This window comes from Leuciscus leuciscus (assembly GCF_965113295.1).
Source record: "Leuciscus leuciscus genome assembly, chromosome: 10".
Taxonomy (NCBI): domain Eukaryota; kingdom Metazoa; phylum Chordata; class Actinopteri; order Cypriniformes; family Leuciscidae; genus Leuciscus; species Leuciscus leuciscus.
The window spans coordinates 7,150,768-7,272,155 of NC_138734.1; the positions used below are offsets into that span (position 1 = coordinate 7,150,768).

A 121,388-nucleotide genomic window follows, 5' to 3' on the forward strand; every position below is an offset into this window, starting at 1 on the left:
TAATTATATTATCAAAACACCAGATCGCAGGCGCTCTTCTCGTTTGTGTCATGTTAACATGCTTAAAGCCTATCATGTGCGTAATTCTTCTGACAACCCCTCTAGTGCTCCGGTTCAGTCTGCGGGATCCAGCATGGCGTTGGTGGTGCCTGTGCCTACTGTGGACCTAGAGGAGAACAATAATGATGGTTTGGAATTGCATCACTCATTACAACAGTGTAAACGTCTTAGTAATTCAGAGATGCTACAAAACTTACCTTCATTAATGGAACATTTGGATGACAGTCAAAAAGATGATCTTGTGTATCTAATACAGTCTTTTGTTACTGTGTTCCAAGATGTACCTAAGAGCACGTCTGTTTTGGCGCACGACGTGGATGTTGGCAGTACATCTCCTATTCGCCAACATCCCTATCGGGTAAACACAAAAAAACGTGAGTTAATGAAAGGTGAGGTTGACTACTTGTTAAAACATGACATGGCAAAACGTAGTCACAGTGCTTGGAGCTCCCCGTGTATTTTAGTTCCGAAACCAGACGGCACGTCCCGTTTATGCACAGACTACCGTCGAGTAAATGCAGTAACTGTGCCAAGATTCCTATCCGCTGCCTAGGATGGAAGACTGTATTGACCGGATTGGTTCAGCTGTTTTTGTAAGTAAACTCGATTTGCTTAAAGGCTATTGGCAGGTGCCCCTAAGCCCACGGACTTCTGACATTTCGGCTTTTGTGACCCCCGATAACTTTGTACAGTATACAGTTATGCCATTTGGAATGTGTAATGCACCCGCTAAATTTCAACGTTCAGTTAACATTGTGTTTGATGACGTTCCTAACTGTACAGCTTACCTTGACGACGTAGTAATATACTCACCCACATGGGCTGAACACCTTTCCACGTTGAGGTTGGTGTTCCAGCGTTTGGAAAACGCTTTGTTAACCCTCAACTTGGCTAAATGTGAATTCGGTAAAGCTACTGTAACATATCTGGGGAAAAAGGGTCGGTCGTGGCTAAGTGCGTCCCATTGCTAGCAAGGTGGACGCTATTTCTAGCTATCCTGCCCCTAAAACACGCCATCAGTTACGTCGATTTCTTGGAATGGTGGGTAACTACCGGACTTTTTAAACTTTTCATCTGTAGTAGCACCCCTAACCACTTTGCTCAGTCCTAAAGTACCTTTTAAATGGTCCGCAGAGTGCAGCTCTGTTTTCGAGTCACTAAAAGCACTGCTTTGTAGCGCTCCTGTGTTAACAGCTCCTAACTTTGACAAACCTTTCAAGCTGGAGGTAGACGCCAGTATGGTGGGGGCTGGGGCGGTCCTTTTACAGGAAGATGAGGAAGGAGTAGATCGGCCAATTCGTTTTTTTTCTAGGAAGTTCAATCCGTGCCAGTCACGGTATTCTACCATTGAACAAGAAATGCTTGCTTTATTGTTGGCCTTACAGTTCTTTGAGGTATACGTCGGTTCTAGTGTTGTGCCTGTAAGAGTATTCACAGACCATAATCCTCTTACATTCCTCAAAAGAATGTACAATCAGAACCGCCACCTTATGCGGTGGGCTCTGATCCTACAGGGATACAATGTCTGTATCACTCATGTTAAAGGAACTTCCAACGTAGTTGCAGACACATTGTCCCGTGTTTACCAGGACTAATTGTGTGCAAAAGGTGGTTTGCACACCTTTTGGGGGGGCGTGTTACGTCCCCAGAGTTCTGGGTTCGTTTTATAGTCATTTTGTTCTGGTATTGCAGTTTGTGTGTTTGTGTTTTTCTACTAGGTAAGATGGCTTCTGTGACTGTCCCGGCAGCTGATTGGTGGTTCAACGGCTGATTGGGACTTGGAACTCCGCCCACTCGTCAGTGGCTGCAGCTGGCTGGGCTCTTTAAAAAGCTCAGTTTTGGATCAGTTCTTTCTCTCTGTTCCTGCTTTTGGTTTGGTTTGGTTTGGTTTGTACCCTGTGTGTGTGTTTGGTTTTCTGACATTTTGATTGAAACATTTGACAATAGTTTTAAACCGTTTTTGTGTGTTAGTAAACCTAACTTGTGTTCCATTTTGGAACTTGTAGTAGCAGGACGGAGCACTTGTTTGTTTGTGGATTCTTATAATTTGTACTAATTACTTTTTTTTCTATTGTTCATAGGGAGTTGGGGAGTAGATTTCGAGCTACCCCGGGGTATACATACATCACCCGTAGGACTTCTCTGTCTAGAGACACCAGCTAGACCTGGGCGGACCACCAGCTGTAAGTTTGGTTAGGGCGCCTTGATCGTGTGCCAGATAGGGATTGTATTTATTTTGTATTTTTTTTATTGGGGATTAGTATAGGTTAGGGGTGGGGTTCTTTTTGTTTATTTCTTTGTTTTGGTCCGTCCAGCCCTCCCCTTTTCCCAGAAAATTATTATTGTTTATTATTGTTTATTATTTACAATATTACCGTGGCTAAATAAAAGCTTTGTTTTTTTATACGGTATTTGGTGTTTGTGTCCTTTTCTCGCACCGCGACTCCATACCTCCTTTGCTGGCATCGGTGGGCCCGAGCAGTGGGTTGTCAGGCTCCCCTCCCTTTGGGGAGCTAGAACGTAACAAGCATCATCTTCACATCAGAATTTCTCAGAAAGATGAACTACTGCATGATCTTGTGATCAGTGATTTTTAAATTGTGAAGATAGGTATACACACTCTGGAGACTGAGCCAATAAGAAGTTGTTCCCTTTGGAGGAAATTTTACGATTCTTTGTCCTTAGCAGGGCATCTGAATAAGTAATTTGATTAGATGTTTAAAAGAAGAATAATCAAGATTCTCATAATCTAATGCATCACCGAGTTAGCAAAATGTAATGTAAATTAACAAATAGGAAAAGAGAAATGGATTTCATTGATACCCAACATGCTACACATGTGATTTTAGTTAACCACAGTATGCAACTCTGAAACATTAATACAGAAGAGTTCAAAAGAGATAATTAATACATAGGCCAAACCCCATAAAAGGAAAATCATGAGATGGGAAAATGTTTATACATTTCTCAAGTATATATAGAATATATATGAATAAAAATGTTTACTTTGCCATATTCAACAAGAATTAAGTGACAGTCAAGACTCTCTGCAAATTCCTTTGGGTCATAAAAAGTCTTAATATGTCCTGTTACAGGACACCTTTCTCTACCAGTGCTTCATTTGGGATGCTAGTTGCAGTTTTGGGTAGATGGTTCACAGACCTTTGTAAGAAGAGTGAGTTTGCTGGATTATTCATTAAATATAATGAATAATTTGTGTGAGTCTGATTGCTCCACACGCTACACTTTTTTAACTTGAAATTCTTTTTTTTGCAGAAGGAATGGTCGCATGTGGCTGCTTTCTTCCAGGAAGGAAGAGGGGCGATCTGTGCGTGTGTAATATGAAAATCATCTCTCTAGCTCATTTCTGATTGGAGAAATAAGCCATGTTGCAACTGACCCCGCTTTCCCCTACCAGAATATTTGATGCAAATATTCACCAGAATGTATTGGTTTTCATTGGTGTCTCTCAAAATGGCAAGCTTTAAGTTCTGCCCTCTGGAACTGTTTGTGTTTCAATAAAAAAATGACAGAATTGTTTTTTATTTCAATGGGTTGCATTATATCAATCAGTCAAAGCTTTATTAAGGACACACACGGTCCAATCCACAAACAATAACACAGACAAATACAGCCAAAAAAAAAAAAAAATTTTATATTTTTTTAATATATTTTAGTTATATATATAGTAGGGGATTTTATGGTACTAAATTATATTTATGCAGTTATAATCCATTTATTCACTTTTTGAGCATGGACCTGAAAATGAAACTTCGAACTTGCTTTGGATCACAGACTTAAGTTTAGTCTCTTTTTAAAGATGATACTAAAAAGTTATAAAATGTTACATTTATTGTTATGAAAAATGCACAAAAATACCATTTTCAATTTTTATATGAAATATATATTTCATATAAACTGTGAGAGAATCAAATCCATAGATCTAAACAAGTTGTGTTCCAAATGTGAAGTTGATATCTCAAAAAATGAGCTGTGCAGTCAGAATTTATTTGTGCGCACTTCGCATTACCAGACGTTTCCAATAGTTTCCATTAATTTTCTATTTCCCATTTTTGACCACAAACAATACAAGTGTGACAATTATTTCAGGACCATTTAACCTTTTCAAATCATGTCGTGTTTGTGTTCACACAGCAAGTGCCAAAATGTTTACCAAGTTTCCTACCATTTGGTACCATATAAACATCAAAAAGACCGAACAGCACCAGAGGGTTAAGTTAAAGGACATGCTTGTATCTGTCAGAGAAGACAACACAGAGTCAAGCTGGTCAGTTACTTGCATAATAGGTCAGTAAATGCAAATAAAATCAATTGTAAATAGATACTGTATGTTCTGTAATCTGTAAAACAAAATGACTTTGCTATTTCTAATATTCACAATTTCACTATTTTGAATTATGTTTATGACAAAATACATGGATAAATTATTAGATGAATGGCCTTATTGATCTTGGAAGCAACAGCAACTACACAATATATAGCTAACATACACTATATATAAGATATTATAGGCTATACGCAGTAAACAATACAACACAATGTGGGAAAACATGGAAGTTAAATGAATGGGTTACACATACACAGATGGCAGATGACAGTAAAAGCTTCTCTGTCAGATTTATTGACGATTGGATTGTGTAAATGTGGTGTGATGGGAGAAGCAGACAGACTATTGTTGTGTAATAGCAGCAAGTGGAAAATGACCACATTGACTTCACTGTCACATGGACCACCTGTAGATCCGTGTCTGTGCTCACATGGTCATGTCAAGCAGTGTCCCGCTGTGTGACATTCTGTACTTCATCTATGCAGAATTTAGTCTAATTTTGATATAACTGCCTCCAGCAATGAATTCTTATGATTCATTGTTCCTCGTTAAATTCAGTTTGTCATGGTGTTAAACAGGAAATGCTTTGTTTGGTCATGTCAATTTCCCCACATTGATTTGGAAACTGCTGACACTGTAATACAAATATGGAAAGAAGAGCAGTATTTTGTAATTAGCATTTATATTTGATTTATTTTCACTCAATTTTGTCTCTTGTAATAAAACCCCTCTCTCTCTCTCTCTCTCTCTCTCTCTCTCTCTCTCTCTCTCTCTCTCTCTCTCTCTCTCTATAAAAGAAACATGTATCAATAATTTTATAATCTGTGGACACCACTAGGACTGCATATGTTTTCACTGGTTGGGAAGACACTATATGAATGGGGGAAAATAACACTATTCATATGTTTTTATTACAAGTTATTACTCATATTGTGTAGTAACTGAAGAAGTAAATATTCCATAAATGTGCCATAATATAATTTTGAAACTATATGCAATAAAGGTTGATGTATATTTAGTTTCCACCAGATTTCTGTTAATTCATTAAATATATTGCGATATGTGGAGTAGTGTGAATCCAAAAATCTTTTTTTAAAGACCCATTTTTACAGTAAAAATTTGTTAAAAATGTGTACATATTATCTGGAAAATATTTACATATCTGTATCCATTTTTTTCTACCCAACATTATTGTACTGTAAGATGTATAAACCTGAAGAGAAACACAAGTAACTGTCTTTGATCTCATGAATGCCTTTTTTACCCATCTTTTGAAAACTGAATACAACAAAAATGTCAAATTCTGTAAATGTAATTATATATGAAATATTTATTCATAAATATTATAACAATTTGGTTTTATTAATTCATTTGCATATTTATTTATTTACAATTTTCTCTGAACTTTTTCACGACCCCCCCAGCACCTTCAGGCCCCAGTAAAAAAAAACCTGCTATAGACGAAAAATAAATAGCCCTATGTTTAATATTTTCCAAAATATAGGCCTATACAATTTAACTTACAATCTTGATATTGATTTTTTTATTTTATTTCCACATTACATGCCTATCCATTGCGTAGTAGACCCACCGGAGGTACACACACCCATGTACCCTTCATTAGATCACAGCATGATGACCTCATTTCCGGCAGGTCCCAGCATCTGACGGCCGGTGGCGCGCTTGATCGTGTTTTTCGAGCTCGAGCTCAAGCGCGTGCAGTGACACTCGGTCTCGGAGACATTCCACACGCGCTGAGAGCGAGATCAACGGCACAGTGGGAAAAACACAGGAGAGAGACACACACAACAACCACTCGAGGAGCGTTGACTTAGCCGTTTTCCTTTTTAACAGCCTCGTATAGAAATCCACAGCGGGATAATTTCAACACAAATCTCAGCAGAGACTAACCGTGAAGATGGGTTCAGTCCCGGTATTATCTGTGCTCATTCTGGCCATCGCTGTTCCGAGTCTAGCCGGATACATTGAGGTTTGTACGCACTAATATCTCACCCTCGTTTTCATGATTATTATTGTTTACACTGATATTTCTCTTCTGAAATGTGCCTTTTTATATTCCTGATGTATTGGTAACGTTAGTTTACAAATGACGTCTAATGCTCAGCCTATAAAGTCATTAGTCTATTAATACGAGTCTGTAAATTGTCCGTATCCAGGGTTGTGTTTAATTCGGTGGCAAAAGAGAAACTTATTCAAATGTAATATTAAATAATTGTCATTTTGTTCCTTAAAGAACAAAAGCTGGACGAAGTAAAACGATTAATTGTCTTTCTTTAGACGAGCTGTGGAGATAAGGCTAACGTAAATGTCTTTATCTTTTCGTTTTAGTATTTATCTCCCATCTTTATTTCTGTTGTTGTATTGGAAACTGAAACCTAAACAACATTGATTCTGTCATAATGTCAGTTTGAAGTCCTCCATAGCTAATATCTGATGATAAAAGCCTTTCAAATATCCTTTTGACCTATAATGTTAGTTGTTGTTTGAATTTGAATGTTTATTTATATATATATATATATATATATATATATATATATATATATAAGTATGGATATGCTAACTGCAATCTTGCATTGGAGAATATCACACTGTATCAGAAGAGGCCTTTTAAGAGTTTGTGTTTGCTTTGAGTCAAATATCAAAGAATCAAGCTGGACAATCGGCTTCAGGATGTCTTTTGATCAGACCTTTATACAACTAGAATGATTCACATCATTATACATATTCATCAGGAATAGCTTTCAGGTGTTTGATCTGAACAGCATCTCTTACCACGACAAGCTTTAGGTGATAAAAAAACACTTCCCGTGTTAAAGGACAAGTCTGTATCTGTCAGAGAACCCTGCATCAAGCTACAGTATAGGCAAATTATGCAAATGAAATCATGTGGTATGTTAAAGGAAGTCAAGTTTATAAACTCTTAAACTGGAAAAGCTCTCACATCATTCCTTGATGGTCCATGTCTGGTTGCTTTAAACCTAATCACAGCTGCCCTTGTCCTTTTTGCACTTTTGAGCCAACAGTCCTTTCCAATAAGAGCTCAGCCTGCCGCCATCATGATATAACAAATTATGAAGCAATTATTTTCAAAGCCTGAAATAATGGCAATAATGCACTGAAATAAATAATGAAATCTCTTCATGTACTAATTGATGCATTTAGAGAGAAAGGAGCTGCCTGTGGTTCACGAGGAGATGCATAGATGTTTATGGATAAGCAAAGATCAGCATTACTGTAGAATATCAAAGAATCATTTTACCTTCGGATCAATATTATGTCCCTATCGTGTTTCTGTTATCACTGCTTTTTTCTTTGTTCCACATTTGGCTCCTTGCATCCTTGATTGTGTTTATCTGATAGCTCCTCGAGCGTATGAAAACCATGGTAAAATGTTATGTTTGGGAGAGGTGTGTGTTTGCAGAGTGTGTGCAGCGTTATGATGCAGGTTGGCAGGAGTTTGATGCTGTGCTACTGAGTCTCGTTGACCTCAGACCTGATTTATAACCCGACGGGGAAAGTTCTGCAGAGGTTCTGCATAGCCCCAAGCTCTCACTTACTGCAGGAGAGCTGCATCCATTGAAACCTCCAGTTTCTCCCTCCCGGTGCCGGGGATGGGAATTATTCCTTTGCCTCTGCCAGGTGCCATTGTGTTTGTAGGAGACAAAGGGAATGTGTTAAGATCACACTGGGCTGTCTGTTTGAGTGTTAATGCTTTACTGTTAACTCTAAAGCCGGTGCAAGTTTGGATTTGGCTTTTTTTGTTTCCTCAGCTGTGGGTATGTCCCTTTTTTATGTTGTTACAGCCATACGTTATATAACCGTACCACTTCCTGTCTCAACAATAAGGATTTTTCCTGTTAGTTTCAGATTTTTACGTGCCTTGACGACAGTTTCACTGGCCCAAATGAAGGCCAATATAACATTTAGCTGTGTTTTAATAGCTTGTTTTTAAATAAAGTGTCAGAATATTTATGAACACACACACACACATATATATATATATATATATATATAATAATAAAAAAAAAAAAAAATAAAAAAAAAATATATATATATATATATATATGTATGCAGTTGCAACATTTTAAAACTTCTCATTAGGCTACTCTTCAAACGTTTGGGGTTTGGTAGTATTTTTTTTTTTTATCCCCCCCCCAAAAGTCTCTTATGCTCACCAAGGCTCCATTTATTTAGCATAAATTATATTACAAATTAAAATGTCTGATTTCTATTTTAATGTTTTAAAATGTAATTTATTCCTGTTCTGACAAAGCTGAATTTTTAACATCATTACTCCAGTCTTCAGTGTCATATGATGATCTTTCAGAAATCATTCTAATATGCTGATTTGCTGCTCAAGGAACATAAAAAAAAAAAAAAGAAAGAAAAAATGTACTTACCCCAACTGATATAATGCAACTCTTGATAGAAACCCCCCATCAGAATACCAATGTCAAACTGGGCGTCAGGGGTGAAGGTTTTTGTTAAAATCTTTTTGAAAACAGTCTATTTTTGCAACTTAAATGGCGGCATAAATGTATTTATACACAGGAATAACAATTGCAGGAAATGCTATCGCACTTTTTCTTTTCTTTTTTTTTTTAGACAAATTGAAATCAGAAAACAATGTACGCTGGTTATTAATTTTTTATTTTTTGGCTTTTGCATTGCATCACCCTGTTTTTCCGAGAGCATTGAATCTTTAAAACAGCAAGTCTACTTATAGATAAGCTGCCCTTGAGACCCATGTATATACGGTTGCGCTGTTCCTCGCTTTTCTGAATGCAAGAATGACCCCTGACTGTGTGTGCTGTGCATGCCTGAATTGAGGACATAAATGCAGCACAGGGCTGAACCTTAATGGCGCTGGCCTCAAGCCATCCTTATTGTTGAGCCCTGTACGTTTGATCTGTGTTCCGTGTGTTTGATCAAATCCAGTTTTGCGTCTCAGTGTGTCAATTTGTGCTTTTATAGCTTGCGTAATGACTGCTTGAGTTTTTTTCCTTTCAGTTGTTGTTGTCACATGGACTTTTAATGGAAAGAACAAATTCAGGGAAATAAGTTGATTTGAAGTGAGTTCATTTCTTGAACCATTAATTCAGAAGCAAGTTCCTCTACTAATTCAAATGAACAAACTTCCCAACCCAAAGCACAGTCTTGCTGATATAACATGTTGCCAACTAACGCAACACAGGCTTGCTGGAATTTCACTGGCGCCAAATCATATTTGTGTTGTGTACAAAGCAAAGCCAAATCATATGTGTGTTGTGTGCAAAGCTTTTTCACATTTGACTGTTTTCACTGATTGTAATGCAAGCTTTGGCACATACCAACATGAATGGAGTGTTTATTTTGTATTTTTTGAAAATGCAATGTCATGTGTGCTCTAGTATCCTGCTGCTGGCAAGGACATGATGATCTTTCTTGTTATTCTCATTATCTGAAGCACATTAAAACACTAAACTTGCCATACTTGGGAGTTGCGCAAACCAGCTATTGTCACCCCGTGGGTTCAAGAGAAAGCTGAAAAAGAGCTTGTAAAAATTCTCTGTTGATGAGAGGGAGTCTGTGCACTCTTTCCCAAGCCTCTGAGATGGTAAACAAAAAGTGTTGTCTCTTCTCCAGCTTGCTCAAGGGCCCACCTTGCTCTCGTTACGCAGTCGTGCAGCTCTGCCTCCAGTGTTCGGTGTTGTGACTCTGGGCTCTTGCAGTGATGCATTGCATTGCAAGGAGTAGTTGGAACAAATGAAACCTGAGCGGACCACATTCCTAGTCTTATTTTGCACGATATATCAGTGCATGTTATAAATTATGGTTGTTTTTGTCATTTTTCATCATTAATGTGGTTCATCTCTGAAATTACTTTTGCTTTTTGGCTGTCATCAACTCTATACTTATGGACTGCCCATGTTTCACAATCAGGTCTTAAAGGGATAGTTCACCCAAAAATGAAAATGGTCAGCATTTACTCGCCTTCAAGTTGTTCCAACCCTGTATGAATTTCATTCTTCTGCTGAACAAAAAAGAAGATATTTTAAATAATGTTGGTAACCAAACAGTTGATGGACCCCATTGACTTCCATAGTATATTCAAACATTTATGTTTTTATGTTTTTTTCCCATTGAATATCTTGTTTTCCTCTGAAATGTCATATTTTAGAGGTTAAATAGTTGGCGAGTGCGAGTCTTGTCGGTTCTGATCACATCTTCCACTCAGTTAGATCTGACATTACACAAAGTCCAGGCATTGACTCCGAAGCAGCATTTCTTTGGTTTTCGCACCTGTGTTTGGTTAACCACATGCAGTGGTTTTGTGTGTGCTTGCATGAATGTTTGCTTGTGTGTGTGTGTGTGTGTGTGTGGTCTTTGCTGTCGTGATTCTGTCTGCTGCCTTTGATGGCACACAATACATTTGTATGCAGACTTCATTGTGTGGATGTGTTAGCAGGGCTTTTAATAGCATGGATTGCTCACCCCAGGACTGATGAATGGATGACAGTGAGGGGCTATTGTGAGCTCTGAAAGAGTGCAAGCCTCCTTTACCAGCTCAAGGACCCGATTGGGACATAAATGCATGTGTTTATCAGATGCGATGACAGCCTTGAGATCAGACGTTAATTGCCACATTGTTTACTTGTCTTCTTGATAGTGTGATCCTCAATGGTCGCATACAGAGTAACTGGAGTTGGTTTCTCTGTGCTGTTTATTTACCACTGAAACAGTCTTATTTGGCTAACAGGAACTAATGTTAATTTTCTGATAAGTGCAAGATCTCTGCCAGTAACATCTGGTATCTTTGATTGATTTGCTACTTATATTTGTAATTTAAAAAAAAATATTATTTATTTTATTGCACCTTTTATTTGTTATTTATTTAATTTGTACATCAGTGCTAAAGTGATTCGCACAGGGTCTAAAATATTTTTTTTGCCTAATAGTCAGGGGAGAATGAATTAAAAAAGGAATAAAAATTAGATGGTAGGCTTGGTGTACTGTCTGTTCAATGGATTTCCACACATCACTCACTCTGCTAAGTGATCCCATCAAAACAAATTTTTTGGTGTGAATTTATATGCATGGCAGGTGTGGCAGAGCTCTATTGTTGGATTGCAGGCATTGATGATGGTCTTGTCAGCCATTTCCTGTTTCGTTAAGCCTGAGCTATGTTAGCGCCACCCTGATGCTCATCCTCTGAGCTGAGAGCTTAGTGCTTAGAGAGACATTTTCAATTATTTTACCAGCCGCTCTCAGTCTCACCACAAATCCTCTTAGCTGTAAGACACACTGAGTGCTGGACAGAAGAGAAGAGAAGAGAACATGCTACTGCTGCGGATGCTCCACCCGTCCATTACTCAGATGATGCATACATGCGCAAACACACTTTGATAGCCACACCTTTTGAGTTGGCTCATATCTAGCACCTTAGAAGCCTAGATACGAATTCAGAAAGGCACAGAAAATGGAAAAACGCATTCTCCGGAGCATCTAAAGGGACGTGGTTGAACTTGCTGCTTGGGCGGTTACATTACAGTAAAATCAGATTTCACTTCTCATTTTAAGACTGTAAGGAGAGATGACTGACAGGGAAATGACGGAGGATTTGTTGCGCAACAGATCCTGACCGTCATTGACTAATATTTTATCTTGTAAAATGTGTGGTCAGTACCGCCGCTCCCTCCCAGATTATGCGTGACCGCGAATTCAAAAGCCAAAGTAAATAGGAAGAGTGCATTCAAAAGCAATTTCATAACCCCGCATATAGATAGCGGCTCCCTGATGCACACAAATTATATATAATTACCCAAATGGATTATTGTAAGAGAATGCAAAAGCATTGAAAAATATTTTGATCTCATACATCTAATTTTTTCCCCATCACCATGTCCCTTAAGGGGCTCCGTAGAATGCCTCATTTCCTTTCCGAATATAGTAAGGTTAAAAGGAACAAATAATATGTATACAAACCTTTAAATTCCACATAAGGAAGTTTTTATAATAGTAACTTTTATAATAACTTTTTAATGACATAATTATGAAATTATTATAAAACATTTAAACTGTTCGAGCAACTAAAAACAGCATAGACCAAAATATTAATTGTAGTGATTTAAGAATCGATATCGCTTCATCAAAATGAGACTGTCAACCCAGCCTTAACTATCTAAAACTATTTTTAATAACTTTTTGAGTTTATCGGTCCTTTGGTGTGACATGAGTTTTTTTTTTTAAAGTACAAATGTTCCATGTGGTATTTCAATTACTATGAGATCATTAAAATTGCAAGAAACATCAATTAAAGTAATTTTGTTTAACATGTCAGACTACAGGACACACTTTAGGACATTTCAAGCTATGTTGGCACATTGTTTCCAACAGTTAAACCATATGCCAGAATCTGAACAAATATGTAAAGCTTATTTTTGGTTATTAATGTTGCACCACAGGATTGAAATGCCACATAAGTGTAATTAGTAAACTAATTAAACTTCCCCCTCAACTGCAAGCTTGCATTATTTACTTCCTGTTGGGTTCATGATTCGTAATATTTTCAAGAATCCCCAAGAGGCCGCTTATTTAGACATGGATTTATGAATCGCTCCATAGGACTTATTAATTAGTGACAAAATAAATAAATATTTAGTGTAATGTGTAAATTCATATTAGTCATTTTTAAGCTTTGTGTTTCTGTTGTATTTCTTATAGGCCTACATCATTTGTATTTTTATGTGTTTCTATCTTTCACAGTTCTTCATGAGGACAGTTAAACTTAGCTGAAATTGATTAAAATAAATAAATACAATTATTTGTATAGATAATTTTGTCTATGGACCAAATATGTGACCCTGGATCACAAAACCAGTCTTAAGTCGCACGGGTATATTTGTGGAAATTGCCAATAAAACATTGTATGGGTCAAAATTATCGATTTTTCTTTTATGCCAAAAATCATCAGGATGTTAAGTAAAGATCATGATCCATGAAGATATTTAGTAAATTTCCCACCTTAAATATATAAAAAATGTATTTTTGTGAGTGGATGCAGCACTATCGCCTATAGAAATGGACAACTTTAAAGGTGATTTTTTTTTCAATATTTAAATTTTTCTGCACCCTCAGTTTCCAGATTTTCCAATAGTTGTATCTAGGCCAAATATTGTCATATCCTAACAAACCTAATATAAATTGAAAGATTATGTATTCAGCTTTCAGATGATGTATAAATCTCAATAAAAAAATAATAAAAAAATACAAGGAAAAATTTTTTATAATAAAAAATATATAAATATATATATTTCTGAAAATACAAGAAAAAATTATATATATATATATATATATATATATATATATATATATATATATATATATACATAAATAAAAAAATCTTTTTTTTTTTCTTGTATTTTCAGAAATTCCATTGACTGTTTCAATGAGTCAGTCAGTATTTACATGGAATTTACGACTTGTTTAAGTAGTTTTCCCAATCCCATGCTATCATTCATTCACAAATTGGACTACTGATTGCATATTGTCAGTACAGTGTTGAGCTACACTACCTTTCAAACGTTTGGGGTAAGATTTACTTATTATTATCAACTTGACAACAGTTGTGTTGCTCGATAGTTTGCGGGAAACCAACAGTGATTTTCTTTTTTTTTATTTTTTTTTTTTAATAGAAAGTTCAAAAGAATCTTTTAACATTATGCATGTATTTACTATCACTTCTAATCAAATTAATGCATCCTTGCTGAAAAAAAACAACTATTAATTTCTTAAAAAAAATAAAATCCAACCCCATACTTCTGAACGGTAGTGTACTTTCTTCCTCCGATTTGAATGTAAGAACCATTGACAGAACCACAGGCCTTGATAATCTTTTTGTTGTTGTTGTTATCAGTTATCGACTTCCAAATCCAAAATTACATGTCAGATGCTATTTTTAAATTGTCCACATTTCTAAAAAATAAATAAACGATTCTATACCCTATTATTTCAAAATGTCCATCTTTTTTTGCTACACCTGCCATTAGTTTCTTGCTTTCTTTGTGTCTGAGTTTGAGTGTCTTGTCTGCCACTGGCTCCCTCTCTTTCTGCAAATGTCTCTATCTCCTCGTGTGTGTCATGTCTGAGCGTGTCTGCTTCTTCAGGACCCTCTTCAGGACCGGCTGCATTAGAGGAAGTTAAATATAGCGAGCTCGTCAGGCAAACCCCGCTCGCACGATCTCTCCGAATCTCTGTCTCCTGGGCGGCGCGTTCGCTCTAATTATCCAGCTCATATTCGTCTCTTTGTATGAGAGAGTGAGAGGCACCGTTACCTCCCACGGCTCGGCTTGGCTCGGCTCATCACAAATTTAGACTCTCCTCCACCAAAGACTCGCAGAAGCGGGCACGTTTGCCCCTTTAGCACAAATGCCAAGCAATCCATTCCACCTTTAACTGCTCCCCATAGATATTTGTTGGGTGCTCTGACATTTGGAGGACATCATAGATTGTGTGGGTCTGTCTGAATATGTGCAAGTGTGTGTGTTTATAAGCTCATTGCCTGCATCAGTAGTTGCATTCGGATGGGTTGTGACTCATCTCCTTTGCATGTGTTCACATATGAATAAAACATTTGCTGTTTTATTCAGGAGCATGTTGTTCTCTCTTACACACAAACAGATTTTTTTCTTCCATTTCACCAAGTATGCTTATGGCCCATATCTGTGGCCATCTGTGTTTCTCTTGATGCTTGGATATTTGTGTCAAGATGGTTGAGGAAGACCTGTATGTGTGTGAATGTTAGCATGTATGTTTGAAACTACTTACTTTCTTAACTAACTACAGTATGCAACCAGAGCACGCTGTGTGGAGTTATGTGCATCAATTGCCAAGTGTTGTTTTGATCTTTTTGCAGAAATGTATACAGGTGTTGTGAGAAACATGCATTTATATTTAAAAATGCATGTGACAACAATATAGTGCACTACTACTGTTTAGCATTTTATAATGCATATTTTGTTGGATACTTTTTTTTTTTTTTTTTTACTATGCTATAATTATTTTTAAAGTTGGCATGATCACAATTCACCCTATGTTCTATTAATTTGTGCATATAGGTGCATATATTTTTTTATTTACTTTTTTGAGCTAATTAATTCTTCATCTAAAGTCATAAAGTCATAAAAAGTCAGTGAAATGACAGACTTCTGGTGACGTATGCAGGACTCCGTATGCATAAACCCCGTCTCTTTCTTGCATTCTACTGCCTTTTCATGATGAGATCTGCCTCCATTCAACCAACAACCGACGGATAGAACCTGCCCTATTTATTTTTTTAAATAATCGCTTTCACTTGGATGTGCGTCACAATACAGAAGTTCTGCTGCTACTTCCATTTCATTGGGACTTTATCATTTGAATAAGACCGCCCCCCATCCATTCAGCCACACCCCTTCTCCAAAACCCCACCCTCCAAAGATGCGAGCCAGTCAAACACTTACTAGCTGCACTCTGACTTTGATTTCTTCTCCAGCCTAGAGCTGTCACAGAGACAGGTGTGATTTCTCACGACACCTGTTTCAGTGATATCTCAGGTTGTAGGGACATACGATGTGTTGCATTCTCAAAATAAATTCTCTTACGTTTTGGATGGTAGCATTCAGTTTGAACATCATCTTAATGTTTTTTTGTGCGTTGGTTGCTCACTCTTTTTCCCAGGTTCCGAAAATGTATATGGACTTTTTTTTAAAGTATTGCATTTCCCTGTTGTCCTGTCTTGCTTTGCTGTCTGTTTTAAGAGGATTTTGAAGTGTGTCACTTGCCTCATTCTTCTCTTGTCTATCAAACTGCTTGTTCTTGCTCTTGTAGGAGTGGCAGCAAATGAATCGGGGAATAAAACAAAACACAAAATTCCTGTGTGCATGGTGCTGCTTTAATTTACATGATCAAATGCGCTTGTAAATTTTGTGTGGGAGTTGACTAGAGGCTTGCTTACCTCATTTGAATTCAGCTCAGGCTTTGACTCGTAGCCCCTCCTTTGTTGTGTTTTCTTTATTTGAGTTCTAGGAGCAGGTCTCTCTGAGAACGGCATTTAGAGACAGGGCTGTCCCAGTCATTCGGGTCCATGATAGCAGGTCAACCATTGTGCTTACTGAACAGCAGTCTTTAGCTTGCTTGTGTATCTTGAGTACTTTTATCTGGCTGTGGAATGACCAACCATTAGGAAAATCATCTTTTTTAAAAAAAGATAAATCCTGGTTTTCCCTGGTTTGCATCCCTCTCTCTTTCTGGCCAAGTAAATGGTATCATCTCTGCTACATTTTCTAGTTTGGCTGTGTTGGCATGTTTGGGCTGGTTAGTAGGCTGTCTAAAGACTCTGGAGTTTTATTACCTAACTATTAGACGGTACAATATCCAGTGCCAGGAACAACAAAGCTATACTGACATCACCTAGAAGAAGCCTCTTATGCTCAGTAAGACTGCATTTATTTGATCAAAAATACATAGGCCTATTTTTGATACATAAAATATTTTCAAATGTCATTTATTCCTGTTATGCTAAGCTAATCTTTCATAATCATTACTCCAGTCTTCAGTGTCACATGATCCTTCAGAAATCATTCTAATTTGCTGATTTACTGCTCAAGAAAAATTATCAAAGTTGAAGACAGTTGCGCTGCTTAATAATTTTGTTGAAACTGAGATTTCCAGGATTCCTTGACACATTAAAAATCTTTTGTAATGCTATAAATGTCCTTATCACGTTTGATCAGTGTAATGCATCCTTGCTGAATAGAAGCCTAAATTTCTTTAAAAAATGACCCCAAACTAGTTATAGTTTTGCTCTAATAAACTTTGACTGATAGTGATTCACTCACATGACTTGAGACAAATTAACATGACATTTTATGCACTTTTTGAAAAATATGTTCTAGTCTTGGTCTTTCCATCCTGCGTTTTTTAAGCAGTATCCCAAAATTCTCAAACATATGTGGATGGAAACAGCTATTGACATACATAATGTTGATTATTCTGCCGTAGTGGCAAGCAGCTCAGCATTGCGTATTTACCCTCTTTGCGTGATTGTTTCTGGTCTTAAGTGATCTGATCTGATCTGATCGAATTGGTCTTATGAGGCAGAGCAGGGGAAGAGGATGAAAATGTCAGATCAGGAGAGGTGAGCAGAGAGGTCCACGTGCTGTAACTGTATACACCCCAGAGACCTGGATCTGCACTGCTGAACCACCAAAAGAGCTGCCAACACTGATGCAGCACTTTTAGGAGGAAAAAAATACTGGTTGAGGGAGAGAATGCGATTGGCAGAACAGGGAAAATCAAAGCATCTTAAATTCTGACCTCAAGAAACTTGAAAACTCTGAATAGTTCAGAGGTCAGCTTCTTCCAGTAAGCCAAATATCGGCAGCTTGTGGGTCTGATTTAAGGAAATGGCGACTTGTCATTATTGGTGGCAGTGACCGTGGAAAAGTGTCCAATCTGAAATCACCGCGGGCAGGGTTCTTCTACTCTGTCCTGTATGATGAAGGAGAGGAGAGCAGGATGAGATGAAGGAGCCTTTGAGAAAGGCCTGCAGCAAGATGCCTGTCATGGAGAGATATATGATGTTCTCACAAGTGGGATGGAATGTGGGAAGGTTGGAGGTGGCAGAAAGGACGGTGTAGAAAACGGGCTGATGCAATGTACCTTGGAGAAAACGCAGTGGATCTCTGGGGGACGCGCAGCACAGCTCATAGCTGGCACGACCCTTATTGTCTAATACTCCCTGTTCTGCAAATAGAACACTAATACGAGTAGTGTGACCAAGATCCTACTTTCCTGCCTGCATCTGTATGACTCGTATTTGGTACTGCATCTATTAAAATTAGTCACACTTGGGATTTTCCCCTGTGGTGAAAATCAAGTTTTTAATGTTTCTATGTCTATGTGGTGTTTTAATATGTTTTAAGACAAGCCATGTGCAAATTCAGGTCAACACCATTGCTAAGTATTTCCTCCTTAAAACTGCAGTGGAAAAAGAGACTGTTTAAAAAAAACCCGCAGTTTGCAGTCTGGTGTTTCTTACATCACAAAACTACCTTGTAGCCAATCACGTCAACGAGCCGGCGGGCTTTAGCATATCATTAACTGCGAAGTAGGGGAGTCTCAAGAGAAGCCAGGTTATCCTGATATAGATATATCCTGACTTTGTAGAAGAGCCTGTATGCGTGAGAGAGAGGCGGGGCCAATTTGCATATTCATGGTTCCGCATATACTAAATAAAGCAAGGGTTTAGAGTTACATTCAAGCAATTTCAAGGCATGAATACTTTTCACAGGAAAGAAACATCATTTTGGTGATCAAAGATGAGTTTTAAGGGCTACAATGATTGACTACAGTGGGACTTTAAGCAATCTGACCTATGATTTTCACCTGGTGGATGAAGTATCTGAACCCCCCTCAGTAGACTGGTAGGGTTATAATAAGTTGACATGTAGTTGCTAAGTTACTTATAGTCAGTAGAATGTCTGTTGGAGGATCATCACAATAAAGAGTTAAGCAGACAGTACTAAAACTTTCTTGAGTTAGTTGACATGTAGGTGCAACATTTACTTAAAGTCAACAGAATGTTCACAAGGGACCGTCAAAATAAAGTGTTACCATTTAAAATAATACAAGAAAAACTAGTTTGCAACTTAAACACCATAGGAACCACTCAGAACACCCTAGCAACCACATGGATATTTAACAACTCTTCGAATACCTTAGAAATCACAAAGCAAACACCTAAAGCCCAAAGTATGCCTGGGGATTTGCATGTACGCTATAGTATACATAGTATGCACACAGATTTTTCTAACTGCATGCTCAGCTCACACATGCACCTTGAATATTTTGCTCTAATTACTCGTTCCACAGTGGCAACTTTACCCCGGCCCGTTGTTTCACAGTCGAAAAAGTAATCGGAGGAGACGGAACAAACAGACTACTTGAGAGAATAACAATAGAAGCCTACATTGATGAGCAATTGTGATCCACGCGACCTAGTTTAAACGAATACTAAGACAATTTTGTCACTCATAACTTCTGGAGAGAAATGTCACGGACACTGGACAAGGATAAAACTGTGTGTGCATGTTTTGAGCACCTGTGCGCGCGCATACTGTGAAATCTCGTATACTTTGAAAGGGCTTGTGTGTTTGGCTGTATGCATACGTTCGTGTGAAAACTCAACTATATTTGGGGTTTAGGACAACCACTCCAATTTACTCCAGAAAATGTACAAAAATAGTGACCTTGTTAAATCAAGCCATCTCAGCCTATGTTAATTATCACATATCACCAACTAAATAAATCATTAACTGTCACCTCAAGCGTTTTTGATAGCACACATACGTTGCCACAGTGTCTATTCAATTTGTGCATTCTCATCTGGATTGCAATTGTATCATCATGATTTCTGGGATGTGTCACAAAATGCCCCCTTTCCATATGTGGTTTTGTTAGATTCCACGCCGCTGTTGCAACATGAACTAGACTCTCTCCATCAGTGAATCATTTAGAGTCAAACTTCAAACTTTTGTGCTTCAAACTAAATGCAAATGTTTTGAGTGAAATCTAGCGAAAGATCCCCGTGTGCATGGTATAAACTCAGCAGGTTCTTGTCTTAAAGATACGGTCAATCTTTTTCTTTTTTTAGCAGCAACTCCAAGCCTGCAGATCTTGACAGATTGTGGTTTATCACATTTCTCAGTGAGAGGCTTTTCATTATTAGTTGCTAATTATAATGAATTCCACTCTGCCAGCTGACTTCACCGTCTTCCTGCTACCCCCCAAAACGACTTCATCTTCATCCCGTTCCTAATGTTTCAAAGAGCTATTAAACACTGTGGCTTGAAGGCTCCACTGCTGCTGAAATAGAGTGGTTCACATCGTGGTTCGTTTGAGCAGGAACAGGGTGTTTTGTTGTGGGGGCAGGAAGACGTTTTGGAACATTGTTTTTCTGCTTTACTGAGTCGATTTCCAGTTGAGAGGGAGAGCTTTGTTTCAGGAGATTTCATGTACAGGTCTCAGAGACAGACTGGGCAGGAAGAGTGGAGGCCTGCGGCTGCGATTGAGCCACAAAACGTGGCCACATGGATCCACAAACACGCATGACTCCGCTTCTCACCGTGCCTATTGGTGCGCACGGGTGAATCTCATGAAAACATGGTCAGTTCATGTTTCCCTTCAAAATCTAGAGGGAAAAAAGGTTTTAATGGTCCTCAAAAGGTTTAAATTTCCATATATAAATATCTTCCATGTATTTCATTTATATATCCCATAGAAATATTCCATACATAAAGCTAAATAATATATTTTTTTATTTATTTTTGGTGTCCGTTGGATATTATATTATATTATATTATATTATATTATATTATATTATATTATATTATATTATATTATATTATATTATATTATATTATATTATTCAACTTGCTGATATTAGCCAGAATTTTCATAACAGCCCATGTGAAAGTAGCTCTCTGTATCAACCCCCTTTCTTTATGTGCGCGTGCAGTCCTGAAAAGCTCTCCATGACTCTCTCACATGGGTTTTATGTACTGTTATAGTAATAAACCACCCATGTCCACTTAAATCCATCTTTTCCTCAACCCTGCTGAAGAGACAAATACCCGTCCAAATTACGTTCATCATAATTGTTCCTGCTGCAAGTTGAAGATGGCCGCCCTCCATTCTCTCCAGCACCTCAGGGAAAACTGTGTATGTGTGTGTGTGGCACAGAGGGAGCTGCTTTTTTCCCACTGCTTGTTGTATGTTCAGCAATAGGGGGTGGATCAAGGGACTCAATGATCCATTTAACCTCGACCTTGGAGGTTGTGAGAGGATGGCAGAGCAGAGAAGAGATCCATTCCCTTATTTCTTTCATTACATTAATTTCTCTTCCTTGACCTTCCTCCATTTTTTTTTTTTCTCCTGTATCAGTATTTCTTGTTTAGTCTGGCCATTCACTTAAAAAAAAGTATTCTGGTGGCACCATGGTACGGTGTTTGTATCATATGGTAATTCCATGGTAGTGAAGGATTTCTGTGGTGGGTGAAATACGTTCCCTATTATTTATTCATCCAGATAAGCCATCGTGAAAGTATAAAGAAAACATCTAGTCCTATTTTTGCCCTGTTTATAGTAGCATTTTTGCAGGTCCCTTTGAAAGAATTTACAGTGTTGGTAACAGATGGTAATTATTTACATGATACTTTGATGTATAACATGGTACAAGTTGATTTCCAAATCCATTTTAAATGGTATTTACATGATTGTACTCTAGTGTATTTAAAAAAATAAAATAAAAAATGTCTAAAAATCCCCAAAACAAAATATATATTACCAAGTTGCAAGTCCAGTAATACTCATTGTATCCAAAAAACCCATGTCATTACTACTAGTGATGCACCGAAATTATTTATTTTACAGAAACACTGTAAATAGTTTAATAATCAACACTCTATAACACTTTATAAACTGTTTTATTTAAGTTTTTCCATGGTTGAAAAACACTGATTACATGAGACATGATTTTCAGTAATTTGTGCAGTTTCTTTCAACATACGTTCTGATGTTTACATACGTTCTGTAACTGACTGTAAGTGCCAAAACAGCATTTATTACATAACATTTTATGAATTTTGTTATAAAATTTACAGAATTTAAAACATTTGACTTTGTTTAATATAAAAAGTAACTAAGCACAATGCTCATTATGATTTATTGATGGTAGGTTCACTACAAATAACGTTTAGCGAAGTTGTGTTCACTCATCAGAAAACTGCATAGACTAAAAGATTGATTCTTTCTTGGGATTTTAAAATTCAAAATCAGTTTGTTAAAATGAATGAATCTACATATTTGAATCTACCTGTAGTAGCTTAATGCTGCCTTCACAAGCTATTGGAATTATCATAAATATGAGTTTACTAGTTAGAAATTGGATATGAATGCCCTCTCAAGTCATATTTACTACTGGGAAACTCTGAGATAATTTTGATACCTGAAGTTCAGAGTTGGGCAGGCCATAAACTTTAAACATGGCTGAGAGGAGAACGATTGCTGTGGGTGACTGGTTTTTAAAAAATATGAATGACCATTTGAAGCATGTTTTATACACAGCAAAAATAGCATGCATTGACTGAAATTTCAGAGTTGTCGGGAAGCTGACTATCTAGATAGCATTGTGAATGCTTATATGGTTGTCAACGAATGGGGACACTAGGCTACATTTTATTCAAAATTAAATGTCTTCAATTCATTTTGGCTTTAATAAGATTTCCCCAAGATATAGGCGAGTATAAGCCTGGTGTCCTCCATGATTCCTTTTATTTCCGATAACAAATCATTTGAACGCGACAAGCTCATAATCACGACTTCACTGGAAAGTTTTCGATAGTACGTGAAGGCTGCATTATCCACGTTGTTTGAGTGAAATAGACGTTGATAAAACGGACAATCAGAGAAGAGAGATTTTAAATGTTTTGCTCAATGATTTTTGGTTGACGAAATTTGCATCTATAATTCATACTGTACTACCAGTATTACCACAGTACCATGTTTGGAAGCCCATTGTATTATATAAAAAAGCCACTGTATATGACATTGCCAAGGTGTACCATGTTTTGAAAAGTTTAGTATTAACATCACCATGGTGCTTTTTGGCACTGTTTGGCTCCAGCCCTGTTCTCTTTCTCTCGCTGTGTAAGGTGTTTTTGTGTGATATGGGAAAAGCTAGTGTTCTCTGATAAAACTGCTTCTATTACACACACACACACACACACACACACACACACACACACACACACACACACACTCTCAGCCGGCATTGTCTTGCCCTTCTGTGGCTTTCAGAAATGGCACAGATGTGAGATTTTAGGAGGTTTTTCTCCTTGCTGTTCTCGCTGTTGGTCAGTCCTACTTCCTTAGTCTTTATTTCTTTTTCTCTTTCACTGTCCTCTGTGTGCTCAACAGTTAGAGGTGCACTAAGGGGTTAGTTTGGAATAGCATACTTCTGTTCTACTCATACTATTTCTTCAGTGTCTGGACTGTACACACAGCATGCTATATTTTTCCCTGACATGTATGGACCATTTGCCAAAATGTGTGGTATACAGTGGAGCTCACTGCATGAAATACTATATCCCATAATTGGCCATCTCCTTCTTGAAATATTATATGATCACACAACCAGAGAACTGAAAACATATACACAAAATTGAATCAAAAATGCAAAACAACTATATTTCTAAGCTGGATGTCATTCATTAAATTAAACATGAAACTTAATGAGTTAATCTGGCAACATGAAGCATACTGCTGTTTAAAACATTTATAAAAAAAAAAACCCACACTATAAAGTAGGTCGATTAGGGTTGAGTGATTTCTACCAAATTGGCATATCAGATACACATAGTGTAAGTAACTATAAAGTTTACTCTGTTCTTCTCCCAGTTCACTGGCCACTTACTTTCGTGTATTTTGGGAGAAACTGATAAATTCACGTGCTGTAAATCCGACTGACTGAACTCTATGAACTGTGGCGCAAACAAACATGGCGGCACCCATCTCACGTTATAGATCAAGATCAAGATCATTTATAAAGATTTTTAAACGACAAAACGCTCACTTACACATATTTGAGAATCAGAATGTAAGATAGTTGATGATAATATAAGCAAGTTTGTGAATATTTTGAATAAAAAAGGAAAAACTAAATGAAAGCGGTATTTTGGCTGCGGTGAGTCACGTGACAAGCATGACATGTCACCGTGGAAGGGGGAAACTTTATAATATATATGCGCTGCATGCTAGTATTCAATTCCGAACAAGCAACTTTTCATACTCGCTTAAACGTATTCATCTTCCTAAACAACTGACACGACAGTGGTCTTGAATGTTAAACTGCCACCTATTGGTATGGATGTAGAATCACACAAAAGCGATTGGTGGTTGATAATGCCAAACGTCAAATATCCTGTTCACAGAAATGTTTTCACCCATTGTCGATTTATTCTGCAACCAAACGTGTCTGAATGTTGGATGTCTGAAAATAATAAAATGCCCCCCCACCCCCTTCATTTCATGTGTACATTATTTGAAACATTTGTCAAAGGTACTTTGCTTCTTTATGTGCTTTAGTGCATTGTCATTGTAGAAAGCATTTGATTGGATAAAAGTCTGTGTAGTGCAGGATGAGTCATCAGTGAGCAGGGCTGTATATTTTTGAATGCGACATGGACCAAAACCCACAAAACTCCAGTTTAGATTGAGTGGTCTCTTTAAGTAAAGAGCACAGACCTCTGAGCGCTGTCAGGAACATTGTTGCTTGTGTATGTATGTGGCTTTATCATTGTGGATGTTCTGGCAGTCCTCAAAGCAGCAAACTTGTATTGAACTGGAAGCTGATAAGTACAGGACGTGGCTGTACTGGAGAATGAGAGTGAGAGAGAGAGATTGCTTGTGTCTGGCACAGTGAAGTGAGCACAGGTTGTTTCTCAGAAATCCCAAGGTCTACGCGCAGAGATTAGGCGGGCGAGCTGTCGGCCAGATGGAGCCCACGCTGCTGCTTAATCCTGTTCGTTTAAACAGCGAGAGACAAGCAAACAATACTGAAAACAAGCACGGTAAACGACTGCTTTCACAGTGGTGTTCACTAAGCCCCAAATCTCCACTTTACGATGCACTGGATTTCTCTGCTTAGACCTCAGGCCTGCTGCGGAAAGCAAGGTTAAAAGAGAGACCAAGCAATTTAGCATTCATGATTGCAAACAAAGAGTTTAGTCTTTACAACTCAAATTTACAACTCAGACAAGCAGGAATTACAGTCATATCAAAACAGAATTTTTTTCACATCACCAACAGCACATGTGCCTTGGTGAGTGAAAGTCTCGAGAGCATGCAGACAGTGCAGAATACTTTACAGATCACAATATACACTATACACAATAAATATGCAAAAGGTACAAACTATACATTCACATAATACATGCTTTTACAAAATGATGAGCTTCACAGTTGCTTTTAATCCTCCAGGATTTCTAGCCCCTGGAATTCACCCACATCATTTACTCACCCTCATGTCATTCTTCACCTTTATGTGTTTCTTTCTTCTAGAGAACACAAAAGAAGATATTTTGAAGAATGTCCATAAAATAAAAAGTCAGTGGGGTGGTCAAACACAACCTGACTTTTATTTTATGGACAAAAACCCCCAAAACATTCCAGACTATGTTCAGTGAGCTTCAGCGAATAATGAAAGATTTTTCACTTTTATGGCACGTTTACATGACTATGGTGTACTAAAAATTGAAAAGTTTTTCCTTTGTGTTTTTCGTGTACAGACGACAACATTGTCAAAAACAAAAACGACTAAAATCTCTGTGTTATACTGCTAGACCAGTAGTTGGTGATGTCACTTCGTAAAGAAACACTACGTGCATATAGACTGAACACGTAATACGCATGCGCGTGACATCACTCTTTTCACAAATTTGCGTTTTTGTAGTTTACACAGAGACAATAATGGTATCATTTTCAAAAACTTGTACTTTGAAACCCGTTTTCAAAATTGTACGTTTTCAGGCCCCTACAAAACACAGTTGTCATGCAAATCAACGGCCAAAATGCATAATTTTTTTAGTTTTTAGTTAAAAACTGTGTCGTCTAAAGGGGAGACCATCTGCAGCTCAATACTGTGGCGTAATGTTAATTTGTACTGTCCATAATAAATAAACAATGAAACTTTTTTTTTTTTTTGCTATTATTTGGAGCCATATGTGGCTCATCAGTAGACTCCAAACATGGAAAGGGTGTGAGGATTGACAGGAAAAAGGAAGAACCCCTGAGAGGAAGGAGGGACTCAAAAGGTGATGATCAGAGGAAGGAACACATACGATTTTGACGCCTGTGATGAGTGCAGTGTGGGTGACTGTCACGGACCAAACAGTCCGGCAATGAGGAAAACAGACATTTCTTGTTGAAAAATTGGGTTTTTTTATTTACCCCAAAAAATACTAAACAATAGAAACCAAAAAGTTAACAACTAGGCCTATAAAAGAGGTCAACAAAATATAACTATACTCAAAACAGCATACAACAGAACAGGCTATAAACTGAACAAACTGACCTCCCTGAATGAGACACAAGGAAACATATATAGTGGCTTGGCCAAACCAATTTACACATAAAGGGAAAACAAAATGGACGACAAATACAAACAACTACAAAGCAAAACAATCTAAACCCAAAATCCCCCTCCAACATGGCAGCACATGGTATGGCTTAATTGGCAGGTCACAGGATATAACAGTCCTCCACCCTTGGCCACGCCTTTCCTCCCCCAGGACAGACCTCTCTCCAACATGGTAACAAAGAAACAATGATTAATAAAACAGAAAATGTTTACCTAACCCTACAATGTAAAAATGTGTGCACTCCATTTAAACAGTGTATGGTTGAAGCAAATAAATCTATATTATACCTAAAATAAACTATGTGATCAGTGTATTCAAATCATAAATTGTTTGGGGTGTGGCTAAATGCAAAAATAACTTTACCTGTGTACCTAAAACATGGCTTGTGTGCGGTATTACCATTGCTGGCTGTTACCCTGCCTTGCCGGTTATTTATCCTGTGTGGCTTGGGCCATCACACACCCCCCCCCTTCAGGACTCTCGCTGGTACTGCGAGAGAGGTAATCTGCAGTAACGTTCACTTTGCCAGGGATGTGCTGGATGATGAAGCGGAAAGGTTGTAATGCCAGATACCAACGAGTAATCCGGCCATTTGTATCCTTCATTCGTTCCATCCACTGAAGAGCTTTGTGGTCTGTCTCAAGGGTGAATTCTCTGCCCAGGAGGTAATAACGGAAGGAGTCGAGAGCCCACTTTATAGCCAACGCCTCCTTTTCCACCGTTGAATACCTCACCTCTCGAGGGAACATTTTCCGGCTGATATAAGCAACTGGATGGCGGTCGTCTGGTGGTCCCTGAAGAAGCACTGCCCCCAGACCCCTATCGGAAGCATCTGTTTGCAGAATAAAATCGCCATCAAAGTTTGGACTATACAGAACTGGTTCCTTACTTAGTGATTGCTGGATGTCCTGGAATGCTGCCACCGCCTCCTCTGTCCACTGGATCTGGTTGGGACACCGAGATCCTGTCATATCTGTGAGAAGAGCAGCTCTGGTGGAGAACTGTGGGATGAAGCGGTGATAGAAGCCTGCCATGCCCAAGAAAGACCGTAGTTGCTTCCTTGTGTGTGGCAACGGACATGACTTTATGGCCTGGATCTTGTTGACCTGTGGCCTTATCACCCCATTTCCAATGATGTGACCAAGGTACTCGGTCTCTGCAGCAGCGAAAACACACTTTGATGCATTTATGGTCAGCCCGGTAGAATGGAGACGATCCAAGACAGCATGCAGATGTTCCAAGTGCTCTTCCCAGGTGGTACTGTAAATGACAATGTCATCCAGATATGCAGCTGCAAAATCAGTGAACCCACCCAGTACCTGGTCCATAAGCCTCTGGAAGGTGGCTGGAGCCCCATGCAAACCAAATGGCATAACAGTAAACTGGAAGAGACCCCATGGAGTCCTGAAGGCTGTCAACTCCCTGGACCGCTCAGTGAGTGGGACCTGCCAGTAACCCTTACACAGATCTATTGTGGTCAAATACTTTGCCTTCCCCAATCGTTCCAACAGTTCATCAATTCTCGGTGTGGGATATGAATCAAACTGAGAAATGGAATTCAGGTACCTGAAGTCGATGCAGAACCTTATGCTTCCGTCCTTCTTTGGCACCAGGACCACTGGGTTACACCACTCACTTCTTGAAGACTCAATAATCCCCAGGGACAGCATTAGGTCTTTCTCCTTCTTCAGTGAGGCCAGCAGGCGTTCCGGGATCCTGTAACTAAGCCTCCTCACTGACGCACCCTCCTTAACAACAATGTCATGTTCAACAATATCGGTCCTCCCAGGATTCTCCTGGAATACTTCATAACTACAGATTTCTCTCACCTGAAGCTGCTTTTCTTCCGAAAGGTGGTTGAGGTTGTGGTCCCCTGGAACCTGAACTGAAGGCAAGTACTGTTCGTCCACTTCCTCCTCCTCTTGCACACCTCTGATAAGCATCACCTCTTTTTGTTCACGTCGCTGCACCCACTCCTTCAGGAGATTTATATGAAGTGTCCTGCTTGACCGTGGCCGCCCTGGGGTTGCTACCTGGTATGTGGTGGGCCCAAGTTTCTTCATAACCGCGAACGGCCCCTGCCACTTTGCCAGGAGTTTGTTGTCGTCACTGGGGAGGAGCACTAGCACCTTCTGTCCCGGGTTGAAAGATCTCTGCCGGGCTGACCGGTCATACCAGGACTTCTGCTGTTGCTGGGCTTCCACCATATGTGATTGGGCGAGTTCACTCATCCTTTCCAGCCGCTCTCTCATCTGAACAACATGGGATATTATATTAATTGATTCCCCTTTCCCTTTGCCTCCCTCCCAAATCTCTCTCAGCAGTGAGAGAGGACCCCGTACTTCATGCCCGTACAAAAGTTCAAAGGGAGAAAAACCAGTGGAGGCTTGGGGTACTTCCCTGTAGGCAAAGAGGAGATAAGGCAGCCACTGATCCCAATCTGTACCACTGTCGTTGACAAATTTCCGGATCATCTGCTTAAGAGTCTGGTTAAAGCGCTCTGTCAGTCCATCTGTCTGGGGGTGATACGGCGTAGTTCTCAGGCTCCTTATACCAAGTAACTGATACACCTGTTTTAGCAGTGTAGACATAAAATTAGTTCCTTGATCAGTTAGTATTTCAGAAGGGAGACCCACTCTGGAAAAGAACTGCACCAAACAGAAAGCCACTGATTTTGCTTTTATAGACTTAAGTGGAAAGACTTCAGGGTATTTTGTAGCATAGTCTGTTATGACCAGCATATACCGGTTCCCTGATTTACTCCTCTCAACAGGACCCACAATATCCATTCCCAGGCGCTCAAATGGGGTGCCAATGATGGGTAAGGGTCGGAGGGGAGCTTTGGAAGGAGTTTTAGCCGATGTTATTTGGCACTGAGGGCAGCTTCTACAAAATTCAGCTACCTCTCTGCTTAAGCCAGGCCAGTAAAAATGGCGTTTAATGCGTGCTGTAGTTTTGTGCTTACCCAGGTGGCCAGCCCAGGGAACAGAGTTCCCCATGGTGAGTATGGTATGTCTAGTCGCTTGGGGAACCACTAACTGCAACACTGACCCCTGTTGACGATAGAGCATGCCATTTTGCAGAATATACTCATCTCTGTTGGAGTCTTGCCCAGCTCCTGGCTCCTTCCCCTCTGCTTTCTGAAAGAGAGACACTAAAGATGGATCAGCTTTCTGTATTTCAATTAGGTTCTCTGGCATTTGAAATCCTACGGATAACTCTGGTTCAAGATTGGTTATTGGTTTCACCACTGTATGTTGGAACTTCTCTTGCCGTCTCTGTCTACGAGTTTTCCGAGACTTCCCGGGTGCTGTCTCCAACTCCTCATTGTAGAAAGGCAGGGTACATAGAGTCTCAGAGTAGTCATTGGATTTCGTGGCCTGTGCTCTGGTAACAACTGCATTACATTTTCGACGTTGGTCTGACTCCATCAAATCAAACAGCACTGGAAGGTCTCTTCCTAGCACAGCAGGAAAAGGTAAGCTATCGACAACCCCAATATTCAACAGGTAAGTTTGCCCATCTACTTTTATGTACATGTCAGCTGTCGAATAGCTCTTTTCATCCCCATGTACACAACAGATAGGTATGCTGTCTTCCGTGTTAATTATGTTGGGAGGTACAAACTTCCTGTGCACAAGAGTCTGATCACTTCCAGAATCAAGCAGAGCCTTGAGCATTATCCCATTAACTTCAATATTTCTCATTTTAATAGACTGGACCTTCTTAAACTCAGGTTCCTCCGGAGTTCGCGGTACAAAGCACATCTGAGTCATGTTAACTGAGTTTTTGGGGCACATAGGTTTCGTATGGCCTTCTACTCCACAAAGATAACAAATTGGCTTCCTCCCTAAGGATTTTACTGGTCTGTTAGCTGGCTGGCTTTCCCTCATGGGAAACTTACCCACCCCGGTGCCTGGATGGTGCGTTGGTTGGCGATTGTCCCTCGCAGTTCTCCATGAGTTGTAGCTCCATGGTTGACCCTTCTTTCGGGCAGCCACAAAAACCTCAGCCAGTCTAGCAGCCTCCATGGCTGAATCTGGGTCGTGCTCTCGGACCCAGACCTGCAGCTCAGTAGACAACATTCTCAGATACTGCTCTAGTATTATCACCTCACCAATTTCCTGGATGGTTTTACCTTTAGGCTGGATCCACTTTCCATAAAGCTCCTTGAGCCTTGCATACAACTCCTTGGGGCTCTCGTCAGGATTCACCTCTAGGGAACGGAATCTCTGCCTGTAGGTCTCAGGATTAATGTCATATTTAGCTAGAATGGCTGATTTTACTTGATCGTAGTCAAGGGAGTCATCAATGTCCATATGCACATATGCCCCTCTAGCTTTGCCAGTTAGTAATGGAATCAACTGAAAAATCCAATCAGCTTTCTGCCACCTGCATGCTACCGCAATGCGTTCAAATGTAATGAGGAAATGTTCAATGTCATCACTATCAGTTAATTTGTCCAACCTGGGTTTATGTTGTGAGCAAGACTGACCTGCAGCGGCCCCTGTTTGAGTGATCATCATGGGCTCAGCTGGGTCTGGTAGAGGGTGCATAGTGGATGATTGAACCTCTCTATCTGGGGGATCAGAGTCCTCTGACAGTGGATTTGGCGCCACAGATGTTCGTGCCTGAACTTCTAACTGCAAAAGCTGAAACTGGTGTTGTAGAGCTTTAAAACGTTGTTCTTGTCTTGCAGTTACCTCATTCTGCTTTGCCTCTCGAGCGTCCTGCTGCCCCATATGCGCCTGAAAAATGGCCATCAAGTCAGACAGGGTTGGCTCCTTACCCTCTGCATTCTCAGCCCCTCCTGAGGCTCCACCTTCTTCCTCTTCACTGGCTTGCTTCTCCTGGGCCAATGTAGACCCACCAAGTCTTTTCCCACCTTTTCCCCTTATCATCTTTCTTCAGTGTTGGGGGATCAGCAACCAAAGAATCCAAAAAATAAAAAATAAAAAATAATCTGTTTCCTCAACTGGATAATCCAACCGCTGCCACCAATTGTCACGGACCAAACAGTCCGGCAATGAGGAAAACAGACATTTCTTGTTGAAAAATTGGGTTTTTTTATTTACCCCAAAAAATACTAAACAATAGAAACCAAAAAGTTAACAACTAGGCCTATAAAAGAGGTCAACAAAATATAACTATACTCAAAACAGCATACAACAGAACAGGCTATAAACTGAACAAACTGACCTCCCTGAATGAGACACAAGGAAACATATATAGTGGCTTGGCCAAACCAATTTACACATAAAGGGAAAACAAAATGGACGACAAATACAAACAACTACAAAGCAAAACAATCTAAACCCAAAATCCCCCTCCAACATGGCAGCACATGGTATGGCTTAATTGGCAGGTCACAGGATATAACAGTCCTCCACCCTTGGCCACGCCTTTCCTCCCCCAGGACAGACCTCTCTCCAACATGGTAACAAAGAAACAATGATTAATAAAACAGAAAATGTTTACCTAACCCTACAATGTAAAAATGTGTGCACTCCATTTAAACAGTGTATGGTTGAAGCAAATAAATCTATATTATACCTAAAATAAACTATGTGATCAGTGTATTCAAATCATAAATTGTTTGGGGTGTGGCTAAATGCAAAAATAACTTTACCTGTGTACCTAAAACATGGCTTGTGTGCGGTATTACCATTGCTGGCTGTTACCCTGCCTTGCCGGTTATTTATCCTGTGTGGCTTGGGCCATCACAGTGACCGTCATGTTAAGGCTGGTTTAGTTGCGGTGGACTTGTCACTGTCACCTCCTGCGGGGAAGAAGTGCTGTTGTGTCTATTTCTGTCGTCAACATCTGGCGCGGTGAAGTCAGGAATGTAATCCTCTAAAGGGACACGTGGTTGCTAAGCCTGGATTGGGAAGGCCGAGAGGTTCGACCTGTCACATGGCACAGAGACACTCAGGAGAAGGAAGCCGAGCAACAAAACAAGAGCACTCATGCATTTAAAAGTATGAGAATCTCACACGCCACTGTGGGAGAAGATGCTTGTGTCAGAGTTTTCTGTCAGGATGGGAATGCAGATGGAAGGGGAGTGTGTGAAAGAAAAGGCAGAGCCCACAATCAAAACAGATTCTGTTGTTACAATGCCAGTTTATTTCAGGAGGACACATGGCCCCTTTTTTTTTTTTCTACACATTTTTTGCAAAATATCCGACCCTTACAATTTATGGGCCGTTTTTGCTTCTGTATCTTTAAAGTCAGCATGAAACGAAAGTTGTCTTTCTTCTCTATTGTGATATGTATCTAAGTGAAGCAGTTTCTTGAACAAGATAAAATGTAGAACAGGACCTGATTGCATCCATTGGCTATTGATTTGAATGGTTGGATCATTGTCGTTTGTTATTTTCAGAGAAGAGATGTCGATGCGAAGTGGGGGAGGGGAGTTTTTTTAATTAAAGGGCACATGAGTTTTAAAAAATACTGGAATAATAGCTCCATCTTCTTGGCCCAGTCGCAAGAAACCCCTTAAAGGGACAGTTCACCCGACAACAGGACGATACGACTATGGCACAAACCACCCAACACTAAACACTATCACTAGCTTACTTATTACTTCAGCATTACTATGATGGCTAAGTTGTAAAGATATGTAAACAGGCAGTCGGTCATATGTTGATTTGCATGTGGTTGTGTCATCAAAAAAATAAAGAAAGAAAGGGCAAGGCTTTTTTTTAATGATACATCCCCTTTAATGCAAATCACTACTGTTATCAGCATCAGAAACAATGGCACTGATTATTAAAACATCTGTAATGGTTTTTGATGGTTATGTGCAGTTGAGTTGATTGTTTTGTCTCAGCATGCCCGAAAACATTATAAGAAACAGATGTCTGAAGACAACAAGCAGATTCAAATGAAACCATCAGGCATTGATTATGTGACACGGACCCTCAGTGCTTTGGTTCGACTGAAGATCGCTTGTTATTTGCGACAGCAGCCAGTGGTGCATTTCCTTTTAAAGTGAAGCTTTCCGTTTTATTGCTCGCCTGTAGAATTCCGGCTTCCATCTGAGAGAAACGTTCAGCAGGCTCGCCGGAGTTGTGTTTTCACTGCAGTATATATTGGATGTCGTTATGAGATGGTATTTTTAGTCCTCTCGACCGTCACGCTGAGAGAGGGAACATTCACAGAGGCCGGGAAATTTTAAGAGAGTAAAAATGTATCTGAGTGATTTTGTTCTCTCTCAACCCTTTTCTGCTTTCATGTCTTGTCTTGTCTGGTAGTGACAGCGAGGGTTTCTAATAAGGTCATGTTGGCACTACTCTAACTATCTGCTGTCAAATGGCTCTTAAACTCTTCTGGATCAACACCCCGAGTCATGAATCAGCCAATGAATCGGTCTCGTTTGACGTTGTTTTTATTCACTCTGTCCATTTATGTCCATCCTAGAGACGGGACAGGTCATGACAATCATGATTATCTTTAAATGGTAGTTTTTCTTGTTTATTTTTTCATAAACTGTTTGTTCCGTCTTTAAATTCATCCACTTTAACACATTTATGCTACAGCTTTACACATTCGGATAGACGACTTGAAACCCCCCCCACTCTACACCAGTCTAATGTCTCAATCTTCATCAAGCAGTGGGAAAGAGGCAGCCGTAATGTTGTAATTTGGCGACGTCTGGGACAGTCCCCCGGAGGCTGTGTTTGTGTGTGTGCTGAGACGTGTCAAGACTGACTATGTGTGTACAGTGTGTGTGTTTGTTGTAAGGTAAGAGTTTTTTTGAGACTGTGTCTGAAATGTATGTCAGTGAGTGCCGGAGGGGATAGAGCTTCTGCTCTGGTCTCTCTTCACTGCAGCCTCTCTTAGACACAAATAAAAACAACTACTTCTGTCATACAAATGCACTTTATAGCACAGGAGGCTGTAGTTTCCCTTTTATTTCCTGTCCTTTTGTTTGTTTTCTTTTTCTCAAAATTAAAGTAACCTGGGGTAGTATGTAGAAGCTGAAAAGTGAAGCTTGTACCTTTTGTTCAAGCCCTTGCATTAATTATTTATTATTTAGGCTATATATTTTATTATTTGTGCTGTAAAGTTTTCAAAATCTTTTTTTAAAAGTTGAAACTACTTTTCTAGATGAATGAAGTCCCGGTTATACATTATCACCTTAATGTATGTGGTGGAGTGTGGTCTATATAAACAGTCCGTTACAGATTGTTACATCACGTCCCTTGCGTGGCATTCTTGTGCGTTGAGGGTTACGAGTCCGATACGACACTTTAATTTTTGGTACTTGCCGATACTGATATTGATGCCTGTATTTGCACTGCATTTGTAAAAGAATTGTATATATTGGATAGAGAAACCAAAAGAATATGAATCATATTAGTTGGCTTAATTTGTTTAGTAAATATATTTCCTTCAGTTATTTTCAAGCATGTTAAAATGTATTGTATGAGCTTCTGTTACTTTCACTGTTCATTCTATTGCTTTATCATATTTATATCTGACATTTAATAGCACAGCGCATATTGAGAGCTGCTCCAGCAGGGCTCAGTGCTGAGGATCGGGTCCGTGGTTCAAATCTTTAGACACCAGTGAAATATCACAATTCTCTATTCCAATTCTGATACTACAGCAAAAACTACTAGCCTAATTAATGTAAAATTAAGACAAAGACAAGTAAGCAGTCAGTAATAAAATAAGAACAAATAATCAAATTACAAAAAGCTTAAATAAATACAATAGAACAAAGAAAGGCTACAAATGAAATAAACAGTTTTTCAGGTTGGTGTATAAATTAAATATAGATGAATCTTTATAAAGTTAGAAAAGTAATTCAGTCAATGGCAGTGAGTGATTACTTTGTCTTTTGTAGTTTGATGAACAGTAAAAAAAAAAAAAAAAAAAAACTCGGCAGCAGGTTTATTAGGCTGCTGTCCCTTTAGGACCGAATGCACAGATCCAATATAGTCTGCCCTTCTGAATGCGTTTTCTTTTGTTTACATTCATTAAGTTTACATACATTTCTCTCTCTCTCTCTCTCTCTCTCTCTCTCTCTCTCTCTCTCTCTCTCTCTCTCTCTCTCTCTCTCTCTCTCTCTCTCTATGTCTGTGAAAAAGGGATGCGCTCGACAAGCTCACGCGTCTGTGACGATGTTACTATATTTTGTTTAATACTTCACTAATTAGATACATTTACTTCATAGACTTCATAGACATCCCTAGTGACAGAGCGCTGCTATGCAGAGATTTCTCCTCGAGTCGAGGCCACCATATTATCGTCCTGCTTTTTCTGAGGTCTGGGCAAGGTAAACACGCTCTTTTGCACTCCTACGCTCTTCTCTGACCTCTGCCGTCTCCTTTACACCAGGCTCGTAAAAGCTGGCTCGCCAAGCATACTGGGAAGAGCGTGACCCGACTGACGGAGAGCGGCCCTTTCACCCCTGACCTCTGAATGCCCCTCAACACTTGAACTGCACTCTATAAACAGCACAGTCATTTTGCCTAACCTTGCAGGCGAGAATTGAAATGAGAATGAAAAAAAAACCCCGTTGAGTAGTGTGTTTCAAAGCAAAGTCATTAACTTATAGTATCACAGTAAACCCGTTTGCTGTTTTGACTCTTCTATGACAGCTATGGAGAGAATAGCAAGTGAACGATAAAGCAATAGTTACTGGTATCTACCTATAAATATGTCAAATGTTTAACTAGCTGTAACTAACTTTCGGATTAAGATTCTCTTCAAGTTGTTGCTCTGCCATGACTGTAGTTGTCGTGAATGAGAAAACCAACTTTATAAGCAAACAGTTTACAATAATGCCCAGTTGCTGGAACCCACTGCAATATGAGTTACAAACTTCAGAAAGCAACAGTGCATTCAATTTCTAAATTCCTTCTGGGATTTCGTTCCTTGTATGGGTTTGTTTGCATGAACAGGGTGTGTTCAGGATATTTTTGTGCAGGAAATTTTAGGTGTTGAATGTTGTTTTGGCTTTTGGGAAATGCAGTGTTCTCGATGTCTGCCAGAAACACATCCGCACAGTACTGATCTCTCTCTCTTTGTTTGTGGATAGCTGAGATGCCACTGAGGTGTTTCCATAGAGATGAGGACATTTGAACAAGTCGTCACTTATGTCGGCAGAACCCGTGCTCGAACACTTGGGTCTGTGCTCTGACTGAAACTCTCTCTGTAACTCTGTACTAGTGAGCTGACTTGTTGCCCACACAGGCAGAATCCTTGCCTTAAAAATCTATATTTTTAAACATAGTGCATCTTTTTATATATTTAGTATATATTATCTTTCTTTGTTCTTTCCCTGTCTGCCTTTCAATCACATAGAGAGCATGTTGAACAATTTTTCAAGTCTTCATTCAACACCTATTTTCATTCTAAACTAATGAAATCTAATCTTTTAGTCATTACAGTTCCACCTAAACCGTGAATGTGGCCCTGTGATAAATTGGATCATTGTAATACACAGTTGTGTGTGTGTGTGTGTGTGTGTGTGTGTGTGTGTGTGTGTGTGTGTGTGTGTGTGTGTGTGTGTGTGTGTGTGTGTGTGTGTGGGCTAATTTTTTGTGAATAATGCCGAGATTAGATGTCATGTGATATAGTCCAGGCTTTTTTGAGCTTTGCACCATTTCATGCTTGTATTCCCGGACCTTTTCCTCTTGTACTTTTCCCCTTTGTGTGTGTGTGGGCAAATTTTTGTGAATAATGCTGAGATTAGGTGTCATGTGATATAGTCCAGGGTTTGTTGAGCTTTGCACTGTTTCATGCTTGAATTCCTGGACCTTTTCCTCTTGTACTTTCCCCTTTGTGTGTGTGTGTGTGTGTGTGGGCACAAAAGTGTACTGTCAGACCTCTTGAGATGAAGGACTGAAGGCTAATGAACCATAGGGAGAGACACTCCAGCGCTCTCAGGAGCTTTCACACATACTCTCATGAGTTCAGCTGTCCATGAGAATGTCACACGTCACGCTGAACGGGTTCACACTCCTGGAGAGATCGGCCTCTACTTCCTGTGACATTGGCCAAGCGTTCCAGAGGACACAGTGGCATGATTTATGGAGGTTTCTCAGCATTTTATGCATGCATGTGTGTTCTGTGCCCTAGAATGTATTTGGACACTTAAGACCTAAAAGTGTCTACATTTTTGATATTTTGTTGTCCTGTGTAATGAAGTGTTTTGTGGGGACACTGTAGATTGTGTGTATTTGTGGTAGCTGAATATAATTCCATCTGATTTGACTCTTGAACACTCTTGAGTTCTGGTTATTTGTGTGTTCCACAGCTTTAGGTCAGTAATAACGTCTCACTCCAGCAGTGATTTAGAAGCACTGAGTCACTCTGCAGCAGAGGAAGGGATCGGAGAAGTGATGCTTTCACAATCACATTTTTCGCAATCCTTGAAAGGTCCTTCCTTTTTACCAACGTCATGATTTAGTGGGGTTTAGTGTTGCTTTGGTGGCCTTCACACTGTTTTGGAAGATGGGTTATCTCTCTCTCTCTCTCTCTCTCTCTCTCTCTCTCTCTCTCTCTCTCTCTCTCTCTCTCTCTCTCTCTCTCTCTCTCTCTCTCTCTCTCTCTCTCTCTCTCCCTCTCTCCCTCTCTCCCTCTCTCCCTCTCTCCCTCTCTCCCTCTCTCCCTCTCTCCCTCTCTCTCTCTCTCTCTCTCTCTCTCAGCTTCTGTCTATAGGTGTTTTCACAACTGACTCGTTTGGAGTGTTTGTTTTGGAACCTGTGCATCGGTTCATTTAAAAATACAAAGCTGTCGCAAGCGCGTCAATTGCCCATAAAACCACTGGTTTAGACATATAATATGAACATGCAATCATGCTTGAATCCGCACCAAAACAATTGCTCCAAGATCACCTGAACGAGGTGGTATCGGCCCGATTGAAAACGAACTCTGAAGCGGTTCGGTTGAGGTGAGAAAGCAATCCGATCCGACAAACGAAGCAATGTCATAATTCAAAACGGGAAATGTCTGATTCTGTGAGATTTTGTGTTCTTCATGGATTGACGCAAAGGAACGTAAAGAGGTGAACAATCTTTCAACATAAATTAACATCAGTCTAAACAATATGGGTGGGCCAGATATCTTAAGGCCAGTGTGAGAGAGTTTTGGTCCAGTTGATGACCATGATATGTTTTTCTAAATCAGTGTTTTATAAAATCAGATTTATGATTTGTGTTGAGTGCTGGTAGGATGTTGGTTGGTTAGTTTAGGAGTATTACCCAGTATTCATACCAAACCGCACTTCAAAAGTCATGATAAAAGCCTGACAAAGATTCGAGGTTGCGGAGTGAATGTCGCCGTCTTGTCTGCAAATGTGACGTCAGTCAGTCTCAGGACAATGGGATAGTTGTGACGCTCCACACACCTTTATCTTGCTCAAATTTGTGTAGGAACAGGCGGTCTTTTGTGACTTAGTGTGTCTGTTTGCTCAGATATGTGAAACTAGCCTGATGATGTAAAGGTCAGGAAGATTTGAACAGACTGCTAAACCTTTGGAACAGGACATATTCAAAGTGAAAAGGCAAATGGTTTTGTCTTTCCTGTCTGGCTTTGTGCTGTCTGTCAGCTTCCTGATTTATAACGCGTACAGTATTCACAGTGTTCCTGTAACACGTGACCATGAGAGCAGTGGATTAAACGGTCTAAACCACGGTTAAGCATTCTTTCACAGGGTCACACGCAAAGCATTGCATTCTGGGAATCCCAATGATGTGACAGGCTGGTGCAGCACCGGATTGGATTTTCATTAGGGGAGGGCTGTATGTCCGACATCTTATCACAGCATGAGTATATTACAGCAACTGATGTATCATGATATATTTATGTTTGCTGAAAATCCAACAAAATACATTTTTTAATACTAAATGACTTTGTAATACCTATTTATGGTTAATCCAGGCAGTTAACTATGATGTTAACAGCATATAATCTTTTTTGCTTTTGTGCCTAACATCCCTTAATAGCAAGTTCATCCTCCTCATGACTTGTCTGGGACACGTCCCGTTCTGTATTTTTGCATTACTCCATGTTTTATAGTAATTTTCATGTGCAAAGATCATAAAGCAGTTCTGCCCACTAATGAACACTCAAACACTATAGTAGTAACAGTAGCACTTTACAGCGAGGTTCCTTTTGTTAGCATTAGTTAACTACATTAATTAACATGAACATGTTTATTTTTAAAATCTTTATGATTCAGTTTAATAGTGAAAGTGGTGCTTATGAAAAATAGGGTAGCTAAAATAAGATAAATCTTCAGCCTACACCTTTTTTGGTTAATATGTAAAATTTTCTGTAATTATTATGGAATTGTGTATCCATAAAATCTTGATGATAGTACTACTACTACTACTACTACTACTACTACTACTACAGCATTTATTAATCTTCGTTACTATTACTAATACATTATTCAAATCAAAAGTTGAATTTGTTCATATTATTATTATTAATGAACAGTTGTATATTTATTAACTAACATGAATAAAAATGAATATCGCAACAAATATGTGGCGTATTGTTAGTTAAAGGTGAACTAAGTAACTTTTTTACCTTAACCGAACAGCTTCGGAATCATTGGAATAGTTATATGACTTTTTTCGGGTTGAATGGTGGTCGTCTCGCACCCCCCAAGCGCCTGTGAGCCGAAAAACCACCCTTGCAACTTTGAGCCGGCGGGCACGCGTCAGGAAGTATCGCGTGATATCCGGTTTCACGATGTAACGAATTGCTTTATGGCAAAAAAAATCGGCTAAAATTCTGTCATTATTGCGCTCCCTCACGCTGTTCGAACCCGAATGAAGGCGACGTTTTAAAGAATGTCCCGTCTGCTTTGATGTCGTTGATCTACTAGCCTCTGGTGTCTGAGAGTTACCAACGAGTTTTTCGACACGCCAACGAGTTTTTCGACAGTGTTGTCAAATATCTACTCCGAAGCTGTAGAGGGAGCTCTATAGAGAAACCTGCGAGCAAAAAGCAAGAATACAGCGAAGAAATTCCCGAAACTGCATAGCCCTGCTTTAATATTAGAAAATGCATAGCGTCAACTATAGGCCTATAACTTTATTATACATTTTCAAATCTCTATCTGTTGACACATTTCTGTGGTCACAAGGTATATAGTCATACCATCCAGCCCTTATTTTCATCTTGCCATTTTCCATGTTTTTGTTCCATGTTTTTTCAGAATTACCGCCCAGACCTGAGGTTGAGGTTTTTTTTTGTTGCCACCCTAAAAATACAGTCATGTTTTGTGCATTTGACATCTACAGTCTCGTCACAATTAGCACAAACAGGTGTCTGTGGTTACAAGAGATTTCAGAAGCTCATTGTGACCGTAATTCACAGTTGTGCTGTGTGGAGCAGACCGATACTGACTGTTTGGTCTGCTTCACGTCACCCCTGCAGTGCCCAGACGTGTTACGAGCAGCTCACAGATGGACAGACATTGTAAAAGTTGAATTAGACTGTGATGTGATTCCTGCGCTGGGCGTAAAGAGTCTCTGTTTATGTTTTTAGGAGTTGCTGTCCAGGCTGAGGTGTGGGGTGGGCTCTGTGTTTGTGGCCTGCAGGGTGATTTTCCCATAGTTTAAAATAGAAAACCAGAGGCCACACACACATACAAGGGATTGGATCTGCGGGGTGTTTCCAAACATCAGGCTCTGTCATAACTACCCTTTCCTGTGTGTGTGTGTGTGTGTGTGTGTGTGTGTGTGTGTGTGTGTGTGTGTGTGTGTGTGTACATGTTTTTCTATCCCGGTGGGCACTTAAACCTGTATGCACATAGACTCATAGGGACTTGTGTCATGGGGACCTAAATTGAGGACTCATGGGTAACAAGTTTATGAATCATACAGAATGAGTTTTTGTTTGAAAATGTAAAAATGCAGAAAGTTGTGTGTGATGTGTAGGGTTAGTGTAAGGGGACAGAATATACAGTTTGTACAGTATAAAGGCCATTACGTCTATGGAGAGTCCCCACAAAGATAGCGAACCAGACGTGTGTGTGTGTGTGTGTGTGTGTGTGTGTGTGCGATACCATTAAATAGCTCTTCATGTAGCTGTGTGAGGTCACAAATTATTAAATATTTAAGCAATGAAGTACCTGGATGTTCTATATTATGAATATAGCCATGGCTAAAGCAGTCATTACAAAGCTGTTACATCTGGTTAATAAAAACATCAAGGACTCATTCACATGTTATTAATTCATTTAAAAAATGATCTTCAGCGCATGAATTGAAACTGTTTTGGTGCAGTGAGGCTTTATGTCTGTTTTTGTAGTGATGAGACACTTTGGGTAGTTTTGTGATATATGATCTGCCCCTTTGCAGTAAAGATGTTTACAGGGGGATGTAAATCCTGCTTTATGCAGTAACATGGCTCTGGTTGGTTTTTATGGCAGATCTTAATGGCTCTTTCTGTTTAGTATTGTAAAGTAACAGTAGTATTATTATCAAATAAAACAGAAATGAAATTAAAGAAATGTTTAAATAAGACACTTATGAAACAAATTAAATAAAATGATTATAAGTTTTTTAATTTATATATTTTTTTTAATTTTAATAAATGTAATAATATTTTAACATTTTATTATTTTAATTTAATCTTTTTTAATGTTGATTTTTATTTAATTATATATTAATCTTGTATGCCAGAAATATGAAACACTATATGATAATCACACACACGCATATATACAGTACTGTGAAGACGTCTTAGGCACATTTAGTATTTTCACACACAAAAAATGGTTTTAAGTCAGTTATTTATATCTTTTGCTGTAGTGTGTCAGTAGTAAATATCAGTTTACATTCCAAACATTCCTTTTGCCATTAATTTTAATAATCTAGTGAGATTTCTGTATGCTCATTTTGCTCAAGGAGTCTGACAACAGCCGGTATGATCTGATCTCTCCATCATCGAGTCAGGAACGTGAAGACGTCGCCACAGTTCTTCTGGATATAGCCGGTCTCAGTTTTTTCTGTTTCTTCATGTAATCCCAGACGGACTCGATGATGGTGAGATCAGATCACACCGACTGTTGTGCATACAAAAATCTCACTGGATTATTGTAATTTATGGCAAAAGGAATATTTGGAAATGTAAACTGATATTTCCTACTGTATTAGGAATAAATAAATACATTTTAAAAAGTGGTATTAAAATATAGTAACGGAGTCCCTCTTATTTTGGCAGACAGAGACATACTGTGCTGTCTCTCTCTTTATAGTGATATTTAACATGCGGTTGTGTCCTGCGCTACGGGATATAGTTGGATAGGGAGTGTTTTCTCATGTGTGTGTGAGTATAGCAGCGGTAACACAGAATGACCAGAGCCACAGGAAGCTCGTCTGCTACGTTTCCATGCAGGGCCAGTAGGATTTATTGTGAAAGTGTGTGTCTGAACTATTAGCAAATATAAAGGGGGAAGAGAGAAGAAACGAAACTAGTAGAGTGTGCTTGTGCTGAATGAGGTCAGTTTTGCTGGAATGAGAGACTCATTTTCACACAAGGTCTCTGTTGTTCGTGTTTGTTCACTAGTGACGCCAATATCCAAATCTCTCTCTCATTAGCGTCCCCATGTTTCATTCCAGGAATCCGGTCCATTGCTTGCTTCCTCTTCCAGTTCTGAACATAGTGGCTACGTGTGTGTGTGTGTGTGTGTGTGTGCAAACTTGTGTGTCTACTCTGAAGTAAATGTTATGCCTTCAGCACATTGGAGATTAGGACAGAGCATGCTACCTTCTCATGGGTACATTTGCTTTCGCACTGATTCTGATTCTTCCCGAGAGGCTTCATCCACTACTTTTGAGTGTGTGTGTGTGTGTGTGTGTCAGTCAAAGTTTAAGTGCCGTTGAAATGGACTGCCGCTTGCCATCTTCCACTTACTGCTGCTCTTGCACTTAAAGCTGGAGTATTTTTGCTTACACTGGTCATTGTTACTGGCCCCGTCTGTTCCATCACCTCTGTCCTCCTTTTCGGATCTTCTGCCCCGTCTCTCTCTCCCTCCTGGTGAAAACAGGCATCCGGATTCTGTATTCCGTCTCGATTCCGTCTCTATTTCATCTCTTTTGCTTCCCTGTTGTGTCCTGTCGCAGTGTTCAGCAGCCATAACATTACAAATGTGCCACAGGCTGAAGTTTCCAAAGAAAGAATGAGAAATGAGAAAACAGGCAAGGGTCAGGAATATGGTTGCAAAGTCATCCAAAAGTTGACTAAAAAATGAATAAATAAAGCAAAATATTTAAATTAATAATATATCTTTTTTGTATATTACATTTAAATTACATAATAATAAAATGTATTTATGTGTGATTGGTGTATAAATGCTATTTTGTAGCTTTAACATTTGTTTTTTTAATTATAATTTTTTTTTTTTTTTAAAGAATTTAATTAATATTTGTATGTAACATTAAAATTGTATAACAAAATCAATGGTAGTAGCATATATACTATTCTTATAGCTTTAATGTTTTAATATTTTCTTTACCATTTAATAGTATAATTTAATAGTATTCAAATATTATTTATTTATTATTAATACTTATTTTAATATGTTATTCTTTTGTAGCTTTAACATTTTTTGTTTTAATTTTTTTCAAACTGGTCAATACTTAAAATTCTTAATTCTTATTCTTATTATTAAAGGGTTAAGTTTTAGAATGCGCATGTGTATATTTTGTATTCATGAAATTCATCAAACTGCAGTATTGATGACAAAACCCCTCCTATAAACAACCTATTTTAAGGTATGAATTTTAAGACGTAACATCCTGGAAAAGTTAAATCTCTGTTTAAGAAGTTTCACCTCTGAAGTCATCCCATTTGAAGCATCACCAGCCATCAAAGTGCCGCTTTTGTAATAAATTCACTGCCTTATTTCAAGCCTATTACTGTCAGACTTCAAATCGTCTACTGTGAGTAATGTTTCCATTTATTATGTGTAATCCATTTATGTGATAGTTTTGCATAGTCATGATTTATAGGGATTTATCCGGGTTATCTATCAGTTACCCCACTGAAGGACAGCATTGAGGGTACACACATACTGCTAAGAAATGCATTTGATCAGCTTGATTTTACAGGGCTTTATTTAAAGCATCTTTCACAACCCATTTTACTTCCAAAATTAGACTTATTTCCCGGTGAAACAGGAAATTCAGCTGGAAAAAAAATATGTGATGGGTCTTGATATTATCCATCATGGTCATTAGTTGATTGGATTGTCCATTACACACCAGAATTGACTTTGGTGTTTGTTGGGGAGAGATTGAAAGGTAACTGGGATTTGTGTGGCTTCGGAGCAGAGTGTTTTCCGAGTGGAAGGAATGAGGCAGGGAGGTGTGGAGGAAAGATGAAGCTGTCAAGTCTGTCGTTTGACTGTGTGTGGTTTACTGGGCTGTCCTCGCCCTCCTCTTAGCTGTTTTACAATGTTGTTACTCTCTCTCCATACTAATCCTTTGCTTTTCCTTTCCTCTCTCTTTCAACACTTCTTTCCATTTTAAAGCTAGGATGATCCGCCCATTTACTGAACTTTTGGCAAATGTGCAAGTCTTAATGTTACACTGATGTACAAACTAGTTACGGGCAATTCCATGCAAAGGTCATCTTTACCATGAAAAAATAAAGTTTTAACCAAAAGAACAAAACCCTTTTTAAGTTCAGAATCATTTCAGACAGTCTTCTTAATGTCAAAACAGCCATTATGCGTCAACAAAAGTGCCATGATGGTTTGATTGTTGATTTTCCAAACAGATTCTATAGGCTATTTCAGACGCGTCACATCCATAACAGGGTTTTTGTCACATCCATAACGCTGGTTTTTCCTCATAATACACTTCATAAAAATATATATATATTAAACATTGATATTTTTATGTTCAGCTAAGACCCCTTCATCATGTGGATAGCAATATTTATACATTGGACTCAAAAGTTCACAGACTTTAAAGGAAATCGAACAGTATACCAAAAACTCTGTCATTTCCCGTCACATCCATAACGCATGCATATTTTCCTTTTTTGGGGGTGCTTAAATATATTTTAGAAAAACATATTTTGCCTGTCAATTCCCCAGATTGGGTGCTCTGAGAATATGCATTTCCAATTTAAATATTATAAGAAGTTTTTTTTTTCTGAGACATTTCACCTGTCATTATGAGTTCAAATGTCACATCCATAACGCTGGAATTGCCCTTACTTGAAACGGTTAAGGTTATTGTAGTATTCTTTTATTTTAATTTCAAGTTTAATTTTTATTATAGTTTGTGTTACTGATATTATTACTATTTTATTTATATATATATATATATATATATTTTTTTTTTTAGCAATCAAAACTAGCCTAATTCATAATGTTTTCAAGTATTTCTATGTCAAATAAATGCTGTTCTTTTGAACTGTCTATTCATCAAAGAATCCTGAAAATATGCATCATGGTTTCCACAAAAATATTAAGTAGCACAACTGTTTTCAGCATTGTTAGTAATTATTATTTTATTTTGAGCAGTAAGCAGCTGGAATTGAGCAATTCCAGCTGCTATTTTGTCAGCAGCCATGTCACCCTGTAGCCCAAGACCGGTTGCCCACTGAAGCTAAGCAGGGCTGAGCCTGGTTAGTACCTGGATGGGAGACCTCCTGAGAAAACCAGGTTGCTGCTGGAAGAGGTGTTAGTGAGGCCAGCAGGGGGTGCTCACCCTGTGGTCTGTGTGGGTCCTGATGCCCCAGTATAGTGATGGGGACACTATACTGTCAAAGAGCACCGTCCTTCGGATGAGATGTTAAACCGAGGTCCTGACTCTCTGTGGTCATTAAAAATCCCAGGATGTCTTTCGAAAGAGTAGGGGTGTAACCCCGGTGTCCTGGCCAAATTTGCCCAGTGGCCTCTGTCCATCATGGCCTCCTAATCATCCCCATATACTGATTGGCTTCATCACTGTCTCCTCTCCACCAGTAAGCTGGTGTGTGGTGAGCGTTCTGGCGCAATATGGCTGCCGTCGCATCATCCAAGTGGATGCTGCACATTGGTGGTGGTTGATGAGATTCCCCCCTTCTATGTAAAGCGCTTTGAGTGTCGAGAAAAGCGCTATATAAATGTAATGAATTATTATTTATTATTATTAGTAAATCAGCATATTATACTGATTTCTGAAGGATCATGTGACACTGAAGACTGGAATAATGATGCTGAAAATTCTTTGCACCACAGGATTAAATTACATTTTAAAATTGAAAACAGTTATTTTAAACTATAATAATATATTTTTTAATCAAATAAATGCAGCCTTGGTGAGAACAGACTTCTTTCAAAAACATTATAATTATATCTACCCCATAAATACACACAAATGTGTTTGAGTAGCATGTCTCAACACAGCAATCAACTCACTTTGTTTGGCATCTTCACACAAAGTTCAACATGTCTGGGCCGTGACCCGACCTCCCGCACTTCTCCAGGCTGTGTCGGTCTTTAGGCGGCCAAGAAAGAACACAAGGTTCGGAGGGAAAATGCACGCCTCTTTAATTGCCCCCTGATTACTCCTGTTTGTTAACATTTTAGAAGTGTAATCTTACGGTTACCCAGAATGAATCTTGACTTTCATCATAGTTGAGAGATGTTTGTGTAGACCTTTAATGACAGGCCGGGTGTAGCTGCTTCCCGTTTCAGGAAAAGAGGAAGAACATGGTAATGTAAACGAAAGTGCCTCCTATCTACAGGAAGGACAAAAAGGGGTGAGAGGAGGGAAACTTCACTCGTTTCACGGAGATGGGGGGATTTTGCTTGTTCTAGTGAAACCAGGTTTAGGGCTTTTTGGTTATGAAATTCAAAAATCCCCCCTTCTGTGACCGTAATGGCAAACATGACAGAGAAACCTGTTTACCAATGCAAAAACATCCTAGATACCAAGTGAAAACCCCAGCCGTCGGGGACTTTTTGCTGTTACCTGACCACTGGTTAGTAAATGTTTAACGGCGGTTCTACTGCTATGAGTTGTGCAGTGAAGTGGGCATCATCAACCTCAGCCATCGGCAGGAAATGATGCGTTTAGAGGCTGTCGGACATCTTCGTTTTGTCCCTGGAGTGTGTTGACCGATTCAGAGAGTTATCAGGAAAGGTCACAGTGTGTGTTTTGAGGCATGAATGTGTGCTGAGAACAAGCATGGATGAGACAGACAAACTCCCAATGCGATCAAGCATGTATAAACTAAATCAAATTCAAATCCGTTTGATATGGCAAACGATAACCCTAGAGCACTAGGAATATGCCTCTAGAGATAATGTCTGCTTCAATTTGTCATCATTATGTTTTTTCTGCTGACTCTAGGTAAGATATTTCTTTATGAGAATAGACAGATGGGATGGGAACACATTTCATGTTGGTTTGTTTTGTGGCCGCATGCAAGGGAAAATTTTGAAAAAAGTATATAAGCTATAACATTTTTGGCAGATATATGCATTTAAAAAAAATTGTTTTCTGGGAAAATGGACCGAATATAATGAACAAAGTTTTTATTTTATTTATTTATTTTATTACTTTCATATGTGAGAATGGAATCCTCAACTGACTATTAATAGCCAGAATGTGAGAAAATATATTGTTTTAATGGGTTTTTTCCCCTTTGTCTCTGAGTCAAATGACATTTAAGACATTATAAGAAAACTCATGTGTGATGTTTAGGCCCCCATGAGTGTATTATGGCTGGTCTGAACCTGTTCAACTTTTATTGGCCTGTAATAAGAGTGTCCATTGAACTTACCGCTCTTATTCTTTCTCTCACCTTTCTTCCCGTCTGCTCCCCAGGCACTGGCAGCTAATGCGGGTACAGGATTTGCTGTTGCAGAGCCGCAGGTCGCCATGTTTTGTGGCAAACTCAACATGCACATTAACATCCAGACTGGCCGCTGGGAACCGGACCCTTCTGGATCCAAAACCTGTGTCGGAACCAAAGAAGGAGTGTTGCAATACTGTCAGGAGGTAAAATCATGTTACACAGCATAAATATGTCTATTAAAAACATTACCCTTTAGCTGGCATTGTTTTTCTCAAACTTCTTGATAAGGTGCGATAAGGTTGCTGGTTCAGTCCTTACAATCTCTTTGAGCATCCAATTTTTTACAATATAATCAATTGCTGATTGATAAAATATTCCCTTATATCACGTTTCACTTGGAAATGGGTTGGGTTTCACACTGGCTTAAATTAACTTTTTAATATTTATTAAATTATATAAATTACATTACTGTTAAAGTTTTGGGGTCATTAAGATATTTTTTAATATGAAATTAACACTTTTATTCAGCAAAGATGCATTAAATTGATCAAACGTGACAGTAAAGACATTTATAATGTTACAAAATATTTTTGTTTGGGGGAAAAAATTCTGTTCTTTAGAATTTTCTATTTATCGAAGAATCCTAAAAAGAATTATCACCGTTTCCATGAAATTATTAGGCAGCAAAAACTCTTTACAACATTCATAATAATAAGAAATGTTTCTTGAGCAGCAAATCTGCATATTAGAACGTCTGAAGGATCATGTGACACTGAAGACTGCAGTAATGATGCTAAAAATTTAACTTTGCCATCACATGAATCAATTACATTTTTAAATATATTAAAATAGAAAACAATTATTTTGAACTCTAATATTTCAGAAAATAATGTATATTATTGCTGTTGCTGCTTATTTATGAAAGGAATAAGCCTCCAAACACTGTACACTAAAAGATCCTTTTCCACAACGATATAAAAAAAACACCATTTGGTTAAAAATGTCAAATCTGTCATATGGCTGGCTGCAAAAAAGCAATACCCTCCCTATACATTTTGTGATAGGTTTTCATCGATGTCCTTTTAATGGATTTCAGGAGAGAGTAAATCTTGAGTTAGTTCCAATACATGAGCAGATGGCGTCAGGAGATTGTGAAGCATGGATCTGCGCTTACAGTTCAGACTGAATCTCTCTGGTCTCTTCCCTTTAGATGTACCCTGAGCTGCAAATCACAAATGTGGTGGAAGCCAACCAGCCAGTCAAGATCGAGAACTGGTGCAAGAAGGACAAGAAACAGTGTAAAGGACACGCTCACATCGTGGTCCCCTACAAGTGCTTGGGTAAGTGGTGTTTGATTGACAGCTCTGTTGTCCTTTTAAACGGGCAATTATCCAGAATGTCTCATGGGGTTAAAGGTGCCATTGTGGAAGTAAGACATCTGAGAACCTAGAACAGCAGTTCAAAGTGACAAGACTAAGACGTTACAGATCAAATTCAGTCCCTGAACTGGCGCTCAGGTAGCCGTTATGGTTCCTTATCTTTGATGGCTACAGACTCCATTGAGGCCTTTTACAAAATATATTGTGATGCTACTCCACTACTTAAAGGGTTAGTTCACCCAAAAATGAAAATTCTGTCAGTAATTACTCACCCTCATGTTGTTCCAACCGCGTAAGACCTTCGTTCATCTTCGGAACACAAATTAAGATATTTTTGATGAAATCTGAGAGCTGATCACTTCTCCATAGACTGCTAGGTGGCCCAAACTTGCTTGCCCAGAAAAGTTATTAAAGAGATCGTTAATATAGTGACTACAGTGGCTCAATCTTAAGTATATCAAGCGACGAGAATACTTTTTGTGCGCATAAACAAACAAAAATAACGACTTTATTCCACTATTCATTTCCTTCTCTCTGGGCCTCTAGTTGGTTCACGTAGTGTTTTTGCGCTGCGCGTCACACACATGACCAGCGTCGGCCAATAGTGAGCCTACGTGGTGACGTGTAACACAGACGCGCTGCGCAAAAACACTACGAGAGAAGGAAATGAATAGTGGAATAAAGTCGTTATTTTTGTTTGTTTTTGCGCACAAAAAGTATTCTCGTCGCTTGATATACTTAAGATTGAGCCACTGTAGTCACTTGGACTATATTAACGATCTCTTTAATAACTTTTCTGGGCCAGCAAGTTTGGGCCACCTAGCAGCCTATGGAGAAGTGATCAGCTCTCAGATTTCATCAAAAAATATCTTAATTTGTGTTCCGAAGATGAACGAAGGTCTTACGGGGTTGGAACAACATGAGGGTGAGTAATTACTGACAGAATTTTCATTTTTGGGTGAACTAACCCTTTAAGTAGCCACAGTTAAGCTCACAGTTATATTACTGTCATGCAACTCGTGCAAACATGCAAACCCCCCCGAAAACACTGATCTCAGGGGCCACGTACACACTGTAATGTTTCAGGAGTGACAACCGGATTTACAACCCTCTACAAAGGAGTAAATCACTCGCAAATGCAACCAAATTTCATAAGAGGTAACTAAAATATGTATTTAATTAGCTCCCTGTGTCGCTTTCTCTCACACACGCGCACTCACCGTGAGAGAAAGAGAGAGCACATGCAGGGCTCGTTGACAGAACCGTCACTGTCCCAGTGGGACCAGTGCTGCGTAGTCCTGAAAGTTGATCATTTGCACGTGTTTTTAAGCCTTGCCAATTTAAACATTCAAGAACAAGAAGACGCGAAAGATAACTCGCCCGTGCTGTGTGTGTGAGAAGTTTTGTTTACGCACATCCGAAGCACGCCCATAGAATACCGCATTTGACATCACTTGAATACTAAATTAAGCTCTCTTTCAGGTCGTCTTGCGCTTGAACGGACAATTTCAAACAAAGTTATGCCAAAATGTCTTTTTGGTTTCATCTATATTTACTATGACTATGTTATTTTACATTTGAATTGGCTACTTTATTCAATTTCTGTACCTAATCTGCCTAATCTGTATCTAAATACAGTTAGATCTCGCTGTAAAACCTGAAAAGCACTGTTTAATTTGAGCTTCGGTGTGTCCGTAGAGGGTTGATTTTAATGCGGCAGTGAGTCCTCTAAATTATCGTTCCATGTGTGTGCGGAACGTGACTCACTCCTGAACTCCTGTGTGATGATTGACACCATGGTAACCATAGCAACGTTCTGGCGTCTTGCATGATTGGTATCCGCTATTCTGACTAAAGTAATATTACAGTTACAATAGACTCGTTGTGTTCAGCTATTTTAACTAAAGCACAGTCGACGGAGGCACTGTGTTTTGTTAATGCTTAAAGGCTGCTTCACAGAGCGCGCTCACAGTGTTGCCATATAAGCGTTTTTGAGCTTGTTTAAGCTTGGCTCATACATCGGCCGAGTTTATGGAGTTATTAAATTGAGCAGAGGTGGGTCACGATATTTCCGTCTTATTTTCAGCATAAAGCATTTTTTTTTGTAGTTAATGGGCTTGTTCTTGTTCACTGATTTTATTTCAAGATCTGGCAACACAAATGAGTCGAGGCGCGTGCCACTTTCCCCGTGATTTCTTGCACCGCACATACAGACGAGAGATACGTCTCTGATCCACATTAAAATACGTATTTTAACATGCATCACAGATGTATCTCTCCTTCGTTTGTCATTTCTAATATCTCTCGTTGTACGCCATTAACAACTAGTTGTTCAGTTTCATACACACTGCGTAGAATTTTTGTAAATGACTGAACTGTGTGTGTGCCGAACAGGATTAAGCACTAAAAGGTGAGCTGACAACCAAATTTAGCTGTAGTGTACGTGACCGGGAAGGTGGCAGTGGGGTGAAAAGCCATTATTGTGTGGAGAACTTTATAGTAATAAAGCAAAATCCCATTTCCCCTTCCAGACAGAGGCTGGTCTATTGGGCTGTGAGTGTGTTGTTGTTTCTCTCCTCAGAGGCGGCTAAAATACATTGCTTCTCCTCCAAGAGTTTTCCCAGCAATTGGCAATGGCAACTTGGTCTTTGGGGTGGTTTAAACTGTCAGAGTTTGTAAAATCGCTTTAGCACTCTTTCTTCACTTTACTTTTTTTACTTTGCTAACAGCGTGTCCGACTCAATAACTGGATGTTTGCGATGACGTGTACTGTAGTCGAGGGCAAAGTTTTGGTTTGAACATTGGGGGGGTTGAAGTGTGAACAGTTTAGCGGGGGTCCCGGGACATGCACCCTCATGAGATTTATTTATTTGTTTATTTATTTACATAACTGCATTAAAGTAATAGCCTAGTTAGCATGGGATACTAATGTATCTTATTTTATTCAAGCACCTAATTTTTAAATCAAGGTGCCATGGGGTCAAACTAACTTTATTTAACATTTTCTTATAATGAAAATGTAAATTTCTTGTCATCTCTTGGAATATCTGAAAGAATACATTTTGGGGAAAACCAATTGTTTAGTCAATACTTTAAGAAGCTCCTCTTGATTCGAACTTGTACTTGACCTAAAAATGAGCATAGGTCTTATAATTGTTTAACAATAAGGCTGCATTTGTTACAATTAGGACATAATTACAGTTAAGACCATTGGTGGCTCCTCATTACCATGCTACGGCCAATGTTAACTTTTTTCTTCCTTTTTTCATTTGTAATGAAAAATAGCTACCCACACATTCAGAAACTATATATACACAACATGCCACAGTTGTAAAGTAAATCTTTATTGAAAAATCGATTCCATTAACAAATAGGCTAATCTATTATAACTTCTACATGTTAAGTCAAAATTTACCACAATAAAAACAATAAAAATTTGATAAACTCTAGTAAAGATGGTCATGAGTATAAAAAGCTTTCTAATTTATGGTGGTGCAGGATGATGTTTTCTGCTCTTTTCATCAGTCTTTTTTAGTTTTTGTGGGCAGTAGCGGTTTTTGGCACGGGCGAACCGGGCAATCGCCCGGGGCGGCATTTTTGGGGGGGCGGCGCTGCCGGCACGAGCAGAAAATAAGAATACAAAAAATAAATCTGCGCCGCGAAGCGGTTTTCTATTATCTATCATTTCACTGTGTGGGGAATTGGCAAATTTGCGCCCCCTGCAGCTGCAGGCGCCCCTGCTTGCTGAGAAGATGCCGTGCACAGAAGCTGTTTGTTTGAGAAGGGGAAAGGGGAGGGGGCGCGGAGGCGCGGGCGCGGATGGCAGTTCACCTCTGGGTCTCTCCCAAATGGAACGGACAAGGGGGGGGAACGGGGGATACATATAGTTATCTAAGTCAGTCACACCTCGACTTTCTTCCAAATAACGCACATTTCATTCAGAATATTATAAATACAGGCCTCTATATTTCCTGCACATTTTTGTTTTTCTGAATTGTCTGCATGGCTAATAAAAATAAATAATACAAAACGATTACTTGGTCACCAGCACCAAGGTGAATTGGTTTAGTCTTGACTTCTGGTCGTGACTCGTCGTGAGTGACAGTTGGTATGGAGGGGGTCAGGGGAAATCTGTTGATTGTCGATGTCGAGTACGTGCCAAATAAGAGATGGATCATGGACAAGAAAGGTCAAAGCCATCAGGTGCCCAATTTAGAAACGAGCGAAAGATAAAGGTATGCAACAATGTTTTCTCTGTATGATTACGGTATCCATGTCATGAATGAAGGGGCAATATTAATTGGTGCGTATAACTCTTATTTGTTAGCCTTTTTGCTATGATTCTTGCTATGCTTAACAATAATTCGGTTTTAACTCAAACACGAGATCTAATTTCACCATAATATTGTGCTTTGCAACAAAACTGTTACAAGTTCAGTTATTACACTGCAAAAAATGCTTTTCTTAGTATTTTTGTCTTGTTTCCAGTCGAAATATCAGGGGGGGCGCTCGAAGGGGGTCTCGCCCAGGGTGTAATTCAATGTAGAACCGCCACTGTTTGTGGGGTTACCTCCCCCTCATCCCCCCCACAAACTACGCCCCTGACTGTAGTTAACATTAAAACACATCAGTAGAGAATCTCTGCATAAAAAGGTGACAACATCTTAAGGCACACATACACTACTGATCAGAAATTTAGGGTAATATTTTTTTTTATGTTTTGGAAAGATCAAGAATACAGTAGAAAAAAGTTTTCATCCATTACCAAAATAAAAGTAGGCCTATCAATATATTTCCAAAAAACCTGACCCCAAATTTTTAGCAGTAGTGTATACTGAATCAAGATATTCAACCCAGTCAACCATTAAGCAGCACTTTAATTTATTTTTGCCGTGGTGCATGCTGGGAAAAAAGTCCAGAACTGCAGAAATCAAAACGCACAACCCAGTGGGGTTCAAAAGTGAGGCCACATTTAAAACCGAGGTTTAAAAATGTAATTAAAACTTGAAAAAAGTTTTACTGTTTTATATAGATAAAATAAGTATTTGATTTATAGACGGTTAAAGAAGAAATATTATAGAAATATATGGTCAGTACCGCATTGTGTATTTAATGAAAAATTAAATGGCACTCAATCCCTTATAAAATGTAAGTCATGGAAATACGTTCATAAAAGCTACATGCAGAGTCTTACTCCATAGTAACCACCAGACATAATAATAACTTCCCACTGTTAATTTTTGTTAATTTTCTCAAACAAATAAATGATTCAATGTCCAATTTTCAATTGTTCTGATCCACATAAGAAAAATAACATTTATCTCATTGCGTCTCAGAGGAAAAGCTGCTGTCCGCCTGTCTGCGCCTTTTCCTCATCTCCCCCCCGTGTTTGTCCCTCTCTCGTAGGAGATGATTGAGTTGTGGCTCTTTGCGGGCTGAAAAAAGCCATTAGCGCTGCCAGCCGACTGTGAAATGGGCCGACTGTCAAAGGCTTTCCAAGATGGCTGATTTTTGTTTTGTGTGTGTGTGTGTTTGAGCTGACGCGGCAGCTGTTGACTCGCATCACCTGATGTCGGCTGCTGTTTGATTGACAGGGTCGGGCGGACGGCGCTCTTTCAGTCCAGTGCTTCCTGTGTCTCTTTCCTTGTGAATGACAGCTAGCCAATACAGTCTCTGGGTTTGGAGGAATCTAAAGCTGTGTTAGTCTGCTCATAGCAGCGCCACAGTTCCATCAACAACTTTCTCTACTTACAAGTCACCATGGAAACTGTTTTATTGATCTGAAGTAGAGCGGACAAATTGGCTGAAGATAAAAACTGAAAAATTAAACTGCAGCAAAACCCGTAGTAAAAGCAGATTTTTTACCACATCTCTGATTGCTTTAAATAGTAACAGCGCATGTCTTTGCAACAAGCCACATTATTGGAAGTGATTTTAATCATGTCTGTAACACAGATTGTCCACTTTTAGGAAAAACTGTTTTTTACTCAATTTTATTCCAAAAAGATTCTATATAAGGAGAAATGCTCTAAATGATTGCATAACACTTTTTTTTATTTAACACACGTTTATTGGTTATTTACATTTTTTTTTACAAATGTTTACAAGCTGTTTAATTCATAAAATGTCATTAAAATTAAAAATGAATTAAAACTATATCCATAAAATGATCCCATGATGGGAACCCCTAAAAGTTCTATATATGAAGCGCTTAAAGTTCTATTCAAGTCACGGACTACTAATGTTTAATGCAAACCTTTAAACATAATACAATTATGATAAATCATAATATCGATGCTTGCCTTGGCAAACAGCACTGAAATGTGGGTGTTTTCTGGCCACAGTTGATGATGACTTCTGCTGCAGTCAAGGACTACCGGTACATGTAGTCTGTGTCTGGAAAAGCAGCCCCTAGTGTTTAAGGAGATTTTCCTCTTTAGGCGCATTTGTAACCTTGAATTGAGGTCGGTACATCAGCGAAGACGCACTCGTGTTCGGTCTCACCTTGTGTTATCACCTCTCCACTCCCTCTGGGGTTTTACCACTGTTATTAATGAGGAGATTTCATTGTGATTCAGCAACATTCTGGCCTCTGGAGTTTAATTAGGGAGAGTGATTTGTTTTGGTAGTGTAATGCAGTGAAATGGGCAGCTCGTCTGTGTCTCTGTCTTTCACCGCAGTGGAAATCTCCGAGAAATCTGAGAATAGGCTTGGGCTTGATCTTTGAGGATTATATTGTCTCTGTACTCTCAAATAGTTGCATCCCTTTCAAAAGTTTCTCTGATGCATGCTCTTAAAGGAATATTTTACCGCCAAAAGAAAATTGGCTCACACTTTAGATTAGGGTCCTCAATACCATCCTAATTACTGCTTATTAATAGTTAGTAAGGTAGTTGTTAAGTTTAGGTATTGAGTAAGATTGAGGGATGTAGAATATGGTCATGCAGAATTAGGCATTAATATGTGCTTTATAAGTACTAATAAACAGACAATATCCTAGTAATATGCATGCTAACAAGCAACTAGTTGTTAGTGAGAATTGGACCCAAAACTAAAGTGTTATTGAAAAATGTCATAATTTACTCACCCTCATGTCATTTCAAACTTGTATAATGTAAGAAAGTATTTCGCAAAATGTTCATACCACTGCTTTCTGTACAATGGAAGCATATAGTAGTCAGGGTATCCAAGTTTTAAAAGAACTATGTATAAGTAGTCCATGTAATTTCTGCACTATATTAGAAAATTAATATTCTTCAAATTCAAAATTGACAGTCTTCAAAATTGACAGTCTTCAAAGCCATTCGATAGCGTTGTCTGAGTGAGTGATAATGTTCAACTCTTCCAATACATCTCATAATCACATGCACATTTTCAAACTTAGCGTGGAAAGACACGTAGTGGCAGCTTTGATATTAGTGAAACCAAAATGACCATTGGATCTCGCTGTTCTCTGATCCATTTGCGTTGAAGTTAAAGTGTAAGAGGTACCGTATGGAAAAGAGCAGCGTGAGCATTATTCAAAACTTCTCTTTTTATGTTTTACAAAAGTTTTATTGGTTTGGAATGACAGAAGATTGTAAACTACTTTAAAGGGATTGCCTGGTTCAACCAAAACATTCAGTTATTTACTCACCCTCATTCTAAATCCATAAGACTTCAAAAGACAAATTATATTTGAATGAAATCTGAAAGAAACATTGATCAACGCACATTCATAAAGCACATCAATCATGGTAAAGCGGTCATGTTTCATGTTTTACAATGTCTTTATAAACTTTTTGAAGCATCAATATTTTGGTGGATGGGACAGAAATCTCAGGTTTCAATAAAAATATCTTCATTTGTGCTACGAAGATGAAGAAACGCTTCTGGGTTTGGAATGACATGAGTGAGTAAATGATGACTGAGTTTGGGTGAACTATCCTTTTAAAGGTTTTTTTTAGTCTGTGTTTCCTTGATCTTTTTAGTTTGTTTCCTCAAACAAAAGATAATGAGGTATATATGACCCCAGTAATTACATCCGCAAGAGCGAAATTTCAAGAGTTTTCAGAGCCGTTCTGTTCGACTGAGAGCAGTGCTCATGTTTGACCATTTAGCTCTTCAATTTCAAGCACTGGATTGATTCATTTCATCCAAGGTTAACTAATGGGCAGTCAGCAGACGTTTTCCAGTATTTTGTTTGGGTTTGTTTAGTTGCTGAGCGTTTCACTCTTTAGCCTTAATAGTCCTGAATGATACAAATACAAGGTAGTGCTGAGATAAACAGCTCTTTAGCAGGGAGGATTGTGCTACATCAACAGCTCCACAGAAATATCAGCAGTGTTCAGCTCTCTGAAGGTTAAACTGGGTCATTTGATGCTAGTGTTTCTCAGACACAAATGCGGGCAGATTCCATCCTGGCCGAAGCGTCTAGTCGATACAACTGGAGATAAAATGGAAAGAAGACGGGGAAATCGTTTTTAGAGAGATAATACTGCATTTAATGTGTAATAGTCATAAATCTTTGATGTGGGTCTGGGACAGAGCAGAGAAACTGGGCTATAAACTATGAAGTTGAAAGCAGCTGGCCTCAATCCTTTTGTGTCGTTCCTCTTTATGGCATTTTTTTTCTCTCTCTTTGTCTCTTTCTTATCAACTATAATACGCTTCTTTTCCAGCCTTTGTTGGATCATCTAAGAGCTTTTTTGATCATGTCGTGAGCCTGCAGTTTAGTCAAATTTATGCACAGTTGTTGAGTATAAAATGGAAAATCAGGGATTACATGGGCGCACAAATGAGTCATTCCACGTGCCGTCCTGCTTTTTGGCATTTGAAAGCTTTTTTTCATATTCTTTTCATCAGTCACTCTTTTTTTGTGTCTGACCCAAATATATTAAATTATGATTTTAAAGGAATTGTTTATCCAACAATGACATTTTTTGTTGTTGTTCATCATCATTGTTCCAAACTAGAATGCTGTTATTTTGTCCATGGAGTATAAACGGATCAGTTTTTTGAATATGCCAAAATGTGCAGTATAGAAGAGCAGTTTTTATCTGTGGTCTCCTCCTTGACACGTTTGTTTAAAATGGCAAAAAGTTTTAAAGAAAAGTCAAAAAGATTCCCACAATAAGATTTTAAACAATTCCATATATAACAATATGTTTGTTTCAGAAATAACTGGATGGAACTTGCTGAAATCTCAAACATAGTGAGGTCAGCAAAACAAAACAAAATGTGTAAGGGATAATGTATAGAGAGGCGGTCGTTATAGCGAACAACAACCCCGACAGGCTGAACGTCGCGTCAGGGTCTTGAATCAGCCTGAAGGGGTTGTTATTCGCTATAACGACCGCCTCTCTATACATTATCCTGCTTATTACATGGCTACCTACAAAATAAATAAATAATTTGACACAAGTGATTAATTTAAAAAGGAGTTTATTGATTTAAAAACAATTGTATTGCTTCCGCCAAAGAAAATAGTCCGTTCCGACTGCAAGAAATAACAGACCGCATTCTACATTGGAATTCAACCAAGCCATGTAATATGTATGTATGTATGTATGCATGTATGTATGCATGTATGTATGTATGCATGTATGCATGTATGCATGTATGCATGTATGTATGTATGTATGTATGTATGTATAAACTTGTACACACACACACACGTACACACACACACACGTACACACACACACACGTACACACACACACACACGTACACACACACACGTACACACACACACACACACGTACACACACACACGTACACACACACACACGTACACACACACACACGTACACACACACACACGTACACGTACACACACACACACGTACACACACACGTACACACACACACGTACACACACACACGTACACACACACACGTACACACACACACGTACACACACACACGTACACACACGTACACACACACACGTACACACACACGTACACACACACGTACACACACACGTACACAGGTACACACACACGTACACACGTACACACACACGTACACACACACACACACAAACACAAACTTTTGTGTTAGATGCAATTAATAGATTTTACAGCCCTACATTGTACCTAGCAATTATTATACTACTAAGTACATAGTAGTTAAAGACACCTAATATAAAGTGTGACCAAAAATGGAGTTGGAAATGCACATTAGCATTGTGCTATTTAATAATGAAATGATGCTAAACTTAACATGCAGCAAAATGATGTCATGTGACAACATTGTTGAATACTACTCTGTTTGAAATGTTAATCATTGTATAATGTCTATTGTTTTGCATAGTATTTTGTAAAAATGTGTATTTCCCATTTCCTCTCTGGTAGTTTTATGTGTGTGTAGTTGTAGAGGCAGACTGCTGCGCTTCTCCGCCTCACTGCCTCGCTCTTCACATGATATCAGTGCGATACCTCCTTTATTGCAGTCGAGCAGCCCTACCGACGCTGTCAGGACTTATTTTCTGCTTTTTCTACTGCAGCTGTAAAAAAAATAATGTAATTCCTGAATCACCCACACGGTTTTTCAGCAGAGCAGATTGTGTTGTGAACATTCCGGGTTCAATACAAGTTAAGCTTTATCGACGGCATCTGTGACATGCTGTCGATTGCCACAGACAATTTTTTTTGACTCACCCCTCAGCTTGTAAAAACAAGCAGAAATCGTTTGCAATAATGCACTTACAATGGAAACCTATTAGACAAAGCATAAAGTGCACTTTTGAATACATAACCACTTACTGTAGATGTGCTAGCATGAGACTACTGTGATCACCTCATCTGTTCTAACAGACTCCTGTCATTACACTTAAAGCCAGTAAACCTTATGCGCGAGGGACATTGGAAAGGAAGTTATGTTCTGTGATGATCGACATCTTGTTGTTTTGAATCTGTAACAAACCTCTACAGGTCTCAATGGCGAGAGCAGGTATTTAAACGCAGTGCAGAGTTTGATCATTAGGTTAATGTGAATAAGATGCTGTTTTCAGTTATGTAAGGACTTTAGTCGATTCGGCCCCTGAGTTTTATATACGATGTGGAGAGGCTTTGGTTTGAACAACTGTGTTCTCTTCTATTTCCAGTTCTTTCCTCCAAACCCTCTCATTTTCCAAAACACTGGCCTTTTCTTTCTCTCCTGTCCGCACTTCCTCTGCTCTCTGGTTTCAGGCTGATTTGGCCCTAGGCCTGTTTTGTGGTAAAGGCTAAATGAGCAGTTTGTGGACAGTCACAATCCTCTTCTATTGTGAACAGACTTCTGGTCATTAAACGATTCAGTCTCTCTCTCTCTGTCGTTCAGGCTCAGAGGTTGGATTGGCCTCCCAGCTGTCCTGAAATCAGCTCTGTAATAACTCTCCTGCATATGGCACACAATCCCATGCTGGCCTGTCTGATGGCATCTGAGCTCCTCAGCTGTCACTCACTTGCTCACACGCTCCCTTTCCTGTTTAATTTATACATTAACTCTTGTTTAGTGCAAATTCATTTCCTTAAAGGCACAGTTCTCCCAAAAATTAATCCTAAAGAATCAAAATAAGATAAAAAAATATCTTGCATCAAAAAATTCAGGACCGATTTGTCATAAGTGATTTTACTAACTGTCTTCATTTGATGTGATTATACAAAAACATATAGGTTAATTCAATTTCAAAAATCAAAACTAAGACTGTAAAATAATAAACTTTAAGTGTAGTTTCTCATGTATCAGTAGGCGCGTTTCCATTACAAATTTGCGGAAAACTTTTGCAAATTTTTTTTCTAAATGTCGACAAAAAAACTATTGCGAAATGACGGCGTTTCCATTAACCGATATTATGCGACTGAAACTTAATTTTTTCCTCGCGCGATAAGTAAAGTCATTCCAAAAATCATGGCAACGGACGTTGGTAGGTTTATGTATATCCCAGCCACCGTACTGGCCATTATTATTAATCGAAGGAGAGATGTATGTGTGTTTTCCAAGCATTAATGGTAAGGAACGACCCTTATACTTGTGAGCGGCACATATGAGGTGTTTCTGGGTGTTTCTCCCTCATTTCTGCTTCGAGGTCTTGATTGTGGCATTTATTTGAGGTTTAGAAACCAGTGTTCCTGTAATTATTTTGTCTTTTATGAATTTAATAAAGAACTCATCTACGTCAGGTGACCTGCAAATGCTCAAAAACTGTTTCCATTGCAGTTTTGTGAAATATTTCTTTTTTGAATTGGCCGAAAAACCACCTCATGCGAGCGTAAAAACTTTTTTGCGATAAATGGGAGTTTTTGCGAAATTGACATGTTTCCATTGGGCGTATTTTCAGTTTGTGCAGTTTGAAGGGTTATGGAAACGCGGCTAGTGTTGATTATTGTAATATTGACAAACTCAATTGAGATGAGCAATTCTACGATTTTTGCCTATTTTCTCTTTCACTGGCCAAAATTTCTGTGCATTCCTACTAGGGCTGCACGGTTCATTGAAATAAAACCAAAATTGTTATATAGCCTAGTGCGATTTATCAAATCACAAAGGCTGCAATTTAATGAAATAAATATATGCGCTGCGAGTTTCAGAGTGAAGCGCAGGACTGTGTTCTTTTACACGTGAGCTGCTCATGATCTGGTGTTTTTAGCGTCTCAGAGCTTCTCGGTTCACAGTAAATGCTGCTACACATGAACTCCATCTCTGCGTCTGCTCTGAGTTTGGGTCGCTTCAATGTGTGTTTGGGAGCTCAACATGTGCCAATCATCTTCCCATACTTGTAATGAGAAGCACTTATCAAAAAAAGAGAAGATTTAAGGACTCCCTGTGGTTTTCCACAAAAATAAAAGTTTGATGGTTTAACATTTAAAAATGAAGAAATTTAGACAGTTGTTTAAATTGTGCAACCCTGCAAACAAGCACAGATAACTCTGGATTTTTTTTCTTCTCACATTTTAAATCTCAATAGCAGTTTTTATTAGAATAATCGCAATTAGATTTTTCCCACTTAAACACGCAGCACTAATTCCTACATGCATATTAATTACATATACAGTGTTAGTTTTTCTGCACCCCCAATCTGACATTGTTCAGAGAAATAGGTAGTCCCACCCAAAACTCACACCATTGGTTGAGCCAGTATTAATATGTCACATCGCTCGAACAATCAGAAGCAACACAGTGTTCACACTCCCCAGGAAAGTTAAACTTGATATGAGCAAGAATTACCCCGTTCTCTTTAAAGGGATACTTCACCGTTTTTTCATATTAAACTATGTTATTCCCTTAACTAAGACGAGTTGATACATACCTCTATCGTCTCAGTGCGTGCACTAAATCCCTCTGTCTTGCGGCGAAACTTTGTTAGCCCAGTTCATTTAATAGGGGCCAAGCAGAGAAGCTACCAAACACCTCCACGTTTTCCCTATTTAAATACAGTTACTCGCGAAGTGTAACTCGACCTAGGACGGTGACACAAAACAAAACGTTGCGCTTTTCTAAGCGTGTAAAATGGATAACTATTTTGTATGGCGGAATACCATAGCAAGTGCTTGTAAGCACTTCGACTTGGCGCAGTAATATCTTCACTAGAGGGAGCGGGGGCCGGTGAGAGGATTTTTCACGAGTGAAGATATTACTGCGCCAAGTCGAAGTGCTTACAAGCACTTGCTATGGTATTCCGCCATACAATATAGTTATCCATTTTACACGCTTAGAAAAGCGCAACGTTTTGTTTTGTGTCACCGTCCTAGGTCGAGTTACACTTCGCGAGTAACTGTATTTAAATAGGGAAAACGTGGAGGTGTTTGGTATCTTCTCTGCTTGGCCCATATTAAATGAACTGGGCTAACAAAGTTTCGCCGCAAGACAGAGGGATTTAGTGCACGCACTGAGACGATAGAGGTATGTATCAACTCGTCTTAGTTAAGGGAATAACATAGTTTAATATGAAAAAACGGTGAAGTATCCCTTTAAAGAACGCGGCGAGACTTCCTGCTGCTATTTGCTCTCTCTCTGCCGTGGATGCATGTGCACGCCAGATCTTTGTTCTGTCTTTTGGTACTGACCAGATGTCTGTTCAGATGCCACTTGCCCTAGTTGTAAAATGCTCATTATAGAATGCAAAAGACCATGTGTTGATGAATTATTGAGCTGTGTTGTTATTTGCTGTCCCGAATTTGCAATTCTGTTTTGTTAGTGGGTGTTAGATGTTTTCTGTTTGCATTGTACCAGCTGCATGATGTTAAAGCCTCAGCCTTGCCAATAATCGGCGTGGTGTGTGTTTTTATGTTTTCAGTTGGGGAATTCGTGAGTGATGTCCTCTTGGTGCCAGACAAATGTAAATTCTTCCACAAGGAGCGTATGGACATGTGCGTGAGTCATCAGCAGTGGCACGGTGTGGCCAAAGAGGTAAGACATCATTTCCAGCTCCACAGACATACACCGCTAATCACATAATACATGTACTCAACAAGATATGTGTCTGTCCACAATAAACGCGAAGATGCTATGCAAAGCAACAGAATTGTTGGCAGTGAACATGTTTGAAATTTGATATACAGCTTTTTGAAGTTAGCTTTGGGACCAATGAGATTCGACATGCGTAGTAAATATTTAAGGCGCGGAAGGAGTCAGTTTGAAATTGGAATTCGGTAAATTGAATTGCTGAAAGCACAGTTACAATCGCCTCCCTGAAATTTTCAGTGGTCGTTGGATGTTGTTGCCACAACTCTCAACTTTTGGTCACAGTGACAAAACTAGGGCCCAGTAAAAGACACTTTGTTTTTTCCAAAATAATATTTCATTCAAATTTTCTGAATTCTGTTTTAATGGTTTAAGTCAATTTAGTTATCAATAACATGTCTAATTAATTGAAATCATGAAATTTATAATCAAATTCATGATAATAAATGTAGCAATTTATTAAAGTTTTAACCAAAAAAAAAATGTTTAGGGTCTTATGAAATTAGTTTTTTTTCTAGTTTAATAAAATTTGGATAATCAAAACACGTCTAATCAATTGAATTCATAAAACTTAACCAACAGTTTAATAATTTATTAAAATGTTTATTAGACAAAAGTGCTGCATTCATTCACACATACACGCAAAACATGCAGAATTCATATTTAAATAGCAGACTTTTCACTCTTTTATATTCACAAACACTAGTCTATATCATGATCTGTTTATTTTTCAGCCCTACTTTTGATTTATTCATCCAAAATTTGCCAAATTCCGTGACATTCCGCGTTATACTGTAAATTCCATTTTCATGACTGGATTCCAAGATTCCATCCATGTTTTCCACATTGCTGAAATCAAAGGGCCATACAGAACATTTTTTACAGAACTTTTGCAAGCCACTGGAATGTCCCTCTACATCTAATGCTCGTTTAAAATTTGATGGATTTTCATTTGTAGACTCGAGTGTCACGTTCTTATTCTCTCCTGAGGTTGCGTTGTTTGGATGTTTTTGATGTGTCGTTAATGTTAAAAACATCAATGAAGAATCTTTGCATAATAAGGAGACAACATTTTGAGACGCATATACTACTGATAAAAAATTTGGGTTCAATAAGATTTCTCAATAATTTTGAAAAGTCTCGCTCACCAAGCTTGCATTTATTTAATCAAAAATACAGTAAAAACAACAATATTGTGAAATATTATTACAATTTGGTGGTGGTGGTGGTAATCTTGAGAATAAATACTTTGCAAATGAAATACACTTCGTCTCATTTTATTTATAATCTTTTCATTTTAACTTTGATTCATTTTGATGGGTGAAACCAAAAGATAAGATTCATAACAACTGAATAAATCTGACATCAGCTTCACTTTGAAGATCTTGTCGTTCTCGCGTGCAAATAATAAAAGACAGCAAAATCTCCAGCAGGTGACACATTTCTACCATCATACCGACTACTCCTTGTGAAAACTATAGCAATGTTTAGGCTGTCAACATGAGTTTTTGACCATCGCAGATAGATATTGTCTTCACTATCTTCTTTGCAAATGAATTTGGATGCAGAATGCTGTAAACTTGGTGTACAGAACCAAATTTAGCCTCAGTGTGTACGTGGTCAGTTCTTTTCATACTGTAAATCACTCCAAGCTGCCGTCTTTCGTTCTCTGTGTGTGCATTCTGAAAGCATCTCCGTGCGCTGACTCCACTGATCCTGGGACAGACATTTAAGAGATCTGCTGAATTTCTTCGGGCTGTTCTTACACAGCAGACTGGCCTTTCAAACCACATTTGCTCTAATTGAATCGGATTTCTTGACTCTCTCTGTGTCTCTCTCTATCTAGGCCTGTTCTAAGGGAAACATGGTCCTGCACAGCTACGGCATGCTACTTCCCTGTGGCATCGATAAGTTCCACGGCACTGAATACGTCTGCTGCCCGTCTACTCGTCCCGAGGAGCCCGTACCTCCTGCTTCACCCTCAAAAGAGCTGGATGAGGATGAGGATGAGGATGATGAGAATGAGGAGGTGGAGGAGCCAGTCATTGAGGATGAGGTTGAAGATGAAGATGATGAAGCATTAGAGGAGAGGTAATGTGGTGTTAGTTGACATGCATGTGGTCTTTCTCAAACTTCTCGAGTTTGGTTTCTTAGTCCAATGTTAGTTTGTGGTTTCTGAGTTAAAGAATATTAACTTACCTTTTATTTATCACAATTTACCTTGCACTATCAACAAGAAAAGAATATTATACTATTTTTGTTTGAATTCGGGTGGCCCGAGCAACGGCGCTTTATGTCGGCGCTGCCCACGAGGCTATCAGCGCCAACAAATCATCATTAAACAAAGTCTCAGGCGTGGAGGTCTAATTTAAGATTGGTGTTAAACACCGGCTCATTCACAAAACATCATTTTTCTTTTGTCAGTTATTTGCGTATCCAAATTTCTGAAATAGGCACAGCCTCTCTGAGCGCCTCAGAGCAAACGCCCCTGGCACACTTATCAAAGGATGATGTATCAGTATGACTGTGACCTGTCATGTCTTATCATTTGAGAAGTAGTAGCTGAAAAATTGTATGTGTGACAGCATACGCCGTGTGTGCGTTTGTGTGGGATAAATTAGGTTGACCATCTGGATATTTTCGAGTGCCATGCCTTTGACCTCTGACAGCTGTTTGATTCACTTCCATAAATCATAAAACTTCCAACCTGTTCTCCTCCCCTCCCTCTGTTTCCTATGTTCTCCTTCCCTCTCATCCCACTGTGCTTCTGTCAGTTCTTTATGCCTCCTCATACTTTTTTCCAGATTTTTCTGTGGATAGAAATTTTTTACTGTCATTGATGTACTATTAGTTTTTGTAAATATTTTGAATTAGACTTTATTTTTATATTTTCTATATATGCGTGTGTGTATGTATGTATGTATGTCTTTTTTTCCCATTTTTTTCCCCCATTTTCTTCAATGTGTAATATAGCTGTTTGTGGATGTAAACGTTCTGCAAAGTTGTTAAGACGAAAGTGCACGATAAGTTATTGTCTCCTAAAAGAAAGAATTGACTCCGCCTAAACAAATCGTTTGTGTTTTGAATCCCACTGCGTGACACTTCTACGTATAATAGAGGCACTTTCATTTGAAAGTTTTAGCAATTGTTTGTGTTTTTGTAATTTGTATTTTATTTACATTTAAAAAAAAAGATTTAATTATTAAAAATATGTCTATATATTTTTAGTTTATTTAGTTTTAGGCTAACACTTTACAATAAGGTTTCATTTATTAACATTAGTTAACTACATTAGTTAAGGTGAAATAAAAATGATCAATACTTCTACAGCATTTATTAGTCTTAGTTTGTGTAATATCTACATTTACTACCACGTTGTTAAGAAAAGAAAAGTTGTATGTTAACATTAGTTAATGTTCTGTGAACTAACATGAACATGCACTTTTTTTATTAACTTATGTTTGTTAATGCATTAATTATTGTTACTAAATGAGACCTTATTGTAAAGTGTTAACAGTTTTGGTTGTTTAAGTACTTTCAGCACTAAATGGAAATGAGAAATGTTTCCTTGGCAACTAGCTGAAATAAAACAAGTCTTAATTCTTTTTTCTTTTCTTTTTTTTTCAGATAATATTATTCTTTTTTTTCTTTTCTTTTTTTTAAGTAATGAAAGTGTTTTTTATGGTTTAAGTTCTAGTGAACAATAATAACCCTGTCATTTACTCATTCTCAATTCTTTCCAAACCTGCATGACTTTCCAGTGGATCAGTTTGAAGAGTTACCCGTTACCCAGAAAGAGTTACCCAGTTTAAAGAGCTTCAATATAGTTACTTTACTTAAAAGGTTGTTTTGGCAGTTATACTATTTTAAACGATGAGTAGGACGTGGTTTGTGGTGCTGCTTCTATTTAAAAAAAAAAAAGAAAAAAAAGCGAAAAGACCAAAAAAGATTTAACGTTCACTCAATCATGTTCATTGTCTTTTCATCTCGTTTTTAGCGAGCCTGTTGCCAACGAGCCGCCCACTCAGGAGGACACAGCTGAAGAAGAGGAGGAGCAAGAGGATGACGGAGATGAGGAGGACTACCACTACGTGTACGAGGATGAAGAGGAGGACCGAGACAGTGAGGAAAAGGATGAGAAGAAAGAGAAAGCTGTGGTCCCAGAGAGCCAGGATGATGACAAAACTCTGCAGGAAGTGGAAGGTCAGTAACACTCGGTTTCCTTTATTTATTTCCTGACTGCCACAATGCGTCCAATTACAGCAGCTCATTTGATGCATATCTCTGGTCCTGTTCACTATAGAGGCTTACAGTTATTTAAAAAAAAATTACGTTATATCTGAAGCTAATTATACACTTTATTGTTTGCCATTGTCTGTACACCCTATATAGCGCAACAGTCGGGTTCCAGAAGTAAAAAATATAATTTGTTTTCTCCATGAAGACTTATTTTTAACAATAATGTATAAAGCTTGCAAGGTTAAGTAAAGATATATTACACTGTTAAAGCCACACGTCAGACACAAACTTTTTTTAATCTACATGCTATAGCCTGAATGAACTTGCTCAGAATCCTGATAAAGATGAATGCACCAATCAGAGAAGTCACTGTTACCATGGAAACAAAATTATGGTAGGGGTCAGCAGTGCCCACTGGTCATGAAACATGTAATCAATTGAATTTCCCTACGCTCTCAAACTTGTTTTACATTTGTATGTAACTGAATATTTAGCAGTGAAGTTCATTGATTTTATACTAAAGGGCTATTCATGCAAGTTTATAAAAATATAACTATAAAGTTTTAATAATTATTCTAGTTATTTAAGGAAAGCGAAGTCCACACCACAGCTATAACAATGCTAACAAAGTTATATTGCTATAACAGTATAACAACACTGACGAACAATATAATTTTTTCCAGCTGATGAATAATAAAAAACATTGACAGCCAATCAGAATCCACATGACTTCAAAGAGCTTGAGCGTTTAACAGTCATAACTGCAGTCAGCTTATAATAAACAGGAGGTTATTGTCCATTGGTATGGACGCTAATGTAGTTATCGTAATAGTTATCTATGGAGAAAGTAAAAAGTAAAAATACGTCTGGACCCAAGGCCGCTGAAAAAGTGTGCGGCCACTATTGTTACTGGATGTAACATGTTACTGGATTTACACCTTTGTTGATCCTGGAGCAACATTCCAATCAACCAATCAGATTTGAGGGACAAGTTTACAGTTGATGCCAAATTTAGGCTTACAACCAGGGTTAAGTGCTTCTACATCAGTGTTATTCACCCATCATTCCCCTCTGATTTTATCGGTGCGGTTAGGTTTATGATTAGGGATTGGGTTAGGACAAAATTTTCAGACAGGAATGTTGCTCCAGGATCAACAAAATATGTATCTAGGAACATGTCTGTCTCGGCAAAATCACGGTGTTCCCCTGTTGCGCTCTATAGTGCAAGGGCATTACTGATTGCTGCCCCTGGTGGCTGGAGGCTCTAACTGCGCCTCCCCCTCCTGTGTTAGCTGTGTGTTCTCTGGAGGCGGAGACCGGCCCCTGCCGCGCCTCTAAGCCTCGCTGGCACTTCGACATACAGCAGAGGAAGTGTGTGCGCTTCATCTACGGAGGCTGTGCCGGCAACCGCAACAATTTCGACTCGGAGGAATACTGCATGGCCGTGTGCAAACGTTTGAGTAAGTCACACTCGTCATCAAGGACTCCGCCCCCTTCCGCTCCACCCTGTTCCTTCTCCTTGCTTTCTCTCACAATACTAACACTGTGTTAGTGTACCTAAACAGCCTGCTTTAAACTGTTTTAAATGCAGCCTTTGAAAACGAATGTTTGAGACTTAAAATTCTGATTGGATGAGCTGCAGTCAGTCATTATAAATGCTCACTGTACGTTCTATATCAATGCAATTTTCTGTGTTGCTTTACAACCGTGAACACTTTGCAGGCTAATTAACGAATAATTCATTTTAATTCTAATTTATTTTACATGATTTAATTATTATTTTAAAATAATCATTATTATTATTAATTTTCAGGATGAATATTTTTGTTGCATTTTGTTAAAGCAAACCATCACCTGAGGCCAATCTGTTAATCAGTTAATCTGATCTATTGGCGCTTTTCCACTGCATGGTACGGTACGGCTCGGTTCGGTACGGCACGCTTTGGCGCTTTTCCACTGCATGGTATGGTACGGCTCGGTTCAGTACTGCTCACTTATGACGCATTTCCACTGCATGGTACGGTACGGTACGGCTCGCTTCGGCTCGCTTTAAATGGTACCACCTCTGTTGAGGTTCCAAGCGTACCGTACCGATACTAAAATGTGACGTGAAGACACTGCAGATCACTGATTGGTCAGACAGAATCATCACTACCAGCGTCATTGTATTTACAACACGAGACACTAAACCCGCTAGATTTAAATAGCCAGTAGACAACAGCCAACACTGTAGCGCCTGTTTTAAAAGTATTTGCTTAAAAAAAAGAGTATAAACTTAAAAAAAAGAAATGGCTGAATCGTGGTCAGTGGACGAGGTGCAGACGTCCACTCGTTGGTTGCCGAGGAGCGGATGGGGAAACACGGAATGAAAAATTCGCATTTAATATGATGATGTCATGGCAGTAGAGACGGCAACTATAACGATCAGTCCCACCCACTTTGAAGCGGTACTAACTGCAGTGGAAAAGCAACCGAGCTAAAACGAACCGAACCGTGCCGTACCGAGTCAAGTCGTACCAGCAGTGGAAAAGCGAAGCGAGCCGAACCGTTCCGCGCCGAGTCGAACCGTACCGAGCCGAACCGATCCGTACCATGCAGTGGAAAAGCGCCATAATTGAGTCTAATATGTTCTTTTTCCTGTTATTTCTGCTTGTGCAGTGCTGTGTCCCATCCCTTTTTACGCCGTCTTTGCTTTTGTTTTGTGTCTTTTTTTTATTACTAATCTGCCAATGTATTTGATTTGTGTAGGAGTAGAAACCATCATCCATGTGTTCTTGTGGCAACATGAACTGATGGATTTAATATGATCTTTTTTTTTATCATGGTAACCTTCATGATTCAAGGTTTCTCCTGTCCTCTTATTAGTATAGACGCTGTAGACTGCTTGTTCTAATCAATATGCATGTCTGATGTTGCCTTTTGTGCACAGCCTTATGGGAAGTCAAGTCGGCCTTGTCATCTGTATACTAAGGAAAACTGATTTTAGCTCATATCTTGATCATAGCGTGCTGAGTTGTGCAGTAACTATTAAGATAAATGCTAAGGGGGGGCAGTTCTGTCAGAAGAGCGCTTTTCAGAGGACAGGATGAAAGGAATGGGAAATGAAGGACTGTCTGGTTCTCTCAGAATCAGGGGAATTACAGAGCCATCTCCAGAGTCATAGCTCTCTGTGGGAAGCGTATTCTCCCCTGGTTTGATCTTAGTGGTCTCCTTTTTGTTGGCTGCTCCTCCTTTGCTTCCTTTGGACATATCTGTTGATCTGTCTTTCTGTCTGTAAATGTGTTTAAAAAAATTGGTCTCTATAGCTCTTTTCCAAAAGATAGTGAGCTCCCTAAAGGCCCCGATATACTCATGGCGAAGTTCTTTTTCAGAATCAGAAAGAGCTTTATTGCCAGGTTTGTTTGCACATACGAAGAATTTGTTTTGGTGACAGAAGCTTTCACTGTACAAACAGAATGACAGTGACAGGACATAGATAATAGAAATAAAAAAATAGAATAAGTAAATAGGAAATAATATGAAAAAAATGGGGGTAAAAAGAAGTTCGAAATACGTGAGAAGTGGTGGTCCTGTTAGCAAACATATGTAAATATGTGCTGCACGCTTTCCTTTCACTAAAAATAAACACAACAAAAATGATAGTGATGAGAAAACGGTAAATAAAGCATCTTTCATAGTGATTTGTTTCCTGATCATCCTTGTCATGTTTTATTCTGAGATAACAACCGGCTGGATGTACATTATCCCGCTTATTACACGGCTTCTTGCCACATAAGTAAATAAGTAGACACGAAATATTGATCTGAGTCAAAATAATATTTTATTAGGTCTTTAAACGCAAAGCCTGCGTGGAGAGAGCAGTTGCTAGCGCAGCAAGTTCAATCTAGACGGACATTAAAGGGATACGGTATACAGTCTAACCACTTATTACACAGCATTTCGACACATAATTATGGGGATATTAACACATAATTATGGGGATAAGAAATATTGATTTGAGATGAAACTGTTGGATTATAAGATAACAAACGGGTACGATTTTAAAACGGTGTACAAAACAATAGTCACAAAATTGAGTCCACGATACCAGATGACATAATTAAATAACTTTACACAAAATATTGATTTAACTGAGTTTTAATATTTCATTAGCTCACCAAACACAAAACTCCCATGAAGAAAAACCGTTCCTAGCAAGCGTATAGCGCAGCTGACTTCAGTTACCCAGATGAGCCTGTGTCATCTGTCTTTAGCGGTTGTTATCGGGGAATAACATACCACTGGATGGCGCGATTAGGTGTTTGGTGTTTTTAGCCCCCAATGGCTCCTTCCAGGCAGCGAGGGGATGGGTAGGTTTAAGGTTGAGGTTAGGGTTAGCTGCCTGGAAGGAGCCATTGGGGGCTAAAAACACTATCGAGCGCGCGATTGACCAATCAGAATCAAGTATTCCACAGAGCCGTGTAATAACATTGATTAACAACCTCGTAGCTCACAGTAGGTTAATCTTTAAAGATTTACAAGTTGTTCAAAATCAGTTCCCTATGGATTAAAAGGATGGGAATGTTGTACTATTGTTGTACTATTAAGTATGATGTTGCTGAGCTAACAGCTTCTTACGGCAATAAACTCACAATACATGCCTCACAAAAATTGGATATAAAAAGTTTATGGATACTTTTCAGTACTGAATAAGTACATTTTAACAGACATTTCCCTCAACTCTGAAACTTTTCTCTGAGCTTGTCGCAGTGCATTATAGGATTGTTATTTTCACAAAGTAATCATGCATTCCTGCCTTAAGTTTTGTAGGTATGAGCAACAGCCTTACGTTTCTGCAGTGTACCTGTGATGCCTAAAAATGCTGCCTAGCAAGTGTTTTGAAGAGGGCTTATATGCGCACTATTTACAAACTCTCTTTCTTCTCCTCAGTGCCGCCCACTCCTCAACCCACAGATGATGTGGATGTGTACTTCGAGACCCCAGCTGATGATAAAGAGCACAGCCGTTTCCAGAAGGCCAAGGAGCAACTCGAGATCAGACACCGCAACCGCATGGAGAGGGTGAGTGAGAGGTCACATTTACATTTAGATAAGAGATTTACCATGTGACATCCCCAACTGTTATAGAGTTGTTTCTGTTTGGCCCTTGAGGTCTAGCCCTTATTTGTGTCACCAGAGCCCCAAGTTTTGTGTATGTTTTGCTCCCATCAGGTGAGGAAGGAGTGGGAGGAGGCCGAGAGCCAGGCCAGGAACCTGCCCAAAGCTGAGAGACAGACACTGATCCAGGTAAACCTCAGCTTCCATGCCAGAGGACATCTCGTACAAGATGTGACTGTTTATTTATGGGTTTTTTATTATTCTCTCTGCAGCACTTCCAGGCTATGGTGGAGTCCCTGGAGGAGGAGGCAGCCAGTGAGAAACAGCAGCTTGTGGAGACTCACCTTGCTCGGGTAGAGGCAATGCTGAACGATCGGCGCCGTCTTGCTCTGGAGAACTACCTAGCCGCCCTGCAGGCTGATCCACCCAGGGTGAGAAAACAAACAATGACCTTTAGCCCCGTTTAAAAATGATGTTAAAGGGATAAAGGAAAAAAAATTCATTAATTACTCGCTTTTATGTCATTCCAAACCCGTAAGACTTTCGTTCATCTTTGGAAAACAAATGAAGACCTTTTTGATGAAATCTGAAAGCTTTCCGTCCCCCCATTGGCTGCTACGCAATGAGCACTTTGACGCTTCAAAAAGTTCATAAAGAGATTGTAAAACCTATCCATACGAATCGAAGAGTTTAGTCCAAATTTTCTGATGAGACACAATCAGTTTATATGATGAACAGCTGGAAATTAGGCTTTGGAAAACATTTTTCTTTTCCAAAATTGTATTCTTTTATTGATGCTTTTTTTTCTTTAACCGGATATCGAGACAGTTCAGCCTAACATTTGACGTTGACTTAATACCTGCCAAAAAAGATCACAATGAATTTAAATTCAGAAATTATAAACATGTTGATCATAGCAAGTGTCTTTGAGTCATTGAATATATAAATTGCTTGTGAATGTATTTAAAGTATCCATCTCATTGACCCACCGATTACTCTTCGAAAAGGAGATGCATTTGAGATGCGTGTTAATACCAGGTGTGGATGGCATTATTTTTTGTCTTTGCAAGTTCTGTAAGTCAAAGAACTATGAGAGATAAGTGCTTCCTTGAAGGATTGTTCTCATCTCATAATGACCAGATTACACTTCTCATGCTTAAGTCTCTAATGGGCGATGGTTGTCTTTCCCCCGTGCGCCGTGATTTAATGGTGGCAGATTACCTGTCCTCTATTATCCCGCTGAAACCTCATAACAGCGAGGGCGGCTTCAGTTACTTAAGATATTAATTTGAATTGGGCACCTATGTAATGTTTAATCCCCTGAAATGATTTGCACGAAGAGAGCCAGAGCCGGACTCACACAAGCAGGTGCGTTTTCAGCATCTCTGCTAATCCTCTTGTTATTTCTCTGTCTTGCGGCTCTTTGATCCTAGTGCTGATTCACGGATCAGCCAACTCATAAAGAGATGTCCACCTGACTCACCCTTCCTTTTATTTTCTCTCCTTTGTGGTCAATTTATCTCTTCACTCTCTGTCTCCGCAGCCCCACCGTATCCTGCAGGCTCTGAAGAGGTACATGCGTGCCGAGAATAAAGATCGTCAGCACACCTTCCGCCATTACCAGCACGTCCTGGCCGTGGACCCTGAGAAGGCCGCCCAGATGAAGTCCCAAGTCAGTGCCGCCCCAGCTGCCTCCCTTTAATGCTAAATCCAATACTTCATTTGATCTTTTCTCACCTTACGTAGTTTTGTCCAATTTATAACAGTTTTACTTGCCTTTTGGTCCCTACTTAATATTCAAAGACCATAAGCCATTTAATGGATGATTTCCCAAAGAGGTGTAAAAACTGTGATAAACAATGGGAGATGGCAGAGTAGAAGTGTTTGAAATTTAGTGGCACAGAAATAACTCGCTTCCCATTTAAGCTTGGTAACTTGAACATGTTTTTTGTGCATATGTGCGGTGTTCAGCAGTTGAGAGGATTGTCCGTTAGTGAGTTAGCATGACTGGATTCTCTTGTTCAAACATTATATGAGAGATTAGCACTGCACTGCTCTTGTGTAACATCACACTTAGCGATTTGATTGGATGTAACTTCAGAGTCTGAGCCAATGGCGTGGCTCTATAAATTGCATTCCAGACTGGCCTCAGTCAGCACGAATGTTTGTCATGGGAGACGGGACGTGGCACAGATCCAGAGGTGTGCACAGATCTGAGAATTATGGGAAATGAAACCCACATTCACAACAGTTTACATCTTGTGTTTTTGTTTACTGACTGATAGCAGTTCCTGTTTATTTCAGATTTAATTAGGCAAACCTCTTGGTCTGAGGGGGATTCACAAAGCATTCTTAAGAAAATTCTTCTTAATTGCCATTTTCATCTTGTTTTCTAATTTAAGAATATTTAGTTTTTATAATAACCTCTTACCTCTGGTTTCACAGACAAGGCTTACGCCTAGTTCCAGACTAAAATGCATGTTTGAGCTGTTTTAACTGAAATCTAATCTTAAAATGTCAGTGCCATTAAAAAACAAAAAACAAAACATTTTCACGTTTATAAAAAGGCTACTTAAATGGCCTAATTGAACTAAGGCCTAATCCTGGCTTAATCTAAGCCCTGTCTGTGAAACCAGGCCATAATGTTAGAATAAACTTAATTTATGTCTTAATTAAGTCTTAATTTATGTTTTATGACTTTATTAGGTTGTTTCAAATATTACGATATTAATATTAAGCATTACAAAATAACACTAGCTACATATGACATATATTACTAATACTAGGAAAAATAACTATTTCTAATAAACGGCATGCTAAAAAAAATTATTCTGAGTGCTGATCTCCCATCAAGCCAGTTTTCTTCTTTGAAAAACAAATGCACTTAAGAACATTTGTACGAACTTACTTATTTATTTTCCTTAAGAAGATTTATGAATCTTCTTGGTCATGAATCTGGGCTCTGAATCTGCTCAACTTGAAAGGATTTTTTTCATGGAATGGAAGTAAATGAGATAATTCACCCAAATGAAAATTACCAAATGATAATTTACTCACCCTCATAATGTATAATGACTTTGAACTTTTACAATCCTTTTTTTTGGAACAGGTTCCTTTTTTGCAACCTGTGCTTTCACTGTGTGAAACAGTGCAGTATAAATGTTTATATCCACTGTTGTGCTCCACAGACACACAGGTCTGGAATGACATGAGGATAAGTAAATAATGACAATTTTCATTTTTGGGCGAAGTATCCCTTAATCAACTGTCAAGTCTCATGTAGGTTTTATAAACGCACAAAAACTAGCAGTCACACCTGTGTGGCTTGTGCGGCTGTGATTTATAGAACGGTGTGTTTGAGAAATGGTCTATTTTGGCAACTCCTCTCAAATGAGTTGAAGTCCAGGTATATGACTGGCAGACCAACATAAACCTTCTTACTTCCTAAACCAACAGTGCGACAGCTAAATACAGTATGCAGGAACTTTCTGAGGTCCAGACGGGCACCTAGACGGTTTACAAGGACGTTTTAGAGCAATATACGTGTCTGTGTGTATATATATGTGTATATACACAAGCCCTTCATTGCCATCTGTTGCTGGTTTTCGAGCATTGCACACAAATTTAGTGACAACAAAAGAACAGGCGTGGTTGCTCATACACAGACAATTTACTGCACACAGTCACACAGTTTCTTCTCCGCATTTCCGCATTAAGATCGCCACAAAGCTTTTGTTTTTCTGATTTACATCCATTCAACGCTACATGCCCTTTAACACAACCACAGACCTGTTCCATCATGTGGAATGGAGTCTTTTTCTAAATATCATCTTGCATAAATCGACCGCTGTTTTAGAAGTGTGTGTCTGTGTTCCCTAGGTGATGACCCACCTGCGGGTGATTGAGGAGAGGATGAACCAGAGCCTGTCTCTGCTCTACAAGGTGCCATACGTCGCAGAGGAGATCCAGGATGAGATTGGTAAGTGTGGACATCTGGATCCGATCTTTCAAACACACACAAGAAAAGGAATATGTATTTGAAATAGATATATTATGAAAGTATTTGAAAGTATACCACAAATACATCTAAGTATTTATGTACAGTGCTTAATATAAATACCCTGCAATTGTACTTTTGGTATACTAAATTGGTGTACTTAAAGTTAGATCGGAACAACACATTTTGTAATTAATGCACTTTAGTTATTCAGAAAAAGTGCTGAGGTCCAACTAAAGATATACTTAAGTATATTTGATTGTGCTAAAGTGGAACTATTGCAAGTATACTTTATGTACACTTTAAATATCTTGCATTTAAAGACTGATATTATACAGATATCATACTATCCTTACTAATAGTGATAGTGAAACTCATTTTAGGCTTAATATTTAGAAGTGTGCATTGTGCAATAAAGAAGTACAAATAAAGTTTAATTATATCAGGAAGTCTCAAGGGATATGTCAGTAAATATGTAAACTGATATGATTTGTAGTATACTTAGTATGAAATAAATGATAGGCTTTCTTCACTAGGTGTGTGATGGTTATTGTTGGAGAGAAGAAAAAGAGATGCTCTTCATGATAGAAATTTGTTAAAAAATGTGAATTTGAGTTGATTTAAGAGCCAGTTTTTTTATGTTACAATGTTTAAATCATTCGCTTCTTTAACACTTGATAATTTAACTTTAACTTTGATTCCACTTCCTTTTGTCACATTATTTTATTTGCATCATGAACTTAAGAGTAAGAGTGAGTACTAGTGGCAGGTAATTTCTTCTGTTGCTAGGTAACAACTCGGAAGGTGGTGTCAGCTTCAATGTTTTACTCTTGTTTTTGTCCATTTGGTTTGACTATTGACCGTGAACATGGAGTATAAACTGCTTCTGTCAGCCACAGATCTACTGCAAGGAATCAAGATTGTGAAATGTTTGCTTGCAATACTCAAGTGCAACTCTGAGATGAATCACAACATTGCAAACTTCGATTTTAAACAAAAGAATTATGTGTAAATTGAAAAAAAGACAAAGTAAATTGTCTTTTTAAATTATTTTATGAGGTAAACAGAAACTACGGTACAATATAAAACTATTTGGGTATAAGATCTGAAGATTATTGCAAAATACTTGAGTTTAAGGATACTCTATTACATCAAGGCCCCGATATACTCACAACAAAGTCCTTTTTTTATTCTTCGCTTGGGGTAAAAAGTTTGAAATTGTCTTTTCAGGGATATACTGTTAGCAAACATCCCAAACCCGCTCATGTTGCTCGGCGTTTAGATTAATGTAAAGTTAATTGCTTTATGGGAATGTCTGGTCGCTGCTGAACCCTCAGTTTTCTTTTCCATAGTGACAACGGCTTCTCTGATTGGTAGATCTCTTTCCAGGATTATGGGTAGTGTAGTCCTTCACTGGTATTTTACCTGTTAAAGTCAGCATGAAATTCATGCTCTTTTTTTCATTTGTGCATACGTTTCATAATTAAATTTTTTTTGTTTAAATCGTCTTTAAAATATATATTTTTTGCATTAAAGATTAAACTCACAATCTCAACTTGTGGCTTCAACAGAAGCATATATCATTTAACTATCCAGGAGCTCATGACAAGGACATTATCACTAAAAAGGTTTGTTCATTCTTGCTAAAAATCAGTGTCCTTATGGAGAAAATAGAGATTTGTACTGTTCTGAAACAGACAGATTTTACATAATCAATAACCATCCATTCCTGCAAGATAGGCTGAATTACATTTAAATGAATCGTGATCCGTACTGGAGTTCATGTGAACCCAAACCCAGACCTCCCTTTTTCAAGCCATCTCGCTTGATGTGGTTCTCTAGTGTGCACATGAGCTCGGAAAATGGCTTTCACAGCAACTAAGAAACGCAACACTCTAAAGCGCCCTTGGTTTAACATGGATAAAGATGTACAACGATTTTTGGTCTATTTTATGTGTTCTTTTGTCCTGATGTGAGCTTTTAGTCCCCTAAAAATCTGCAGAATCTCTCTGCATCTCGGATGCCAAGATAATTACACCTGTATGAAAAGCTTGACTTCAGTAATTAGCTCTCATACGCACACCCGCGCGCACACACACACACACACGCCTGTAATTTGGCAACTCTTTTTATTGCTCAGCTTGAGCACATCTCACCGCAATCAAAGTAAATTAGAGTGTTCTGAAGCGTTTGTTGTGCCGTGTTGTTTGTTTCAGTTGGAAGCTTTTCCCAGAGACTCTGCACTTAACATATTTTTTTCTTTTTCATTTATTTTACGAGAGGAGCAGTGGCATTGTGTAGAAGAGATGAGACTAGTATGTGGGGTTTGACAGAACTGGGTCAAGACTCCTCCAGAATCCCACTAGTGTGTGAAGATGTGTAGTTTTTAAGCCAGACTCTGTGGAGAATGTTTTTGCAAGTTTTGAGAAGTACTAGAAAGGGTCATTTTTTTTATCTTTACCAATGCCTTGAAATGCCGCAGTAGGAAACCTTGTAATGGATAATTGATCACATTTATGATGGCTTCATGGTTTTGAGATAGATCCCTTCCTCCATCTCTTCCCTCCTGTGATTTGCTGTTTTTAACCATGTTCCTCTCTGTATCTACCAATTAAGATGAACTTCTGCAGGATCAAAAGGCAGATATGGACCAGTTCCTGTCCTCCATCTTTGAGTCTCAGCCTGATGTCACTGTATCCTCTGAGGAGAGCGTGGAGGTTCCTGCCTTTGAAGGAAAGCCCTTCCGCCCCTTCCAGGTCAACTCTCTGGGCTCACCCGCTGAACCCGAGGGTAAGTTTCTTGTCTAAATTTACACTGACGAATCTTTCACTATGCACTCAATGGTCTCTCAATGGACAACTTGTACAACTACTTCCACGTTCTACTTATTACAACTCGGGAGTTTACGATAACACCATTGAGCGCACATACATGCATGAGAATGCAGATTATTACTGCGTTTTATGGCTGGCAATTGATTAAAACAATGAATCATGTTCTCAGTTTTCTTTCCAGCTGTGCATTCTGAATGTCTAGTGCTCGTCTTCTCATTAAGAGTGTTTTTCTCTTCCTGATCATATTTCAAACCTGTTGAGTTTGCATTTACATTTTTAAATGGATTTGACTGCTAAAAAGGATTTTTTGTGTGTGCGTTGGTGCTCTTATTCCAGTCTTTTAAAATAGTTGAATGAATGGATGAATTTGCGGTAAATTTAACATGTTAATTAATCTTAAACAGTAAAGTATTAACAATGCTACTACTTTGAATATTAATTAAGAAGTTTTGCATAAACATGTAAATTACATACAGTGGAACTATTGACTATGAAAAATTACACACAAGTGATTAAAATATTTAATACAAATAATTAAGGGTTCATATTCATCAGGTCTCATACACTTCAGCTTCGCGGTCACTAGTTAAGACGAGCACTGACATCCTGTGGTGGAAATCACGGATGTTTACCAGCCGCTGCTTTCTCCGAACGGCTTGGGTTGGATTAAAACTTCATGTTCCGTTGAGTTTGGAAAACTCTTTACACAGGAATCATTATAATATCTCTTCTCCCGTCTCTGAAAATGTCCAGATTTTTAAGTATTCTTGCGGACACTCGCTTAAGAGCCGTTTAGTCAACTCTCGATGCCTATAGCACATTGAAAATATACATAACTGGAAATAAATTAGTTGTACTATTTCAAAACGGAAGTGCGTCATGAAGCTCAGTGCAAGTAGTCCATAAGGCACTGTTGCCGAGGCAGGTTTTGCGTCAGTGTCATGCCGCTACTACTCACTTCCCTGTAGGATAAAAACGGCTAAACCCAGTCGGTATGCTGGTTTTAATTGAACCTTGTTTCCGCCATGGAACAAAAAAATAATAAAAAAGGTAATTGCGACTTTTTATCTCACAATTCTGACTGCTTTTTAAAATAATTTTTGTGTGTATTTTTATCTCACAATTTGGAATTAACTCACAATTGCGAGTTTGTCTTAGAATTAATAGAAAAAAGTAAGACTTGCGAGATATAAACTTGTAATCAGACTTTTTTTCCCTCACAATTCTGACTTTATATCTCACAGAATTGTGAGAAAAAAGTTGGTTGTATGATAAAAGGTTGCAATTATATATATTTTTTATTCCATGGCAGAAACAAGTTTCCATAGGTATTAGCTGGTTAAGCTGGTTCTCCCAGCCTGGCCAAGTTGGTCTTTAACTTGAATTCAGCTTCAGCTTGAACATCTGAAAAAAGTGGCGAACCAAACTGGGTTTGGCCAGTTTAGGTTGTTTTCAGCAGGGTTGAACCCCATATCATTCAGTTATAGCACTTAAAATGAAGATGAAACTAATACTAAAGCTAATATTGAATATCATATTTCCACTCTCTATTAAATATCATATTTGTGATACTATACTGTTATAACCATATCTAATGCTGAGAGCATTCGATGAAGATTGGATTTCCTGTAATAACCCTAGGATATGCTAGCTTAGTTGGCTAAATGGTTAGCTATTAGCTTAGTGAAACAAAGAAATGTTAAATGTGACCATTATTTTTGTTTCATTTATATCATGTGATAGGAGATTAATACTGTAACGCACATTAATTGATGTATTTGCATTTAAAGGGTTAGTTCGTCCAAAATTCAATTTCTGTTTATTATTTCTCACCCTCATGTTTTTCCAAACCCGTAAGACCTTCGCTCATCTTCAGAACACAAATTAAAATAGTTTTGATGAAATCCGAGAGCTTTCTGACCCCCTCATAGACTGCAACGCAATTGCTATTTTCATGGCCCAGAAAGGTAGTGAAGATCGTTGAAATAGTCCATGTGACTACAGTGTTTCGACCTTAATGTTATGAAGCGACGAGAATACTTTTTGTGCACATTGGTCTACATTGGCTACTTCATTGTAGAATTGTGACGAATCTAAAGTGAAGTAAAAGTCGCATGAATTCTGATATGACTGTTCAGACTGCGGTCGCATTGCAAAACATCAGACCTGTATCTGATTTTGGACCACATATGGAAGAGGCCCAATCTGAACCGAAAAGATCAGATTCCATGTGGTTTGTGCTGTTCATACTGTTATGAACCAACAGATCGAAAAAAAGATGAGCAAAAAAAGTCTGTTAGGGTCATACGTCACCCCAAAATAAAAAAGTTATAATTTTCAATCTCAATGGTTGTAAAAAATATATATTTTTCTTCTTTCAAAATAACATTTATTTTTATTTTTGGGGTGAAATGTGACCTGGAAATTTTCCAGGAAAAGCTCAGCCAACAGTACCTTGTTCACACATTACTGAAATGGCTTTTTCTCTGGCTGGCTCTTGTTTAAAGTGTCCGTTTTGAGTCAGTACTAAAGCTTTGCCTGTAGCTTCTCTCTCAAAGCCAGTCAGCGGAAGCTCTCTGGCAGCATGAGGCCTATTCGTGTTAATGTTTTCTAAATGCTGAATGAAACGCTCAAGTCCAAATATTGCACTCGGGCTGTAGGTTTCTGCTTATCTAAGCTTGCCTGAATCCCCACTGGCATCGCCTTAAACACAACGACATTTGAAGTTCAGCTAAAATCGTAAAGCCTGAGGCCAAGGGCTTTGAAAATCTCTCTCTTTCAGCGCCCAGTCCTGCCCTTTCACTGCCCTGCCAAGCCTTTAAGCAAATGCCAAAATGGGCGAAATTAAGGTGAAATATACAAAAAGAGCAATATAATAAGCACATCAGAGTCCAGGAGGGCTTTCATTATGACAGGCCTGTCCAGAAACACATCCTGGTTCTTTCTTTCACCTGTTCTATGATTTGTTTTTTCATTCTGTCCCTGCGGGATTTTCTTCTCCGTCTGCAGACAGAGCTTGATAACCCTGACTTACCTCTCTTTTACTCACTTGTTTTTTTTCTCTTTTTCTGTTTCAATCTTTTCGTGTTTTGTCTTTTGCTTGTATGCAATGCCTAGGCGATCTCTCTGAACCGCCTCGTGCCTTCAAGAAAGGTGGGTTTCTGCTGCTTTTCTCTGTTTCTCTTTTTCCCCCTCTTCAGCCTCCTAAATGTTGTTTGCTCTTTTTTTATTATTATTATCATTTTTATTTTTTGCATATAGGGCTGGGTATTGAGTCATATTTTTTCTATATTTAATTTTAATTCTATCAGTTTGGAATATTTCAGTAATGTCATGGCTGTTTTTACAATTTTTTTTTAAACATTTTGTAGTACATTACGTGCATTGTGACTCCATGTTATGATTAAGGAGCATAATACAAACTATTATTACTTTTTAAACCCCATGCTAAATTTAAAAAGAAGGTTCTGTGACCATGTACTGGATTAATATTATTTTTTTGAAGTAAATATATATATTATATAATTTATTATTTTATAAAAAGAATCGCTACTATTATTGTTGTTATTATTAATTAAGGATAATTCTGTCATTGTGGGGTTTTACAAACCTATATCTTATTGGTCAAATGAAAATTAAATTAATCCGAATTTTTACCCAGCCCTACTTTCATACATCTTGAATCATTTGCCCATCTATCCTTTTTTTTTTTTTTTTTTTTTTTTTTACTGTATTTCCACCCCATAGTTTTGCTCTGTCTGTCCCTTCAGCCCTGTTAGCCATCTTGTTCTTAATTTCCTCTCTCAGTCACTCCCTCAGATGGAGAGACCAAACATCCCATCTCTCAATGTCTGGCCGGAAGAGCTTTGCCTAATGAAAAGTCCAAGCAGCTTGTTAAGCTAATCAGCTATTTGGATCTGAGAACGAGTCCAGTGTAAATGTGCTGTGTGGTGCTAAAGCAGTTATGGCTGCCTCACTACCTGCCTGTGTCAGGAATACAAATAACCTGATTCAGACCCAGCTCTCTGTGGACAGATCCTTAGGACTCATTTGCTACTTATTGGGCATCCTCTCGTCACTCTCCTGTTATCTTGCGCTTTTAATGACTGTAGCTCGTTAATTTAGTAATTCCATTGCAGGACTGCTTATTAAACTGACCCACGGCTAGCTTTTGTTCCCAGATTGTACAATTGGAACATGAACCTGTTTACCATTTAACCTTGTGGTCCCACCTCATATAAATACACATTTAAGCTACTCTTAGATTATTAGTGATGCTTACAAAGTTTGCAATACATCATTACTATTGCTTATACTTGGGGTTGGGAACTGAAACAACACCCTAACCCTGAATATTAAGCTTTAGAGCATAAATTGTACCATATCGTTTGTACTAAAGACATTAATGATACTTCAAATCATGCAGCTTGTTGAAGAGTGGTGTGCTCTTACTTTTGAAATGGTGATCGGATGGTTTTCGTCTGATGGATGATTTAAATTACATAACTTGCTTAGAAAGTGGCATTGTAGCTACTAGCTAGCAGACGGACTTGAGGATTGGCTCTTTTACATGAGCTAGCTAGCAATCACTTGGCCCCAGGAGCTAGCTAAAAAAAACACCCAGAATGCCTTAGAAACTGTTAGCAACACCTTACAACCACCCACAAAACACTAGCATCGTGGTGGTGAGTAAGCACAGGCAAGCACTACCCACATTTTCTGTCTGAAAATGTCCATCTCTGATTGGTCTTTTTGTTTTTGTTGTCTCATTTCACTTGTTAAGTCTAATTTTCTTAGTCACACACATTCACCTCCATGTGTTAAGTTTTGCCAGTGGTGTGTGTATGTATTTTGTGGTTCAGTCGTGCATGTTTAAGCTGCAAGCGCTTCTCTCCAGACCTTGTGACTGCCGCTGAACATAGTTAATCTTTTAGTGGTGGTGACCTGCTGCTTTGACAGTCACACAATGAGTGTGGGCGAAAGGTATTGTTCTCCTCTCAACCAATGAGATTTCTCCGACGTGGTGTTATACAACCAGGACTCATTTTAGCCAGGTGTCTTTAGAAGCTTCCAGCATTGACATAGAATGTTTTCCACTATTGTGTTACAACAGAGAAAATGCTGTTTACGCTGTTTAATGTTTTAAATTCATACATATCTAATCATATGTCCCTTATGAAAGAGAAGTACGCTTTAGCATGCTTTTTAAAAGAGTCATTATGAAAATAATATACTTTAAAAGAATATGCGGTGCATGCTGGATTTAGTTTTAGCCACTTAATTGCATGTTGTTTACAATTAAATTAAAATATTTATAGTTAAAATTTATATTAAATGCAATTCTTTGCTTTTTTTTTAGATCCACTTAAGTACATTTTTATATGAAATTTCATAATTGCTCCTGTTGTCTTGAAATAGAGTGGTGTCAAAACCCAGGAGACTAATTTGCCACTGATTCCTTAAATTTTGTAATGGGGTTTTTCAATTTATGAGTAAAATAAAACCTGTGGTAAACATTACTTGATGACACTTCGTTGTTTAATAACAAACAAACATATCGAAAACACAAATTTTGAAACAGTTATGTTTATTTTTTTGAAAACGTATGTTTCTAATAAGTGTTTAGACCAGGGATGGGCAACTTCGGTCCTGGAGGGCCACTGTCCTACAGAGTTTAGCTCCAACCCTGAAAAAATCCCCTGCCTCTAATTTTCTAGTAATCCTGAGAACCTTGATTAGCTTGTTCAGGTGTGTTTGATTAGGGTTGAAGCTAAACTCTGTAGGACAGTGGCCCTCCAGGACCGAAGTTGCCCATCCCTGGTCTAGACAATACATAGGAAAATCGTTATGAAAATCGAAAATGACGTTATCCCTATGGTTAGTGTACTGCTGAAAGTGCTGACAAGCATTCATCGTAAACCAAAATATACGTCATTTCTACTGAAACTTGAATGTCATGTATTTTAATATACTTCTAATTACAAATTTATAATGATGTAACATCTGTGTAATATCAAATAACGCACTACAGTTAAAATTATAATCAAGTACTTTACACTTGCTTTGATATGTTAGTCAACACATCATAATAAATTTACTTATATCAATTGATATTACTAAATGCACCTTTTAAAAGTTTACTTAAGTGTGTTAAGAAACAGTCATGAAAGTCTACTTTCTTGAAGTGCACCTTTGATTTCAGTATTTTATCTGCAATTAGTTTAAAATATATATATATATATATATATACAATAATTTTAAGTACACTCAGAGACAATTTGGTACACTGCATGTGCACATTGAATATAATTGTTCTTTATCTGAATAACCAGATATTTAACCCATTCTTTTTTAGGAAATGCTGTCTTTTAAAAAATTGTCAACATTTAATGCAGTAGTTTAAGGCCTTTTAATGTTAAAGCTTCGGTCTGTTACTTTTGGCGCTCTAGCGGTTAATAAACAGACCTGCGTGCGTCTTGCCGAAGAACATTGTAGCCGGAGCTACTTCGCACTGTTTATGTCTATGATGCAGTGGTACGACCTGACCGGTCTAAAAATAGTCCAAATATAAACACTTATTATAGGTGTACCGTAGTGATTCAGGATAAGACAAAAACACGGTTTTGAAAATGGATTCATGACACTCGCTCAATATATAATTTTTTGTAAATTTTTACACAAAGTAACAGACTGCAGCTTTAATGTTTTAAAGCAAATTGCATTGTAAAAAAAAAAATAAGCACAGTTCGAAAGGAAGTGTCACAATTGGAATACATCAGTATTCTCTTGACAGTGAACTTGACCATTAGCATCCACGTAATCGCCATGTCAGTTCCCAGCAGGTAGAGGTTTAAGTGGCCTAATTCCTGGTTCTGGTATTGAACGACCACTTTGGACCATCCTGTCAGTTGTTCCGTTCAGAAATGTCACATTGTGGGTAGTAGAATGGGTTATGAATGCAGGTTCATGTTGACTTTAATTGTTTAATATGTAGGGTGATTGTCTATTTATAGAGCTGTTACTGGAAACAAGTGCTCACAGGATGTCTCAAGGCACTAATTCTTCCAGGAAGAGACCTTTTGACCACAGTAGATCACACCTCTTGCTGTGAGCTGAATGTTTACGCTGAGCTTGCCTGGGCTGATCCATGAGGACTCTGGGTTCAGTGGGAGCTTCTACATCATACACTGTAATAAGTGCATGACTTATGAATGAGTCTGCGTTGGTGTGCCGCCCCCTGACTGACTGTGCAAATTGGCAAGGCAGCAGGTTTCTGGCCATGAATCGGCTAAAAATTGAAGTTATGGTCTTGATGGCAGCTTACTGTTGATCACAGAGATGTTGGTAAGCGTTTGAGTTTGATCTGAATGCAGGAATGACTCTGATTGGCTGTTCCCTCTGCAGGCTCTGGCATGAACAGTCTGGACGGTCTGATTGGAGCAGAGGAAAAAGTCATCAACAGCAAGAGCAAGATCAACGAAAAAGTGGTGAGACCACCAGCCTGCCTCGAGCACCCCACACGCTTTACTGCTCTGTTGTGTACACTGTGCCAACAGCTGACGCCAGCTCTCATGTCATTACATAATCTAACAAAAAAAGAACAACTCAGGATTATTATAAACATTCAGTTTAAGTGCTAATAATAAAACATAGAAAGGCTTTCATGATACACCTAGATGAACAGATAAATAATACAGACAGTTTGCTCTGTAAGTCTAATTATTTATAGTGTAAATGGTTGGTCTCATAGTAGTAACTGTGCCATGTGAGTTTGTCTTTACAGCGCTTGCAAGGCAGCACTGGATTGATATTGCTTTTGTTTTCTTTCTCCACATTTTTGGGGGATTTTCAAATGTTTTGATGCCAAGGACCCCCAAATATAATGATCACCCCCTTTTAAAATATAAAGGCGTTGCAAAAAAAAAGTTATATTATGAAGACTACGTTGTTAGCAGAATTAAATAAAGGGATTTTAGTATATTGTCATTTTACTAAAAAAAAATTCTCTGTATCATGTTGACAGATTATCTTTTGTTTTACCCATTATTAACGTTAGATTTAAATTTTAAAATGTTATATACATTTAAAACATATTTCTAGCCTTCTTTTTTATAATAAATATGGTTTCAAAGCAGCTTTACAAGACAGTATAACCTGCAGTGAGCAGCTAAAAGTGACAGTTTTGTACTTTTTTAAAAACAATGGCTATCAAAAGATTAAATAATCATGAATAGTCTTGTGATTTCTTACCTTTTTTCAGAAAGTAAACTGAGATGGTAATAATGTCAAATGCAGTGAATGTTGACATTCTCTGAAATTTTCTGCTGACCCTTTGAAAACGTACTAATGTCAGTGCGATCTATTATTTTTTTGTAACTTTATATTTATCGTCAAAATGTATAAATATCTTATTTACTTAAATGTTAGCCATTCAATGGTTGTCGTCATATGGTTAGCATGTTGAATTCCGATTGGACTCCTTTCTTGCATTTATTTGCAATGAATTGGGGTCTATTTAAAATATCTATAGCCTCCACTGAACCAATGCCTGACATCTAATCTTACCTTAAACTTTAGCACTTCACTTGCTGCCTTGCAATCGCTGCTCTGCTATCTCCTTCCAGAAATACAAGTCTGGTTTATCTTATTTTTATCTCATTCATAGCATTCTTTGCATGCCACATTCACATATTTCCCAGACACATTCCCGTCTCCCCTGTTCGCAGCTCACACAAGAGCCCGTGTGGTTGTGAAGGGCTGCGCTGGAGACTTGCAATGCATGATCTCTCGGAAGAATGTGAATTATATGTTCGCCTTGTTTTGTTTGTACAATATTTCTGCATGTTTGTCTTTGTGAAATCACACAGAGGTGCTATCAGAGGTTTATGAGAATCTAAGCTACATAAAAGGCATAGTCCACCTAAAAATGAAAATGTCATATAAAATTTTGCTTCTTTTTTTTTCTTTTGCATAAGATATCTTGAAGAATGTTGGTAACCAAACAGTTTCAGTTCCCATTGACTTCCTTTGTATGAACAAAAAATAGTATGGAAGCCAATGGGAACCAAAACTGCTCGGTTACCCACATTCTTCAAAATTTCTTTCTTTTACGTTTCACAGAAGTATGTACATTTTGGGTGACTATCTCTTTAAATATGCTCTGATTAGCCCTTTATTTAATGTTTTTCAAAACACGTGTAGGTGTTTTTGTGTTTGATAGCACAATACCAAGATGAAAATGCTTGTTTTTCCTTCATTAAATGCAACCGGCCATGTCTTCAAACAAGGACATAGTCACTGTATCAAAGCTCATGAATTATTTTGGATTTGCTCACAGTATTTAATACCCATCTATTGCTGTAAACAGCACCAAAACCATGACAGACATTGAGGGGACACGCCACTTTAATATACAGGATAGGTGTCGCTCAATTAGCCTTTTTCAATGACCAATTTTTTAACATTTGGTCCCCCTCAATCTTGATTTTCCCCTCACACTCTTTCAGTAATCTAACAGACACTGCACATCTCACACACTGACTCAATCTTCAGTTCCCAAGGAAGTAACTGAGACTACCCTGTCTGTGTTGACAGGTGATTGATGAGACTCTGGATGTTAAAGAAGTGATTTTGAAGGGTGTTGATCCTCTGGTAAGTACAGCGCCCTCCTGTGCCCAATACATGGTACTGTCAAACGCTGCAGTCTCGTATTATGGGCTGTAAATGGGTTGGTGGGGGATTACAGTAGGCTGCTTCACTTCGACCTGTGAGCAAATTACAGTTTTACATCGTTTGTCACAATCCTCCACAGCACGTGTGCATGTTTTTAACGCGAGACGCATGAGCATGTCCGGTGGATACGCGTCATTCGCCATCATTAGGTTCTCACACAAATGGAATTGAGCACTAAACATTTGTGTGTGAAAACTGCCAGTCACGGCTGTCATTGGCTGTCTGTGCACATTCAGATTTTCACTTTGTGAAGCAGATCAATACTACCAACACATTCATTCATGCCATAAGCTCAATTTCGATCTTGAAAATGTGACATGTAACACACAGTTTGCATATGCATTGAGTATTGTATTCGATACATCAGGCATTTCTGTCTCCTATAGTATTATATAGTGAGGATATGAAGCTCATACTCAAGGAGGACAATAACCCCAAACTGAGCAAAAATGTAATTTGCAGTTACTGATATTTATATGACCAAAAAGAAAGATGAAATTCTAATAGCTTGTAATGTAAATGTAGATCTTTATAATTGTATAACGGACTATTTACATAATTAATATAAATATCAGTTGTTACTATCTCCCAATAATGTTTTAGTAAGATGATATTTAATGTTGGCTGGGGAGCAAAAGATACAATGCAATGCTATACAATAATGATGAACAAATAAGCGTTCCTCGCAAGCCTGATGCATCATATTTGATACTCATGTACAGGTTTTTCAGTGAAGTTTTGATCATGCTGATAATTTAGAGACCTTTGAAATGTGTATATCAAATATATATTAGGCTTTATTCACTCATTCACTCACCCTCATGTCGTTTTTCAAACCTGTATAACTTTCTTTGGTGGAGAACACAGAGGGAAAGTAAGTCCTACACGTTTGAAATGACATGAGGGTGAGTGAATGATGAGAGAATTTTCATTTTGGGGGTGGGAACTGATGCTTTAAGATGGATGTTTTGTGATAGAAAATGCAACAAATTCAGAATGAAAAAATAAAAATCACACAGGCTTGATTTACGTGCAAGACTTTGCATGGCAACTGTATTACTGTACACAAGTTAGAGTACGAGTCCCCTGCTTCAGCAGCACTCGTCGCAGCATTGAAAGGTCTTTAGCCATGTTTGTCGTAGCTCTTTGTGCTCTGGGAGTGTAAATACGGTTGGTGTTTATTTTTCCCTTGCAGTTCAGTCGTGGATCAGAGAAGGAGACGTTCCGCCCCCTGGTGGATGACTTCAGCTTCGGGAGCAGCGCTCTGATTGGCCTGCTGGTGATTGCGGTGGCCATAGCGACGGTGATTGTGATCAGTCTGGTGCTGCTGAGGAAGAGGCAGTACGGCACCATCAGTCACGGCATTGTGGAGGTGAGCTAACGGTCACACATGACGCTCCATCATTCACTCTTGTTGTTTTCAACGCAACCTTGAGGATAACTACAAAACGGCTAGAGATATTCTCTCGATCCCTGTGAAGGATAATGCTCTCACTCGAAGCACTCAAGGACAAGCAGGTTCAAAGAAAATGTTGTTCTTTTATCTTTTAGATACATACATTATATAAAAATTAGAATGAATATACACTCCCATTGAAAGGTTTGGGGTCAGTAAAAAACAAACCAAAAAAAACAATCATAATATTCAGCAAGGATGCATTTAATTGAGCAAAAGTGATAGTAAAGACATTTATACTGTTGCAAAAGATTTCTGTTTCAAATAAATGCTGTTCTTTTGAACTTTCTAGTCATTAAAGTGGCGGTGGTTGTGGCGCAATGGATAAGACACATGCCTTTGGTGTGAGAGACCCGGGTTCGAATCCACTGTGAGACACCAATGTGTCCCTGAGCAAGACACTTAACCCCTAGTTGCTCCAGAGGCATGCGACCTCTGACATATATAGCAATTGTAAGTCGCTTCGGATATAAGCGTCAGCTAAATGAATAAATGTAAATGTAAATGTAAATGTAAAGTAAAAAATATCAAAGGTGCAGTGATTTCTGAGAAACGCTATTGAAAATTTAAATCAACTTCTAAACAAACAATTTTGTGAATATTTGCTTAGATGTCTGTTCTGTGTGTGCTGAAAAAATATTGTGTTCATTCATACAGTCCTGGCTGAGTAAATAAATAGGGACGTGTCCACTCATGATGATGAGGGAGGGGAAAGAGTGATGAGCAAGCGGGACATTTGTAGAAAGAGAGATAGCTGAGATATTACCAAAGAGGAAAAGGTCGGAAGAATTTAATTGAAAGAAGGAGGGACTCGCGTTAATATCGGAAAAGCTTTCCAGCCCTGGAGAGACATTGGAGAGTGGGAAGGCCTGATAATGGACGCCGAGGTTACTTTGTTTCTGCTTAATATGTCAGTAACATCATTTTTTTTTGCTGTTTCACAGAGCCAAGATATGCTGTTGAATCACAGCTGATTCATCCATACTTGCACAAGCTGTCTGATGCGCCAGCTGTTAGTCAATGCCTGTGTTGCATAGCGTGTTCAATATTTTGGGGGCGGAGCAATGAAGGGAGGGTCAGAGGTGTGTTTCGAAACGGATTTAAACCGATCGCTCAAACCACTTCAGGAGGTGATCGGAGACTCATTCCAGACGAAACTGGACAAGTCTAAATGCACCTGGTTGTTGAAACCACATATGTATATTTTACTTCTCCCAAAATGTTAACAAATAAACGTGAGAGAGCATGTTATTATAGGCTATATGACATGTTATAGCCAGATATGACAGCGCTACCGCAACACGTATCGCCGCAGATAAATTGCTGTGTATATCTTCAGCAAGCCAACGCGTAAAATGCCGCCAATAAAATGTTGCAGACGCTCAACACACAATCATCTTCATTAAAAGTATTGAGACTAAATGATCTTACCAGTGCTGATGCCGCTGTCTTTGATCTTGAAATTAGCTGATGATAAAATGCAGCTCATATCTGTTGCTTTCGCTGACGTGAACTTAAATTTGCATATAGCACGGAAACTGAAGATCGGATTTATATCCGTTTTGCGGAGACACATTTATGTGGGCAAGTGTAAATGGAACCGTTTTAACAAATTGCATAGCTATCCGATCAGTACAAACGCATGATATGACCAGGTGTAAACAGACCCTTAGAAATCGCTTACTGCAACTTTAAGCAGCACAACTGTTTACAACATTGATAATAAGAAGAAATGTTTCATGATCACAAAATCAGCTCATGTGACACTGAAGGCTGGAGTAAGGATGCTAATTCAGCTTTGATATCACAGGAATAAATGAAATTTTGAAATGTATTCAAATAGAAAACCATTATTTTAAATTGTAATAATAATTTCACAATATTAGTTTTTACTGTATTTTTTCTACAACATTTGAACGGTAGTGTATATTTCATAGTCTGTGTTTTTTATGGATGTAGTGACATGTTCAATCTTCCTCTTGTGTTTCAGGTTGACCCTATGCTATCTCCAGAAGAGCGTCACCTGAGCAAGATGCAGAACCATGGCTATGAAAACCCCACCTACAAATATCTGGAGCAGATGCAGATTTAGCCATTGTGGGGGCTGTGGAGCTAGAGAGGGGTGAACATACTACTGACCAATATAAAACTGCTCTCAAATCATTTCATGCATTTGAAATGCATATTCTGGTTCATTTAAAGAAAACAACGGTTTATTACTACTACTTCTAATACTGCTACTGTTGTACCATGGAGCGCAATTTTATGCTCTTGTAACTTTGTTTTTTTCTTTCAAAGGCAATTTATCAGTGGTTTTAAATCAGGAGAACGTGATTCTGCAAATTTAGCTTGGAATTGATTTTCCGTAAATAAAATTGGAGAGTATTATAATGTTGTTTTAAATGTTAATTTTATAAAGATCTAGCCTATAGTGGTACAGCAAAGCTGAAACAATCAATATAAAGACACAGCAGTTTGTCTACACCATCGCTGGCCGCCGGATATACTTCTTTTAAATAGATTGCTTGTATATGAAGGTTATTTGTAACAACTTAAATGTATAGTGAATCAGAAAATATGAGAAGAAAATCATTAAATCATTTACTTTGTAATTATTAAAAACACATGATATACATAAACAGAAAAAAAAAAAAAAGTAGATGGTAAATTTATTCATTTTTTTTTTTTCCAGAGCTTAAATCTTGGCTGGGTTACAGGTTTAAACTTTGAGATTAAAGGACTGATGTTTATCGCTGTCCAAACATCTGATACCATCACCTGTGTAAGATACGATGAATGGTTCAAACAGAATGGCGTGACAGCCTGCCAGATATTTTGGCGGATTGTGAATGTAGAGGTGCCCGATTTCAATAACATTACCACGTCTTTTGTTTTTATCTCTTGGTTATGGTGTCATATACTTGGACCATTAAACGGTGCGGCCCCTGCAGATGGTCATTGCGCATTGGTTTGAAGCACAGAGGGCCACAAGGTTCGGGGCCTCCAGTCTCCCATATCACACTAAAATGTCTCTTTACTCAGATTCTACAAGAAGAATGTTGTTTTTCCTGCCGTTACATCCACACACTCCAACACTCCCCTTTTACAGAGTAAATCTGGCCTGATAAAATGTTGCGTTCAGCTCGTGTCATGCATTTTTATTTCATAGCTGCCTAATGAGAACTGCCATGGGGAGTTTTATCATGTGGCAATACTTTGCACACATCGCTTAAATCAAAGAGAGCGTAGATCCGTTACTGGAGTCGTACTGAACTGTAATAATATGATGATATCTATTGTTTAGAGCATTAGACCCACAAGGACATAAACCACAATAAAGCGCAAAAATGCACTAAAGTTACCCAGCTGGAGGCCAAGGCAGGTGAAAAATGTTTTGCATGTCCACTAATATGGAAGGCAAGGAAAAATTGTAATCAATTTATTTTTTCTCTCTCTTCCCCCCCTTCTTAGCAATGTCTTTGTATGCCTGTATAGTTGATGTTGCAATCATGGCTTTTAATCAGGGACATCCTGTGGTGTGCATTGTTCTTATATGAGATGTTATGATATATTTTTAAGTTTATTCTCTTCTTTTGTTTTCTATTCCTTTCCCTTTTCTTGTGACAGTATTTCTGTATGTGACTTTCACTATGCACCTAAATGGCTCCAATCTTGGACCTTGTCATTGCCTGCTTGATTGTGGAAATGGTCGTAGGGTTGAGGGGAAAATAATACAAAGTTCATATATTAGAAGTAAAATATGATTGAATCCAGTGGAAAATGGCTTCTTGGTTACAGGTGGGAAACAACAATAAATTCACTACTTCCATGGACGTGTCATTGTGTCGTCTTTATTCTGCTTTGTGTACCAGTATATAAGAAATGTATGATAAAGAAAATGTTCTTATTATATCTGATTTCCGTTTTTAACACGCAAAAACTGCATTTTAAATGTATTGTTCAAATGAACCCTAAAGGTGGCATTTTGAGCAATGTTGCCGTCAACAGGCAACCAGGTGAGACCAGACTGTGGGTGAGACACAGGGCCCACGGCCGATCTAAAGTATCGTAAATAGTAGTAAGTGCTAGTAAATAGAAATTTGTTGCCCATTCTAAACGGGAAAGTGCCCATGCAACAACATTGCTCAAAAAAGTTGCACTGTGTATCATCACCTTTAGAGACTATAGAGAAAACACACATTTTATATGTATACATTTTATATTTATTTATAAATAAATATATAAATATAAAATGTATACATGAATACGTGCCTACATCATAGCCTACATGTACACATCCATGCGTGCTTGTGTGACGCGCTTGAAATGTCATTGGTAGGTCTGGCACGTTCTCTTTTTTCTCATTGGACGGAGTCGAACACGTTTTTCTGTTTTTCATTGGTTGGGAGAAATGGCGGAAAATTCTCATTGGCGCTGAAAGGAAAATGCCGTACGAGCATAAAATGGCAATTATCTCGAAATGAAAAACAATCTATAGATATCAAAATTCTACGACGCGTAATGTAACCACCACAGCAAATATATTACCATAGCCCTATCGTTCCTGAAAAACTCCATCGATGTATTTATATATAACAATGTGCATATCGCCGCCCGGGGCCGCGCGTCTGTTGCTAGGTAGTTTATGTTAATATATGCAAGGCAGCCATCTCTGCAGCTACCATTCAGAGGGAAGACCCACTTCAACCTTTTCCTAAAAATGCTCAAAACTCTCGGGAAATCCACATCCGAAGCTTAAGCGCGGATTCAGGATCGTCTCTCAGTAAGTGTCACGTAAAATTCACAGGCTGTTTTCCGTTGGACGGTCGATTAGGGTGTAGATATATTTTGTTGAGTGTCTTCGCCGTGCTTTGTTGTTGTCTTAGTCCCACCCAAAATGGAGTCGTGGCGTGTCTTCCTCATTCTGCTGCAGACACTCACTGAGCGCGCCCGCCGGCCGAGCTCATCTATGAGCGGGGAGCCAAGCGCCCCTGTCCCGCATTCAAAAACCTCCATGAAACCAATGCGCTCGATTAAAACGACACCGCAGTGACGTTCCGGGTCAAACAGTGCATCTGCTCTCATCCCACTATCATTGTTGGCTTCCAGTGCGGGTTAACGTCTGATAATGCCGGAGTGAAAATGTTTTTGTGCCGCTGCGGGTTGTGTGGTATAGTCCGACTGGAACTCCCAACCTGCAGGCTTTTGACAGGGGGGGAGAGAGCCTGACAAACACCCTGATTGCTTCATTCACCATTACAGCGTTTATAATCTCTGAATTAGTCTCAGGGTTTGAAGAAGGCCGGGGTTATAGGCGTTTGCGTGTGTTTTTTCTCTCAGCGCGGCTGTTAGGGATTTTCAGTCCAGCCGTGTATCTCCTCTACCCCCGTAGTGATTAGACTGACCGCCAGTACGGGGTGCCTGTATTTGGGTTAAACGGAGAGCTTTAAATAAATCACAAATAACACAATGAACAGGTGAAATGGGTCGAGCTTGAGTTTTCCTCTGTTCCGTTCACATCAGAAACCCTATTTAACTATATGCACGTCATTTATATAGATTAATCATGATTTTTTTTAAAAGAACATTGGAGTACCATGAATATTTCATGGCTTATTATATCATCATGGTGTGATGCCATCACTGTACGGTACCACAGTACCACTACAGTACCTTTTTTTTATATTTTTTTATTTTTTTATAAGGGAGTTATTCCATTATTTTGGAATATAGAGGATACATTGTTCAAGATTCACAATCATGGAAACCCCTGGACAAATCGGAGAAATTGAAAAATTAGAAAAAAGTTACTTTTGAAAAGTAATGCATTACAGTAGGCCTATTTACTCCCGTTACTCTTTTTACTTATGTTCCACCCTTAAAAAGTAACTAATTGTGTTACTTAGTTACTTTTTAAGAAAAGTAATGTGATGCGTTACCTTTTCTCAGCTGGGATGGGCTTGTTTTTTTATAACAAAAAAGTTATATTTTTTGACAAATGTAAAGGCCCTTTCACACCAGATTTGAAATAATAAGGCAGAAGAAAATGCAAATAAATGCCTGTAAAGAGGGTACAGCTCAAACAAACCTTTCAGCTGTGCAGCTATTCTGGACTACAGAAGATTAGAATGCTGGAGAAAACATTGGCTGACAACATGGCGAATGTAGGTCCAGATTACATTTATACTACACACATTTATACTATATAGAACATACTTTTTTAGAAGTACCTACTCAAGAGAGTATGTGATTTTGGACGCAGCCACTTCAACAATGAAAACAAAAAATCTAAAGTAATTTTTGCTTATGGTTTAACTGAATCATCGAAGGTCAGCAGCAAGTACATTGGTCAAAAAAGTGAGATTAAATGCATAAAATATGTTTTATTTAACATATTTAATTATTTGAGGTTTGTGTAGTATTCAGATTTTTCATTTCACTGATTTTATTCATTCGGAGGAATACTGAATCTGTTTTTGTGCAAGTCAGATCATGAATAAATGCATTGCTCACATTTAGAACTACAATAACCATCATGTTCACACACAGCGCACTCGATGCCTCTGCACTTACTCACGATTTCTCTCAAAATGGGGACCGGAGAGCTGTCTGTCAATAAATAGGAAAACAAAGTAACTTGCATTACTTATTTGAAAGAGTAACTGATATTTTGTTGTAAATTTGAAAGTAATGCGTTACTTTACTAGTTACTTAAAAAGGTAATCTTGAGTTTTAACTTGTAATGCGTTACCCTCAAGTCAAAGGGCTTCTTGATCAAGATAAAATGTAGGGCGGGACTTCATTTTGTCCGTGGGGAATTGATTGGATGGTTGTTGTTTGCTATTGGTCGATCTCAAGTGAGTGACAGGTCATCCCGCCCTCGCGCCATCAGAGAGGAAAAGAGGGCTGTGTCCAAAATCGCATACTCTCTTGAGTAGGTAGTTATTTTGAATATTAAGTTACTTACTAAAAAATGAAGTTTTATATAGTATGAATGTAATGTGGACATACTACATTCGCCATGGTGTCATTGTCTTGTGACCTACCAGCATCAGTTACGTCTCTTCACCACCACCATGATTTATTTATTTAACATGTACTATGTGTGCATTAAAAGTACCATTACAGCAACGAGAACGATGCTGAGCCAAATGAAGATAAAGATGTCTTATTGGTTATTGATATTGAACCAATCAGATAAAAGTAAAACGAGAGTCAGCGAGAAGCTCATTTGATTGGCTACATGAAGAAGGTGGACCCGCCCTCCACTTCGCGCTTACAAAACTCAATGAGTGAGAGAATCGTGCCAAAACTGGAAGCGCAGCTAAAAGAAAGACGCAACTGTACAAATCAGGTTATTTCAGGAACTTTTTTGCCCCATGCACACAAGAAGTAATTTACACATTTGCAACAGTTAATTTTTTTACACAAAGGTTGGTTTTACGCGATAAATCTGTTTTGCATTTCCTGACTCTGTTGTTTTCGCTTGCAAAATGCTGTTCACGGGCTTGCAGTGCTTTTGGCCGTATTTGTGTGGAAAAAAAACGTGCCAAAAGTGTAAGCGTGGAAAAATGGAAGTCAGAACAATACAGATCATATTTATTTTGCGTTAGCATAAAGCTGGAGTTTCACAATACATGAATTACAGAAAAATACTGCAAACATTACCTTTACAAATCTTCTCTTGCACATGCAAATTTTATTTACGCTTGCAATCTTTTGTACACTTTCACAAATCTTACCCTGCGCATGCGATTCTTTATGGCATCATATTACCTTCATAAGTAAGTGATTTTTGGATGCAGCCGAGATGTTGCTGTAAGAGGGAGGAGAAGTTATGTTTTTATAAAGATTACAAGGGCACATGATTTAAAAATAATAAAAGTAATAATAATGATGTGCACAGAAAAATCATTAATGCTTTAGGCCTATTCCATAAAATCAATAATTGTCAATTTTGATTTCAGGGTGACTTTAACAGTGAAACCTACTGAGGTCAGCATACTACATTATACAAGGATATGCTAGTCAGGGTCATTACCAACTTACAGACTTTTATTATGACATGTTTCCCCAATATTCAGATAAGTAATAAATCCATGTGGGGTTTTCATGATGCAAGTCATGGAAATGAATGAAATCTCGATAAATCATGTCAGTTTCTGCAATGAACACACAGGTGGTTGATGACAGGTGGATAGGTGAAGGAGGTGTTCGCTCTCACCTCATACGGTTGCCATGGAGGCCAAGCAGGAGTCGTCACCTGTGTGGAGTCCAGCACCCAACAATGACACTGGAAACACTCCTCAGGTACAGCCAGACCTTTCTCTTTAGATTTATTACCCATGTACAACTATTGAGTTAGCAAGAAACTATTAACTTAGTTTCACGTTTTTTTAAAAGTAGAATCAATAAAACATGCACTTCTTTTTATATTTCTATTGAATGGGGGTGTGAAATCCCACTTTGACGTGTTTTGAGGAGGTTTTTGTGTGTGTTACGGGTGTGCAGGTGCACTTCGAGGCCGGTGCGGTGGCCCAGATCGTGTACAGCGGAGAGCAGTCAGACCGCGGGCAGCAGCAGGTTTTATACGCTGCGGACGGAAGCTCCTACACCTCTGTTGAGTCCGCCGAACACACACTGGTTTACATACACCCTGCCGATGGAACACAGGTGAGCTCATCTACCTGTGAAGATGAATGGATATGATCCTTGGTTCTGCCAGTGAAGAAGGTTAGAGTTCATGATTAAAGGTGTAGTAAGCAATATCTGAGAAACACTGTTGATATTTGAAATCAACCCAAACAAACACAGCCTTCCCGTCATTGCTCCACCTTCGAAATGCACAAACATGCAATGCAAGAGTGGATGTCTCTTTGTCATAGCTGTAGCAAACCCAAATAATGCTTCAATGACACTCAGAACTGTCCTGTTATTAGAGCCTAACATGACAACAACAGCAGAACTTGTTTCTGTGAAACAGCAAAATCAAGTGTGAAGCAGGAACAACGCAACCTCAGGCCTTCCCGCTTGGGTCTCTCCAGATGGGAGACAAGAAGTGTGTTGTGCTGCTCGCTCCAATCCACTTTCAACAGCATTTTTCAGAAATCGCTTACTGCACCTTTAACATTACGGATTGAATGGGGATTGCTAAACAAACAGCATGTTGAGACAATTTTGATCATTTTGACAAATTTTCATTCATCTATTATCTATTGCTATTATGTTACTCTAATTATATATTATTTTGGCTGTTGATTTGGTAAAAAAAATAAATAAATATGTAATTAAAAGTTTCTGTAATTAATAACACCTAACATAATTAGTAAATATATTTTCACATTGAACCTCCAAATTAATGTAGAGACTATGGAAAAACAGTATTTTAAATATTTGTTTAAGTACACATTTTTTTGGTAACACTAATATAATAAGGTCCCAGTAGCTAATGTTAGTTAATGCATTAACAAAAATTAACTAACAATGAGCAAAATTTTGGTCAATCTTTGGTCAATTCTCACTGTTAACTACGACTCTTGCCTCAATAAACTTCTAATTACTGCTTATTAATAGTTAGTAAGGTAGTCATGCAGAATAAGGCATTATTATGTGCAATATCCTAGTAATATGCGTGTGTGTGTATATTATATTATATTGTATTGTATTGTATTGTATTGTATTGTATTATATTATACTATCAAAACAAAAACTTTTATGTTAGATGCGATTTATCGGTGTTAATCACTAAAGATAATCACAAACATATACTGTTCAGCATGTTTCACACAGCAACTCTAAAGGTTTACTGCTCTTTTTCGGTCCTGTTCAGTTTACAGATCAACCCCAAGTGGCTTACATTCAGCAGGATGGCACAACACAACAGGTACTGTGGCATTCTATGATCTTTTAGATTTTTACATGTACCATATACATAATACTATCTGGTTGCAAATGTAATATTTTAGCAATTGCCCATTGATGTTGACCACTGACATGATCTGTTGCCCCAGGTGACTGTGTTGCTACCCAGCGGCCAGAATATGAACACCGCCAATCTGCATGTATTGAGCAACGTCGCTGATGGCCCACAGGCGATCCTGGAACCCGTGCCACAGGTGACACTGCACTGCTAAACATGTCCCATAATGCAATTGTTCACCTGAAAGACTTCTTAACATTGTTCTGCCACAGGCACGAGAGACTACAGTGCTTCACTAATGCAAAAGATGCTTTATTTCATACAATGTTAACCTTACACTGATTATATTCCTGACAGAGCCAACTTGCTGTGGCTAATGCGTCTCTCCCCAACATGGCGGAGGCCTCGTCGAGTCCCCTGGGGGCCACAGATTCCACTGTAGACTCAGAGGACGAGGAAGAAGACAATGATAGCGATGATTCTGACATGGATGACTGGGAACCCAGGACGCCCCAGCCATTCACTCCCCAGAACCTCTGTGAGTAGATGTTCAACACTGAACACTTAAAGGGTTACTTCACCCAAACATGAACATTTTGTCATCAATTACTCATCTTTATGTCATTCCAAACTCATAAGACCTTTCCTTTATATTTGGAACACAAGTGAAGATATTTTAAATTAAATTTAAGAGATTTCTGTCCCTCCATTGACCGTCTATTCACCAGATTTAGCTAAAAAAAAACGACATAAAAGAGTGATTAATTGATGACAGTTGATTTTCATTTTTTGGTGAACTATCAGGTTTAGATTGTGGTGAGAGGAAATCAGTTTTAATTCTCTTGATTCTCAAAATGTGAGTTAACTCTCGAGGTTCATCCATAAGTCACTTTTGAATGTCTGTGTGTAGGGTGTGAAGACTGTAATAATGCTAATTCTGGAGCATGTATAAAGCACGGTCCTCTGCACCCTATCCTGAACCGCCCGGTGATGTCCAAGGCTCGGGCCAGTCTTCCTCTCATCCTGTATATCGACCGCTTCCTGGGCGGAGTCTTTACCAAGCGCCGGATCCCCAAACGCACACAGTTTGGTCCTATAGAGGGGCCGCTAGTGCGACAGAGCGAACTGCAGGACACGCACATCCACCTGAAAGTACGAGTAAACCCTTCTCTTTTATCATAGTACAGTGTTGAAGAGTCTCACATGTGTAATCCTGCTGTGTAGTTATACATGCTCGACCCAGAGAAAGAGGGCGAGAGGGCGGAGGACCTCTGGTTCGACCTGTCCGATGAGGAGCGATGTAACTGGATGATGTTTGTCCGGCCGGCCCAGAACCACCTGGAGCAGAACCTGGTGGCTTATCAGTACGGCTCGGACATTTTTTACACCACCATTAAGAACATTCAGCCCAAACAGGAGCTTAAGGTCAGCATCTATTGCAAACTAAAGGATAAAAATTATATCTTTATTGATATTTGGTTTTGCATCAGTTATAATTATTATATCTTTATTTCTCCAGCATTTCAAATAATATTCAGTATGACTTGAAAGGATGAATTATAATTTTTTCCTCTTTTTTGGGGGGGATTGGATATTAAAACATAAAAAATTGCAAAAGATTTTAGCACACATAATGGCCAAATGAAAACAATTTTCATATTAATATATTCATATTTTAATTTTAATTTTATATTGCTAGCATAATATTAAATATGTTTATGGTAATGTGTGTATATATTTTTTTCATTGCATTTTTTTTTTTTAAGGTTGTTTTTCATAGTAAACAATTATTTTGTGATGAATTCACATGCTATCTTACACTTCAGGTGTGGTACGCTGCATCATATGCGGAGTTTGTCAACCAAAAGGTTCATGATGTCACAGATGAAGAGAGAAAAGGTAAACTGTAATTATCATCTCTTTTATTCATTCACAGCCACTGACATGACAAACTATACATTTACTAAGGATTTAATGGTTAACTTTCTAACAGTTCGAAAGTTCGTATTGTGCTTTTGGGGATTTTGGTATGCTACTCTCAAATTATAAACACTTATTAAAGAACAAATATTTTGAAACGTATGGTTGTGCATTGTGTGCCAAAAAGGTTTAAAATATAAATGTTATAAAAGGCACTTTTAAGATAATTAAAAATGAACACAGTTAGTTTTAAAGATAATTAAAATCACTCAATTGTAGATAATAAAGAGGAACAAAAGCACAAAATAAGTGTCAAATTAGAATATTCAGAAACATGCACGCATTCAGTCTACTAGAAACAATGTTATTGTTTCGTTTTCCTGTAAATGTAAAGCACTCTTTATTACAATCTCTTTACAGTTAGTGGTAATATTTTTTTACAAAAAATCTGTTTTGGTTCCTGGTTCAACTCTAACCCAACCTGTTGTTTCTGGGTCAGTTTTACGTGAACAGGAGAAGAACTGGCCGTGTTATGAGTGTAACAGACGGTTCATGAGCTCGGAGCAGCTTCAGCAGCACTTAAACATGCATGATGACAAGCTGAACCTCATCCAAAGGTTTGACTGCACATAAACGACTCCTATTCGCCCGTGTTCATGATTGTATTCCTGACTCTGAGTTCATTGTTGAGTCTGACTAATATTCTGTTCTTCCAGGCCAAAGGGCCGTGGCCGAGGACGGGGCAGGAAACGATTCTGTGCTGCGAGGCGACCGGGACGGCGTACCAAATTCATCTGCCCACAGACTCCTGTTGAGAGTGCTGACAAGACACAGGTACTGTTGACCAGTCCATTAAAGGGAAAGTTCACCCAAAAATCATTTACTCACCATCCTGTGGTTTTAAACCCATAGAGGCCCATTCACACCAAGGATGATAACTATGATGATAAAGAAATTGTAAGTCCAGATAGCCAAAACTTTCACACTCAATCTTTAAAGTCCATAAAGACACGATCCCTTTATATGATGAACAGGTTTAATTTAGGCTTTTATTAACATATAAACATTGATCAACACACACACATAGAGCTCATCAAATATAGTGAACGGCAGCTCAACCGTATTCCCTTTACGCAGATCAGATTAGGTTTACTATCTCTTTATGACCTTTTTGAAACTTGCAAGGTTTGGTTTAATGGATTCTGTGCTCAATTTTTGTCTCTGCACCTGCTGTAGGAGCTGTTGGCATCTGTAGATAAACTACCATTTGAGGAAAGGACAGATGGAGCTCTTAATGGACTGAAGGTGGTGGAGATGGCAGACGAATCGATGGAGACCGAGACTGAGGAAGGGCTTGATACCCCAGCAACTCACACCGAGTCACTGCAAGTCGAGGGAGATTCTGTCTCCCCACCTCCGGCCACAGAGGTCCCAGGGTCTCCCAAAGAGGACCTGTCTCAGACCAGTCCCGTAGACCCCCACCTCACACCTCAGGACATGAGGAGGGCGAGGAGGATTAGGGTAAGATACGCCCGTCACGAGTGACCCACACCCTCACTTCTCTGCAATGTAGTGTGTTAAGCAGGCTAGAGTTATATAACAGTAGCGCGTGTGTGGGTGTGTGTGTCTTTCTCTTTTGTTGCGTGCTGCACGTTAAGGTGGACTTGCAGGTAGGTCTAATGCGGGCCAGAGTGGAGTCAGAGGAAACTTATTCCTTCAGTCAATACAGTGTTGACTCCCTACATCCCCATTACATCTGTCTGTATCAGTTCAGTCCTCAAGCTTCATCAACCAACAGAGTTAAAGGGACAGCTTCCCCGAAAATCAACATTCTGCCATCATTTAATAGTCATCATGTCACCGTGTTTGACCGGAAGGAGAGTGTCAGTTCTCAGCCAAAATAAAAGCTCTATGGTTTAACGTTTGGAAGCAGAGAAATTAAAACGGCCAAGAATTGTATTGTAATGTTAATGTTGTTCTGTAAATAAATGTATTATAATTTATTATTTAAAAAGAGCAGTGTGAACATGAGGGTGAGTAAATGATGACAGAAAGTACATTTTTGGGTGAACTAAAAGTAAGATTTAATCCTGTCTGTGTTCAGCATGTAAACACAAGGGCTTGTTTTAACCGCCATCTCTGTGACATACAGACTCGAGCAAGTGCATTATGTCATTGCTTGCAAACCATATTAATTCAGTGTAATCAAAGTGATTCCTCATCATCCTGCTCGGATTGTCTTCTAGTTGTCTTCTCCTCTCAGAAGTGTCCATTCCTCCACGTTTTCTCTCTTCTCTTACCCAGAATGCCGCTCTCCAGCATCTATTCATCCGTAAGTCCTTTCGACCCTTTAAATGTCCCCAGTGCGGGAAAGCCTTCCGAGATAAAGACAAGCTGGACCAGCACATGCGGTACCACGGGCGGGACGGCTGCCGTCACATGTGCCATCAGTGCGGGAAGGGCTTTCTGACGAACGCTTCTCTTGAGGATCACCTGCAGCTGCACTCCGACCAGCGCACATACTCCTGCCTGTTCTGCGCCGAGTCCTATGACAGATTAGACCTGCTCAAAGTGCATGTGGGGGTTCACCTGGTCAACGGCTGCTTTTCTTGTCCTTCCTGCAAGAAAACATTCACAGACTTCATACAGGTGAGACGTGCTAGCAAATAAGACACATGTGGATACCATTTCTGAACCGCCTCGCCCAGCCATATCTATTTGTCTTTTAAAGTCATTTTTTACCATTCCAAAAATCAGATTTTTATTAAAACAATCCTATAAAAATGGCTCACTCAGAAATCTGTGGTTGTGATGTCACAAGGCAATCATTTTTTACTCAATTGAGAAATGCTTAAATGCAACACACCTTTAATTTGTTAATATTTATATTAATATTAAACTTTATTAATAAAAGAAAGTGTGTTATCTTATTAGTTTTTACTGTGGTATTGATGTCGGTACTTGATGTCTTTTACTGCTATTGGAATCCACTACTGAAAGTTTAGTGCCAACTGGTTTGTAAATATTGTAATATTCAAAATTTAATTTATCTAAGCAAGCAAGTGAAGTTAAAGAGTTATAATTCATGTTTAGTAACGTATATAAGACTCTTAGAGGCTTAAAGGTACAGTAAGAAAAATAACTGAAGGAAATGGTCATATAAACTAAAGTATGGCTGTTTTTAGTGCAGAAACCTTTGCTAACATGCTAAGTGGACTTTCAAGGGGGAAAACATCATTAAAAGTGATAAGACCTCTTTAATGTCTGGTTGCATGGCAATATTCTCGATTTTTGAATCTGATTATGTGGCATTGGTCAGTCATATATCTGTGTTGTGCAGGTAAAGAAGCACGTGAGGAGTTTCCACTCAGAGAAGATCTTCCAGTGTACGGAGTGTGATAAAGCTTTCTGCAGACCTGACAAACTACGACTCCACATGCTCCGCCACTCGGACCGCAAGGACTTCCTGTGCTCCACCTGTGGAAAACAGTTTAAGGTGATTCACATATGCCCAGATGAGGAACATGCATGTAGAAGTGCAGTCACATACACACACACACACACATAAATGCTGTGCTTTGTGATGTTAATGCATTGGTGTTTGAACCCAAATACATTTGCTGCATTTACAGTTTAGACATGAAATTTGCCGTATAATGTTTTTATTTATTTTTATATATATATATATATATATATATAACTTCTCATTCATTTCATTATTATAATTTTTTTGGCCAGAGGAAGGATAAACTACGGGAACACATGCAGAGGATGCACAACCCTGAACGCGAGGCCAAAAAGGCGGACCGCATCCACCGCACCAAAGCTCTGAAACAGAAGGAGCCCACCACTGACTTTGAGAGCTTCATGTTTAAATGCAGACTCTGTATGATGGGCTTCAGGAGACGAGGGATGCTGGTATTGACCTTTGACCTCAGTTTGTCCATCACCTTTTTGCTGTTTCTTAGGCCTCCTAGAATCAGTGTTTTGTGGCTCATTTTCTCACGTTAATGATGTAATTGCACATGTCCTCAGGTCAATCATCTGTCTAAACGACATCCTGAGATGCGATTGGAGGAGGTTCCTGAGCTGACGCTGCCCATCATTAAACCCAACAGAGATTACTTCTGCCAGTACTGTGATAAGGTCTGGACTCATTCAGCTTTGCCACTTCTGTCTTACGGGCTTGACCCCTGACAGTTTAATGACTTTTCGGTCTTTACGTTGACTGCCATTACAGCCAATGGCAATACATATATACATATGCATATATGCATACATGCCAATACATACATATACATACATACATACATACATGCATACATTTTTACATTTACATTTTTAGTCAAACCAGAATGTATTCAGACACCTTCTTCAACATTTCTCACATTATCGCAGTTTATTCGATATAGTTTCGAAAATGGTAATAAATTATTACAAGAACTCAGAGTTATCACATCAGTTGATATTTCACTGGTTTTGGCCATCCTTCTGTTGGACTGTCTCACAAATGAATTCGGTTGGATAGTTGTCAGTTTAAGAACACAATTAGATAATACCAATATAGGTCGACCAATTACCAAGCAGTGCTTAATTTTGTTCAGTCTGTGGTGTAAAAAGGTCACATTAGCAATTAAAGAAAAAAAGAAAAGAAAAACATGGTCAAGTCAAAGTGTCTACATAATGTTTGGTCCCCAGTTTGTATACATTTTACTGGTAGTCCACTGTATGAAGAATTTTTGGGTATAATATGTCACAGTTAACTTTATTTTTCTATCCTCGCTTGTATAAATTAACTATAGTGTCCTGCACCCTCTAGTGAAAAAATAAATAAAAATTGTATCTGGTGTCTGAATAATTTTTGGTTTGACAAGTTCATCAAAGTTCATTAAAAATTCATGTATAACTTTGATGAAAGATTTTGATCCACTTCAAATGTTGACTACTGTATATTTACTCTTTTCATTAATCTATATCATCCTTTACCTGATCAGGTCTATAAAAGTGCCAGTAAGAGGAAGGCGCACATTTTGAAGAACCACCCTGGGGCAGAGTTGCCTCCCAGCATCCGGAAGCTGCGTCCGGCCGGGCCGGGGGAGCCTGACCCCATGCTGAGCACACACACCCAGCTGACGGGCACTATCGCTACTGCACCTGTGTGCTGCCCGCACTGTGCCAAACAGTACAGCAGCAAGGTACAGTCATTCCTGAGTCAGTATGTGTGTGAATCTGGATGGATTTATGTGTGCTAATATATCTTTATTTTTTAGACGAAGATGGTCCAGCACATTCGTAAGAAGCATCCAGAATATCAGTACAACAGCAACAGCATCCAGGCACCTCTGTCCACCACGGTCATCAGCAGCACTCCTGCTGTCATCACAACAGACGGCACCACTGCTGAGACTGTGGTGGTGAGCAACATGAACATCATCAAATCAATATATACCCTGTTTGGATTCTAGAAAATCTCACTGGGATCATTAGATCACCTTGTTCTAAACAAATGGGTTTCTTGCTGAATGTATTATGCACTATATATTACTGAAGTCTTTAAAGACGCATCAAAAAAGTGTTACAGGTTAGATGGTAAAAAAAGGTGCCCTGTCATTTCTGTCTTTCTCCTAGACGACGGACCTATTGACACAGGCCATGACGGAGCTTTCCCAGACCCTGACCACAGACTACCGCACAGCACAAGGAGATTTCCAGAGGATCCAGTACATCCCTGTGTCTCAGGCAGGAGGAGGCCTGTCTCAGCCTCAGCACATACAGCTGCAGGTGGTGCAGGTCGCCCCGGTACGGACACATTCATTCATCATGCTCTTTATTTCTATGGCTTTTCATTTTTCTTTTCTTCGATTCTCCTTCCTGCTTTTGTTTTTTGAATTCATTTTTTCTTTTTGTGCTTTTGTGCTTCCTCTGTTTACATACTTATTAGGGGTGTAACAGTACACAGAAGTCACGGTTTGGTATTTAACTCAGTTTTGGGGTCACAGTTCGATACGAGTTTCGGTACAACAGAATAAAGCAACAAATCCCCAATGCTAGGTTACTTTTCATTTATTTTGAACAGACTGTAGTGCAAATTACAGTTTGTTGCACCTATCGGCATTCAGTGCCCCTGGGGTAGCAGTAACAGAATGCACTGATGCATAAGTCATATTTTTTTTGTAGGGCTGATAAAAAACAAAAGGTATTTGGTCACAATCAGCTTCTGAACTGAAAAGTATCTCGTGTGTTATAATGGTAAAAAAATAAAAAAACACTCCTGTAGTCTTTTTCTTAAAATTGCATAAACTTGTTTAAATAAAAAAATAAGGAATTGTTGATTTGTTACATTAATTGATAGATTGACCAATGCTGTGCGGTTAAATTGCAACGGCTGTTTTCAAATGTATTGGTTTGATTAACGTCTTGTGCGTAGCCTACGATGTCATTTTTGGGTCATTTTATAGGCAACTGGCAAGCTCTTGCGTGCCATCTGAACTCTTGTTTTGGGTATGTGCATATATCATCTCTTCTTCCGCTCTTTCTCCTTTATAACATGTAAGTTGGTTAAAACATAATGCAATGCGTTTACTGCCTCAGATGCGGCAGTTCGAATGACGGACAAAACATGTCATAACTCAATTTGAGCTTGATTTTGGTAAAGTGTTAATAATAAAATGACACATTCAAGTGCCTGACCATATATAAAGCCACAATATAAACTTTGACAATGCTGTTTAATAAATTGTTTTATTCTGTTTTTGGAGATTGAAGGTTTCCGACAGCATGATGTGTTTTGGAGTGATTTGATAAGTGAGTGTTGTGTCTGTTTGTCTCTGCAGGCGTCCTCTCCTCACTCTCAGCACTCTACTGTAGATGTGAGTCAGTTACACGACCCTCACGGTTACAGTCAGCACTCGATTCAGGTTCAGCACATACAGGTGTCTGAGCCCACCGGGACAGTGCAGGCCAATGCACAGGTGAGTGGCTCTTTTACAGCATATGAGGGCTGTTTAGGGCTGTAAAGGGCAGGGATTTAATTAAAATGGCTGAAGCAGTGTACTGCTTTTTAGTTTTCTTGATTCCATTTGAATGGTTTAATTAAATTGTCATAACCAATTATTTAAAATGTAATGATTTAAAGGTACAATATGTAAGAATTTTGCATTAAAATATCCCAAAATCTCAAGGCCAGTGTTATATATTTTGTTAAGTTGATTACTTACAATATCCCAAATGTTTCCAACTATTTTTAAATCGTGAGAAAATTGCGATTTTAACCAAGGAAACGGGGCGTTAGAGCAGGGGGGAGCTGGGAGTCGCCAGTCAATTGCGTCATATCCGCGTCACCCCCGGTTTCCGCTCGTACTGCGTGGAGTCCTGGACAAATGCGAAAGTTGTAGTTGTAGCGTCTATCAAGCTACAAACTTTAGCTTGTTTCTTGCAGTCGTTATGGGACACAATTATTCTTTACCGATTGCAGCTGGTTCTGTCGACAAAGCATGCTTAATTTTATATTTTCCAAATGTAGCATTCGGTAATAGTTATGTTTATGTAAGGAAAGTATTATTGCTTTAGATTTGTGTTTAGTTTATTGACATTGTTTATCACGTCTGGTGTTTATGGCCATGTAAATAAACATAGCATGTGTTATACATAAAGATGAATCAGTATTTTGGCAAATGATGTGGGCATGTTCGAATGTACTTTTACAACAATTGTTTAGAACATGTAAAACTGCGCAGCGTTATCACAACAATGAATTCAACAAATACAGTAACATCTATGAAGTATTAAACCTTACTTTTCTTGCGGTTAATTCATTTTAATGAAATAAAAGTGTGATGAGGTTTAAGAGTCAGGAAGGAAGAAGACGCGTCGTCGTGACTGGGACTCGTACTTTATTAAAATAAAGCAAAACAAACAAAAGCCGCGCACAACGTGCATTCACCGTGGCAACCGCGACGGCACAAAACAGTTCAAAAATGAGAGCTCGGATCCACCGGTTCTCTTCCTCTGCGTCCAATTTTCTCCCAGTCTCTCTCTCGTTCCAGCGCGGCTTATAAGCGGTCTCTCCACGCGGATCACAGCAATAAGACACAGGTGCATTTGCACTTGACCTACTTGCTCGTCTCTTCTCTCTCCCATCACAGACCGCGCTGAACCACGCCCCCCTCGCCACAAAAAGCATGTCATTAAACGCAACATTTATAAAAATAGAACTTAGCCTCATCCATGAACATGATTTTTCGATTCCCGTCTGACTGATTTACATCCACGGTGGAGTTTAAAACGACAGTTCCCATCATTCCACGCTCCTTCACATCGTCATCAAGCTACGCCGTTGTTGTTGTTTGGAATGTAGCGCCCTCTAGCGGCAAAAATTCTTGCATATTGTACCTTTAAGCAAAACTTTATTCAAAGGTTAAACCAAACTTTTATTTTAAATGGCTAATAACATGCAAGTTGTTTTTCTGTTTTCTCTAGTCATGTAGCACCAATTATTTGCACAGCCAAGTATTATTAAAAGCCCATCTTGCCAGTGGTGAATTCCCCTTTTTAAATAAATATATGCACCGCGGGTTTCTGAATGTCTGAAGTTTTCTGAAAAATTTCTGGCAAATTGCCACAATGAAAGTTTGATGGTTTGACATTTGAAAATGAGGAAATTAAGATTGTACTGTAAAATAAAACTATATTTAAGTGCTTGATTTATTTGACAGTATAACAGTAGTATTGCATTTAGATAAAACAATGGTATGCGCTTTAAAAAAAGTCAGTTTTTTTTTTATTTATGCAAATGCAATCCCCAATAAAAACACTTCGGAATGATTTTGTTGCGAAAATTCCTGTATTTTTTCATATCACAGAAAATCAAAAAGTGTTATAATGTCCATAAAAATGTTTTTAGTCCATAATGTTGTACTATGATGAGAAATTAAATAATTTTGGATCATCAGTGGATGACGAGTATTTGACATTTCAACAAATGTAAAATATGTAAATAATCTTGGTAGGAAAATAATATGCATGTTTAGTGGCATCAGACTCACTGTCACTACTTTTGACACTTCCTACCATCCAATCAGGTGTCAGGTCAGCCTCTAAGTCCCTCCTCTCAGCAAGCTGCCCAGGAGCTAAGCACTGCCCAGCTGACCCCTGTGACCCTGGCTCAGAGCCAGACTCTACAGACGTCCACTAATCAGACTCAAGGTGGTGCACAGCACGCGTACCTTCCCAGCAACTGGAACTACAGGGGTTATCGTAAGTACCTTTAGCAAAAGCGCCTGTTTTTAAAGTTATATTAACCTGTGAATATGATGACAGCATTGTGTTTCCCTCCTTTGCTGCTATAAGCATCTGAGATCCAGATGATGGCTCTTCCTCACACTCAGTATGTGATCGCAGAGGCCAGCACGCCCGTCACCTCTGCCGTCAACAACAGTCAGGTCAAAACGGTGAGTCTGACGTTCACTAGAAGAACAACCTGGCTTCCACTTTCAGATGGTGTCCTACAATTGTTGTTTTGTTTCTCGTGCATTGCAGACACACTACGTCATCTCAGACGGACAGTCGGAGCTGGATGGGAAGCAGGTGAGCGTCCCGTCCACCGTAGCACAGGTTCACACCGACCCGCTGGAGCAGCCCGCCGTCAGTCAGCAGACCACCACGCAGTACATCATCACCACCACCACCAATGGGACGGGGGCCAGTGAAGTTCACATCACCAAACCCTGACACTGAATCACATGTGAAGAAGCGCTCCGTTGTTTACTGAAGGGGGACAGATCAATAACTCTAAACGAGCAAACAGATTTATTTTTATTTCCTTAAAGAGTAAAAAATAAACTTAACTAGTGAAGATGGTTTTTTATAAAATATATTCAGAACACTGGAGTGATTTAACTGTGTTTCTAGAGACCCAAAAAGACCCATCCATGTGTGATTTCAGGAACTATCGTGACTTTTAACCTGTGCCATCCTGCCTCTTTTATGATATTCATTTTGGCCTAATTTGATTGTTGTTCCTAGTATTCTTTTTTTTTATTCAGTACATTTTCCCTTAAGTATTGAGAGAGAGTTTTTTTTTTCATACCTGACTGAGACTGAGGAGAGACCTTTAAAATATTTTTTTTTATTTATAAAGTAATTTCATGTTTCCCACAATAAAGGGGTCAAATGATGTGGATTTTCACTGGATTTTGTTTGAATATATTTGGAATTCTTAAAGTAAAATTTAGTGTCGCTACAAAGCCTGTAAATCACCTTTAAATAATTTCAATCAGGCTCAGTTTTCATGAACCTTCTAAAAGAAAACTTGCTTGAATTAGCAGGTGAATCTCATGAAACATCCCATTTTACCCCAAAAAACAAAGAAATGATTATATGCATAGATCATAATGTCAGGAAAACAAACTTCTGTTTCTTGATACAAAATAGAATGTAATTTTCCTTTGGTTTTGGGGTGAAATATGATCTTGTCATTTCTTTGAGATTCAGTCTAGCTTACATCTCAAGATTTCTATTATAATTCAAGCATTGATAAGTTAAACATCAAACATCCAAGATCATATCATCCATGCTCACATCCCCTTACTTCAGACATGTGATCGAAAGCAAAACCCAAATCAACTTTTACTTACAATATATTTGGTCCATGGAAGGAGTCACCAGGCAGAATGAGGTTCAGGTGAAGGTTAAACAAATAATTCCCCCACCCCCCCTCAATCTGATTCCTCATATTATTCTGTGTATCATAAAATGACTGGAGAATTTTGAGAACTTGTGTATTTCATGTAACTTGTGCTTATGGACATAGTAGTATTTATTTGGGTTTTGCACATCTGTCAGTGGAGCACTGCTGCATCTTTATAACCTGAAAAAGGGAAATATATACAATATCCACTATTTATACTGAGACTTGTACAATGTAAAAAAAAAGAAAGAAAAAGTATCTGTTCTATGATAAGTATTGTTGTAATTATTGACGGTTAATGTACAGTAATGCGCCTCCGTGTCTCTGAGTTGGTGTCTACCGTTATCTCCTAGTGATGGGAAATAAATGTGTTTTTGTACACTTGATGTCTTTCCTGAGTGTCAGTCCTCAAATCCCTCATCTTTATTGTGTATGACTGCCTTTTTAAAGAAAGGTTCTGGAATAAATACAATAGTAAAATCTATCGACAGCATAATTTCAAGTATAATCTAATGTTTTGACTCAATATCAAGCCCATAAATGTAATCCTATTTACGCATGACACCGCGAATGCCAAAAAAGACGTCATGTCGTGCATTTTTTATTAAGCAAAACTCCACCCACTTCACAAGACGCGGGAATTACGTCAGAAATGCGCAAGTTCATCCGCCTAGTTTGTGCAACTATATGGATTGTTTTTCTTTTAAATTTATTTTTTATATAAGTGTTTTATTAAAATTAGGATTTTGAATTATTCACATTTTGTTTTTAAACCGTCAACTTAGCCTACGGTTACATATTTGTTATGGCATTGAGGATAACAAAAATATGAATAATAGCCTACACTGTAAACATTCAGAACAAGCCTAAACATAAATGAATAAGGAGAATCCCTCACGTTTTGTCGTCCTTCTTCTTCTTCTTCATTCATATAATATCTTCTTGTATTAAAAAACTGTTTTCAACACTGATAATAACCAGAAATGTTTGGTGTGCATCAAATCATCATATTAGAATGTTTTCTGAAGGATCATGTGACACTGAAGACTGGAGTAATGATGCTGAAAATTCAGCGATCACAGGAATAAATTACACTATTACTGTATATTACACAGAAAATAACTGTTTTAAATTGTAATAATATTTCACAATATTATTATTATTCTTTTTTAATTTTTTAATCAAATAAATGCAGCCTTGATTAGCAAAAGAGACTTAAAAAAAAAAACATTAAAAATCTTACCAACCTAAAACTATATATATATATATATATATTGCTATCCTTATGTGTCAAATTGTGAATAAAGCATTGCCTAAATTTGATCAAACTTTTGTTGTGCAGTGAAAGAGAAGTTCTCAATTTTGGAAGATCTTGCAGTTACAGTTACAGATGACACTGGCACAGAGGTGGATAAAGATGTGTTTGCTGATCTAATGACCACCAGTGGGTTGGTTTTTGTCATAAATTAATTGAATGACATTGGTGAGTGATAACAGGAGCTATTGAATGATATCAAATCCCAATATCTGAATGAATGCTGGTAGTGTTTAATATGTACAGTATTTTAAATGTTGTAGCTAGTGTTGATGATGTGTGGATAAATGTATTCCAAATATGTCTATTAACCCTAGTTTGAACATTAACAGGACCTTCCACACCTCAATCTTCAGTCAGCTTGGATACAGATACACTGTCTCTAACTTCAAAAAGCAGTGAGGACAGTGACTGGTTTAGTCCAAAACGATTCAGGAAGGATGATAATGAGGCTTCTCAAAGCTTACAGGCCAGAGATGTGAGTCCCAGTAGCCTTACACAGACATTGGGGGATTTACTTATCATAACCTTGAGCTTTACATGCTAAAAGTTTAATTCAGATCTTTTTTATTATTTTTTATACACAATAGTAATTTTCCAGTTCAGGACCATCGTTCAGGGCATTTAAATATTCCTGCATTTTCTACTCTCTTATTACATGGCTCTGTGGAACATTTGATTCTGATTGGTCAATTGACCCTATTTACTTCGTTAGCGCACATTACTAGTCTTTTGGTGAACAGTTAATCTGTGCAAATATATATATATATATATATATATATATATATATATATATATATATATATATATATATATATATATTTGTCATGGTAATTGAGAGATGGAGGGCAGGTGAGCTAAAGTAAAACCCCTTCATATTTAAAATTTTCAAGAACCCACCGCTTCATGTCCTGATCAGCCTGTCGGAGTTTATTCTGCTATAACAACTGGCTGGATGTATTTCATCCCTTACATAATTGGTTAATGTTCCTCTTTTTATAGTTGATAAAAGAAATTCTACACACAAGACCAGGTGGAGCAAATGTGCTGAAGGAGTGTGAAGATACAGGGACAATTAGCGATGACATGAGAAAACTGATGGTGAACATCTTGGTTGCACACATGATTGAGACAGAAGGGTAATTATCAAAATGTAATAGTCTTGGGTTATTTAATTTGTTAGTGATTATGATAGTATATAAATTGTGAACTATATTAGTTTGGTGCTACAAATTTTAAGTAATAAGCTGTTGATTGTTCTGAAAATAAGAGTAGTTTAGTTATATATTTTTAAACAATTCTCTAACATTGAGTGTTTCCATTTTTCAGGAGAGTCCCACATCGACTTACCAAACAGAACTATGGTTTGGGAATTATCACCTTGTTTCCCTCACTCAGAGATCCCAAGGGAGGACTGGATATGTAAGTCTTTCTAAGAAGTTGTCATTTTCGATGGAGGGTTACAATTTTGAGTTTTAATTTGTGTCATTTCATTAGGAACATTTTTATGATGGCCAAAAAAACACTGGGTTCTTGTCATGGCGCCTCAAAACAGTACAACGGGGGACAGAACCTTCTGCAAATAAGGATGATCCAAAAACAGAGGAAAAGGGAGGCCCTTTGCTTGACAGACAGCCGTGTCACCGTGAAGATCAGCTAGATAATGACCAAAGTTTAGAGGCTATCTCCTTGATGAATCATACAAGTGACCGTGAGGTCATCATGCAGAAGATGAGGACCACGTTTGAATACAGACAGCACCTTATCCATGATCCAGAGAAATCCACCACCATTCTCTCAGTTTTTCCTCCATTCCTGGATACTAAAGGATTGGTATGGATTTTGTCTTTCCTTTTTTTTGACCAAATTGAAATGCTAGTTTCAGAGAATTGTCAAATAGTCTGCTTTGTTGAAAACACATTTAGCTTGTTAAAGGGTTAGTTCACCCAAAAATGAAAATTCTGTCAGTAATTACTCACCCTCAGGGGCGTAGCACCAAATTCTGGGCCCTGTATACTCTCAATGTCAGTGGGCCCCCTACACATGCCATTGTAACTTAAAGTTGCCTCTATGAGCTCACCTTCTCTCACATCATCAGACTCGCACCCTGCCTTGTCTTCTGCGTCAAGTGCAGAACTATCTACATCAACAAGCACAAAAAATAGGTATTAGCCTCTTAACGTACAAAAAAACCAACTTACTTGTTAAAGCAAGCTCACTTTGTATTCCAAGAGCCATTTCAGTGCAAGATAAAGCACTAAAAATAATTAAACATGTGATCAAGCATTGCGTATTATGTTGACAGTTTGGACTAAGCTTTAGGCTGTCAACCAAGTGTCCAAGTACCCACAATAGGGCGCTTAACAGAGCTTGAAATCTACCATTACGAACAAGTACAAAGATAACATAACTATTAATTGGTAGGGTTGCAAAGGGTAGGAACATTTCCGGTAAACTTCGGGGCTAGACGGGGCCCTGGGTAGTCAGGTCCACTTTTCCCCCCACTACCACGCCCATGCTCACCCTCATGTTGTTCCAACCCCGTAAGACCTTCGTTCATCTTCGGAACACAAATTAAGATATTTTTTGATGAAATCTGAGAGCTGATCACTTCTCCATAGGCTGCTAGGTGGCCCAAACTTGCTGGCCCAGAAAAGTTATTAAAGAGATCGTTAAAGCTGCCGTCGGCAACATTTTTTTGATCATATTCAGTGTAATCGACACTATAATCCGACAGAACAACATAAATAAGGTGGTTTTAGAAAAAAACCCGAGCTTCTAACTCCACCTGGAGCGTGTTATTTGTTTTGCAAAAATACAGCGCTCCCGCTTCATCAGGTCCAATCAGCGCAGGGGGGTGTGAGATCTGACTGTCAATCACAGGTCGTGCACACGCCACAGATCCCCCCTCACTCGCGCACGTTAATATCACATGCACACGCCACGCCTGAAGTTCGCCTGGAGATTGCATGAAGCGTGATGGCGGAGAGAAAATCTACTAACAAGCTTCCAATTCCTCGGTTATTGCTATCTATGGATAGATTAGCCAGGGCAGCCTACCTCCGAGTCCATGGTGTTGATAGATGCTGAAGAGACGGACGCGTTCACAGAAAATCAGGTACACACGCACAGTGACGCACTGACGAGCACGACCTCGATGGGAGGGTGCTCGCTGGTAGTGGGGAGGGGCATGAGAGTTGTAAACATTCAAAATTTTGGCTAATCGACCCAATCTGCCAGACCTGCCGACGGCAGCTTTAATATAGTCCAAGTGACTACAGTGGCTCAATCTTAAGTATATCAAGCGACGAGAATACTTTTTGTGCGCAAAAACGAACAAAAATAACGACTTTATTCCACTATTCATTTCCTTCTCTCTGGACCTCTAGTTGGTTCGCGTAGTGTTTTTGCGCAGCGCGTCTGTTACACGTCACCACGTAGGCTCACTATTGGCCGACGCTGGTCTCGTGTGTGATGCGTGATGACGTATAACACAGACGCGCTGCGCAAAAACACTACGAGGCCCAGAGAGAAGGAAATTAATAGTGGAATAAAGTTGTTATTAGGGTTGGGTATCGAGAACCGGTTCCATTTTAGAACCGGTAACAAATTTCCAAAAACCGGGTATTCGATAAGACGCACGCATTACGATTCCTCTTATCGATTCCTGACTATCCGTTATTTCAAATGTAGGCGCGCGGCAAGCACGAAGCGGCGCCTATGCCTCGGCGAGATGAAAACATCTCAACTTTTCAGAATGGTGCAAGCGGTGCGCAGGTCAAGTGACAAAAAACAACCGACCTTTTTGTAACATCAAAAGCTCGGCTGAACAGCTGATCATAGCTGAATAGGGCGGGTTTTTATTTCTCATCTCCATAAATATATCTAGTAGCCGAGTAAATGGTTGGTTGCATAGCAACGACAGACGCCACGGGAGCGCAAGTGCTTGTGGAAAGGAGAAAACGGCGCGGCCGTGCTTTTCCATGCATTTTTAGTCGCGATATGTGAACGGTCCCTAATTCAGGAATCTCTATGTGGCTTAAAATCATTTTTGTTTTGTTTAAAATGGAGATCACGATTACATACATCAGACAACTACTCAGAATAACATGTTTAGTATAATAGTCTTTTTTTTTTTTAACTAGTTTGAATAATTAATTCAAACACGAGTCTTCTTCAATAAATAATAAAAAAATAAATAAAAAAAACTGTCGATTTTTGCCACCTACTGCTGGAGTAATAATGTAATCAACACCTTTATATGAAGAGACTCCTTTCACTTTAGCCATTTTATTGGTTATTACTTAAAATTGGCAAGAATAAAAGGTAGAAATATTTATTCTTCAATTACTGCCCTTTTTTCTCCCTCCAAAAAATATTGGAATCGGAAACAAGAATCGATAAGAACCGGATTCGATAAGCAGAATCGGAATCGCTAAAAATGACCCTAGTAAAAATGACCCAACCCTAGTTGTTATTTTTGTTTGTTTTTGCGCACAAAAAGTATTCTCGTCGCTTGATATACTTAAGATTGAGCCACTGTAGTCACTTGGACTATATTAACGATCTCTTTAATAACTTTTCTGGGCCAGCAAGTTTGGGCCACCTAGCAGTCTATGGAGAAGTGATCAGCTCTCAGATTTCATCAAAAAATATCTTAATTTGTGTTCTGAAGATGAACGAAGGTCTTACGCGGTTGGAACAACATGAGGGTGAGTAATTACTGACAGAATTTTCATTTTTGGGTGAACTAACCCTTTAAGAAATGTAATATTTTATGGTAATTTCTTTACATGTTTTCTGCAAACTGCTTCAGATTCTTCAGGACTTCACGCTCCTCTTTGGGTCAGAATCTGCTTCCAGACTTCTTGAAAGGTGGCCAACTGTCTTCAAAGCAAAGGTTATCAGGCTAGCAGAAACCTTGACTTCCACTCCACTGCTGAAAAGATTACTGTCATCTGCCAAAGAGAAAAGGGAGGAACAGGATTCCCCAGGTAGAGTTGTACAGAACTAACTTGCAATGGTTTAAAATCTGCTTAACTTAGTTATTGTAGTGTAGACATTTAACATATGTTTTGTGTTTTTCAGAATGGGACAGTGACCTATCATCCTTCCTTCTACTTCTGCATCTCTTGTCACCCCAGGCTTCAGGAAGAAAAAAAACCCACAAGATCAGTATTTCTCAGGCTGTTGACCACGTGGTGGTATTTCAAAAAGTAGGTTATTGGTGACAAAATACAAGGGCTATAAGCGTTATACTTAGATTTGCTCCGTTAATTTCTCCATCTTATAATTCACTATTAGATGAACTGTAAATGGGGGTAAATATAGTAAGTTATCTAAATGTAAATGATCTAAACCAGAGATGTTCACAAGTCTTTAAGCTGAAGTCCGAGTCTCGTCTCAAGTCATTTCATGGCTTACAAAAAATAAATAAAAAATGTCATGCTTAAAAATCACCTTTAACAGCTAGTTGGTGCATATACTGTTTTCTTCTGGAGTGTCTCTTGTTCTGTACAATGTTCAATCAAGCTAAAAAGACTAAAATTGATGCTAACTGATAAACCTGCACTTGTTTGTCATTACTATTAATCAAATTTTTGTTTTTGTTTGTTTGTTTTCTTCATTCAGGCATGCCGGAGTATACAGGAACATCTTGAGGCGGAAGAGAATCGTCAACCATACATTCTTGCCACAGGGAGCAGCAAGGAAGCTATCAGTCAGTTCTTCATTGTGGTTGATAAAAAGCTCATCCCCTGTCAAGAATCCTCTTCACTTGCAGCAATTGATGAACTCTTCAAGGTCCATTTTGTTTTCAGCATCAGTTATGATCTTCCACTCAAAAATATGTACACTTTTCTCCAGACTACAATCTACGGAATTGATGTTGGCACCACAAGTGAGAGCCCAAGGGTAAAGGAGCTCAGAGCTAAGTTATTGAATGATGTTTAGATGCTACATCTGTAAAA

The 121,388-nt window shown here is 38.6% G+C and overlaps 2 protein-coding genes and 2 long non-coding RNA genes across 6 annotated transcripts; 2 read left to right on the top strand and 2 right to left on the bottom strand.

Moving 5' to 3' along the window:
* The first annotated feature begins 6,097 nt into the window (after positions 1 to 6,097).
* Positions 6,098 to 95,407, top strand: aplp2 (amyloid beta (A4) precursor-like protein 2). Of its 3 annotated transcripts, XM_082181436.1 has the most exons (17): positions 6,100 to 6,398; positions 48,447 to 48,620; positions 49,628 to 49,757; positions 64,058 to 64,170; positions 66,071 to 66,315; positions 68,222 to 68,427; positions 69,756 to 69,923; positions 73,393 to 73,523; positions 73,674 to 73,748; positions 73,832 to 73,990; positions 75,103 to 75,231; positions 77,439 to 77,538; positions 80,173 to 80,346; positions 87,795 to 87,877; positions 89,985 to 90,041; positions 91,318 to 91,494; positions 93,569 to 95,407. In XM_082181436.1, exons 1-17 carry the CDS (start codon positions 6,327 to 6,329, stop codon positions 93,668 to 93,670), a joined length of 2,295 nt encoding a protein of 764 aa, XP_082037562.1. In that variant the 5' UTR covers positions 6,100 to 6,326; the 3' UTR covers positions 93,671 to 95,407. The 3 variants fall into 3 exon arrangements, with proteins under 3 accessions (XP_082037564.1, XP_082037563.1, XP_082037562.1); XM_082181438.1 differs by lacking the exon at positions 69,756 to 69,923 and having other exon boundaries at positions 6,098 to 6,398; XM_082181437.1 differs by lacking the exon at positions 89,985 to 90,041 and having other exon boundaries at positions 6,099 to 6,398.
* On the bottom strand, positions 43,595 to 48,440 carry LOC309507305. Its single transcript, XR_014209118.1, has 2 exons — positions 47,033 to 48,440; positions 43,595 to 43,778 (listed from the first exon to the last, which is right to left on the bottom strand). It is a non-coding gene; the product is annotated as an uncharacterized lncRNA (long non-coding RNA).
* Positions 95,150 to 99,751, bottom strand: LOC309507304. The gene is made up of 2 exons (XR_014209117.1): positions 97,791 to 99,751; positions 95,150 to 97,522 (listed from the first exon to the last, which is right to left on the bottom strand). It is a non-coding gene; the product is annotated as an uncharacterized lncRNA (long non-coding RNA).
* On the top strand, positions 95,509 to 114,490 carry prdm10 (PR domain containing 10). Its single transcript, XM_082181435.1, has 23 exons — positions 95,509 to 96,361; positions 99,758 to 99,888; positions 100,090 to 100,251; positions 101,408 to 101,461; positions 101,589 to 101,693; positions 101,855 to 102,035; positions 102,408 to 102,649; positions 102,722 to 102,922; positions 103,324 to 103,396; positions 103,917 to 104,034; positions 104,134 to 104,251; positions 104,654 to 104,938; positions 105,722 to 106,066; positions 106,758 to 106,913; positions 107,156 to 107,335; positions 107,453 to 107,563; positions 108,412 to 108,612; positions 108,688 to 108,831; positions 109,046 to 109,216; positions 110,251 to 110,388; positions 112,498 to 112,672; positions 112,766 to 112,866; positions 112,955 to 114,490. The coding sequence occupies exons 2-23, from the start codon at positions 99,817 to 99,819 to the stop codon at positions 113,144 to 113,146; spliced, it is 3,525 nt and encodes a 1,174-aa protein (XP_082037561.1). The 5' UTR covers positions 95,509 to 96,361; positions 99,758 to 99,816; the 3' UTR covers positions 113,147 to 114,490.
* Positions 114,491 to 121,388: the final 6,898 nt, after the last annotated feature.

Coding starts and splice junctions, on each gene's coding strand:
- prdm10 (XM_082181435.1), top strand. CDS start 99,817: ATGGAGGCCAAGCAGGAGTCGTCACCTGTGTGGAGTCCAGCACCCAAC. Junction 107,336..107,452: donor TCAGGAGACGAGGGATGCTG/GTATTGACCTTT, acceptor ACATGTCCTCAG/GTCAATCATCTGTCTAAACG. Junction 108,832..109,045: donor CCACTGCTGAGACTGTGGTG/GTGAGCAACATG, acceptor TCTTTCTCCTAG/ACGACGGACCTATTGACACA.
- aplp2 (XM_082181436.1), top strand. CDS start 6,327: ATGGGTTCAGTCCCGGTATTATCTGTGCTCATTCTGGCCATCGCTGTT. Junction 6,399..48,446: donor GTCTAGCCGGATACATTGAG/GTTTGTACGCAC, acceptor TCTGCTCCCCAG/GCACTGGCAGCTAATGCGGG. Junction 49,758..64,057: donor GGTCCCCTACAAGTGCTTGG/GTAAGTGGTGTT, acceptor TTATGTTTTCAG/TTGGGGAATTCGTGAGTGAT.